This window comes from Dermacentor albipictus, chromosome 7 (genome assembly GCF_038994185.2).
Source record: "Dermacentor albipictus isolate Rhodes 1998 colony chromosome 7, USDA_Dalb.pri_finalv2, whole genome shotgun sequence".
In the NCBI taxonomy this organism is placed as follows: domain Eukaryota; kingdom Metazoa; phylum Arthropoda; class Arachnida; order Ixodida; family Ixodidae; genus Dermacentor; species Dermacentor albipictus.
This window is the reverse complement of record NC_091827.1, coordinates 75,416,534-75,560,712: the sequence shown is the minus strand read 5'-3', so window position 1 is coordinate 75,560,712 and position 144,179 is coordinate 75,416,534. Positions and strand designations below refer to the sequence as shown.

The 144,179-nt window shown below is 45.4% G+C and overlaps 1 protein-coding gene and 2 long non-coding RNA genes across 6 annotated transcripts; 2 read left to right on the top strand and 1 right to left on the bottom strand.

The window, feature by feature from the left end:
- Window positions 1-9,488: 9,488 nt before the first annotated feature.
- Window positions 9,489-23,941, bottom strand: LOC135899038 (uncharacterized). The gene is made up of 3 exons (XR_010563501.2): window positions 23,738-23,941; window positions 22,108-22,282; window positions 9,489-9,629 (listed from the first exon to the last, which is right to left on the bottom strand). It is a non-coding gene; the product is annotated as an uncharacterized lncRNA (long non-coding RNA).
- A 196-nt stretch (window positions 23,942-24,137) lies between these two features.
- On the top strand, window positions 24,138-42,017 carry LOC135899039 (uncharacterized). The gene is made up of 3 exons (XR_010563502.2): window positions 24,138-24,186; window positions 40,549-40,678; window positions 41,030-42,017. It is a non-coding gene; the product is annotated as an uncharacterized lncRNA (long non-coding RNA).
- A 15,322-nt stretch (window positions 42,018-57,339) lies between these two features.
- LOC135899040 (uncharacterized) lies at window positions 57,340-117,382 on the top strand. 4 transcript variants are annotated; one of them, XR_010563504.2, is made up of 6 exons: window positions 57,340-57,479; window positions 72,969-73,129; window positions 76,481-76,507; window positions 76,629-76,708; window positions 83,292-83,381; window positions 91,233-91,445. XR_010563504.2 is itself a non-coding variant. In XM_065428286.2 (6 exons), the coding sequence occupies exons 1-6, from the start codon at window positions 59,347-59,349 to the stop codon at window positions 117,138-117,140; spliced, it is 531 nt and encodes a 176-aa protein (XP_065284358.1). In that variant the 5' UTR covers window positions 59,333-59,346; the 3' UTR covers window positions 117,141-117,382. The 4 variants fall into 4 exon arrangements, 2 of the variants coding, with proteins under 2 accessions (XP_065284358.1, XP_065284357.1); XR_010563503.2 differs by lacking the exon at window positions 57,340-57,479 and adding an exon at window positions 58,226-58,398; XM_065428286.2 differs by lacking the exons at window positions 57,340-57,479; window positions 91,233-91,445 and adding exons at window positions 59,333-59,493; window positions 117,115-117,382.
- Window positions 117,383-144,179: the final 26,797 nt, after the last annotated feature.

Sequence of the window (144,179 nt, the reverse complement as noted above, 5' to 3'; positions counted from 1 at the left end):
CGCGGTCGCGGATGGGGGCCTTGACGGCGTGCGACGGCGGCGTAGGTAATCGCTTCTGGCTTGGGCTGCGGTAATTGAGGTTGTACCTCAGGAACCCCAAGTGATCGCCGAACCTCATCTTTCACGATGTCGGCGATCGAGGCCACTTGAGGCTACGACGAATGCAGGACCTTACGCAGTTCTTCGCGCACAATGGCGCTGATGGTCTCTTGAAGGTCTTCGGAACCCAGTCCTTGGAGGGCGTACTGCGTCGTGAGCCCCTGGCGGTTATATTGCTGGGTGCGCATCTCCAGAGTTTTCTCGATCGTCGATGCCTCTGCAGAAAACTCCGCTACAGTCTTCGGTGGGTTACGAATAAGTCCGGCGAAAACCTCTTGCTTGACGCCCCGCATCAGGAAGCGGACTTTTTTCTCCTCCGACATTTCCGGGTCGGCGTGCCGGAAAAGACGGGCCATCTCCTCCGTGAAGATAGCGATCTTCTCGTTTGGCAGCTGTACTCTGGTCTCTAGTAGAGCTTGGGCTCGCTATTTTCGCACGACGCTCGTAAATGTTTGTAAGAAGCCGCATCGGAACAGGGCCCACGTCGTTAAGGTGGATTCTCGATTCTCGAACCAGGTCCTGGCGGCGTCTTCCAATGCGAAATACACATGTCGCAGCTTGTCGTCGCTATTCCAGCTGTTAAATGCAGCGACCCTCTCGTACGTCTCGAGCCAGGTTTCCGGGTCCTCGAATGTTAAACCGCGGAACGTGGGGGGCTCCCTGGGCTGCTGCAGCACGACGGGGGATGCTGGGGCTGCCATTGGGGAGGACTTGGTGGCAATCTTCCTGCTCGTCTCCGGTAGAAGTCCGTGCTCTGGGGGCAGTCCTTGCAGTCGGCGGCTAGCACGCTGGTCTTGGGCGACGTTGGTTTTGTCCTCGGGCTTTGGGCTTGGATCGCGGCTTTGCGGGGGCGTTCGGTACATGAACGCACGAGCACCTCCACCAGATGTCACGTGGTAGTGACGATGAAGAAAGAAGCAGTACGGTGGAATACAAAACTAGCTTTTATTGGGCGAACCTGTGCCCACAAAACAGGCTACACTTATAGCACAACGATAGCGGCGAACACGGTCGGCGATCGTCGGAAATCTGATCAGCGGGTCAAGCGCGTCGGCAGGGGGGGGACACTCCTCGGTTCCGGTGGCGCAGGAAATTGGCGCCATCTGTGTACAGGGCGACGCAAAAATCCGTTTCCCTTGCATGGCCTCGTAGATCATCGCGCGCACGCGCGCCGATCCAGGTGGCCAAGCCCTTCCCCCCGCTAGGCTCCTCTCCCTACGCCCTCTCTCGTAATACACTCTCAACTCCCTCACCTTCGACTGTCTACGCGCCGCGCCGCCGTGCCATCCCCGCCGGCCCGGCTGCTGCTTAGTCCGCTACGTAACGCTTTATTTTTGTTATCTACTGTCATCGAGATACGTGCGCTGCTGTGCGTTTACCGACGTGGCTAGTTTAGTCAGTTCTGTGTTCCTCGGTAGCTGTGTGCTTGTGCTCCGCGATGTTTCACCCGTTTCACGGACTCGTACCGCTCGTGCATCGTGCAGTGGTGCACAAATACCTCAAAAACAAGCCCTGCAAGGTTGTTCCGGGTGCCCAAAGACAACAGGTGAGCGCTCAGACCCAAGGACATCAGAAGGCGCATGTACACGAACACAGCCCTGTCCATTTGTGTACTCCATGAGGCTCCGGACGTCGTTGCGCCTTGATTGTGCTACACTTGCCTCTTCCCGGTAGAGAAAGCTGACAAATAGATGTTCCTCCTCATTGTCACCTGGTCTGTGACTTGTGTTTTTCTGTGCCAAGTCTCATTCTGCAACTTCAGTAACTTGCCCAGCTTTCCATACCGCCCTCAGTGCTTTTTCTGTGTATCACGTTCTACAAACCAACTAACAGCTGAAAAATTACTGTTAGTGTTTGTGTACTATCTCAGTAACCCCCGATGGGAAAACCGCGCGAACAACCTTCATGTGTAGGCATGATACGCTTTTTTTTCCTCTGGAAAGCATGAGCATTGCAAGTGTCCTACATGCAGATTTTTGCAGTTCATGTTTATTATACAAGGGACAGCCCAGTAGGTACGACTTAGTGCCTTAAGTGACGTAATTTTACTGCTAAGCATTGCATTCGGGTAGAAAGAAGGGTCGTGTTGGCTTGTTTTACCTGGTCTTTGATTGAGGAATACGCCTTTCTGCGAATGTTTTCTATGTGCTGCTGCAAAAGCCGACTATCTCCTGTTCCCTTGCCACCTTTACTCAAGTTGTGACCAAGTGCGAAATAATGTGATAATGTTTGTTTCAGTTTTTAGTACGATGTTATTTTTTTCTGCCATGTTTTTTTCAATTTGTTCAGTAGTAATGAACATGTCAAGCATTTCATATATTTTCGTGCAGATCTATAAGTGAGCTTTCTTTTGGTATGGCTCTCAATCAAACAATGTTAGCATTTTATTCTATCTTTCAGGTGTTTTGCGTGTCCTTGTTTTTGCCATTACTAGTGAGTTTTCCCTTTTTATAGTTGTCATGACTACGTCATACACGTCGTCCAATTTTGTGCAATATCTTAGTGCACATATCAGGAGCTCGTCTACATTTAGGTCTTGAGGACGTTATATAAAAATGTTGTTTTTATATGTGTGTACATGGAATGCCCTTCGCGTTTTCTAGCGCTTTCACTGCACGCTTTCTTTTGTTATTTCACCATCTGTGAACTTTTGTCTTTAGTACTCTTGTATATGTCATGCACCTCTCACTTTTGCTCATTTTTGGAGCGTGTATCACACCACGTTGTAAGAAAAATCTCTTTTCGGAAACGAAGTCAATAAAGCGAGGCTGAACATCTGTTGTGTTGGAAGTAGAATTTTTTTTATGTCCCGCCACATGCTGGTATAATATAAGTATGGGCAAGACTGCGTGCGTGCCAATGCATAGCCCACGGCGCACCACGCGCCAGCTCGCAAGCAATGCCAATGCGCCGCGTAGCGCGCGCATTGCTTGCGAGCTGGCGCGTGGCGCGCGGTAACAAGCGCGCTATAAAAAAGAAAAAACGCGCCGCTTACGGGTAAAAACAAAAAAAAAAGTGAGCGGCGCGCGCGACATGGGGGAAAGAGAGAAAGAGAGTGGAGCGGGTCGGCATAATAAAAACAAAAAGGAAAGAAAAACGTTTGGGAGAGGAGGCGCCGCGCGGCTGCTGTTGCTGTTGCCATGGCAACGTAAACAATCATGTGCGCCGCCATTTTGCCTAATGCGTCGCCCCTTCATTAGGGCCGTAACTGAAGGGGACCTTGGCGCTAGCGTCGAAAGAGCGTCTGCTCAAAAACGGCCAATGGGATGTATACGGAGTGTCCGCCCCCTGGCGTCGGCTTTTATAGAGCAGTCGTTGAATGTTACAGACTAATCGTTCGGACCCGCGTGCCTTCCACAAAGTTCTACACCATTCGCGTTACGCGATGAAATCAGATAACACAAGGTTCGGCGACAACAGACAGCCGGGTAGAAGCATCGATAACTTTCCAGAAACATCGGATACATTCAGGCGCGTCCCTCGCTGTGCGATTACAGTTGTTAAGCGGCGAAACGTGGTCGCCCGATAAATATAAGTATACGTGTCAATATATATATATATATATATATATATATATATATATATATATATATATATATATATATCACAATAAGCCATCAAGCAGACACCAAGGACAACATATGGTAAATTACTTGTACGTATTAAACTCATTGAATAACCGAAATCTTAAATTAATGGCAATGAAAGTGGATGAAAAAACTACTTGAGGCACGCGAGCAACAATCCCACGTCTTCGCATTACGCATGCGATTCTCTAACCAAGTGAGCTACCGCGGCTCCGTTTTTCCATCTACTTTCTTCGGTATTTGTGTTTCACTACTAGAACAAACCTCGGGAGTGTTAGCCAGCGCCACCACTCAAGCGCAAATTATCAAAAACGAAACTTTAATTCCGGGATTGGTCCTACTTGTGCGGACACAAAACCGCGTACGCAACGTTACCAAACCTGTATGACACATTGTGGCATAAACACCACCTTAAAACTTACATACCGCAAAAAAATCGAAGCTCCATTCTCAAAAAAAGATGGTTGAACGTGAAGCTTTGCCCTGGTGCAAACTTAATCAAATTTAAAGCCAATCACCACGCAGCGAAACCGAGAAATGCTGACCGACCTGATGTTATGCATATGATTTGATTTCTTGTTTAGGATTGTATGTTTAAACATTGAAGTTGAATGAACCCATATTTCGTTAGGTTGCATAGCATTTATTTCAGATCCTGTAGCCGTTGATTACACGCATACACCCACACTTACACCGACGACTCCACATTTGCACATTATTGCCTTGTGCTTGCTTTTGTAGACGATCAGAGGCTCTGCCATCGTAACGTGGCATCGGCTGATTGCAAACGTAAGATCAACGCAGGCAAGGTGTTGCGTCCTGAGTCTCTGTAGCGTCCTAAATTTTAAAGAGTAGCAATCTAGCATGAAAGTTTCGATCGATTTGCCATGCTATTTTGCCACGTCGATGTTAAAGTTACCGCACACGATAATCGGCGTAGTATGTCGCTTTAAGGTCTTTATCTTTTTTGCCAGGACCGTTTACGCTCCACAACGAGGCCTGTTCGGTCTCACGTACACGCTGACGATCTCAACACCAGTAGGCATCTCGACCGCACAAGCGTCTCCCACATGGCTTCTGGATGCCGTTGCCTATACACGGGATCGGCCTTACGGGCACGATCGCGCTCACGCTCATGTTCGCGTACGGCAGCTTCTTCGTCTGCCGTAGGCTGCACCCGCGGCACTGACGCGCGTAATGCAATGCAACTACATGCAGTTCGTCTGGGTAGCGTGGCGTTATATTAACCATATTTCTATAAGAAAGGGACCTTGATTCTTTTTTTCCAGATCCTAGGACGAGTCCGTGTTCACGCACACTTGCTGTGTCCGACAGGTCGGCAAGCTCAGTTAATCGCGAGAAAGGTGGTGTCATGGCTAGCAGACGCGACTTGCGCTTCCAGTGAACTTTGTGCGCATGCGCTCCTCTTGCTGAGCTAGTCGCTTCGCGCAGTTATCAGGCTGTGACCTGCCGGCCAGTCCACGCTGGCGCGGTACTGCGAATGTAAACTGAAGTGTCCTACGCAGAGGTGTAAGTTGGCTTTCCAGCGTCACGTTTTGCAACATTGCAACTGTAACATTGCAGCTGAAGTCGGCTCTTAAGGCATGCAAAAAATACATTTTTCGCGGAAAATGACACTGAAGGTTTGGTTGCACATTGTTCAGCGGCAAAGAGGATGTGCTCGATTTCAATTAACAATCATACAGAGTGATGTCTATTTCTCTCTGTGATAGCGGTGTCTTCGTGTAGAGAACGATAAGCACTCGTTCCGCAATGAAACGCTAGGAAGCAGTCACCTGAAAAACACTTCGCTTTGTTTCTGTGCTCTCTCAAGCGTTCATGGATGCATCTCCTGATTTGAACGCTGCAGCATTTACCGCAAAACAGCGGAATACGATAGACTACCCCAGAGTGCAACCCTGATTGGGCTGGCGGATTGACACAGGGTGTTTAGCTTGTTGCACCTATCTACTTGCGCTAAATATAGGCTGCTGAGGGCGGGAGCCCGGCACGGCCCAATGCAAATGCCTTTTTTCTGTGGATACGGGGAATCATTTTACTGGATAAAAGTTTAATTACACAGGAACAGTAATGTCATTCACATTAGCATAAGCTAAACAGGGTGCAAGCAAACGCCTGCGCGCTCTCTAAACGTTCATTACATTACCTGACATTTTCATTCGAATGCAAGATTACCTCGTTTGACTTGTTTCCTTCCGCCAGAAGCAGTGGATTTGAGTGCTTTAACTAACTGCGCCTTCAAAAAAAAAAGCCTAATCAACACCAAAGTTTATGGGTCCGACTCTTGACCTTCACGATGTCAATCGAAACCCAACTGGAGGTAGTTCGGTTCACTCATATCTCCAAGTTGGGTCGTTGATACGAGTGCTGCGTTAAGCAACTTTGCTTTAACTAACACCAAAGATCATGGTTTCGATTCCTATCAAGGGTCATGGGTCCAACTCTCGAACTTCATGATGTCAATTGGAATTTTACTTGGATATATCGCCGCTTCGCCCTTATCTCCAAGGGATTTCGTTCCCACCAGAGGTTGTGGGTTCCAGTGCTTTAAATAAATGCATCTGATTTACCTGTGCTTAATAAATTTTGTGCCTCCTTGAACGAGATATCCTCCTTCACTTTGACTGTAACGATTTCTTTTTTCTTTTTCTAGGATGGGCAGGACCGTGAGTGTGCGCGTGTTCCTCGTCACAGTTTACGTAATAAGGAGTATTCTGGTGTGATTCAGACATGGGTTACAAAAGCGCTGCATTTTCCTCAAGTCAGTCGACCTCGAAAGCTCTCTGAGCTACGGCCGAACTCCTGGCATTTGAAACATCGCACGGGATTGGGGATACACGGCCTGACTTTGATTTTTGCATAGCCTGCCTCAATAGTACCGGGCTATACACTTGAAGCAATTGGCTGAATGAGATGATCGGTCACAATTTCTTTTCCTTAACACCTCATCCTAATTCTTCTGACATTGATGACATTTTCTTCACTCCAGCCCTGCAGGAGTTCAGTCTCTACATCAAATCATCATCCGAAATTACACCGCAACTTGTGTTCATTGTGCGGTGTGGGGTCGCTGCGATAGGAAAGTCACCAATTGATACTAGGTGCTGGATTTTCTCATATTGTTTCACATCTCGGAGAGACGCCGGTTCCTATTCTCTCTGTCAGGCACACTGAAACGAGGAAGGGAGAGACGGTTTTCCCTGTATTTTCTGGCTTTACGCTCTGTATGACATGGTAGCGGGGAAAGTTTTCTTTCTGGGGAACAAAAAACATAAACACTTCTGTGGTGCGCCTTCTTTTCTGGGGGTGATCGGGTAATGCGGGGAAAGAACAAGCGATAAAAATAACGTTCTACCGGCAGGAACGCCACCCACCCACCAAGGAGCCCAACAGGCATGGGCTGCAAGACCTTTAAACATTGGTCCTACAAACGTCAGCTGTGCGGTCCCGCTAAAACCAAATATGTACAACTAAGGCTGGTTATCAAAAACAAGGTTGATCCCTGCCGCCAGGAATGATGGAAGTAAATGGAAGAGCATAGAAGATAGGAAAGGTTGAAAGTTAGGGAGAAAGACGAAGATTGAAGAAAAAGAGAGGAAAAGGTGACTGGCTCATTTCCTGCCAAGTGGGTCAGTGCTGAGACACCATGTGAAGCAGAGGGCCAAAGAGGTCCGAGCGGCCGGCATCATCTGAACTCCCAGAATCCCCCTTTCCAGAGGCACGGCTAAGCTGTGCAAGGCTACACGCGGGATGGTCCGACCCTGATGTGCTCGGGTGTGTGGTGTCGAAATACGCGAAAAGCCTGCTCATGCAGACGCCCCTGCGGGGTGAGCTTGATTTGGCAGCTTGAAATGTTGAGGCCAACTTATTGGGACAAACGAAGCCTTGTGGGTATGCAGTGAATTCCGGGTGCTTGCGCGTCATGTGGTGCTTTGTCGCTGGGAGTGGCTATTCCGTGTCAGGTGTTGCGAGAAGGCTGTGAGTCCTGATGTACTCTCAAAATTCTGTGCTTCAGCGGATGTTTACTGATTTCGTTGCTGCTGTTGTGCTTTTATTAAGTAGGACAGGTGCGTAGATTTGTACGCTAGTTCCGATGGCTCTCGGTGCGAGAACGGTGCTTTTGTGTGCCTTTTGGTTATGAATTTGCTTTTGGGTTCCCAGGGAGAAGCCCACAACGATGCGAATGCTGGGAGCTCAAGCTGCAGTGTGTCATCATTCATCACTTCTAGAAGGAACCCCGAGGTCGTAACTGAACACCCACGCTTCGGGCAACCTGAGGACTGGTCACCCTCAGATCGGGTCTCCCGGCGGCGGAGGAGTCTGTTGTGTCCAAAAGTGCCAATGTGTATTCCTTTGGGCTACGCACGAGGCAATCCCTTCATCAGTACTCGCACTGACGACGATGAGGCCCAATACCGACTGCGACGCGCAAATAAAGAAGCTCACTTCGAGGCAACAACAACCGCCACTCTCCATGGAAGCGGTAACGCCCGCGTAGGTAGATTATCATGATCCTCACAGGCTGACCGTCAGGGCGAGCTAGGAAACGATGCCGACGAATTTCGTGGAAGAAGTGTGAACCACTGTTTTCGGATTACCTGGCGCTTTCTTTAAAATTCGGACACCAGAGGCGAAGTATAACAATGTGGTGGACCGCGGTCGGAGTTATATGCACGATAGGACCCCTTGGACTGGCCGCAACAACATCACCGAATTCGTTTACATAGGTAACTAAGGAAAGCAACTGTTTTAAAAGCGGACACATTTGGTGCACTGCGGTTTGTGCTGAGGAGCGGGCTCATACGTGCAGTGAGATCAGATCTTTAAGGTACTCCAACATGGAATGTGCTCCCACATCTGCAGGATCATTGTGTAAATATGTAAAATAAACCGCTTTCTAGTTTTCTCCAACCTCCCCACCTCATGTCCTGAACAAGAAGCAATTCTCGGCGATAGAGATGGATGACGGCATGGGTTCGCTTAACCATCGTAGTGCAACACCCTGGTATAGCGAAAGTCAGCTACCAGGTTTATGTGCCCCGACGGCGTACGCAAGCAACCATCTTAGTGACGCCTGAGGCCGAACCAGTAACCTCAGAACCGTATCACAACCAGCGGTTCATACACATTGGTCCAAAATCAGTAACCCACACTAAGTCATCTCAGTGGCACACAGGCCCTGTTTTTAGACAGCATTGTCGTCGAGATCTGCCAACGCGAGCTGCCATATTCAAGAACGATTTCTAAACATAAAACGGTGTTTAACTGTTGCGGTTCATTCACACATAAATGAAAAATGTCTAGTTAGTTTCAAAAAAATATGCTAGGCACATAATTTTTTTCAGAGCTTAAATTACCACTTTCAGCTTTACGTGCACATACCCATGTATGATGGGAGCTTGCGCGCCGCCGGCGAAGAAAAAAAAAAGCACATTCGTATGCGTTTCGCACAGTCCTCCTGCCGGTAGGGTAAGTCAGAGTGGAAGCTCTTACTCCGCTGTTAAGCCGACTTTTTGGAACAGGACAGTGCGTCTGACTTCTCCATTATTTTGTTCCTAAGGTGTCTTTTGCATAGTAAAGACCGCAAAAAGGCCCTTCGATACGGGGACATAACAATTTAAAATCAACGCAGTTGTCTATAGCGCCTGAGCGCGTGAAACGCGAGTGGTGTCAAATGCTACACAACATTCATGTTTCAAGAGTTCGGTAGCATTCAACGTGAGTATGACGCCTAAGGCATGTAGAATAAATGGGAGTGCATATACAAACAAATACTGTTAATGTTTTTATGTGTGTATGTTTTTTCCTGTATTTTTCTCACAAATTCTAGATTAGCGCTTATTAGCTTTTCAAAGAAAGCATTGTACGGGAAATGATAGTGTCTCACACTGCCTTATGTACATATACCATGAAGACACATCCCTGTAAAAGAAAAGAAAAAAAGATAAGTATTTCGTCCTCAATAAATTGAGCAGTATACAAGCACAAATCAGAAAACAAAACGCCTTCATTGGGTAGAACGTTATTCAAGTTCTTTATTTTTTTCGTTAAAGGACTCTCCTTCATTTTAATTGCGTATATTAAAGCTGAAAAACAAAGCTGGGCGCTTGCTGTTACATGCGAAATGAATACGGCACTGCCAAGCCTACGTCGTACGCCTTGCATCTAGAAAATGGCGGTCATCCTTGCAAGCTTTCACTGAGGACGCGGTAGTGCTGATTAGTGTCAGCGGTGAAGTGCGGGTTGCCGTGGTGCCATGTGCTCGTTTAGCAATCAAGGTCATGGGCTAAGTTTTGATTTTCACGGCCATGATGAAAAGAGGAAAGTAGGCATGACAATATAGATGGACGATTCATTTTTTCATTCCATTACCCAATAATCATTCATAATTTTATCCTGCCATCGATTAACAGTTTTCGATGCAGGGTTTGCCATGGAAAAATTGATTAATGAAATTTTTTTTGCCGCGCACTTTAAAAAAGTTGAAACACACTTATCCACTTTTGTATGACTCTAATGTTTAAGTGGTGGAACTAACTTTGGAACAGAAGTGTATAAAGGTTTGGTAGAATATAATTTTTAACTTGATAAAGACTAAATGCAGTTGGCACTAGTGTTTTTTCAAAAGGTAAAGAACATGTGTTATAATATGGCACTTATTGTAAAATTTAAAAAATATGCGTGCCACTAATGAATCCCTGCACAATACAGGTAAGGAAGAAATAAGAAAAATATCAAAAGTGAAAGATGAAGTCGAACTTAAATATACAATAAACTACAATATGTACAGCACAACAAGTTTAAACCAGCGGTTTAGGAGTTTAAACCACATATCATTTTCTACACAGCGTAAAAATGTTGATGAGCTGGTATTTTGGTGAAACCGACCCGCTCCGAAATGACTAATTCGATGAACCAATGACCCTCAGTCCCGAGCAGTGGTGGAGCACCTGACCAAGGCGGGGGTCAAGCCGGTAACGTAGTAGAGGGTGCTGAGAATCTCTAGACGAGGACTGGTCGCCAGTGGAAACTGACCCTGGCAACCTTTAACATCTGAACTCTCTCGAGTGAACCTCGCTTAGCAGGACTCTTTGAGGAACTATCAGCCATTGTTTAGGACATCATTGGTTTTAGTGAGGTTAAAAGAACTGGTGAGGCTTATACAGTGCTGACTAACGGCCACATCTTCCGCTATGGAGGACTCCCAGCTAAGAAGCAACACGGGATAGGCTTCGTAATCCATAAGCACATAAGGGGTAACATTGACGAATTCTACAGCAACAATGAGAGAGTAGCAGTGGTCGTAATAAAGCTTAGTAAGAGGTACACAATAAAAAATAGTACAAGCCTATGTTCCCACCTCCAGTCATTATGATGATAAAATAGATAAAGTTTATGAATATGTTGAATTAGCAATGAGAAAAGTGAAAATTCAGTACACTGTAGTAATGGGCGACTTCAATGCAAAAGTGGGGCGAAAGCAGGCTGGTGAACAAGCAATCGGCAACTACGGCGCTGATTCTAGGAGAGCTAGAGGTGAGATGCTAATAGAATTTGCGGAAATGAATAACCTGCGAATAATAAAAACCTTCTTTAGCAAGTGCAGCAAGAGAAAGGGGACCTGCAAAAACCCTATTGATCAAACAAGAAATGAGATAGATTTCATACTTTCTGGTGATACCAGCATAGTGTAAGATGTAGAAGTGTTAGATGGAGTAAAGTGCAGTGACCATAGGTTAGGGAGCTCTCGAACTCACCTTAATTTGAAGGCAGAAAGCGTGAAATTGGTCACGAAGAAACAGGCCAACCAAGACGCAGCAAGAGTAAAAGCAGACCAATTCCGGCTGGTACTTGCAAACAAATATGCAGCATTACAGAGAGATAAATATAACATAAAGGTAATGAATGAAACCGTAACTAGACCGGCTACAGAAGAAGCAATTCAAGTGGAAGGTAAGGCACCAAGGTAAGCTTTCTGAAGTAAGAAAGGACCTTATCAAGGAATGAAAATGAATGAAAGTGTCTAAATTAAGAAATCAGATAGCATTCGCCGAAATGTCAAAATTGGTCAGCAAGGATAAAATAAGGGATATTCCGAATTATAACACGAGAAACACCGAGGAAGCAGTGAAAAAAGGACCCTGCATAGAATCAGTGAGAAGGAAACTTGGCAAAGGGAAAACCAGGATGGATGCATTGAAAGATAAGCACGGTACTATCATCAGCAATCCCTAAGATATAGTCAAAGCAGCGGAAGAATTCTATACTGGCCTGCACTGTTCCCAGAGTGACCACGATACATCCATTACAATTAGTAATGAACAGGTTGTAGAGTTTCCATCTGTAACTTGCGATGAAGTTAGAAGGGTATTGCGAGAAATGAAATCGGGAAAAGCAGCAGGACAAGATTGAATAACAGCCAATTGAATCAAAAATAGAGGAGACATATCGCTCAAGAAACTGGCGGTCCTTTATACACTCTGTGTATCGACTTCAAGGGTCCCAGAGAACTGGAAGAACGCAAGCAGTATAAGAATCCATAAAACGAGAGACGGTGAAGATTTGAAAAATTATAGGTCCATGAGCTTACATCCCGTATTGTATAAAATATCCACTAAGGCATCCTCCAATACAATAAGTGCAATAATGGACTTCAGTGAACCAAGGGAACAGGCTGGCTTCAAGAAGAGATGTGTTCAATGGATCATATTCATGTCATCTATGAGGTAATAGAGGAATCCGCACAATAAAGTTAGCCTTTCTGTACGCCTTTATTAAATTACGAAATGGCATTTGATTTAGTAGAGATACCAGCAGTCATAGAGGCACTACGTAATCAAGGAGTACACGACACTTACGTAAATGTCTTGGAAAAGATATGCATAGGTGCCACAGCCACCTTCATTCGCGAAAAGTAGGACTTTGCCTGGAAAGAAAGGGGTCAGACCAGGAAACATAATCGCTCAAATGCTATTCGCTGTGTGCTAGGAAGAAGTATTTAAACTATTAAAAAGGAAAGGCTAAGGAGAGATGATCAATCGCAAATATGTCAGCAACCTTCGATTTTCAGAAGGCATTGTCCTGTTCAGCAACTCTGTGGACGTTTTACAATAAATTATCAAGGACCTTAACAGAGAGAGTGCAAGGATGGGGTTGAAGATTGATCTGCATAAGACAAATATAAAGATCAATAGCCGCGTAAGGGAACAAGACTTCAGGATCGCCAGTCAGCTTCTAGAGTCCGAAGTAGTACGTTTACCTGAGTCAATTACTCGGAGGGACCCTGATTGCAAGAAGAACATTTAGAGAAGAATAAGAATAGGTTGGAGCGCATACGGCAGACATTGTGAGATCCTGACTGGAAGCTTACCATTATAATTGAAAAGAAAAGTGTTCAATGAGTGCATTTTACCGGTGCTACTATATGGGATAGCAACTTGGAGACTGACAAAGAAGCTCGAAAACAAGTTAAGGACCGCGCAAAGAGCGATGGAACGAAGAAGGTAAGGCGTGACATTAAGAGAGAGGAAGACAGCGCTGTGGATCAGAGAGCTAACGGTGTAGCCGATATTCTAATTGACATTAGGATAATCAATAGAGCTGAACAGGGCACGTTATGCATAGATTACATAACCGTTTGACCATTAGGGTTACAGATGGTTGCCGAGAGAAGGGAAGCGTAGTCCAGGACAGCAGATGATAGGGTAGGGTGATGAAACGAAAACATTCGCAGGCGCTTCTTGGAATCGCTAGGCTGCAGGTCTGGGCTAACTGGATATCGCAGGGAGTGGCCTTCGTCCTGCAGTGGACATCAAATACGCCGATGATTCTGATAAATAATCTAACCTAATTGACACGGCTTCTAGCAAGAGGGAATATTTGGCTGACATTTGCAAACCTGTGCAATGAATTTGACTAGCTTGACTAGACAAGCTTGACTAGATTGTTCGTCGTCGTCTTTGCTGGAACGTGCTCTTGGAAGAAGGGAGGCAGGTTATCCAGTGTAAATACGAGCGACCTACTTTATGCTGTGAAAAGGGTAAGGTTGCAATTAAAGAAAACAGGAGAGCTGGTAATTAAAATAAAAAGGAAAGGAATGTGTGCAGATCAATGCGATGCAGCGCACTACAGCAATAGCCCGCATGCTGATTAGCAGGGCAACGCAACGGTTAATAACAATCATACACAATCAATAACACAATCTGGATAACGGTTCTCTCCCCCAACAAGGTGCAATTAAGCAGCAGCCGAGATTGGTTATTTAGCGACTACGGATTAGGGAAGTCCCGTAATAGACCTCGTATCGTTATCTCGCTGCTTGAGAAGCGCACGGCTAATATTTAGACTTGTTTCGTGTGGGATAACTACAATATTGGCCTTAAAAAAGCAATTGAAGAAAACATAGTCCAAAGAGGGCCAAAGTGCATAGTTTCTGGAATTGTCTTACATTAAGTGGAATTTCTTTTTTTCCCAACTATTACGATCAACTAGACGTCCAGGAGTTATCAGGACAACAAAAATTGGAAAATATATGAAGGATATCTGATGTGTTTGTGATGACGAAGCAATTATGTCAAAGGGAAATACATTTTGAAAAGTCTTGTTTTTTTTCGGTCATTGGCAATGTAAACTTAACGAATTTCACTTGCATCTTTCTATGTTCCCTCAAACAAGGCGACATGTATACGGAGCGTGCTCCACAGGACAAGATTATTTTCTGTTGCTTGGCTACGTGAAGAGTTCAATTCAAATACGCACATTTCTTGGAGCGCTTTTATTCTTTCTTTCTTTATGCTAGTGATGGATAGCTATCTTTTCATTAGCTGTGAGGACTTAGCTGCCTATGTTCCTCATTAGATCATCTATTTATAAAAATGTAACCTTACACTAAGTTGGGACGTTTGCGTATCTGTTCCTGATATTGCACTTATCTGGTGCTTTACATAACTACGGTTATAAACAAAGTTTTGTAATGAACGAAAAAGCTACGAGACGCTCAGCTTTTTGTTGACCACAACCTCATGGAGTTCCTGTATGTTCATGCATTATGCATATTTCACATTTTAAAAGCTGTAGGCTGTTGTATATCTTGTTGCTGTGTCTTTTGCTTTTTGCTATCTGAGCTTGATAGATAACTCCTCATTCTGTGTTAAGAACTTACAGTTCAACTATGCTGCACACCATTTTTGTGTGTAAATAAATCATTATCCTTTGAAGAATATGTTTTTTGTCTATATATGCATATACATGTCTGCATGAATCAACAACATGCTTTCAGATTGCGTACACAGATGAAGTGGACATTCCGCTAGAGTCGGTACGAGTAAAACTGATGCTTTCATTTACTGTATCTATTGGTGCATTGACATAGCGAATATAATGAAGGCAGAAGAAATCGTCTCATGTACACGATACCGAAATCCGAATTCCATCTCACCTTCGACATAATTAGGTATGCAAGTGCGCCGTCCATCTCACCTGCTTGCAACTGCCTGGCACACCTAACTTTGCATGACACAGCACACTAGCGTCGTGCTCATTTAATACAGCGCGTACCCTTTAATACAGTTCGCACGCGTGCACACACACACACACACACACACACACACACACACACACACACACACACACACACACACACACACACACACACACACACACACACATATATATATATATATATATATATATATACATATATTTATATATATATATATATATATATATATATATATATATATATATATATATATATATGTATAGCATTCCAGATAGCAGAAAGAGCTCATTGCGGTGGTGCTCATCATACCTCTTTAGCAGAAGACACAATGGGCTAATCTTGCTTATTCCAGGTTCATATTGCATCGCAGCCATCAGCTTCCAAGGCTAGGAATGAAGCCGTTGTCAGCTTCGATACGCCGGCGAAATCGCACCGGGTTTTACATTTTCAAACCGCTGAATGGTTATTTGGCTACATTCGCCATGGTATCGCTTTAACGCTTCGACCCTGCCTGTCACATTTCTACGGAAATGCAAAAACACATGTGTCATCCTTTGGTTGCGCGTTAAATTACCCCCGGTGGTCATAATTATTCTGGAGCCCTAAATGACAGCATCGCTCGCAACCAACAGCCGTCTCGTGACTCAAAATATACATTATTTAACCACGCCTTTATATTTTCCATCCTTTCTTCTTTTAACCTCGATGGCACTGCAGGTACGGCCACGGTAGCTAGTCGCAACGTCAGATGCACCCGGCAGGTAAAGAGGGGAAAAGAGGATAGCCTCAGCAAAGCAGTGAAGGTTCCGATATTTGCAATAGAGTTATGGTAGGCTCCCGAACAGACCTAGAAACGCGCCTTGCTGCTTTAAAATAAACACTGAATCAATAGCTACAACAGAGCGCCATAAAGGCACGTTTCGAGGATAATTTTTTTTTGTGCTCAAGAAAGCTCTATACTCGGCATCCCTGTTGCAGCCATCAGAAATTAATAGAAATATTTTTGGGTTCGAAATACTTAGACGTGGAGGCAAAATCGCGCCCACTTATTCGACGTCTCAGAACAGTGGAACCGTATTGCGGTCATACCGCCGAAGTAGCGTCACTTTGAAGAAAGCGTAGTTATGTATATTTGTAGCTCTGTATGTTGGTGGCCGGTCATATTTGTCTGAACCTTGTGAACGAGGTTGAAAGTTTCTCAGACAAGATCAAGTTCCCGGCTATACAGCGACTGCAGTGAAGCATCCACAGCATAGCGAATAAAGGCAAAATGTTCAATAACAGCATTCACCCGCGAAGCAGTTTTTCTTTACACGCAGCTCCCATGCTCCGTGATCTTACACCTTTTAACCTGTTGTGACAGCTGTTCAAAGCGGTAGTCGTATATTGCTACTCATTTAAATACATCCTTGCTCTCACCAACCACACAAGCATCGGCAACAGCTATCGAAATATATGTACATCACGCACGATCGCCTATGATGAACAATAGACATAAAACGACAGCCTTGGCAGCACAAATGCATGTACAAATAGACATGCAAGTTCTCCGTGTCCGCGTAGTCATGTGGTGTAGCGGTTAGAATGTTCAGTTGTCACGTGATGTACCCGAGTTCGATTCCCAGTGTGTGCAAGTTACTATAATGTGTGTTTTCATCTTTGTATGAAGAGCGTTTTCGGTTTCCTATAATGTGGATCTAAGTAATACGTACAAACCATGCGCAAAACTACTCTGGGCCGACCCTGTCTATCAAAAAATAATTTTTTCATGAAAAACAGCCGGACAGAACTGAAATACCGCACAAAGAGTTGGCGTTATGCGTGCTGTTTTCTAAGGGGCTCTTCCCTGCAAGAAATGGGGCCGTTTAAATGCGAACCGCATAAAATAGGCCGCACACGCACTAGGCGGCTTCGAGTGAGCCATTTGCAAACGTCAAAAGCTTGCTCTAGTTTTCCCGTTATATGGGTTGTTTTAAACCGGCATTGACTAAAAGTGAAGGAACATGATTGTTTCAGTTTTAAAGCTCAGTTTTTAACACTTTGCAAAACTTAGTGATACGAGACTGGGCTCATACTGTTTGTCCACAGATTTAAGTTTCTGATTTTTTGTTGATGATATTGATTCTTATGTTTCTTTATATTTGTCACCCGCATGGTCGTGTCCTTCGTCTTTTTCCCGAGTCGCGGTGCCCCATTACATAAGTGCGGCCCATAATTTGATCTTAATTATGCACTAACAAACCCTTGGGCTCAATCTTGAATATGATCAGTCAGTAAAATATTTTTTGTTTGTTCATTGTTAAAGATATTTCACTTTGTCGAATATTCAGTTATTCGCTTATGCGCCTCCCCGAGCATGGAACACCATAAATATATTTCAGCCTCCCTGCACAGACATGCAAAATAGAGTTTAGGTTTTTGTTGATTCAACACAACAGTGCGCACACATCAGGATAAGTACATTGGAGCCATTTGGCTGAATTAGGAATACGACCTCAGAGCTTTATCCGCTGAACACTGTAGCAGTATTGTCTACCAACAGATAACACTTCGAATATATAAAAGTGCTTGCTACATTGTTTCAGTGAATATAAAAATGTAGGCACCGTAAAGCCTGAGGGATTGATTCCTTCAGTTTTATAAAGTTTCATGCAGCAATCAAATATTACTTCCCACAAGAGAACATCAAATTCAAATGGCCACTTTTCTTTCGCGGCATTGGGGACCATGATATAGAAAGGTGTTGACCAAAATGAGGAAAAACTCAAAGCCATTTCAACTTGACGCAGAGCATCATTTACCAGACAACTCGTTTTTTTTCGCAACATTGTTCATCCTCCGCACTAAAAACTGTGCTGAGTCTCTGAATTAGTCCGCGATTGTGAATTCCCATATATACTGGCCTGGCGGTTCGTTTATCGAAACTTTCTGAAGAACCAAATAATCCCGCATTAGGCCTTTCATTCTTGTAAGTGTCGTGAAAAATAAAATTCCACTACTTACAAATGCATCAATGTTTCCCCAGATTTTACGCCCTTTATAGCATCTTCTTGACCCTGAAAATGAGTAGTAACTCCATAGGCCCAGTCTCCTGCTTTTTTTTTTCAGAAGCAGATGCTCAATGACTAAAACAATATAACGCTTACAATGCTCTCGACAGTGCTTGCCTTGCGCACAAAAGTAGGAAAGGAAGGACAGAGACGAATAAAGAGCACTTACATCCAACTGATCTTTATTTGAGCACGAGTATAAGTATACGCACGGGAAATAGGAAAACACACAGAAATGTGGGATACACAGAGCCAGCCACATCACTGTTAATTCAAATCACTTCACGTGCTAACCATTGCTCTGTGCTTGGCCAGGTAATCGCGTTCAGGTTGTGACAGAGCAATGGAAGGGGTCCTTTCACCGCGGTCACCGAGATTGTGAATGTACTCCGGTTCTGGTATTTCTCAGTTAACTGCGCCCTATGCCTTGGCAATACCACGCACTGATGAAGGAGGGGGGTGCACTTGCAATCGTAGTAATTGAAACACCACATGATTTTAATTTGAAACTTTTATTCACGCCTAGCCATCTTTGCTGGGCGAATGAACCAAGAAGCGGAAAACCACTTTTACCTTTCAGCTCGGCCCACGGAAATTTAGTTAATAGGAGCATCACTAACCTTTGCCTCGCCAACGTCCTAAAAAAATCTTGTCCACACACATTGCTAAGTAGTTTATCCCAACAGGCGAGGCGTCCGGTAGAAGCGAACTGATCGGTACACTTCGTTTCTTCGGTGGCTGAAAAGTTGCTCAAGGTCGTGCAACGAGGACATTGACCCGGTTGACGTGGCATCTCTGAAAAGAGCTGGGGTGTCGTTCTGCCGTATGTGCAGCGCATTTGGCACACGTTAAAGATTGGCCAGGGCGCTAGCGTGTGTACCGTTTTTCCGGCTCCAGAGAAACCACAGAAGCTGTGTAAGCGAGTCAACGCGCCGCATGTTAACTTCTCTTCCTGCTCTACCAAGCACAAGTTCGGTTTCACCCCATGCGTAGAAAAGATCGTTTACTCGATCTCATTCAAGTGCGGCAAGGCTTATGTTGGCCAAACGGGCGGATTCCTCAACGACCGCTTGCGCGTGCACCGCAACAACGTGTACAACATGGAGCAGGGCCATCTTGGCATTAAATGCCGGGATTGAAAGTGCACTCCCCTCCTTCGTGAGTGCATGGTATTGGCAAGCAATAGGTGGCAGTTATTCCGTGAAATAATAGAAGCGTAGTAGATTCCCAATATAGGTTAACCTTCGTAAGCACGCCTTCGATTTCTCTGTCACGACCTGGTCAAGATTGCTTGGCCGAGCGCAGGGCAGTCGTGGGCACGTATCTGACTTATCAACGATGACCTGGTTCTGCGTATCCCACTTTTCTTTGTGTTTTCCTGTTTGTCGCGCATATATATCATACTCGTCCGCATAAAGATCAGTTGAATTTACCGCTCTTTACTCGTCTCTGTTCTTCCTTTCCTATATTTGTACACACCGCCGTTATGGACTACGACCAATTCGCCAAGCCTCTACCCTAGGATGTCTACGAAATACAGATTTCGGAATATTAAATTTATTCTTTATTATTTTGCGTGCACTGTGCAATCTTCTTGATGCTGAGTTCTTGCTAATAAATGTAAGAAGCCGTTCCAATTGCCTCCGATCAGAAATATCTGTAGTTTGTTGTTATTATTTTTACTATGCGTGTGCTGTAAAATATTTTGGCAGTACTGATGTACTACCATTTCAATTTGAATGCACCAAATGGTCCATTTAACAAAAAACGACACCTAAATTAGCATTGGTTGCGATGCCATGCCCAAAGCGCACCTCGAGGAGCAGAGCAGGGCGAAAGGAAACACCTGGATGGATGGATGGAAGGTAGGAGCGTCCACTTTGAAAGAGGTGATGGCCGTTGCTACCATGCTCAGATTTTTATTTTTGTTTGTGTTGTATGGTAATAAAATTAGCCATTTTCTTTAAATACTTCTTCCTACACTTTTAACCTCATGTCACCTTTCTGCTTTTGAGCGACCAATCTTGCAATCGCTTTTTGCTAATTTTTAGCGCATATTTATTTACATGACTATTGTTATCTCTAAACCCCAAGGACTCAGGAAGCGTGACTGTGTCCGCATCGAATTCGGGATGGATACCATCACATTTTAGTATGAGGTGTTCTATTCTTTCTACACATTTACCAGACACAGTGCATGTATATTCTTCGTTAAATTTCTTTTTATAGCTGCGCGCTCTAAGACATCCTGACCTAGCTTCAAAGAGTAGGCCACTGCCGCTTGAGTTATCATAAAACGCTTCCTTCCTGATCTGGTGTTTCCAGTATCGACATAGTTAAACACTAAGATTCTTTTCCATTGAATTTATCAAATTTTTACCTTCCGTGTTTTTATCCTGTCGTTTAATGCTCTGTCTTTCCACGTCCTCGTCTCTGGCCTACTTACTGGCTAGCTTCCTAGTTATTTTCCGCCATTGTGAGTCAATGCTCTTTCTGTATAGGTATCTAAATACCTTAGCTGCCCACCTGTTATCGTTCAATTTCCTCAGGCGTTTTTCGTATAGGATTTTACTCTGAGCTTCCCGTGTTTCGAACGATGCCCAGCCCATATCTCCCTGTACTGCCTCGTTTGTGGTTTTCCCGCGGGTACCTAGTGCTAATCTTCCAAAAGCTCTCTGATTTACTTCTAGTCTCGACTGAACTTCTGCCCTTAAGCATAGGACCGCATTCCCAAACGTACGCCCTGGCACCATTACTCCCTTCCGAATACCTCTCAGTACCTCAAAGCTGTTGTACCCCCACAATGCCCTATGTTTCATTAACCCGGCATCTCCTCGTCCTTTTGCTATGAGAGACTGTTTGCGTTTTTCCATTTACATCTGACCTTTGTGTATCTATACCCCGCGATATGTGAATTCGGCCACTCTGGGTATTTCATGGCCTTGTATTGTAATGTCCTGATCAGTTGTAACGTTTAAGAAGAGGCAGTGGTGGCGATTTTTTGCCGCAACCTCCGCTACTGTTACGGCAACGCCGGGATTTTTGGGGGGTTTTTAATTTAGAGGCGTGAATCGCCAGACATACCTCTCAGGTTTACGACCAAATGAGTTATTCGGCCGTAAACCGCTGGGGAGCCTGATGGCTACCCAGCGCGCCAGGTGTTGCATGAGAGGAGAGAGCAGCGACGCGACGCCACGTCACCCGTGCTCTCGCCGTTGAAAGCCATTTTTTGCCGACGCATTCTTTGCCCTCGTGACCACTCGCCTGCTTTCTAACTGCTCCCCAGTACGGCCAAATCAAAATGCGCCAAGCGAGCGCATTGGTCAAGCGTCTAAACGCGCTCGTTTGCCCTCGAGGAGGTTGCGACTCGAAAGACCACTCAGCAGTGTTCAAGTGGATATTAACGTTTTAGTATTCACAACTCGTAAGTGCTTAGATGTCCTCAGATTTTTAAAATAATCATTCCTGTGGCAAAGTACTGGTGGGATGAGTTTTCTTTTAAGAAAGCGAAAATTTCACTTGAAGTAATAATGCATTTCATTGTGTGATGTGTGCGGGATGAGGTAACTTAAGTTTCAAAGAATGGCTCGCAAATATCACTTACTCAATTTGTGCCTCGAAACAACAACGAACTTCAAGTAATATGTTGTTCCATGTTTGCTAGAATCAGGTAAATTAAGGTCCTATTCTCTGATTCAGGTAAACTGAACAGTTTGATTTGATATATTCATTGTTAAAATGATTCAGATTCTCCGAATCCGGCATTCTAAGCACACACAACGCGGTAATACCTACTTAAAAGTTCTAAACTACTCATGTTTGCCGTAGCAGAAAAAAAGTACCCTCTTACCTTGGCCGTAGGCACAATTGCAATGTCCATCATAGGTTCCCCTGATTGGACGTGCTGTACAGCGTCTACCGTACCGCGCTTTAGGACGACAAGTTGCTATTCCGCGCTTTTTTCGGCAGCACATTCCAAACTTACAGTCCTTACTTGTACTACAGTGTGGGTCGTAATACCGCATCTGCAATCATTTCAGAACGAGCCCTTACGATCACTGTTTGAGGCACATGTTTTCCCTATAAAATGTTGAATCTCTAGCGAAGTTTGCGCTATGCAAACACAGCTGATTAAAATATAGTATACATTTTTCTTGCTCTCTATAGTCGGCATCTTTTCCAGCAGTTCACGTACGCTGTGTGTGTTGACGTCTCAACGAAATGAACGTGCCAGTACACTCACAATTTGTCTATAGAACTACGTCTTTGACTAGAAAATGCATTTCCTTCATTTTCACTTTCTATTGAAGGCGCCCATTCAAAAAAGGGGTTCACGCAGTGGTCCTGTGTAATTTTCTGTGGCTGTTAATCATACTGTCAAACGAGCCATCGGCTGATTGGTGGGTATTATAACTGGTGAGTGTCAGAAGGCTGATCAATATAGAATCATTGTTTCGTTTATCTTTGTGAACATAGGCCCAGTTTATTTGCTGGTGTGTTACTGCACTCCTACAGTTTACAAACACACAAAAGCTAAAACTAGGATTTGCATCAAGCGCAAGACCACTGAATTTTGTCATTTCCTAAGAGCTGGTCGATCGCACACATACAGTGCGAAGGCAAAGTTTAATAAAGGATAACGACTCTTTATGTACATGCTTATTTAAGTTCGAGTGAAGTTTCCTTAAAAATGACAATTTGCATGTTCTCAGCACTTTTTACACGCATTATTGTGTTATTAGTTGTTAAAAGTTGTATATGAAAAGTTCATCAAGGCATTTAACAACAGTAAGGTGCACTCCTAGTTTAGAACTTCAGTTTGGCCTAGTTGGTATTTACTGCAAATCATATTGACCGCAAAAAAGACGGGGACAGAGGAAGAAAACTCATAAACAGCACGGGCGCACGCACGAGTGTGTTTTCTTCCTCTGTCCTCGTCTTTTTTGCGGTCAATATGATTTACTCCTAGTTTACAGCATACTTTAGGTATGAATGCGTATCGGTTGATTGGTCAGACATTTCGTGGAATTTTGGTATAATACGCTCACACGTTTCTGAAGTAGAGCCTAAAATTCCTTTTATGCACACGCATATAAATACGCACACGTGGTTTATGTGTTCTACTACAACGTAAAGGACGCCCTTTCCATTCGGAGTAATGAGGACTGCCACTTTTTTTCTGTAAGTGTTTGTAAATACATTTACTATTTAAATGCACCAGGATCTGAACATTTAAAGAAGAGGTAAACTATGTCCTCTAAAGAACGTACAATTGAAAACGCTGGAAGAGCCATTTATGAGCGTCATTTCACAAATTATCTTGGACATTAAACATGCACAATTTGAAGCGAGTCAGTGAATGTATAAGATATCCCTTTAGGCAGTCCCCATCAGCAATTTGCTAGCAATAAATCAGGCGGCCTACGACACGACACACTTAGTGTTCCTTACTCATAGAGAGGGTGATCTTGCATACTTGCCTTCTTTTTGGGACCACGACCTGCGGTTTGACATAGAATATTTGCGATTAGAAATACAGCCAGCAGCAATACAACATAAAGCCTGTAAAAGTATCGGCGCTTTTGAATCATTACTGATTTAGAGAATGGCTTGAAGCACACTAACCAAGCCGCTCTCGCTCACTAGTTCTTATTACTTCTGTGTGAACAGAACACTTGCGTTAGCACTAGCTCATGTGGGTAAATAAAGTGACAGGTCGATATCTTGAATTTCACTAAGAAAAGAAAATCCATGGATAATGCTCCAGTCCCTACATTTATCTCGCTCTTCATTTGCTGTTACGAAACAATGGTTTATGGGGTGACTCAACACAGCGGCTCATTGTTGTATATAGAGCAGCACTGCTGTTCCAGATGTTACAACAGATGCACTTACATGCGTGCGCACACGCACGCAAGTCATGTCCCAGGTAAGACTGTTCATGCCATAAGGAAAATAATGGGATACGAAAGGCGACGATGAAGCCGACAGCCTTAGCAATTTATTTCGGCCAACTTTCGTATTCTAAATGAAATAGCAAGATCAGGACGCCAAAGGCACATTTTCGCTTGTTCACTCGGCATGCTCTCAAGGTATCACCGGCACACGTGCAGCTCACACTCTTTGTGCTAGAAGAGGCCCCCAGAGACGAGAACTACACGCTGGGCTGCAAAAGCCCCCGACCAACGAGCTTCTCCGTGCATCTGTGGATGCGTGATCAAGCTCTCGTGAATCAGTTTTGTAGCTGACCTAGGGTAGGAGTTATGGCTTCCGCTAGTGAATTACTCTTGTGCCGTTTCAAATCAAATGCTTTATTACGGCTCCGAAACGTAGGCACTCCAAAAGCCTTTTTCGTTAACCGAAAGGCGTTCACAAGGGGTACCAATGACAAAGAAATATGCGTCTTGTGGAATGAATTCTTTACAGAAAGAGAAATATACGAAGTTGTTGAAGGTCCAGGGTCACCACGTTTGCAGCTCAGTGATAACTTAAAGTCGAAAACACACACTAGTGTCTTAAAAAGAGGTTTAGTGTTTCCAAAGCAGTTTTATAGTTTGCCACTGCAGAATTTCTGCGGCAATGAACTTTTACTGGACAATGTATCTGGTGTCCCTACAGTCGCTTCCTAATTGCATTCGGTAGTTTCATCTCACTATGGCTCCCATTCGCCCCCAGCCAATTGAGCCTTTGCACAGATGTGTGGATGATGGATGAATAGATGGAAACCGTGAGTGTTTTCTTTGAAACTTCCCGGTGAAGGATGGGAACAAATTTATTTCACCTCACATCTGCGCCTATATTCGGGCTATAGGCCCCGCGGTTTTTGATCGCAAACAGTAATCCCAAACAATATTCGCTGTCCTAACATTAATTATTTGCTTTCATCTATTGCGCAGCCAATGCTTTAGTTGTGTTTTTTTCTATTACTCACCGCTGAATCACCAGACTTCCAGTTACTGACTTTTCTTTACATTCTACGTCCTCATTGACCGCTGGATAGATACTGCGCCTCGCGAAGGAAATGTAACGTTCGGTTCCCTTCTATCCCGAAATTCTGCCGAAGTATTTTGATCCGCCAAAAATTTTCTCCCATAGCACTTGCTTCTCAGGCATCGAGATCTCGATTCGATGTGCCTTTGAGTTAACGTAAGGCTTTTCTTCTGCCATTTATTTCTTCACTGTTCGGTATATTTGGATCCATGGCTCCTTCTTCATTGCGCCTGTCGAGTATGATGTATATGCCTGACCCATTTCATTTGTCAGCGTGTCCACTGTTAAAGCTGTATGTACTCGTCTGTATTGTTAATAGTTTCCTTCACTCTCAGACAACGTATCTTTTTCTGCAGCAGTTGCTAAAACTCGATGTTAATGTATTTGTCTTTATACTTCTGAGTCTTTTTTTCAAGCAGAACTTGTTTTGGCCTCCAGTACGTCGAAGATTACTCAGCTGATGTGTCTTTGCACAACCGCGCTTGTTTTCACCAGTGTGTTCATGAACGTAGATCTCGAACGCTTTTTTGAATAATCTGTATTCTTCTTTGCATTTGAAATTCCAAATATAGCACGAAGTATCGAGGCGTAAATCCAAAACCGTGCCCCCCTTTCGCACATCTCTTGCAGCCTCACATTTATCGTGCGCCGTACAAAGTGCGCTTTTATATCTTATATATCGACCATGCAGTCCAGCGTGCAGCTGTGTTATGCTGGGCCAGATGATAAGAAGACGGAGGGTGCGCAGAAATATGCGCGGAGTGTGTCGCCACAACAGCAATATGAACTACCCGGCATTGTAGCGTTATCTCCTTTCCTACCTGCACGTTTCTTTTTGTGCTTTCGGTGGCCGCTAGTGCGTCGCTCACACTTGGTGCCCCACCTGCTCTCAATATGGACATGGCCCGTTCTGTGGGAATCAACATTTTGCAGCCACTTTTGAAGGCCTTTCCACCCATGTGGATTTCATACACTTCAAACCATGTAATCATGTATGATGGTCTCCGTTCACGCCAAATCGCAGCCAAAGAAGGTCACTAGCACACTTTGCCCATGACTGCAGCAGGAAAGAACAAACAGGGAGCACCAATCGCAGTACATGTAAACAGGGAGTTTGTTTCGCTGTGCGGACTGCAGGAGAAGTGCTTACCTCGAGAGGCCGTTGGCCAATGCAACTGGCCCGGCCGCCACATCCGAGAAATGTAACACGGCAACCATGACCAAATGGGACAACATTGAAACAAGATTCTGCAATCAAATCACTTCAGCATACTATAACCTAACGCTCAATCTATACATCGGCACTATACAGTGGCTACGATCCACGTGACAACAGTGAGCATACACGCACACGGGTGGCTTGCGGCACATTCAACCGTCCGACTGCAGGCATAGTGCTTACCTTCATCGCACATGGTAGTCTGATAACAAGCAACAACCAGCAGCGCAAGCACATTGGACAGTGTGTCCCACGTGTTTTGCACCGACAGTCACCGTTGAAGATGAGCAACTTGCATTGCGACGCGATCGGGTGACGCAAGCGGCCGCTGCCGCAGCCAACACAGCGACATGGAGCGCCCGGTATTTTTAGCGTTACCGCCTTTCCAACCTGCATGTTTTTTTTTGTTCTTTCGCATGCCACTAATGTGTTGCTCACGCTTGGTGCCGCACATTCTCTAAATGTGGGCATGATCGGCTTTGTGGACATGACCATTTTGCAGCCACTTTTGCAGGCCTTTCCACACACGTGGATATCAACTTCATACACTTAGAACCATGTAATCATCTATGAGCTCACGGTTGACGCCACATCAAAGCCGAGGAAGGCCACACGCAAAATTTGCAAACGGCAGCAGCAAGAAATAAAGGAACGGGGAGCACCAACCACGGCGCGTGTAAACTCCCAGTTTATGTCACTGTAGGCACTGTAGGAGCAGGTGCTTGCCTTGATAGACTGTTTCCCAAATGCAACTGACCAGGCTTCCACATATGAGAAACGTAACACGGTGACAAGTACCAAGTCGGACAGCAGCGAAACCAGATTCTGTAATCAATCACTTCAATGTAGCTGGCACAAAAAGACAGGCTGTCGAGCAAGAATAGCAATCCTGAATTAGACTAGGAATTCAATATTTGAATGAGAAAGCTTGCATTCAAAAAGGAAGCCACTCTACCTTGCAGGCACTGAAAGCCAAGAACATTCAGAAACATTAAATGCTACATAGCACATAGTTTAAAGGTTATGCAAGACACCTGCCAGAGCCGCAACAGTTATTTCAGGAGAGGAATTGCACATGGCAACATACACTAGAAAATACTGCTACAGATATGTTATGCTTCTAGACAGTTACTGGTATCAAGTATGAGCAAAGAATCGGTAGAACTTTAATGCTTGGATGGCAAAGAGGAATGATCTCGAACAAAAATGTGGAAGGAAAAAGCTTGCATTCATTGAAACAAAATTATACTTGGCATGAATTGGCAAGGTCAGGAAGCTCATTAAGGAAGGGCAAGCCGACGGAACACTCTTGGCCAGCGTCGTCAGTGCTTGTTTTGAGGTGGCAGGTGCATCTGAAGACGCAGACTTTTTATTGTTGAGGTACCTGGATGACTCGGCCAATATCCGTGCTGGTGAAATGATGGCGGAGGCTCTTTAAGTACTTTAAATTAAGTACGTTAGCTTCAATCTTTATGTACTTTAAATTAAGTGCATTAGCTTCAGTTTATCAAAGGGTTATTCGGTTCTGTGAACGAAAGAAATTGCCGGCGGACTCGAAAAAAAATATAATGATAAGGCTACTCCGTTACCCATGGCTACAGCTACAACGAGATGAAAAATGTGAGACGCGTTCCGATATCGCTTTCTCTTTCGTGAATGTGTGTATAATGATGGCCTCGCAACTGAAAGTTTATTTCGGAAACAGCAACGAAGGGTCCTGACCAGGCACGTACCCAGGATCTTTTTTTCGGGGGGAGGGAGCAACCCAAGGTAACTTTTCCATGCAAATGAAGGGGGGGTACCTTTACTAGTTCAAATGGGAATAACGCCCACCATTCGCCATAAAAACGCGCAAACCCACAAAAGAGAGATGAATTAAGGTGCATGTTACAGATACGCCTGTGGGATGTACCTCTCCTTTACTTGGCAAACAAAGAACCACGATAAATGGACTCGCGCAGGAAAGAAGCGCAGGAATAACACTGCCAAGAACAAGTAAAGAAGCGGAAGCGCAAAATAAATATTACTTTAGTAGAATAGAACGTTAAAAAACAGTAGTTGGCAACAAAGGCACACGGACCGCGTGGAGTTGTGCTACTCCGCCAGCCAATGACAGAAGCAAACAAAATCGTCATCCTGCGGCCTTTTCAAAATGGCGTCGTACAGGATACCTCCGGAGGGTCTGCTGTTCTTCAAAAGTCGTTTCATCGGCGGAAACAATGAGGTGTGCAACAGACACAGACAAAATGTATCGAGCCTGAGCATTTCTCTCTTCAAAAGTCTGCTGTGCAGTTCATTTCACTGCTGAACCCATTTTACTAATGAAACTTCACTGCCAACTTAAGTGAAACTTCACAACAAATAAATGTAGCGCAGCAAGCATGTTATTTTAGTTCAATAATGAATTAAGCATTCGCCATTCCACTACAATAGGTGAGGGGAAAGGTATAAAATTACGCACTAATAATTTATTTTCTTAGTTACCGCCTTATTTGGGTAACAGAAGAGGTTTGAAGTACGAATCAGTTGCAGCTTCACAGAGGAACAGTGGTCGGCGGTTATGAGGGCACGGGCAGGGCTTCACTGAAGACTTCAGGGGAAGCTTTAGCTCGGGTACTCCTATCTAAATAGATGTAAAAGGAGAATTCGTTTTTCTCAGCAACAACTGCACCAAATTTGATGAGGCTTGTTGCATTTAAAAGAAAACTTAAACTCTAGTGACTGATGGTTTCGACTTTTTGCTTTATTTGTCAATTTTTATTAAAAATTATGAAAAATCGAAAATTTTCTGAAAACGAGAATATCAAGTTTACAACTCTATCCTTCGGCAACAAAAATGATATCACAATCATGTGAATTGCAACTCATAGTACATTTAAAGCGGACAAAAGTGACATCTTACACATGAATCTAAAAAATTTAGTAATATGGAAACACACCTTTTGCAGAACCCTTCTAAACAACGTAATAATTTCACGTAAGATGTAAAATGAGATATCGAATTTGTCCGCTTTGGATGATCTAATGGATGCCGTTTACAGAACCGCGACATAAGTTCTTGATGCCGAGCTATGGATTTGTAAACTTCGTGCTTCTATTTTTTTTTCAAACTGTCGAATATTTGAAACTGTTTTTAACAAAATTGAGGCACTAAATCGAAATTCTGCTTGAAACAGTCAATCAATATAACAGTAACCAGAATATACCTGTCTCTCTCAAATGCAACAAATTTCATTAAAATCCGTGCAGTGGTTATCTCAGAAAAACATTTTCGCGTTTTACGTGTATTTGAATAGGTAGCCTTAGGAGTTGGGCCCGAGCTAGAGCTTCCTCTTAAATTGTATCCGATTATAGTGGCGTTTTTTTAATTATCTCTGCAAGAAATATACAGAAATATATATTTGCAGAACAATCACAGTTCTTTTGGATCCCTCGCTTACTGCTCTAACAAGTTAAGTGCAACAACCGACTCCTATTGTTACTTGCGAAGTTACGTAACGATGCGTGGCCGCCAGTCGCGTACAAATGCGCATGGCGCAGGAAGCTGAGAGTCTACACGTACTGCTGCCACCACGAAGGTTAGAAAAACATCTACGTAAGAGCAGCAGAGAAGTGGCAACGTTAAGCGGCTCGAATGACAACTGTAGAAACGTCATAAAAAGATGTTGATCCATGAATATTGTCATAACGGTGAAATTTGTTAATTTTCGCTCTTCCTTCCTGTTTGGCTGTTGCCTTGGCTTTCTCCCTTAGCAGATTGCTTAATTTCTCAAATCCTTGCGACTCTTGTTTCCAGTTGGCAATTTGGCCCGAAAGGAGCTGTACAAATAGGGAAAAACCAGACGAGTTAACAGCTGACAGTCATATTGCCTATGAGTTTCAAGGTCATTGCAGGGATTAATGATGGATGCTATCTCGCATTATTTTCCACCTTATCTATCCCATATCACGGGTATATGGTTCCGAGGATCGGTCAGCGTCGCGGCGAGCCGTCACTCAAGGAAATAATGAAACAGTTATAAAATGAAAAGTTAAACACAATTGGCATTTTCTGTGGCCGCAACTCGCTCCACGTGCATACAGACCAGCTGACCACGAACTGAATCCATTTCCTAATCCCTGGATCAGTTTAAACGAAGCAGGTTGAACTTACGAAGCAACAACGATGGGCGTGACCGTTATGTAGATGGTAACAACTGAATTCATCTCGAGTTAATCGCGCTGGCACCAACTTGAGGAAACTGTCCATCACATCCTAGGAGACGCCGATAACTACCGTCATCCAAAAGGAGCGAAAAAGGCAGCAAAATATTGACCGCCGAATAGCTGTCAAGTCTCAACATTGATTTGGCGGCGCTTTAGGAATGTGTGTGAGAAATGGTGGCGTGGGCGGGGAGTGGAGGGGGGGGGGGGTATGCGCCTTAATTTTGGGAGGGAGGCATGAGCCCCCCCCGCCCCCCCCCCCCCTTTTGGTACGTGCCTGGTCCTGACTGCCCATATGTAATGAATGAATGAATGAATTTATTTCCATAAATATGCAAGTTTATGGAGGATATAAGGAAAAAAGTTACAAAAGAGCAACTTGACTAGTCCTTAATCCTTCTCGTGACAGCATCAGCAGTAAACAAACACATGGCAAAAAAAAGAGAGGGTAAGAAAAAAAAACAGTAAACGTTCTCATACAAGTGTACATACAGCAGATAGCAATAGAAAAAATATATAACTCAATAAAAAGAAGCCTACTTATACAGACATTAAAGGCTAATAGGCACTAAAGTAATTTATTAACTTGTTTTTACTGCAAGAGAAGACATCAATACCATCGTTCATTAACTTATTTAATAAATGCGGTAAAGTATATGAGAGCTTTTGTTTCGCATAGTTGGTACGTGGGTATGGCACAAACCAATATTCCGGAAATCTTGTAGCATAATAGCTTCTATTTCGTGTCAATTTGGCTATAGACCTGACGTGGTTAATGTTTTTCTGGCATTCCTTACCATATGTTAACGCTAAGCGAAAATTCAAGAGATCAGGAGCTTTAAGTATCTTTAAGTCTTTAAATAATGAATTAGTTGGAAAGTCAAATGGCACTTTGCACACAACACGAATGGCTCTTTTTTGTAGACGAAAGATACGACTAATGTTAGTGGCAGATGTTGTGCCCCAAACCATGCAGCATCTAGTTCGTTAACTGATGCTGCATGGTGATCCAAATTTTTCGGAGACCCCTCCCCCTTACGGCGTGCGTCATTATCATATTGTTGACCTTGACAACGTGGGATGCTTTCAAGAGGCACTTATCTGCAACGTTCACAAGTATTCTGCGCAAAAAGACGAGCTGAGGTCTTGCTTCAAACTCACCTGCAGCATCCAAACGAGTCCGTAACCGTGTTTTCGGAACAAATGCAAAAGCTCTTGCACCACGCGGACGACATTATGACTGAAGACAAGAAGCTTCAGTACCTTATGAGGGCCGTCAAGAGTACCTTTTTGTCGCTCTCATTCGCAATCGCCAAGGACCATCGCTGAATGGATTAGCGAAACGGCCACTATCGAGAAGACGCTCGAGGTTCGCGCAAAGCAGTACGACCGCAACTTACGCGCTCTTCTGTCAGACTGCGCCGACCGCCGAAGTGCCTCCGTGGTGGCCCTTCGAGATACCGTCCGCGCCATCGTGTGCGATAAGCTGCCCAAGTTGCTACCCGGTGCGCAACCACAAATATCCTGGCTCGCCGACGTCGCAAGGGACGAGCTACAGCAAGCGCTCGGTCCACTCGATACCGCCGAAACGGCACTTGCCCTATCGCCACCTTGCCAAGAGCCACGCGTTTCAACTTACGCTACCGCTCTGCAAAGCCAGGCGAGGCCAACCAGCTGGCGACGGGAAACGGACACGCTATCTTGACGCGGCCAAGCCTACCTGCCGACGCAGCGCCCGCTGCACGCCGTCCGTTCAAACACGTTCCGGCTAACCACCACGAGGAAGACTGACATCCAGAGAACGCCGAATCGACGACTGCTTCGTTCTCATTGTGGTGATGCCGGGCACCTCCTACGAGAGTGCCCCTACCGCTTGATGAGCCTCCACGGGTAAAAAAAAAACATCGATGCTCCATGACCCCTTCCTGGCCAGCGGCCTCGTGAAATTGGCGCCCATATTCGAGTGACCGAAGATGCCTCCCAACGTCACGTTAGGTCCTCGTCACCCTACCCACGCCCTAAGTCTTCGTGGTAACAAGGGTACACTAGGTGGAGGCCACCGAGCCCTCGTAGGGGAAACTAAAGCCAACGAGATGGCGTCGTTCTCCAGCGAAGCCCGAAAAACCCTCCTACAACCGCGATGCATTCCGATGCCACGACGCGACCCAACGCAGCGGCGACACAAAACACGAAGCCGCAACCCGACACCACAAATTCGATGACTTGGCTGAAGGCCACAACAGCACCTTGCCACGAGGCTTCCACACGACGCAGCTGCAACCGTGTGAAGCGGCAGACCGCAGAGTCGGTGGCCGACCGCCAGCAAACTCCATCGCCAAGTTCCAACTTATGAGTTTACCTGGACGGACGTCCAGTGGCTGCACTAGTCGACACCGGGACCGACTGCTCCGTCGTTAGTGGACTATTTGTATCGGAACTCAAGAAAGCCAAAACCGCATGGCCGGGTCCTCAAATACGCAGAGCAGGAGGCCATCTCATAACCCTGATGGGACGATGCACTGTGCGAGTGGCTGTTCACGGTCACACCTACCCTGTGAACTTCATCATCTTACAGCAGTGCTCTTGCGACATAATCTTCGGGATGGATTTCCTGAACGAAAACGGTGCGGTGGTTGACCTACAGACGAAAACCATAACACTGACGACGAACAGTCAGAAAGAATGCAAAGCAATCGTTATCATCTCGGCGCGTTCACCATCCTCGACGATTAAGTGAGCATCCCGCCAAATGCGAGCCTCATTACACTTGTCGGAACAGATGCGTTCTCAAGCGGCGATGGGATTGTCGAAGCGAACTTGCAGCTGCTTCTCGATTACCAAATTTGCGTCGCACGCGGTATCTCCCTCTGCGTGAAGGCAGAGCGGCTGTGCTGATAACCAATTTCAGCACGGAACACAAGCACCTCATGGGGGTACGACGGTCGCTTTCTTGGAAGAGTTCGCCCAAATAAGAAATGGCTTAGCGCTCTCCGAGTCGTCCCATGAGGCGTCGTCGACGGTGACTGATGAGGGGAACTTCGTCATTAACCCCGCCCTGCCACAACAAAAGCAATGAAAGCAACATCGCCTTCTGCGATATGCCCAATGTTTTTCAAGGTCGTCGAGGATCCGGCAAACGCAGATAGCGAAGCATCGCATTATAACCGATGGATCGGCTCGTTCCGTCCACCGAAGTCATTTACCGCGTTTCTGCACGTCGATTTTGCGTCGCATTTTGCATTTTGCGTCGATTTCAGGCGCCTCAACAGCGTCACGAAAAAAGACGGCTACCTCCTTCCGAGAACCGACATGTTACGTCGACTGTGCGGTGCCAAGTACTTTTCATCGATGACCTCCGGAGCCGGTACTGGCAGATTGAGATCGACGAGAGACACCGTGAGAAGACGGCCTTCATCACGCCGGACGATCTTCACCAGTTTCAAGTTCTGCCATTCGGACTATGCTCAGCGCCAGCGACATTTCAGCGTGTCATGGACAGTGTTGTCTGGGTTGAAATGGCAGATATGCCTGCTAAATCTCGGCGACGTATCGTTCTCGCATCCGTCTTCGACGAGCACATTAACAGTCTGCAGATCGTGCTAGAGGCAATTAGGGTGTCATGGCTAACTCTGAAACCAGAGAAATGTCGTTTCGCCTGCAAGGAGCTCCTGTTCCTGGGCCGCGGAATTAATCACGAAGGCGTGCTCCCGGACCCTAAGAAGACGGCTGTCATCGAAAGTTTCCCGATACTCTGTGGAAAGATAGCTGCTAATAGGTTCTTGGGGCTCTATGCTTACTACAGGCGTTTTGTCCGAGATTTCTCACAAATCGCTGAGCCGCTCCCTGGCCTTACAAAAGCCGACGTGCAGTTTAGACGGAAGAAGCCCCAAGAAGACACTTTTCGCGAATTTCAAAGACGCTTGCAGTCACCGCCAGTACTCGGCTATTTCGACGAGAGCGCTGACACCGAGATCCACACGGATACCAGCGCCATAGGGCTGAGCGGTGTGTGGATTCAAAAGAAGAACGGCTTCGAGCTAGCCATCGCCTACACGGGCAGGTCCCTGTCGAAAGCCGAATTGAATTGTTGGACGACCGAAAAGGAATGCCTGGCTGTCGTTTGGGCGGTAACAAAATTTCGACCGTATCTTTACGGGAAGCACTTCAAGGTCGTCAGTGACCACTACGCTCTGTGCAGGTTCGCAAACCTGAAATACCCGTCAGGTAGCCTCGCTCGTTGGAGCCTGCGACTACAGGTGTTCGACGTCGCCGTCGTGTATAAATCAGGCCGAAAGCACACAGATGCCGACTGCCCTTCGAGAGCCCCTGTTGAATCCGCCCGGCGCTGTAATGATGACGACGATGTCTCATAAGCTTTATCACCTTCGCACAAGATTAACGTGCTGATACTGATCTAAGGTGGGGAATTGAATACCTCGAAGGCAAGAGCGATTCGGCGCCAAAATGCGTTTAGGCGCGCGCTTTCGTCGTTGTGCCTGCGTGACAACGTGCTTGTGAAAAAAATTTAGCACCGTACAAAGCGCCATACGTACTCGTCATGCTAGTCTCTCTACGGCAAGGGATTTTAGAAGCGTCTGCCGATAAGACGACAGCAGGAGATTTGGGTTTCACTCGAACTCTCAGAAGAATCCAAGAAAAGTACTACTGGCCCGGTCTGAACGAAGACGTCGAACGCTACGTGAAAACCTGGCAAGATGGCCAACGTCGAAAAACGCTGTCTACAAGGCCAGCCGGCCTCCTGCATCCAATCGAGCAGCCATGGAAAGCATTCCAGCATATAGGGATGGATCTTCTTGGCCCCTTTCCGACTTCTACTAGCAGGAACAGGTGGATAGGGAAACAACTGACTACATGACGCACTACGCCGAGACAACGGCGTTACCATCGGGAAATGGAATCGAGGTCGCCAGATTCTTCGTAAAGAAAATTGTTCTCCGTCATGGTGCACTCGAGGTACATAGCAGAGACAGAGGTACGGCATTCACAGCAGAACTTACGCAACAGGTGCTGCACTCGAGCCACACGTGCCGTCGGCGCACTACAGCGTACCAATCGCAGGCAAACAGCATCATGGAACGTTTAAATAATACCCTCGCCGACATGCTTGCAATGTATGTCGACATCGGGCACAAGACTTGGGACGAAGTCCTTCCGTACGTGACATTTGAGTACAACACCACACCGCAGGAGAAATGCAGATGATGGCATTCGAGCTTGCTTTCGCTCGCCAAGTCGCTGCTGGATGCGATGTTGCCTCACGTGGAAGACGACAACATCCATGCAGACGTTGAAGGCTTCCTTCAACGCGCCGAGGGAGCTCGCCAGCTAGCCTGATTGCGTATTAAACAACAGCAACACACCCACGCCCGACTACTACCTATGACGAAGAGACCATAAGTACCCATTTGGTGACTGAGGTATGGTGTGGACGCCGATTCGTCGCCGCAGGCTTAGTAAGAAGCTCCTGCGCCGTTACTTCGGGCCCTACAATATAACTCGACGACTTGGGCCGCTTGTCTACGAGGTTGTGCCCGATGTGGTGACACAGTCACAGCGATATCGCGCGCGACCTGAGATGGTCGACGTCGTGCGCATCAAAAGGTCCCCCAAAGAATGGACGAAGTAGATGGGCGTTCCAGCTAGTTTTATGAATAATTGCATAAAGGGAATTTCGTTTTAAAAAAGCAAGTGGTACAAGAGTGCATTTTTATGATGGGCTTGGTGGCGCACATCTCCAAACTGGTGTCATCCTGGAAATTCATTCCAAGTGAATACGCCTTGCAATCTCACCCGCTACAATATGTGAATTGAAATGTTCACCGTAAAGCAATTAATTTAGAAGTTCATAATTAAATATTTCATGTTTAGTTGAATGTGCGTGTGTGTGTGCGTTTTTTGTTTCTTGTGCAAGTATTGACCACTTCTCTGAATAATCCAGCTCGAGGACTAGAATTATATTCACTGCAACAGGCAACTTTTAAAAATTCCCCAGAACATAAAAATTATCACCCCCTACAGAACAGCGCGGGAAAACCAAAGCTGAAATCGAAAAAAAAAAATGTATGTGGATTCCACTAAATATGGGGCTCGATATAAACGAAGTGTTGTGTGCTGTTTGCTTTGACTACCGATAATTTGCGGTGACGTTGTCGGTGAATGTGCAATTTATGCAGCGTTTAGTCCACTACAAGAGTGATGAGTTGGTGTTAAAAGGTACCTTGCGTGCAGCACTGCTGTTTTTCTGCGTAGTCCACAGAACCCACAAAGAGACGTGTTTGCTTGACGCGTTGTTGTGTGTCGTTGTTTCTAATCTCTGAGAGGGTTCATAATTATCATTGTCTGACATGGCACATTGCATCGTGACAGAACTATTAAACTTTTATTTAAAAATGGGGCTGTAGGTTATTTAATTAATTATTATAATTTTATGCGTACATTGTATACATACGTTCGCGTTCTGCACGAGGTTTCGCTGCCCAGCGATGACGCTGCTGTTCCGCGCGACACTTCTTTCAGGCCTGGGTGTCCTGGACGCAGAGTGCACGCTAAAAGCCATTTCGCACCCGCCGGGGTGGCTTAGTGGCCATAGTGCTGGGCGGCTAAGCACGAGGTCGCGGCATCGAATCCCGGCTACGGAGGCCACATGTCGACGGGGGCGAAATGCGAAAACACCTGCGTACATATATTTAGGTGCACGTTAAAAACCTCTGGTGGTCCAAATTATTCCGGAGTCCCACACTACGGCGTGCCTCGTAATGAAATCGTAGTTCCGGCACGCAAAACCCGAGAATATTGCTAGTCATTTTGCTGGCGCTTGTTTTCGTGCTCCTTCTGCATACGTGGCCAGCACGCTGTTGAGACGCCAGTTACGAGCGCAGTCTTTGGGCTATGGACTATTGTAATGTCTACACTATCACAGCCCAACCCGCAACTTCTACAGTTCAGCACCTGCATATTCGCGCATAGGAAAGCAAACACAGCACGTGCCACACGCGCTAACTGTGACACGCTGCCGCAGGGGGGTCGGCCGAGATGCTCAAAGGGGAGCGCCATCTGCCGGCGTTTCAAGAAATGCAGCAGCGCGGATTTCTTGAAAGAAATTCTTGAAAGGATTTCTTCATTCAAGAAATCCAGACCACAGCAGCAGCGCCCGTAAAGTCGGCGAGAGAGGCAAAGAAAGCTGCGCTTTGAAATGAACACGTGTCAATTAAATGGCAAATAAATACCAAAGGGACGTACGAAGAAGGAACGCACATGCCGGTCAACGATGCACTGCGTGGGGAAGAAGCGTCAGCTTGAGGACAGAAGGCACGCAAGACCGTGACTCTCTCTATGTCATTTGTAAACAGCTGCGAAAATGTGGAGAGCAATGCAATGGAGAGTTCGACGGAAGCCCGTCTGGTCGGGATGAGTCATTACAAAGAAAGACGTACACTGACCAAGTAAAATTTATTTCAAGGACAAAACGTTTCGGCTTCTGTAGCGAAGCATTGTCCACAGTGCCTGTTTAAAAAGGTTCCTTCGTTTCAATTGAACCTGTATTCTGTAGATTGTATCTCGAGAGACTCCAGATGCAGACCTGACTTCCAGTTTCTTTCCTGGCCAATTAGACAAGATTTCGTCGAGTCAGTAGTGTGCGGACTCATTGCTGCGTGCTCTGCCAAATCATTCCAAGCCACTCTTCTCTTATCCACGTCGTTTCGATGTTGGCGCAGACGGTATTTAGGGTTGCCCCTCGAGAGCGATGTGCACGAAACGTCGAAACCGCTTTTCAATTTTTTTTTCTCGTATCGCAATACCTGTTTTGACGAATTTTCCTTATATATGAGGCTGTTCAGCGAATAAATGGCATCAATAAATGCTCGGTATCAAGGATATTTTTTCTGTCTTTTTGTTCTCAGTACGAATCGAAGCAACATTTTGCTGAAGATCACGCTGTCTTTCCAGACATTTCCTTCGCTTTTATTGTGCCTGTAAAATGTTTGCACGAATATTGTATAAAATAATGTAAAGGTAACGCGTTCACAGTGCTGTGTTCCTGAAGAGGTACAGCACGCTCGTCAGGAGGAGTGCTACGATTGCGTTTATAATGTTCGTATTATCCTCAGCTCTGAATTAAGCCTTCTTGATAATTTTGATTGTGTGTGGGTGTTTTTCTGCGGATGTGGTTTCTCCTCTTGCGGTGGCTGTGGCGTCACCTATCGCTCACTTTCATTTGCAGTAGCGTGTTGGACATATACGGTTAGACTAATCTAAGTTGATCTGAAGTCATCTTTCAGGGTTACAACTGTCGAATTTTAGTCCATGCGGCTTCGTCTCAACCAGTTCATTCTTTCGACGCACGGGATCGTAAAATATCGAGTTGGGCAGTCAATCCCAGTCTCGAATTCGAAGCGCAGAAATAACAAGCAAAGATACGTGGATGTAAACGGCGCTCCACATAATGCGACATTTCGTTTTTAACGTCACCTTCCTTGCACACACAGCTGGTCCCTTCAATTTCGCTGTACTTTCCGCGCTAGTTCAGGGTGCGCATCACATTTGTCCTCGATATTACAGGGCAGCACGCACCGCATGCACCGGGTTATATTATTTGACTTCGTGCACTATTCAGTTCTGCACCATTCGTACGTCTCCTGCACTCACTACTTAGGAAGTACAAGCATCGTGCTAGCTTTCAGTAGCAGACGACATGGCACAGCTACACTAGAATAAGGGTACGAGGACATAAATATCACCCGCTTTGGGTACAACTGTTCCTATACCTGGCATAAATGCGACGTGCAAGTTCGATGCCTGAATGTTTGTGAGGGCACGTTAGTCGCTATATGCGACGCGTAAAGATTGCTTTCGATCGCATGTGTTTCCGTTGGAACGCGTTCTCTAACTTAAAACCAGCATCCACACCCACCATTCCATTCTCACGATGTAGTTATATCCCAATTGCGGTTATTGCGATGACTTAAAGAAACTGTCATTCATTTCGATACAGGCAAGTTTGTCGCGAAGGTTAACGACAGACCTGCGCACTAAGTTGACGGGAGGTACTGCTATAGGTTGCAAAAGGATGGCTGCACTGGAGAATAATTGTGAGCAGAGCATACACGAACAAAAAATCGTTTCTCGTACAGCTAGGTGCAGCAACAACTCAAAAAGCTTCCGTAGAACTATGCCGCAACACCACTAGACACCACGAGATGCTGCACTGCAGCACGTACGGGAAGTGGGAAGAGCCAACGCTACGACGCAATGCGCCAAAAGGGCGAAAAGCGCTGAGCAGACACGACTTGCACTTTTCTATTCATTTTCGAAATAAACGTGCAGCCCTAGAGCACGCACTGCACTTGAACATCCTGAACAGGCGCTGCCCTCTGCTGCCCTCGCAGCACGGTACCGAAACGGGCTAGTGCACAAAGGCCAGCCAGCTAGAACGAACCTAACATTTTAGATAGTGGAAATCGCTTTCACGAAGTGACTTATGGACGTGCGAACTGACCGAGTGGCAAAAAGTTGCTCAAGGTCATCTACAGGCGCCGCGCTCTCCTAGCAGTCCTGGGAGTACGCTACAACGTAGGCGCGGTCAGATATTCAATGCGAAATTTATAGCAAAGGCAATGCGGACTCTACCGGAAACGGTGCTGCACAGTGAAGGAGTACGTTCACTGAATTAATTAATTAATTAAAGATCCACATGGTAACTATATATATGCGTTCGTCGGCATTTCTTTTCTGTGTATCTTGATTGTCATTTTTATTTTTTACTGAACTGTATTTTTTTCTATTTCATGGCCCTTATCAATTGCTCTGATGTCTGCCATATTCTTGTGAATGAATACAGAATTGATTTTTTTTTTGCAGCAGCTGAATGTGTGTCATCAGTTTCCGGTCCTTCTTTCCTTTGTATTGTGAAGCCGAAGAACATCTTTTCGCGGAGGTCTTGCCTCATCTGCTATCATGAGGCGAGAACAGCAGAGTCAGCCGTACCGCGGTAAGCGCTTCATGAACCTATTTTCTACTAAGAGGGCATGGCCTCATATTGTTCCAACGCCATTCGCAGAGCATGAATTCGATTCACATCGCGCATCCTGCACCACCAATATATGAATGAATGAATGAATGAATGAATGAATGAATGAATGAATGAATGAATGAATGAATGAATGTGAATGCGGTTTCTTAGGCATTGTGCGCAGCACGCCTATGCTATAGAACGATTCGCTCTGTGGAAAAATACCAGAAGCTCATGTCTTAAGGTATTATGCCACGACACGACATGCCACATGCCGGATGCCACGACACTGCTGCTATGCATCCCTACTCACGCAGAACACTTGTACAGGTGCTGCTGCTGCTTTTCTTGGACAATCTACCGAGTCGACCCCGCTGTCTGGATGGGCCCATGGTGAACGTTTGGCTGAACGATACCAGCACCTTCATAACGGAACCGTCTGCGGATTGCTGCCTGCCTTTGGGTTGCCTGCATCACATTGCCTCGCCAACGCTGGAAGCCACTACGATGTTCGTCGGGCAACAAGGGGCCACGTCACTTATCTGGCCGCTTGAAAAAGGCGGGATTCCTGCGGATACCGTATGCCACGACACTGCTGCTATGCATCCCTACTCACGCAGAACACTTGTACAGGTTAGTTATTTGGAAACTAAGTGTTACCGGGACAATAATGTTCGTCTCTTTGCGGTGTCGTGGCCCCCTTGTGTAATTGATTATGTGAAGTATGTGCGCGCGGCTGTGTTGTACTTTTGGCGCCTTTTGGTTCTCGCGGGTGACGTGGAGGTAAACCCGGGCCCTATGACAAAAGCGCAAGAAGATAAGCTTGATGCCGTGGCAGCAACAGTTCAGCGCCTTGAAGCGAACAACTTAAGCCTTTCTGAGTCTATAAATAAGGTCCTGCACATCCACGTCACCCTTGAGAACGACCTTAAACTGTTAACCAAAAGGGTTACGGAATTGGAGTCCAAACTTGAAACACTACCTTCTAATCAGCCTGTTTCTAATGAAAATACTGACATCTCTAAAATTCAGGACAAGGTGGACGACTTGGAAAATCGCTCAAGGCGGTCAAACGTGTTGTTTTTTGGCATTAATGACAGCGATGCAGCTGAGCCTTGGGAAAACTCTGAGCGGCATGTGAGGGAATTTTGCTCTCAAAAGCTTGGCATTGCTGTTACCTCCGTTGCCAGAGCTCACCGCTTAGGACGTTTTTCGACAGACAAGAAGCGACCCATCATTGCTAAATTTTATAATGAAAAAGAAGTCGAATCTGTCCTTAGTCTTGGCTACAAACTAAAGAACACCAATTTAAGTCTATCACGCGATTACTCTGAGGCAGTTCGGCTGAAACGCCGTGGACTGTGGCAGTTTTCTAAAACGATAAGGAGGGAGGGGGACCGCATTCGTCTGTCGTTCAATAAACTTCGTGTGAACAATGATGTTTATCTCTGGGATACCACTGGCAATAGGGCTGTGCGTGTGTCCGATTCTTCTACCGAATGACACAATCAAAGTCACCATGATGCTTCCGATCGTGCACCACCATCATTGTCGGGACCGAAGTGTTTAGATAAGATGTGTTTCCTATACACTAACATCAGAAGCGTTACGGCGAAAAGTGTTGCCCTCTCCTCCCTTATCGACTCCACTGGAGCCTCGATATTAGCACTGACTGAAACGTGGCTAAACGATTATATTGCCGACGATAACATCCTTTCATGCGAATCAAGTTTTAATTTTTTTCGATGTGACAGAAAGGACAGGAGAGGAGGTGGCGTCCTTATTGCGGCGAAGCAAGAACTCATTATCGTACCAGTTGTCGTTTCCTCTTTTCTGGAATGTATATTCATCTCGATAAAGTGCAGTACCACAAATATTATTGCTGGTGTGTTGTACCGTCCTCCAGACCTGAACGATGGGTTTGCTGACGAATTTTGTCGCCTACGCGTTTGTCGCCTACGTGTACGCGTTTTCCAAATTCCGTCCTAATTATCTTTGGTGATTTTAATTTCCCCAGTATCAATTGGGACATTTTATCTGTCTCACCAAGTGATAAGGAAGCGCACGCTTTTCTGCAGTCTTGTCTAGATTTTCACCTAACTCAGCTCATTACAAAGCCCACGCGATCCACAGGTACCACTGCCAACATTCTCGACCTGATCCTAACCAATAATCCCGATGCCTTTTCTAAAATATTTCACCTTAGTGGTCTTTCTGACCATGACATCATTACCGGGTGCATAAATCACCGTATGCTTGACAAGAAAACTACCTCAAAGCTGATCAGGTGTTATAACAGGGCTAATTTTGACCAGATGAATCTCGAATTAACCACTTTTTCTGGGCGGTTCTTAGCCGAATGTACTTTCCGTTCCATTGAACAGAACTGGTCGCTGTTCAAAACAACCCTACTTAACCTCATTACAAGATTCATACCGGTTATCTCAATTAGGTGCAGTAAAAGAGCGCCTTGGTTCAACGAGCGGCTGCGAAGAGCCAATAAAAAGAAAAAGCGTTTGTATAGGCAGGCAGTTGCTAACAACCTATTAACTACGTGGGAAACCTACAGGAAAAGCGACAAGGATTACCAAATAATGCTGAAAGCCACCCGGCGCCAGTTTTTCAGTGACGTCTTACCCACTATGCTATCTAATAATCCCCAAAGATTTTGGAGCGTAATTAACCCACATTCACGCCCCATTTCATCCTTAACAAATTGCAATGGTGATCAGCTGGATGATGCCCATTCTGCTCAACTTTTTAACAACGCTTTTTCGTCTGTTTTCACTCATGAAGTCATTACCCCTTCTTTAGCACTCAGTTCACTTCACGATTATTCCATGCCCTCTATAGTTATAAGTGATGGTGGTATTCTTTCTTTATTAAATAACCTTAAAGATACTACAAGCACCGACCCGCTTGGCTTTAACTACAAAATTCTTCGAAATATATCTCAGAGTATCTTTCAAGTCCTTTCTGCACTTTTTTCTCAGTCTTTATCATCTGGCTGCATCCCTCATGACTGGCGAGTAGCTAAAGTAATCCCAATTTTCAAATCTGGCAGCCGCTCTGATCCCCTAAACTTTAGACCCATTTCACTGACTTGCACCTTCTCAAAGCTCCTTGAACATGTCATACACACCCATATCATTAATTATCTTGAAGATCACAAGATCATATATAAATATCAGCACGGTTTTCGCAAGGGATTTTCTTGCGACACTCAGCTTGCTGGATTTACTAACGACTTATTTACTTTAGTAGACGCCGGGTTTCAAGTCGACGCTTTGTTTCTCGATTTTTCTAAGGCATTTGATCGGGTCCCCCACCATAGACTACTACTCAAGTTATCGCATTTCAATGTTCACCCTCAGGTTTTAGCATGGATTAAAGACTTCCTCTCATCTCGCGTTCAGTTCACAGCTGTTAATGGTTCTAACTCTTCGATGGCTCAAGTCACATCCGGTGTACCCCAGGGGAGCGTGCTTGGTCCCCTGCTCTTTCTAATATTTATTAATGACCTACCCAATTGTGTATCTTCCCAAATCAGACTGTTCGCGGACGACTGTGTTGTGTACCGAGCCATTAAATGTGAAACTGACCACCAATTTTTACAAACTGACCTCGATTCAATTAACACTTGGTGTTCATCGTGGCTAATGATGCTAAACCACTCTAAGACAAAGCTGGTCTCCTTTACAAGAAACTCTTCCCGCATCCCAACTGCATACACTATTAATCACGTAACAGTTGAGACAGCTTCTACTTACAAATATTTAGGGGTTCACCTTCAGTCCGACTTAACCTGGAACTATCACATCGATCTCATTTTAGCAGCTGCTAACCGTTCTCTTGGCCTCTTAAAACGTAACCTTCGACACGCTCCAGCGCCTGTGCGTAAACTTGCTTATATCACCCTAATCCGTCCGAAAATCGAGTACGCTTCAGCCATATGGGACCCGGATCAAACCTACCTCATAGATAACATCGAATCCCTGCAGAACCGTGCTGCTCGTTTCATTTTTTCAGATTACTCACGTTTCACTAGCGTCACATTGTTAAAGGCTCGTGCTGGTCTTGATAACCTTTCCCATCGTCGCAAACTTGCTCGCTTAACACTTTTTCACAAAATTTACCATCATCCGTTGCTTCATGACGATTTCTTTCAATCACCATCGGCGGTCTTTCCACGCCGTGACCATCCTTTCAAGATCAAACGCATCATTTGCCGCACTTCATCTTTTGCGAAATCATTCATACCCAAAACAATTATTGAGTGGAACCAGCTGCCTGCTTCAATCGCAACTGAAATGAATTCGTCCAAGTTTCATGAACTTCTAAAAAATGAATGTGATGAGTAGCTTTTTTTCTAGTTTTGTTCCATTACCACACTGTGTTTGATTTTTAATATATATACATTTTTTTGTGTTCTGTTTACTACGTTGCGTTTTTTTTTCATTATGTCTCATTGAGTGTTGTTGTTCTGTTTTTTTTATTATTATTCTTTGCCTATTCCTTGAATACGCTTCTCAGGGTTGCTTGTAGAATTTTTGTCACCCCCTATGTAATACCCTCGTTGTGAGGGCCTTTAGGGGTTTCTTGAAATAAAAAATAAAAAAAATAAAAAAAGAGCAATAATTTGCACTTCTCCCGTAATTTGGCGGTAATTAACCGTCAGTGTAAGTATTAGTGCGTCGGCATTTACACAGCGCAGTTCCGCTAAAGCCAGTTTCGCTCGCACGATAACAGCAGCAAGATTGCGGCACCAAGAAATTTGCAGTCACGGGCGTTATGATCCTGCTGCGGCGAAACACAAAGTACGCTTTAAAGTTGTTTCACTAGTCGCATAGTGTATTTTTCAGTTTTCAAATATAATACATGCGCTTTGCGCTCACTAGGAATACATAAAAGTTTCCGTGCAACCTAAAGTAACCTTGACTTGAAAAAATTTCCGCTTTCTACAGAGAAAAGGTGGTGAAAATCTGCAGGCTTGCAATTTAACGTACTTCTGCTACACTATATCGGTGCCACTGCCTTTCTTGCTGGCTACATTTAGCGGGTCATGCCAGTAAGCAGAACCGCAAGCCATCCAGGGTCTATGTTTATGAACAGTGAAAGGGTTTATAGCGTTTTTTTTTGTTAGTCGCAACAGATCTGCAAGAGAGGTCGCTTCTTGCTTTCTCATATTAAAAGGATTCAATTTTTCTGCCCCCTATAGGTAAGAGGAGATGCGACTATACGCCTCGTGCACCGCCTATAGAGGCGCCACTGAAAGCCATCTAGCGGACGCTTCCAACAGTACACGCGGGAGCAATAGCAGACGACAACCTTTTGCAGCAAGGGTGGCTGAAGTTCGCGGCTGCGATTTCTCCTTTGTTCGGGTGCCAGGCTGCTTCTTCTGCGGTGACAGCTGTAGGGAAGATTCTGACCTCTGTGCGAGCGGGTATGAACATGATGTTACCGGTGTTTGGGACAACATGGTCTACATACGTGCAAGGTGTGTCCCGCAGACAAACGCCATGAACCCCATATACATGACGTGGAGCCCATGTTCACTAGCCGATAAATTTTGTTGAGTGATGCGATCTCTCGATGGTTTTTTTTTATTCTACCCTTGCCGCAATGCTGCTTCTGTACCTGAATAATAAGCACCCGTCGTTAGTGCAGACTTATATGAAACAAATCCGCACGGTGCAATCTCTGCATATGCCGTTGTGATTTTTCTGCCGATGAATACATGTGACAACGCCGAATAAGTGCAGTCGAAGTCGCCTCAAGAAGAGTAATTGCCAATTTATTGATGGAAACACTTACACTAGCCAACGAAGTCACCAAACACACGGGTTAATAAAAGCGCGTGTTAGTGCTGTGCCACCGATGCAATTATCCTGCATACGCCGATGAACTACCGTTCCCGCTGCAGTTTGTGCAATTTTAAATTCCCCAAGGGAGCTGCTTGGAAACGTATAAAGCTAAAGACTCACTAACTTTTCAGTATACTTTTCTAATATTACTAGAGAGAGGTGCCACGTGATATATTTAAAGGCAGATCAGCGCCAGTCAAAGTAGATGAGCGCTGGCGGCAAGGTCCGGTTTAGTCGTCTGCAGCGTAAGTTTAAGAAAGAATTCAGTTGAGTATAAAACTCACATGCAAGAAGGGACTACGTGGTGAAACAAAGAAATCACTCGGCGTGTTACGTTTGCTCAGGCAGCATCGAGGTGTGATGACTTCCCAAACGGGACGCGAACTTTTCAGCGAGGAATGGAAAAAAATACCATATGCAGCAGCTATTAACAATTCTCGCCCTGAACTACTTATTTTATAAACACATTTCCAAAAACGCTAGCAATATCTAAGATGCACTCGGGCGAAAAGAATAAAGCTGTTAAAGAAGCACTTCCTTGGTTTCATTCCGATAAGACACAGCGTGATATATACCCCTTAAACAAGGCAGGATGAAAACTTCGCAGCTCAAAAGAATCGACAAGAGTTATGCATGGAGCAACTAGCAACAGTTAAACATGTGCAAAGCCACGCGTAAGATAGATGTCAGAACATGAAGTGCGCGACAGCTGGTGCGAGGATTTACCGCGCCACATGAAACCAACAATTTCAGTTCTTGCAAACTTCTGTACCTTTAACATACAACACAATCCGCTCGTGCAGTCGTGCTGCCTGGCTAGCGCAACGCGGCAAAGAAGCGGAAAACAATATAAGCGGCAAACAGCATTCCGAACTTTAGCGAAATGCCTTTAAACCTCCTGCTGCACTGCAGACGAACTTCGTTGCTCACGCGTCTATCTATGATCCAGTGGAAAAAAACACCGACGAGACAAAGGAAAGGATGAGAACAAGAAATTTCCCTTCGAAGCGACGATCCATTTTTGCTACCGTTGCTCCCGCTGATGAGGCTTTGCCGGGAACGATTAGAACCGTATCGCCGGCACGTTTTCACCGGTATTTGAGCCCCCCACCCTGCAACAATTCTTCTTCGACATTCCCTGAAGCTTTGGCCACCCCACACATGCGAATGGTGTTGCCTATCTTGCTCTGAAAACTTGAATAAGACAGAGAAGCACGATCAACGACACAAGAAACCACGGCGCGCGCCAGGCTCCTCTCCCGCGTGTTCCGCGCACGGCCGCCACCAGTGGCGCGTCCGTCGGCGTGCGCGGGGCGTATAGCAGAGGGGACACTCGGCAAAAAGTGGGTGCAGGAAACACGTAACGCCTAGTGTCAACTCCATTCTTTAGTTGACCCGAGCATCACAAAAAAAAGAATGTGAAATGAACTTGCCGACAATGTTTTATTTTTTTTTATTCTTTCGCACGATAAAAACCCGCCAGGGGGCCGTGGAGTTCAGCAGTGTCTCACATGGGCTTCCGCTTCTCGTGCTTCTCAACCCGGAAAAAGGCCAGTGACGAACCCAAGTTTTGCACCGGTGCAACCGGCAAGACGAGAGTAACCGGCGGACACTAGCCACGTTCGGGTGAGTGCACCTTATCTCAAGATATAAAGCATTATTTCCGACGACCGCCCGCCCGCCTGCTTAAGCCTAACGCCAGAACCAGTTCCCGCGATCTCATCGGCAGAGACACCCTCGCGCCGCGCGCCGCGCGCCGCATGAGCACGAGCACACGAGCGCTCGCCCACGCTGCGGCGAAAAGCCCCTACGATGAGCCGAGGAGCAGCTGCTGCAAGCGCAATGTCAAACCAGAAAGAAGATGAAGCAAACGCTATGCAAACAGACCGGACGGAAGAAAACACCGGGGAAGGTACCTGGAACTATGATGCAGAAAGCGGCCGAACAATCGAAGCGGAAAGCGCCTGGATCACAAGAAGCAAGAAAGCCAAGAAGGGCACCTCGAATTCAAAGACGCCGGCAAAAAACCAACCGATGAGCAAATGCCCAATGCAGCACCTTTACAGCAACAACGCAGACGCAGGATGCCGCCCCTGCCACTTGATGACTTTAGGATCGTCTACCGCCCGCAAGCAGGTCTCGACCTCACCAAATGGAATACCGTCGCAGTCATGCACGCCGTCGGTAGAGCGAGTGGACTGTCGCAGCAGGACTTCAATGATAAAGTACGCGTGCAAGTACAGAGAATCGAAAATTTGATCATCGCAAGCACGGCCGGCAAGGAAGACGCCAAGATGCTGGTCAGCATCAATAGAATACAGCTCGGAGGCACTTACCACAACGTCAAAGACAACATACGAACCCCTGACGACGTCTACCGAGGCGTCATCAATGGCCTCATACCAGGAACAAGCACCGCAGAACTTATGGCAGGAATCCGAGCACCTGCACGATACACCGTCCTTCACGCCCGAATGATGGGTCAGTCGACCGCGGCAATCGTATTCTTCGAAGGACCACACGTTCCCTACTACATTATCTTCCAGAGCGTAGACTTTCGCTGCAGACCATATCGCAAGTCAGTGCAGTACTGCCGCACCTGTGGCAACACGGGACACCGCCAAGGCTTCTGTCCGAAACCCATCCGAGATTTTTGCTACAAGTGCGGCAAGACTGGAGAGCCACAAAACCATGACTGCAAACCGACCTGCAAGCTCTGCGGAGAAGCCCACGAAACTGCAAGTACACAGTGCAAGAAGAGACTGAAGCCAAGCCCTCCACCCTACAATATACGGCAACAGCGCCTTAACAGACTACATGAAAGAGACAACCGCTGGAGCTCCAGCAGTGAAGAGTTCCCGGAGCTCGGCACCTCGGCCACCAGTTCGAGCAGTGTCAGTGCGGGCAGCTCGCCCAGACGCAGCAGCTCCAAGCCAATACTGCGAAGTGCTTCGCGCTCACGTTCCCGCTCTCGCTCCCGCTCAGTCAAACGCGCGAGCTACGCCGATGCGGTAAACGGCTCGAGCAACTCGGGTGGTACGAGCAGCTTGGATGCATCGGCCGAAGCGGCAGTCTTACGGGTCTTAGAAAACAAGCAGCAGAACCAGCAGAGCAAACTGCAGAATCAGCACAGCCAATTACAAAGCCAGCAAGACCTCATAGACAAGCTACTACGCAGTCAACAGAAACAGGAAGAGCTCACCGACAAACTGCTTCAAAAATGCAAAGAACAACAAGAACTCACAGACAAGCTGCATCAAAAATGCCAGGAGCTCGAAAAAATAAGCAGACAGTCAGGAACGACGTTGACCAAGGCCGACGTTGAAGCCATAGTAGATGCAAGGTGCCTGATATTTCAAGAAGCCTTTATGAAGAACATTCACGCCACAATGGAAAAAGTTGTCCAATCAGCAGTCGACAAAACGGCCGCTACCTTCGAAAACAAGATCGCCACGTTAAACGCCAAAATTGATGGGATCGCACCACAGCTCAACAATTTTATCGCGCATGTAAAGTACAACTACATCACTAAAGCACAGCTCGACAATTCGCGCCCCACGACTCGGAAGAAGGCACGGGCGCACAGCCACAGCGACTCTCACTCGGCTCGCCCACTCGCGATCGCCGACGCGAATTAGAATCCTACGACGATGGCGACCCCTAACCACAAGGCAAAGAACCAGCATTCAACTATACGCATATGGCATTGGAACTGTCGATCATACCGTCCTCGACACGCCAATCTACAAGAATTCGTCAAGCTGAATCAACCCGACGTCATAGCACTACAGGAAACCAACACGCAGAACGTCTGACTGCAAGGATACGCCACATATGCACAAACCAGACGAACTGCCATACTGGTGAAGAAAACTTTCACAGCCCAAAAACATGACGTAGAAAACACCCAGACCGAACACGCCTTAATCGAGGTTTTACCGGAACGAAAGACGCAGAAAAGCCTATTCGTGGCCAGTGTGTACAGCCCGCCTCGCGACCAGCTACCGGACTTCGATCACTTTGTGCGAAAAATCAGGAAATCCACGAGTGGACACCAACTCGTCATAGTGGGAAACTTCAACGCCTCGCACACGGCATGGGGCTATCATACCACCACAAGGAAGGGTGCTAGAGTGCATGATGCTGCCCAGCAACACAGACTCGCCCTCTGTCATAATCCTCTCCAGACTACGAGAATTGGAAACAGCGTCTCGAGGGACACAAACCTCGATCTAACCTTTACTGCGGACGTCCCCTGGGCAGAGTGGAGTCGACTCCAGGAAACCTTAGGTAGCGATCACCATATCCTCCAATTAGATGTAGCACACACCCCTAAACAGACCAAGACCGGAACTGCATGGCTAACCGAATGGAAATCCTTTAGGGACAAGCTAGATTCCGGAGCAAGCATAACTGACATTGACGAGTGGCTCAAAAATGTATTAGACACAGCAGAACGTTACACCAAGATCATACAACTCGATGCCGATACACCCGCGGTCGACACGCACCTCCTCCATCTCTGGGAGGCAAGACGTGGCCTCCTGAAGAGATGGAAGCGACAAAAGCTTAACAGAAAGCTAAAAACACGTATCGCTCTCCTGACCAAGCAGGCTCAAGACTATGCGGACCACCTCACCAGGCAGAACTGGCACGCTTTCTGTGACAAGCTACAGGGGACTCTGAGCACGAAGAGGACCTGGCACCTCCTATTCGCACTCCTGGCCACTGAACCCACCAAAACGAAACAGAAGCAACATCTTCACAGTCTTATCCACAACCACGCCGGATCAGAAGAACACCTCCTGCGAGAACTACAAAAGAAAAAATGCGGAGACGCACCCTCTACCGCGGCAACTCGCAGCAAAGAATACTCTGGAAAACCGAATCCAGAACTCGACCGACCCTTCACGCAGGCCGAAATCCACGTAGCGCTATCTAAGCTGACTAGAAATACTAGCCCTGGTATAGACCGGATCATTAACAAACACCTACGCAACCTACCGCCGCAGGCCACCGAGGCTCTCCACCATTACTACAATGAGTGCTGGGAGAAAGGAGAACTGCCTGCTGTGTAGAAACACTCGGACATCACCATGATCCCCAAGCCCAACAAACCTCTCAGGTTGGAGAACCTACGCCCAATTTCCCTCACCTCATGCGCGGGAAAGCTTTTCGAACATATGGTTCACGATCGCATTACCCAGTACCTGGAAGACAACGGCCACAAACCAGACACCATGTTCGGCTTCAGGCAGCACCTCTCAACGCAGCAAGTGCTCTTACAACTAAAAGAAGGCTTTCTAGATCACCTAAACAATCGAAGCAAATACTCCATAGTGGCAGTAGACGTCAAGGGAGCCTTCGATAACGTTAGCCACGACGCGATCCTCACCAATCTCGAAGACACCGGCTGCGGCGCTAGGACCTACGCATACGTCAGAAACTTTCTGATGGACCGCACGACAACAGTCGGACCCTGCAACATCCGCAGTGAAAGCTTCCTACTTCCAAACAGAGGCACCCCGCAAGGGTCGGTCATTTCACCGCTACTCTTTAATGTAGCTATGATCAAGCTACCCCCACTCCTCGAGATCATACCAGATCTGCGTCACGCTATGTATGCTGATGACGTCACGCTCTGGACCAGAGCTACGAACGTTGGAAGGCAAGAAAGTAGCTTACAAGAAACCGTCGACACCATCGAAAGCTATCTCCGAAACTGCGGTCTCCGCTGCGCCCCAGAGAAGTCTGAGCACCTCGTCCTCAAAGCAAGAACGAGAGGCCGACCACCCAACTACGAAGAGCCCGACCCTACCATCACACTCAACGGGACAACAATCCCGAAAGTCGACACCATGCGAGTACTTGGACTCCACATCCACAAAGACGGACCGGGAGCTGCAAGCCTACCGAGGCTAGAACGCACCCTTTCGCAACTCACGCACCTTGTCAAGAGGATCTCAAGCGAAAGAAACGGGCTCAAGGAGCAAGACACTCTAAGCATAATACAAGCACTGCTCACCAGCCGCATCACATACGGCACGCCGTACCTGGCTTTAAAGAACGGTGAAATAGAAAAGCTCAACGTCATGATAAGGAAGGCAATCAAAGTCGCCCTGGGACTCCCCGCCATGGCCTCTACATCACGTCTCCTTCAGATGGGCGTCCACAACACGTGGCAAGAGCTCGCCGAAGCGCACAAGAACAGCCAGCTAGAACGACTCAAGCTCACGCCCACAGGGAGATCAGTACTGCAACACCTGAACTACAGCGAGACGTATGTCGCAGACACGGACAAGAAAGAGCGAATACCACCGGACGTTAGAGAGTGCATTTGCATCGCACGTGTCCTGCGCAACATGCATCCCATATATCACAAGAGTAGAAGACAAGCTAGAGCCAACGCCATCAAACGAAGTTTCAAGCATGACCCGAATGCCCGCTACACCGACGCGGCCAAGTATCCGCATCGAAACGCGTACGCTCTCAGCGTCATAGACTCCCAAGGCTCCGAGCTAGCATCGGCAACCATCAAGGCACGCAACCCGGAAACGGCTGAAAAAGCGGCAATCGCTCTCGCCACCACTACATGCACAGACTCAGCGGTTATATTCACCGACTTTGAGGCCGCTTGCAGAAACTTCTTGAGGGGCCACATCTCGGCCGATGCACTCAAGATACTAAAAAGACGAAGCACTCCGCTCCCGCACACCTCCGTAACGTGGGTACCCGGACACGAGGGACTAGAGGGGAATGAAGCGGCCCACGCCGCTGCCCGCGAGTACGTCAGCCGGGCTCCCCTCTCCCCACGCGCTCTCGGACCCACGACAGAAGAGACGGAGGCCGTACACACCCACTATTCGGCCATATTGCAACATTACAGGCTCGAGCGTCGAATGTACCCTCCACTGCACCCTAAACTCGACAGAGAAGAAAGCCTGATCCTTAGACGCCTGCAAAGTAGTACGTACACGCACGGAATGATAATGCATTGCCTCTACCCGACGCTCAACGGATACCTCTGCCCACTCTGCAACGTACCCGACACTCTGGCACAATTGCTCCTGGAATGCCCGTGGCAAGAATGCAGCGAAATGCAACCAGAGACGCACGCAAAACGAGCAATAGAAGCAAACGACCTATTCGAAACGTGGGAGGCCAAGCTACTCCTCGGGGACCTGGAAGACTCACGACAAGTCGTCGCCAGGGCCAAGAGGGCAGTCGAAGCCAGAGGGTTCCTGGACTAAGGAGCCTTCCCACCTTAGGGTGATACCCGTCCTCGCTCAGGACACTGTTTCGTACAATAAACGTTTCTCTCTCTCTCTCTCTCTATTCTTTCGCACCTAAACTAAAACAGTTTCGCGTGTAAATGAACTTAAACTTGGGGACTTAGTTTTCGTGTGTTGCCTAGCAACAAGCTAGCGGCACGCCAGACGCGCGTGCATACCTCATCCGCCCGAGATGCAAACGAGCGAGCGAGGCCCACTGCGCATGTGATGCTCGCGTGCTTGGCGACCCGTCTGTTTTGAACATAGCCCGTTTTTGGGGCTCCCGGCGTTCTCTTGTGTTCCTTCTGCATTTCGACACGGCACCGCTTCACTACTGGACTAAGCAAAGTGAGGAATCTTGTTTGACAGTCTGCGACGCACTTCAAGCACATTTACGCTTACTGCACAAATCTGAACCTATATAGTGACACAGTTGTCGAAAACAGCTCCACCATCCAAGCCTAGTTAATTTGAGTTAATTACTCGTACTGGGAGATGTTTGCGACGCTTTCTCTGAGCCCAAGCATCATTATAACTTGTTTCGGTAGTTCTTGGGCAAACTCGCCGCACCTGCATTTGTGACGAAAAGCACCGCGGCCATGTGACGCGGTTTCACGTGTATTGAATCTTACCGGGACAAGTTTTGGCGCTTTCTCTGACCCCAGACATTATTGTAACTAATTTCGCTACTTTTTGGGCACTTTTCAAGCACAGTGGCCGCGCACTGCGTAGTGGCGCAGTTAGCGAAAAGCAGCTCTGCTATGTGCCGCAGTTATTTTCGCGTGTACTGAATCCTACTGGGAAAAGTTTGCGGCGCATTCTCTTATCCCAAAAATTATTGTAATTCATTACGTAACTTTTTCGGATACCTGTGAGGCGTGCTAGCTGCGCCTAGGGCTGTGAAGCTGTTAGCAAAAAAGCAAGCCTCCAGGGGCGAGTTAGTTTTGCGTCTACTGAATATTAGTGGGACAAGTTTGCAACGGTTTTTATGGCCTTGCAACAACATATACCTAATTTAGGTACTCACGGTTGTCGAAAAACGCGATGAGCGACTGCCGAAAGTGATAACACGGGAGTTGGTTGCTTGCGCCGGCAGGACGCGTAAAAGATGACGCCAAGGAGCGTAATAACTTGACATTTCTGTCTTCTGAGCGACTGAAAACAGGCTTTGCACCCACGAATCTGTCTTGAGTGCGCCTAGAAGGCATTCTGCGAGCGTGTAACATGGTCTGGCTGAGAGCCTGTGTTGTAGCCACCTCTGTACTTGGAATACCGTCGCGTCGAGTGAGTCCAAGGTGTTTTGGAAACGCGCAGTCACCCGTGCATTTGTGCTCTTAAAGTGCAGGAAATAATGCCTGATGCTTGAAAATGCCTAAAGATTCTTAATGCCTAAGGATGCTTGAAAATAGGATGTTTCCATCAGGTTTCATGGCATTGTTTTGGAGCAGTCTATTTGTTATGAAATGTATGTAAAAGGGAATTTATCCGTAATGCCACTCATTCCCCACTTACGGACGTTTCGCCTCTACACGCAATATTCCTGTTAGGCCAATAAACCAAAATAGTACATGCTTGTAATTAACTTTTTTCAGCTGATGGCATCCGGTGGAGCCTCGTACGGCAACGACTGCTGCTTACCTGGTGCCATAACTTTGGATGAATGCACAAGAAGCCCGGAACGATGATTTATATAGAGCAAAAAATATTTCATAATTTTATAAGACTTCTTGCGTTTTCTTTATGAAACGGTGACACAGATTCCGTGGAGGCTTGCAAAGATCGTTCGCAATCATTTTTACTAAATAACAAAACGATTCCGCGCCAAGGCCACGCGTGGTTCAGCAGCAGAAGCGAAAAACAAAATAATTAATGCCGCGCCGATCAGTGGAGCCGGGGTGGCGTGCTCCAACTGGCGTTCAAAGCGCGCGCGCCCAACACCGAAACCGGTAGGTGTTAATACCATCCGCTTGGTGCGCTACAGTCACTTCGGCCGCTGGGCTTTTTGGGAGTGTCCTGCGAGCGGAGCAGTCGCACGGCCCGGAGTATCACCCACACGCTTGTGAAGGAGGATACACAGAAATATTAAACTTATACAGAGGGACGAGAGCCAAATATCCCCCACCGCACAAAGCTCTAACGAAGGAGGAAGCAACGAGTTGGCGCAGATTGCAGACAAACTCCTTCCAGAATTTATACACCTTAAACAAAATGTACTCAACACAATACAGAGACACCTGCCCACGGTGCGGGGCCACACCCACACTACATCTTGTCACATGGGAATGTAAACACAATCAATCATTCTACCAACACAATAACCCGAGTGCGGAACAATGGGAGAGTCGGCTTACCAGCTGCGAGCTCACGGCCCAAAGGGCCTTACTGCAGTACGCTAGTGACATAGCTAGGCTCAGTGGAGCCCTGGAATAGGGTACCCTTGCCAGAAGAGGCTCCAAGCCACCGGCGCACAAGAAGACGACGGAGACCTCGAGACGCTAAATCCTTGAAGGAACCAAATAAAGTCTCTCTCTCTCTCTCTTTGTGCTGGAGGTAAGAGGAGGTTCGACAACAGCAGCAAGGTTGTCGGAGCGTCATGAGCCTCATGAAACATCCTGCAAGTGAGACGACGGAATGGATAGTAGGAATATAGTGACATTCGCTTCTTCAAGCTAGTAACAGGCTCGTGAACAATGCATTGCACGCTAAATACCTGCACAGAACCATTGCTATTTATCATCGACGTGAGCAAAAGGGCGACCGCTGTCGTATTTCCTAACAGCGAGAGAGTGCTCAGGTTTTTTGAGGAAAAATCCGGAACGGAAATTTACTTGACATAATGCTCAGTGTCACCATCGAAGCATTGAGATGTTCACACCTTTGTTCAATTTCGCGGTTTAATAGCCACATGCGTGTTACATGGAGTAAATTGTGGCATATAGTTATAATTCGAGACCATTGTGATCACACAATGGGGAGGTGAGTCCGGTAAGTGTTAATACCATCCGCTTGGTGCGCTACAGTTAATTCGGCCACTGGGCTTCCCGCAAGTACATAAATGTACTTGCGGGAAGCGGGGGGACTGCCTATTTAGAAGTGTGTTTCGTTATGACAGCGTCTGTTGCATTTGACTATGTTGCGCTCCGATTTACTTGATGTAATGCTCAATGTCACCATGGAAGCATTGAGATGTTCACACCTTTGCTCAATTTTGCAATTTTGAGGAGCTACTTTTTCCCAGGTTGTATTTTTTTTTATTTTCTAACGTCAAACTAGATGTGACGACCAACGTCATTCCAACACAAATGTGTATAGAGTAAACATAATGCCTAGAGATGCCCTTTTCGCGTTCGACACTAGCCTTACAAAGGGCACCCTCTGGCTGAAAAACATGTCGGGTCATGGCCTTCGAGTCAGTACGATGATTGGGAAATGTCGTAGTCTCTCCACTAACGCCAGCGAAAGCTACTTTAGTCTTATTGATGAGCTGAGAAGAGCATCATGCGGAGCTCCTGCTTTTGTATGGCGATGTTACTAGCACTGGTCGTGACTTTACTTGCGAGCCTTGCCATGACGGTGGCGCGTACCCAGGCCGTGAAGGAGTACTTAGGGCGTGGGCAGATGCGAACTTTCGGAGAACCTTCACAGGCAAGTCAAATTTTTCTCATATACCCACTTACATAAATGTGCTTGCGGAAAGCGTGGGGACTACTTATTTAGAAGTGTATTTCGTTGTGACAGCGTCTGTTGCATTTGACTATGTTGCGCTCCGATTTACTTGATGTAATGCTCAATGTCACCATCGAAGCATTTAGAAGATGTTCACACCTTTACTCAATTTCGCGGTTTAATTGCGACATGCGTGTTACATGGAGTAAATTGTGGCATATTGTTATAATTCGAGACCATTGTGATCACACAATGGGGAGGCGAGTCCGGTAAGTGTTAATACCATCCGCTTGGTGCGCTACAGTCAATTCGGCCGCTGGGCTCTTTGGGAGTGTCCGCTCTTGTTGAAATTTCGTTCTCTGCGAGCAGAGCAGTCGCACGCCCTGGAGTATCACCCACACGCTTGGGAAGGAGGATACACAGAAATATTAAACTTATACAGAGGGACGAGAGCCAAATATCCCCTACCACACAAAGCTCTAACGAAGGAGGAAGCAACGAGTTGGCGCGGATTGCAGACAAACTCCTTCCCAAATTTATGCATTTAAACAAAATATACCCAACACAATACAGAGACACCTGCCCATGGTGCGGGGCCACACCCACACTATATCATGTCACATGGGAATGTAAACACAATCAATCATTCCACCAACACAATAACCCGAGTGCGGAGCAATGGGAGAGTCGGCTTACCAGCTGCGAGCTCACGGCCCAAAGGGCCTTAGTGCAGCACGCTAGTGAGATAGCTAGGCTCAGTGGAGCCCTGGAATAGGGGCCCACCCTTGCCAGAAGAGGCTCCAAGTCGCCGGCGCCCAAGAAGACGACGGAGACCTCGAGACGCTAAATCCTTGAAGGAACCACATAAAGTCTCTCTCTCTCTTTCTATGTGCTGCAGGTAAGGGGAAGTTCGACAACAGCAGCAAGGTTGTCGAAGCGTCATGAGCCTCATGAAGCATTCTGCAAGTGAGACGACGGAATGGATAGTAGGAATATAGTGACATTCGCTTCTTCAAGCTAGTGACAGGCTCGTGAACAATGCATTGCACGCTAAATACCTGCACAGAACCATTGCTATTTATCATCGACGTGAGCAAAAGGGCGACCGCTGTCGTATGTCCTAACAGCGAGAGAGTGCTTAGGTTTTTTGTGGAAGAATCCGGAACGGAAATTTACTTGACGTAATGCTCAATGTCACCATCGAAGCATTGAGATGTTCACACCTTTGTTCAATTTCGCGGTTTAATAGCCACATGCGTGTTATATGGAGTAAATTGTGGCATATAGTTATAATTCGAGACCATTGTGATCACACAATGGGGAGGCGAGTGCGGTAAGTGTTAATACCATCCGCTTGGTGCGCTACAGTTAATTCGGCCACTGGGCTTCCCGCAAGTACATAAATGTACTTGCGGGAAGCGGGGGGACTGCCTATTTAGAAGTGTGTTTCGTTATGACAGCGTCTGTTGCATTTGACTATGTTGCGCTCCGATTTACTTGATGTAATGCTCAATGTCACCATGGAAGCATTGAGATGTTCACACCTTTGCTCAATTTTGCAATTTTGAGGAGCTACTTTTCCCCAGGTTGTATTTTTTTTAATTTTCTGACGTCAAACTAGATGTGACGACCAACGTCATTCCAACACAAATGTGTATAGATTAAACATAATGCCTAGAGATGCCCTTTTCGCGTTCGACACTAGCCTTACAAAGGGCACCCTCTGGCTGAAAAACATGTCGGGTCATGGCCTTCGAGTCAGTACGATGATTGGGAAATGTCGTAGTCTCTCCACTAACGCCAGCGAAAGCTACTTTAGTCTTATTGATGAGCTGAGAAGAGCATCATGCGGAGCTCCTGCTTTTGTATGGCGATGTTACTAGCACTGGTCGTGACTTTACTTGCGAGCCTTGCCATGACGGTGGCGCGTACCCATGCCGTGAAGGAGTACTTAGGGCGTGCGCAGATGCGAACTTTCGGAGAACCTTCGCAGGCAAGTCAAATTTCTCTCATATACCCACCTACATCAATGTGCTTGCGGAAAGCGTGGGGACTGCTTATTTAGAAGTGTATTACGTTGTGACAGCGTCTGTTGCATTTGACTATGTTGCGCTCCGATTTACATGATGTAATGCTCAATGTCACCATCGAAGCATTAAGATGTTCACACCTTTACTCAATTTCGCGGTTTAATTGCGACATGCGTGTTACATGGAGTAAATTGTGGCAGATAGTTATAGTTCGAGACCATTGTGATCACACAATGAGGAGGTGGGTCGCACAGCTGACTCGCCTCACTACAACGAAGGCAGGGAGATCCATCTTGCAGGAACTCGGATATCACCCAGATAGAGTAGCGGATGAGTTTTGTGACGTTCCTCCGTCGATTCGTTAGAACATTACGGTCGCGCCCATACCTAGGAACATGCACCCAGATCGTAATCGCGGTAGAAGGAGGGCAAGGGCGGCCGACCTTCTTAGGCAAATAGACAGTGATCAGCGAGACGTCAGCATTGTGGATGCCGCTTCTTGTAAGGGACGTCGGGCGTTCACCATCGTCACTGTTGATGCTCGGCAATGAATAATTGATGCTGCCTCGGTTCGTACGAGGGACTCCAATATAGCTGAACAAATAGCTATTGTCCTAGCCTGCTGGATAGCTCACGAGATGTCATCTATAGTGATTCAAGATCTGCAGTCAGAGCATTTGAAATAAAGGCGCCGTTTCCAAACAGGCCCTCAGACTTCTTGGGGGCAAGGCAATCACGCACCACTTCATTTATTTGTTTCCCACACATCAGGGTCAGATAAAGGGTGCTCCTCCCAACCTCAACGAGTCGGCTCACGGGGCTGCGCGTGAACTTGCCCAACGCGCTACCCTCGAGCAATCGGAAGCTGACTCCCCAGAGAACAGGGACAAGCCCTCCACCTACAGCAAGATTACTAAGCACTACTATCTCAGCCATAGAAGCTACTTTGTTCTGCCACCGCAGCTCAATAGAGCTCAAACATTAACGCTCCGTCTACTACAAACGGATACGTATCCCAATCCGTCGCTCTTACATAAAATCTGTCCGGATGCTTACACCAATGCTACCTGCCGCGATTGTGGAGAAATAGCCACGTTAGACCACATGCCCTGGTGGTGTGCGCGGTCACGCTCTATCATCGATAACAGCTCGGCCAGATTGGAGGCGGTTCTCCGCAGCCCTCTTCTGGCTGACCAACTCTGGGCTGTCAAGCAGGCCCGCGATGCGGCCGAGAGGCTCGGCCTTCCGGTTTCCACGTGGGAGCGTCCCGCTTCGTGAAGACTCACTATCTGCAGGACTTCATTAAAGTTTTGCCATACCATACCATACCATACCATACCATACCATACCATACCATACCATACCATACCATACCATACCATACCATACCATAGCGTACTATCCCATACCCTACCATTGTGATCACGAGCGAATCGCGACAACACTTGTGGCACCACTAAGCAGCACGTATTAACTCACTTCATAAGCAGTGCCTAAATGGGCAGGAGTTTCCTAATGCCTCAAAACGTCAACGCTAATCAAGCGCTTCGGGATCAAAGAACCGATTTCGAAAATGTGCATACCTCTTCGAATACTCAAGTATTACAGAAAATACGAGGCTATTATATTACTGGACCGTTGCTGGCTTGGAAAAGTGTTTTACGATATTGTGTCTTTCTATACTGACCGCTTCAAGAACCCGCTTTGAAGCAAACTTGGTGACAGTGTACGTTTCTCTCCACCTCCATTACCCCCCCCCCCCCCGAAAAAAAAAAATAAAGCATTCCCGGGAAACCCTGAACTCCTCCTCAGAAGCGAAGTATGGATTTGGATAAACGGCTTCAAGTATAATTAATTGCTGCAATTTGTAAATTTATACTTCTTTTATGTTTGCCTATAGTAATTGCTTCTGAGTCCTGATATGGCTGAACTAAGTGTGTAGAGCATATCTTGATAACTCTTAATCAGCTGTTGGGGAGTTGTAGGTTTTGTGCAACGAAAGTTAGGAGAAGGCAACTGCGGTGCATACCAAAGAACGCAAATAGGCGAAAAAAGGGGCAAAAGCAGGGCTGTGCGGCTTTGCGTAGGCAAAAGCATCTGTGGGCGCTATTTCTAGAACTTCTTACTTACGTCGCTCATGTATGAAATACAACTTCGTACACGAAATGCTAAAGAACAGACTACATACGTAACAAAAGCATCCCCACTATAATTTTTTAAACATAGAGGCGGATCTTTGTTTACATTTTATCATGTGTTCTAGTAGATACATTATTAACAAAGCTTCGTTTTTTTGCTTTTCCAAGACAGCATAGAGCTATATACAAAATCCGAGGATACCTAAGCGCTTCTTATGATTTCTGAATGCGAAAACATTAACGTCCACTGGAACGCCGCTGAGCCGTCCTTCGAGTTACGAACTACTCGCGGGCAGCCGACCGCGTTGAGACGCTGGGCCAACGCCTCCTAGATAGCACAAGGCTGGTGCACTCTGATCTGTTAGGACATGCTACCTTGCCCGACCGCCATGGAATCTAATGTGGGCGCTCCCGTGTAAGCGGCATGGATATTGACGTCACCACTTTCGTCACGCCGGGCTTGGCAATGGAAATTTCGCGCCAAGCAGCGTGATGTCATAAAGGAGAATGCACAGACCTGTTGACCAGGCGGCGACGGTTTAGTTCATAGGGTCAGGCCCTCACCCGCTGAGCGTAGGGTCGTGGCTTCGAAACCCACTACCGCAAACTTTTTCGTTTTGAATTTATTCAGTTTTTTCTGCGCATTAAGTTCTTTATAGCGATTACGCTGCCGGAGTGCGAACGCAGGTGACAGCTTGCGCGGACGAAGAACGCGCCGTTAACACAGGCTTGCGAGTGGAATGGCGTCGTGGCGATGCCATCTCCCTTCCCGCAACACCTGGCGTGGCAGCAATTGTTCTCGTTTCACCACTCTGCTCTGTCGAGGCATGCGCATGGAGTGGCGTCAAAGGCAATGGGAATTAACGTGCCTTTTCGCTGTTACCGACGCCGGCTTTTTCGCTCAGTAGCTCATTTGATGCTATTTCAACACAAAATAGCGATGCAGGCATAATGCTTTAAGAAACCAACATAATGTCACTGCCATAAACATGGACATTTTTTTAAAATCTTCACCGTCACTGCGCACAAAGATGAGATACGAAAGAAAGGCACATGCACAAAAAACTTTATGCGTTGGGTGTCATTTTGTTCGCGTCTCAAATTTGTGTGCGATTTACATAATACCTCATGAATGACCAGTTCGCGTACACCTCTGCTCTACCTCCTTTTCAAAGATGTTTTGTGTGGTAGTGTGTAAATGTGTCTACTGTGATAAACAAAGGAACCTATTAGCAGGAGAATAAATGATCAAGCTATTCATGAAAACCTTAAGGCGCCGTGCCTATTTTGGCGAGATCGAAACACATATTATTGATTCATTAACAGGCGTAGCACATACGCATGGTTGTTTCCCTCACCTAGGCTTGTATAAAACCTTGATATAGTAACTAAGCACAGATTGCAAGTTGTTCCTGTTTTTAATGAAACAGAAAAACTTAGTAACGCAAACAAGGCCCGAATATATATCTGGAGAAGCTTACAACAATCTTTTATATGTCGTACGCATGTGTAATATTCTATGCGCAGTAAGTTGTTCGGTGAAATAGCACACGTTCACTAATAAGAAAAACCAAGTGCCTTGACTGTTTAGGGTTATTCGCCAGTGCCTTGAAAAACGAACATTTTGACCACCAATCGCTGTCCTTTCGCTCGTGGTCATTCTTTTTTCTGTTCATGAGAAGTTGAGCCCTAAAGCCTTAAGGAAGACCTGAACAACGTTTTATCCAAGTGGAGAAAGGCATTTCATGGGAAAATAGGCTATTTGAGAAATACCTTGTCGCAAAAGTACTTGAGTGCGTTCAGCGGAAGCGGATTTATTGCCAGTATAAAATGGCATCCGCTTGCATTGCACTGGGAAAGATACGGAAGTGTAGGGCGTGCCCATAACACTCCATCTTCTGAATGTCACCATGGCGCGCAGTTCAAATTTCATTTTGGAAATTGTTGTTATTTTTTTTTATTTGAAGGTAGTGTTGGCCGATTGGGCCATTACCGGGGTGAAGTAAAAATATAGCACAAAACACATCATTGCTTACATAAAGCAGCAATGCATAGCTAAAACATAGATTTACAAATCACAGCGTGCGATTATGCATAACTGTAATACAAAATCTGACATAACAGCCGTCATGTCCAACATTCATCATCAATTCATCACGATACTACATTCTGTAACTTACATGATACATGTTACATCTATACATCACAACATTATACATCACAATACTACCTTGTACAACTTACACGAGATATGTTAGGTAATGAAGATAGAAACTATTTCGTAACCTTGGTTTCAAAATGTTCTACAGTTTGAGCATCGCATATAGTATGCGGTAAATCATTTCAGTCTCTTATGGTTCTAGTGAAAAAACAGTATGCATATGTGTTCCCACGAGATTGAGATACTAGAAAGTTTCTTGCAGTGGTCACTTCGTCGGCTCCGGACTTACTACGGTACTAGGCTACTCTTTCAAAGCTAAATAAATTTTGAGAAAGCAAAAACAAGAATTTTAGTCTGGCTATACGACGGCGTTCCAAGAGGGGGGTTAAATTGAGTTCTTGCGGCATCTCTTTTACAGAATCAGTACAAGAATACATTGAAAGTGTAAATCCAGGCGGCCCTTCCTTGCATCCACTCAATTTTATGAATTGATCTTTTTGTTGGGGGTCTCATATGATGCTTGCATATTCCAGTGTAGGCCTTACTATTGTTATATACGCTGTTAACTTTAAGGAGGCTGGAGTGGGTTTTAATTTTCGATGTAAGAACCATAACTTTTTTTTTCAGCGGTAGAACAAATATTTGGGATATGTGCAGTCCAGTTGAGGTCTTCAGATATTGTTATCCTTTAATATTTACATTTGTTAACGGTAGTTAGCACAGAGAAACTTAGTTGATATTAAAAATTTAGGAGGTGCTTAACCTTGATTGTGAAACGTAAAATACCAGTTTTTTATGTGCATCGCTGGGTTAAATTGAGTTCTTGCGGCATCTCTTTTACAGAATCAGTACAAGAATACATTGAAAGTGTAAATCCAGGCGGCCCTTCCTTGCATCCACTCAATTTTATGAATTGATCTTTTTGTTGGGGGTCTCATATGATGCTTGCATATTCCAGTGTAGGCCTTACTATTGTTATATACGCTGTTAACTTTAAGGAGGCTGGAGTGGGTTTTAATTTTCGATATAAGAACCATAACTTTTTTTTTCAGCGGTAGAACAAATATTTGGGATATGTGCAGTCCAGTTGAGGTCTTCAGATATCGTTATCCTTTAATATTTACATTTGTTAACGGTAGTTAGCACAGAGAAACTTAGTTGATATTAAAAATTTAGGAGGTGCTTAACCTTGATTGTGACACGTAAAATACCAGTTTTTTATGTGCATCGCTGAGCATTTCTTTATCCTATAAGTTAAACAGTCGCCGGCAAACAGTCATACATTTGCGTTTTCATTGATCTTTGAACAAATTTCGTTAATATAAACGAGAAATGATACCGGTCCAAGAACAGACCCTTGAAGGAAGTCTGAAGTTACAAATAAATTATCGGACCGGTAGCCGTTTATGTCAGCGTACGGCGTCCTAACCGATAGACATGTCCTGACCACTATATTATTATTTATTCCAAGCTCTTTCAATGTCATAATTAATTCATTAATTAGTTCATTCATTTATTCATTATGAGGAACCCTATGAAAAGCTTTTAAGAAATCAAGGCATATTGCATCAACCTGTTTTTCGTTATCTATTGGTTTTGAAAAGTCGTGGATGATTTCAACGAGCCGCATGACAGTTGACAGTTTTTGCCAGAAGCTATGTTGGTTTGAATGCAGTGCTTTCTTATTTTCGAGGTACTTATACATTTCTTTCGATATTTTATGTTCGAGGTGTTGGCAGCAAACGCAGGTTAAAGAAATGGGTCGATAATTTTCAATTTTCCGCTTGTCAATGGTTTTTTGTATGGTGATAACTTTTGCAACAAGGCACTCGTCTGGAGCCCGTTCTTGTTGCAAGTATGCAATGAAGATAATTTCCAAGTAACGAGCAACCCATTCAACGTATCTTCGCAAAAAGCCATATTGAATTCCATCCGTTTAGCAGCAATTCCATATTTAGCAGCAGCGATAGTATTCCTTCATAGCTAACTCGTACTTCTGGCACATCTGATCCGTGTGAAAATGATGTTACTGTAGCTGGAGCAGTACAATTTGAAACATTTCATAAAACAAACTGGAAGAACTTCTTATGCTAATACGCAATTTTTGAAGTCAGTTATCATTTCGTCGTTAACAACAAATGCTTTGAGTGGTTTGCGACAAGTGGCGCCAATACTTAGCGGGGAAGATACCATGAAGTTAGGAAGTGTTTCCTCGTAATGTTTATTTCTTGCTTGCCTAAGTTTTATTCGCAGCTGTGCAGAGAGGTTAGATATCCTTTCTCGATTTCTTTTACTTTCCTTTGCTTCCAGAATTTTCGCTTCAGATGAACAATCTCCCGCGTTATACTGGGATTACGTTTATTGCTTCTTTTTTTTTCTTATCGTACGAATGAGTTTACGCAGTGCAAGATAACAGTTTTGATTCTTGATAACCACGCATTGACGTGATCTTCCCAGCTCAGACTCTCTAGATGAAATGACAAATCATCAATGATGCTTGTGTTGTCAGCTTTATCAAAACTGGGGACTTGTATAGTGCGCGCTTTAAGATTTGTTGCGGGAAACGTGGTTTGATTTGCACAAATACAAGTTGATGGTCTAATATGCCAGTTTCAACAGCTACCTGATAATTTTTAAAGCGTCCTTCAAGAAATACTAAGTCCAATATGGACTGCACCATTCCCGTTTTTCGAGCGCTTTCCTATACATTATGTGTTAAATCGTAAGCGTAAGCAACGTCGAGCAACACTTCGCAGTGAGCTCCTTTCCGTGACTCTATAGTAATCGAGTTCTAGTCAACCCCCTCCAAGTTAAAATCCCCGGCAATTATTAACCTTTGCTTTCACACCTTCTCTTTTTCTAAGTAGCGCTGGATGGCCTCTAAATATTCGATCGATGCGTTAGGGGATCTATAGTTTGCTCCTGTTACGACTAAAGCAGTTCCCAGTTTAATTTGGCACCAAGCGTTCTCGCGATTACGCATATCGTTCATCCTTACACATTCACTATTTTCCAGTATTATGATTGCAACTCCTTCTCCTCTAGTGTCTCTATCATTGCGTATAGTCTTAACACGTGGAGGTAACAACTCGCTATCTTGTATTTCTGGTCACAGCCAGGTTTCGCTAACAATAACTATATGGGGGTCATACCTGGCTCGCACATATTCTATATCACCGACTTTATTTGCGAGGCTTCAGCCATTAAGGTTTATAAGTCGAAAGTCTGTTTCCTGGAAGACGGTATCGGTTCAGTGGTTACCATCTGTCGGTGCAGACTTTGATTGTGTCAATCCTGTTTTTGGGAATTGCCGTATCTTGACACGGCTACTCTGCGAATAATCCCATACGTAGACACTGTTATCTATGCTAAGCATGTCGCGGTTCAGACGCAGTTGTGAGCATTCCCCTTTTTCTTTCAACGCAGACTTCCAGAGTAGCCTGTGCTTATTCAGTGTTTCTCTTGAATAGTTGCCGCCAACACAAATACCACTTCCTTTCAGTTTTGCGCAGTTTCGAAAAACCTTTTGTTTTCGCCTATAATCATAAAGCTTCAGTATTACTGCACGAGGCCTCAAGGTTTCTTCTGCGGATTTGATCTTATGCAGTTTTCCAATTCTTTGAATCCGCTCTATAGTTTGAAGTGAAGACCAAGTTTTTTCTTGACTACTTCTACAACCACATTTATTTTGAAGTTCTTCTGAAGTTTCATTGTCATACTCCGATAAACCAAACACCATTAGAATGTTTCGCCCCATTCTATCTTCTAAACCGGCAAGGTTTGCTTGATGTTTCTCCAAAGGTGAATAAAACCTCTCGTTTGTCTCTTTTAGCTCAGCAAGACTTGCCGCTTGGTCCAGGCAAAGCTGTACAATGTCTTCCAGAGCCTTACGTCTCTCGCTTAGGCCGGTTAGGTTGGCCTGAAATGCCTTTTGGCCTTCATACAATCCTTACAGAAGTACTTTTAATTCGTGTCCCTGGCTTCGTCTCAGCGTCCCCCCCTAACTGCAGACACAGTGATGCAAAAGAAGAAAACAACACCCGTAGCCACGGCAGCACTACGAGAAAGCGATTGTCGCTCCTATAGCACGAGTATGAACTAACCTTTTGAAAAAAGAGGAAACTTGTTTGAGCACTGAGCCCATGCGTAGCCACTGTGCCCACTAGATGCTACCGACAAGGGTACTTGCTTTATACGGTCTTCCCATGGCGCTGGTTCACCATGGTTCCTGGTGTCGATGTTGTCGATAATCCATGGACAAGGTTCCAATTCGGCAGAATCAGCAGCAGCAACCAGATCGGTCTGGCGCATGCTCCCTGTACTCCCATGGAAGGAAGCACAGATGAGAAGTGCCTGTTGAAAAAAACTCAGTGCCCTTCCCCTCTGTGACGAAGGATGACCACCGAAGCTTTGTATGTGGGCCCCTTATAGTTAACTGCATCTCTGCCGTGTATCGGCCCGGCATTGCAGTATCTTCGGAATTGGCCGACGTATGGGAAGTGCTTAACGCCTGATTCACCTCCGCCGCGGGTAGGGCCGGTATTGCATTGTCTCCGCCATCGGCTCACATATCTGGAGTTTTTTTGCTTACAACGACACCAAAATCTCCATTGGACGGTAGAGGTATACAGCTTCGCTGTAGAAGTAGAAACTTGCTTGAGCACATAGCCCATGCACTGCCGCCATGCCCATAATAAAGGGCCCCTCACGATGTTGCATACCAAATTTTTTTTTATAGGCAGAAAGTTGTTACGGGTCCTCTAGAGAGCGTTCTGCCGCAAAAAAATTCATATCGTGTCATTCTTAGCCGAGATAGAAATATTTCAGTGCCGCGAACCCATGACTTAGGAGGCGAGCTTCAGTGCAATCATAGATGCTCTCTCCACTTGCCCCGTGTGGCCTCCGCAAGCGAAATTCCTTCCCAGCATTCAACCATACCGGACCTCGAGAATCGCGTGACGCATACGTCACGGACCCACCTTCATTTTATTTTCTCATCGGTTTTCTTTCGGGGCGGCTCACGTCCGCTGACGGCGTCGCGTGCGACGCGCCAAACCTAACCCAAACGCGGTTGTCTTCAGCGAGCCGCAGTGCGCCCAGCCAGTGGTCTCGTGGCGGTACCCCGCACCGGCCACGGTATCTACGCTACGTAGCCGACTGCAGCTACCAATAACAGCCGGGAATGGAAATCCACTTTAATACGAAATAAAGCGCCCAGAAGAGAATGAAGAGCAGCCTTTGTTGAAAAGAGAGCATTTGAAAGGAATGTGGCTTAGCGCTCCGCTTGCTAGCTCCACCCACCGAGTACAACAAAACTTGGCTGAGACTTTCACAGCAGCGTATGCAACCGGTAGGTCCCTTTAGGAAGTTAAAAGATTATACAGGAACTGCACTGCAGTAATCTACGTTTCTTTCTTTCGCCCCATAGGACACTCTTTGGCTCAGTTTTTCCAAGAGCATCATTTAGAGTGCTAGCTAGTTAAGAATTTCTAGGGATGTACCGATGTGTACCCGGCGACCCCTCAGAAAGATCGGAAGTAGGGCTTTGTGGGCGGCATCGGGAAATCATGTATCGCAGCCACCTTTAGCTCATGGACGGCGACGGCCCTGTCCGACTACGTGGCAGAGATAGATCACTTCCGCCTGCACCATTTGGCAATTCGGCGCCTTGGCGTTTGGGTGCTGCTACATGCAAACGGGCCAACACTGGCCCTCAGATGTTGCACATGCCCCGACCAGGAATCTCATGCGAATATCGAGAGGAGTGCATTAATTATTTCTACCGAACTAAGTTAAGTGGGACCGCTTCTGCGAACTTAGTAGCGGGCCAAATTGGTGCCAAACTATGACGGTATCCCGAGGCTGTTACTGGAAGTGGGCCTACTGTGTCGACTATGAAACGGCGGAAGGGCTCGGTGATGATCAGCACTAGCTTCATCGGCGCTCTTGCCTTTTCACCCAGCTTCTCCCCTCGCTGACATGTGTTGTAAGTCCTTACGAATTGCTCTGCGTCACAGAAACATGGCCAATAATACTCCTGTAATAATTGATCCTTAGTTTTCTTAACACCTAAGTTACCAGCCCATGAGTTCCCATGCGACAAGCGCAAAAGATCCTGTCGATAAAACTGAGGCACAACCAGGTGGTCAAAGTGACACCCCTGGGATCTACATACTTCCGGTACCGTAGGCCGCATTTCTAACAGAAATTCACGTTTTCTCGTGCCACAGCTTCGTTTAGGTTGCTTGGGACGTTCCGCATGCTGGGGTCCTTCTTTTTCTCGGATTTCACGGTTGAATTGTCTATCTCTAACAACCACTGTAACCTTCCGACGTAGTCGCTACAAATAAATCTGGCGACTGCTCTTCCAATAACTAGGCTACTGCCACTACCGAGACCTGTGCCTGCGTGGGTCCAAACTCCCGCGGTTCCAACAGGGAGGCCTTCTATATCTCCGCTTCCTGAGGTTCCAAACTAGCATATATCTCAATTAGTGCAGTTTGCACGGCTGTTTTTGCAGTGAGCTTTTGATCTCGTTATTGCAATCACGCTAGCCTGCCCGAACATTTGCCCTTTCTCGCGCAAAATCTGACCTTACCTATTTGAGAGCAGGTGAGGGTCCTGCGAAGAAATCGTAGGCGATACGGCAGCTTCCGTCAAGAGTGTGCCAAAATGACCTCAAATAGATCCCTTTGCCACCGGCAGCCATGATCTGTCAGCTTCTACAGCTTGCTAAATATAGGTGCATTCACCCATGAACATCTCAGGTTCCACATATGAGCTGTGAACCACGTGCATAGTAGCGGCACAGTTGCGCAGTACGCTTCATGGTTCCCCCTTTGCCTCAAGGCCTGGCGTATACGGTTCGAGCAGCTTCACGTTCTCGTCATTGCAACCGACTGATAAAAACGCTACCTTTGCCTTGTTACATTGGGCAGCAATGTGTCCTCGTTTGTGACAGTTGTAGCAAAGAAAGGGTTTCTTCACTTGCAATATCCTATCTTCAGAGGTCTCTTCAAACTCTGAAGTATTACATTTTGAGGCACGCTCAGTCATAGGCTCGTCCTTTCTTTTTTTAGGGCTTCGGCCTGCCGAGTTTGAAATCGGCATGGACTTTTCGACCATCGCTGACTTCGCGAGCCTGATGCATCACATTTTTTTCAGCTAGTTCAGCGGCTCTGGCTATCGCTTTAACCACTGGCCTATCTTCAACCCAGTACCTCACATTCTCAGGTAACCGTTTATAAAATTGTTAAAGTGCAATGCACTGAATAACCTTCACGTGGTCATCAAAGGCTTTTTGTTCCTTGAGCCATTCTTCCATGATTGACATAAGTGTATATCCTCACTCTTTATAGGACTCATTCCTAGCCTGCTCCATTTCGCGGAACTTTGCCGGAACACTTCCGCTGACAGCCCATACTTCCTCAGCAAAGTGGACATTAGGTTACCATAATCCTCAGCTGGTTAAACGACCGATTATGTCCGTTGCCTCGCCCGGTAACAGCTTGAGCAGACCATGTTGCCACGATTCGCGGGGAGAACTCTTGCTTCTCGCAAGCACGCTCGGTGGTCACCGAGAACAAACGGATCTCCTCTCCGAGCTTGAAAGGCCGCATCAGCTCTCTCATCTTTAACGATACGCGCTCTCCTGTACTGTTCCCTTTGCTCCTCTGCCCTGCAGCTCGAGGCCATTCCATTTCAAGCTGGAGTCGCTTCAATTGAAATATCTGTTGCCTTCCCTCACGCTCTTTGTGTTTTTCACGTTCCTCTTCTTCCCGTAGCCGCTCCTTCTGTTCTTTACGTTCCTGATCTTCACGTTCCCACTGTTTCTGTTCTTTACGTTCCCGCTCTTCACGCTCCCCCTTTTTCTGTTCTTTGCGTCGCCGTTCTACACGTGACCGCTATTTCTGTTCTTTGTGTTTCCATTCTTCACGTTGCCATTCTTTCTCTCTTTACGTAACCATTCTTCACGTTCCCACTCTTTCTGTTTTTTACGTTCCCTCTCTTCACGTTACCGTTATTTCTGTTCTTTGCGTTCCCGTTCTTCACATTTCCGCTCTTTTTGTTCTTTATGTTCCCGTTCTTCACGTTCTTGCTCTTTCGGTTCTTTACGTTCTCGCTCATTGCGTTCCCGTTGTTCAGGTTTCCACTCATTCTGTTCTTTACGTTCCGCTGCAGGACTTTGCAATCTCCCTCTCTTTAATTATCTCCAGGTGTTCCGTAAGCTCATCCTCCTCATCCTCTAGAGCAAGAACAGCGTCAATCAACTGCGGCTTTCGGAGTGCATCTGTGACATCCAGGTGCAACTCCTTCACCAGCTCCAACAACTTCGGTATACTCAATGACTTGAAATTCATGGCTGTTTTCAGTGAGGCTCTCTCTACTGTGCACAACTATCTTGCCGCAACCCAACTAGGTGATGATATCTCGAATTACCCGTTCTAATATAACCCTTCAAGAAAACCTGGCACAACTAAGCAGACGAGTTTATTTTAACTCAGCAGTACGATTTGTTGAGAATAAATGTATGCCTACTGACTCCCCAACTGCATTACTAACCACAAACGGCATTGAACTATCATGATTTCGAAGGAAGAATAGTCGGGCTTAGTTTCTTTCAAACTTAATCATAGGCTAGCCGTAGACAGCGCAATATACGTATGCCCCTTGATAATAAGACCCAGTCGATACCCCTACCCTCTTTCTCTAACACCAATTTCTGCAAGGATTGACATTTTTCGGCACCTTTTTTTTCCACGAACAGAAGCTTATTGGAATAAACTAACTGAAGCAATTCCCCACTGTCCGTCACCTGCATACCATCTGTGTAAATAATGTTGTTATTTCGTGTATGAATTAGTCTTGTATTATAAGCAAGTTTAAATTTTCTTGGTTTTGTACCTTATTACCGAAGAGTTTATGTGAAAAACGTGTTACAAATTTGTTTTATCCTGTTCTTTTTGTGCAAATAAGCTTGTGTATTCCGCTCACCCTGCTTGGACTTCTTGCCTGCAGTACTTTATAAATAAATAAACGAATAAATAAACAAATAAATAAATAAATATTATACTTTAAAAACTTTCTTCGATCATCAATATTCATATGGTGCATACATTTCCAACATTCCGTATTCCAGCTCCTAGGAAGTGATAAAGATCTTGTGCTGCTGCTTGTCTCAGATCACTTATGGCGAAAAGATAACTGGAGATGCATGAAGTCCAGGTTCGTCTGCACTGAAACCGCCAACGTATCGTTCATTCATGAAGACCATTTCTGGATACCACCGCATCAAACCAGGCAAGTATGCGAAAAAAGCTATACTACAAATATCTCCTACGAATCTTACCATTTTATAAAACACAGCGCTCACCTGATATGTAACTTGTCAGGCAATAGCAAAACACTGTACTGAAATGCTTCTGAAGGATATCGACGAATGTGAGGAGGAATCAATGAGCAAAGCGTGTTTTTCGTCACGCGTGTGCAAGGATACTAATTATATACAGTAATTTTTGTCGCATACAAGTCTGTTCGCTTGTGACTACATTTTTGAATTGTGCACGAATTCGAATCGACAACTGCAACAGACCCTCGTTTACTGAAGGTTGCTTATGGGGACAGTGTGCGCGCACTCGCGTTCGCTCGCACCCACCGGCCTGGCGCAATCAAACGGGCTGATATTGACCAGCCCTCATACACAACCACGTCGACCAACTGTAGCCGGCACTTATTCACACTAACGCATGCTAATAAACATCGGTCATGTACACGTACTCACTCAACCACGGTCATTGGCACTCGTTCACCTACAAGTTTATGTCTACTAACGCCTTCCCTCGCTTCTATACGTCGGCTCGCACTCGTGAGCACTTTTTCTTTTATTTACATGATATACAGTGACGTTGGCGTTGAAGTACGGCGCCTCATACTCTTTGGCTCTTTGAATATAGGGTACATACAACACACAGTTGCAGCGTACAGCATATAACAATATACAGCGTTCATGTTCTGCCTAGTTTGTTAGAGCTCTGAGTGTCTGGAAAGTCTTTACGATTGAATTCTGCATTGCTAACCAAACGCAAAGTATCCGTGCGGACGAGCGAAGGCAAGAGTGATGAACATGATGTCGTCAGTGCTTGGTCAGACGCGCTTCAATTCACATTCACCGGCACTGAGCTCACTCGAACTCACTTCAGCTCAGTCACTGCTGCTCACGAGCACTCACCACAGGTCACTCACCATCATATGCGCTGTCCCTGAACTTGACTCACACTCGGTCAAGAATGCAATCACTGGAATCCCTGCGCGCTCGTTTTCAGTACCGACTCAAGTACCTGTATGACACTTCCACCTGGCGAATGCTTATGAGTGTACCTGGCAAAAAAGAGAAAAACGTCGCACAACAGTACTACAGAGCAGACGTTTACGTAATGATTTAAATACAATTAATTTAGTGTAATACGCTGAATTTTTGGCAGTATTTTAAGTTAACGATTACTTTGTTTACTCGGTAAAGTTCACTGTAATTCAACTACATTTTAGTAACCAAATAAATGTAAGCACTTACTTTATTGATGAGATAATCTGTAGCAAGCGACAAAGCTTTGAGCACTTGAATTTGGGCGAAAACTACAGTAGATCCGTCGAGATCATGCGCCGCAGCATCCTCTCGAGTGCGAATGTTCACAGAGGCCAATCCCGGGGCTCAGTATTTGTTCGCTTATCTTAAAGGGACAACAAAGGCAAATGGAAAGACAAGCAAAACTGATGTATTAGTACTCGAGGCTCTCTAAGGCGTCAATATTATCGTGAACGGAGCCTTATCAATCGAGAAATTGAGGTAAATGCAGGACATGATTAGAGAGTGCCCCCGGACATTCACGCAGGCCCCGCACACGCTCAAGTTTTTTTCACCCACAGAGAGTGGAAAATCAACCGCGGACGCGTTCCAGCATGAAGCGCGTAAGTAGAGCCATTGTAAATTGGTCGTATATATTATTTAGCATTTTTTCTGCCAGGGGCGCTCGACGCGGCTGTATATTTTATGAATAAATGTATATATAATTAACTAAAAACATAGTTACGAAGTCATTTCTGATACAATAAGCAGGTTATTGATTTCATTACACTTCTCTTATAAAAATCTATGCTTCATCAATTGAATAAAGGTTTTAAGACCTCACTGGTGTTCGAAAACCAGCCGCTCATTGGTATCGATTGCAGTTCGGACCGTTTATTCATTCAAATTGTACAACGCTAATACTTGCAAACGGATTGGTAATTTTGGTTGAGCAGCATCACGCAGGTTCATTTAAATTCGATCACAATAGTAATATATCAGTGAGTTTACGCGTCCAACATTCGATAGCCGCCACTAAGGGAACTTGTTTACAGGCGGTGAATTTTATCACCTGCGATGTTTCACTGGAATAACGGATGCACGGCTTCCATCGTTAGTGATCAGCCTCGTAACGACGTGTTGCTTGAAAAAGAAAATGCACTAGCTAGCGCGAAACTTCCTCGCTGGAACCGAGCAGGCTCCCTTTGGAGGCTACCTACGAAAGATGATTAACCCTGGAGCCTCATCACATTGGCAGAAGAAAAGATTGAGCAGTTGTCCTTTTAGTGCAACGGCAACTTTGCGACAAAATATAAAGCGCTTGCTGAAAAACACACAGATAACTGTAGCGGCTTGAACCACGACTTCCTCAATTAACCTCTTTGTCCATGTCGACCACCTGAACCATAGTTTTCATATTCCTTCCTGCTCCAAACTTCACTTCACCGAACTCCATGAGGGTGAGCGTAGATGAGGGTAGCACGCTCTAATGAGAGATAAAGAGAGAGAGAGCTAAAACGCCGTCATAAGGGTGCCCGTATTTGTTGGTGGGTAGTTGACATTTTTTTCCTTTCATGAAAAGTACTCCATTTTGCGGATTTCGACCCCAAAGCAGTTTTACATATCCAGCGTTCCCCAAACTTCTAGCAGTCGAATAATTGAGCCTCACTCGGGTGACCTAACTCAGGTACCAGAGCGACCACCCGAAAAAGGCGTTGATCCGACGTTCAGTCCCTGCGCCGAGAATGTTTCTTTAACTGCGAAGTCTTAGTATGGGTTTCCTTTGTAACTTCGTGCTATCATCGGTTTTATGATAATTTTGATCAGAGTGCAAAGAGTGCAGATTGCAGTGATCAGAGTGCAGAGTGCCGATCAAAGTGCAGTGATTTTAATCAGAGTGCAAAAAATGAAAAAAAGCTTAGTCTTTGGAAGTAACGGCACCGGCAAAAGTTTCACCGTTTCGAAGTAAAGACCTCCGTATTTTTTTATTCTTTAAATATGAAAATCGATTAAGATGCCCGGCGCATCGAATATATCACTCTGAATCGAATGGAGCCAGAACATTTTTATTGCTTCTCAATGCAAAAAAATTGCATTTCTCTTAAATATTGTCAAACTTACTAGTATTGCAATGACGCAGAGCAAGCACAATATTTTCAATAAGTGTGAAAACTGTGGGAATAGAGCACTGCTTTTTCTGTAACGGGAAATAATCTTTGGGAGGTTGCCATTGGAAATAATAAAGAAAAAATAAAAGATATAGCTCTTGGTGTGTTGCTTTTGTTTCACTCATTTCTTACTCATTTCAGTAATGGCACTTCGGAGCGGAAGCCAGGGTACGTAAGAAAGATTTCTTTTCACAGCAAATCGTCTGCTTTTGCAGAGTTGCTTAGCTTGAACCTTTAACCATTCATAAAACGAAATGCAGAAATTACTCTTTCTTTATTAACCTTTCAGGAATCTCACATTCCAATACGATGTTATTCGAAATGCTAGCGACTATACCAAGATCAACACCACTTACATAACGAAGTCTGGTAAGAAATGATTTATCTTATATTTTAGCTGCAAGAACAGCGCTCTGGCAAAGCCCAGTGGTGCGTTTTCTTCAAAAGCCTAGTAATATAGCGACAGAGACAGGAAACTGAGAGCTAGGAACAATAAGCACGAATAAACGCCGATTAAACTCGGTCTATTCGTTTTGAGGGACCTTTTAGAACTTCAGGGACGTTTCACTAATTTACTTACAAAATGACTTGTTTTGTCTGACTTATGCAACGAGATTTTCAGCATGTGAAAGAAAGCACAGCTCTAAGGGCTGCATATCATCGAATTTCTAGTAATTGTGTGGGGTCCTTTGTTTCCGGAGCTTATTATTGTCATGTTTGGGAGAGGGTTGAGGGCGTAGTAAGGTTGACCGATATTCACCTAATGAGTAATGACGGAGAAATGTGCTTTTCCTCGAACCGAATGCAAACTTTTGTCATTTCTGGCAATATTTGGCATTGAAGAGGTGCAATATTAGATAACACTTCTATTTTTTTTACATAGCCTATACTTCATTTGAAAAATCATACAGAATTGCTCCAGGGAAAAGTTTTTGAAGTGAATTCTACACGTTTTTCAACTATTTTGGCTCACACGCGCTGGAACTTGCATTCGCGTCATTCCTGTTTAACCCCAAGGGGATTAGGGTATGTGCAGTTAGAAGAGGTGCGTGTGTACGTAGTGCAGTCTCTGTTTTTTACCTTTTGCTGAATTTAGTAAGCATTGAGCGGAAAGGAACGGTCTTACTTTGTGCACATTCCTCACCACTGCTTTTTCAAGATCGTTTTCGGGCATAATGCCACTTTGTGATAGCAATATCAAGTAAAAATTGCGCAGCCTCAAGTTTTCGCAACACTATAACAAGGCAGCTGAAGCACATCGTTCAGAAAAATATTGGTTCAGAAATTGTCTTGGGAGGGCGAAGAGAAGATTTAACTTGCTTTATCAAAACAAACTGTTCGTGCAAATGCTCTCCGAAATCTGCTGTTATCCGAAGGCAAATGGTCCATTTTACACGCAAAAAGATAGCGTGTGACTGCAAACAAAGCCGCCATATCATTGTTTTGAAACTTTGTTGGTCGCGAAGGCAAGCTGCCGAAGCAACATAAATGGCAAAATAATCACCTACCTTATGGACGAGAATCTAAGCCAACGTATTCCTATTCCTTTTCAATTTAAAGAAACCCCAAGAGCCTGTTAATATACTTAACTGTTGCTTTGTGCCATTCGATGAAATGAAGAACGCCGCTTTGATGACAGTCATGACATCAATGCATTCTTCGTAGGTGACATTTCTGCAGTCACTCAGAAGTCTGAAAGAACTAACAATTTCCTCAGCGGGTATTTTCTGAACTACAAGGCCTATGATTATTTTATTTCAAAATTCTGGGCAAAGACGACAAAGTCAAGGGTGCAAAGGCAGCGTATATCTCTCTGTCCACAGTGCCCCAACGATAACAAAAACGCCTCGCATACGCGCAGGAAAACAAGGAGAGGGGCATCGCGATGGCAAAAGCAAAAAAAAGAAAACCGAGCCCTAAACACTTCTAAAAGATCCTGGAGTCATGCCTGGATAGCGTTGACAGTGTTCCAATTATCTCGCTATCTTGTTGCATACACAATAGAACCTTTGCCATCGGCTAACAGCGGATTTCTCAAAACGCTCGTGCGAGCAGCCACATCTTTTCTTTTTTTTGACAAATCTGCTTCAATCGACTCACGGCCCTCAGTTCCGAGCAGCTGTGGAACACCTGACCATCGCAGTGGTCAGACCTGCAACGCAACAGAAGGTGCTGAGAATCTCTGGACCTGGAGAGGCCTCCAATGGAAGCTAAACTTGGCAACGTTCAACACACAAACCCTCTCGAGTGACCCTACCTTAGCAAGACTCCTTGAACAACTATCAGGCATTATGCTGGATATTATTGGCCTTAGTGAGGGAAGAACTGGTGAGGCTTATAGAGTGCTGAATGATGGCCACCCTCCTCTGACATAGAGGACTCCCAGATAAGAAGCCATGCGGGGTAGGATTCCTAATCCATAAGGACATAGCAGGAAACTGACGAATGCTACGCCATTAAGAAGATGCTAACAGTAAACGTAATTAAGCTAAAAAGCTGGTATAGAATAGCGGTAGCACAAGCCTAGGCTCCAAGCTCCACCATGACGATGAAGAAATAGAGCAGTTTTATGAAGGTGTCGAATTAGCCATGGAAAATGTGCAAACTCAGTATGCTGTAGTCAAGGGCGACTTCAATGCAAAAGTGGGCAAAAAGCAGGCTAGTGAACAAGCAATTCACAACTACGGAATGAATTCAAGGAACGCTAGAGGAGACACGTTGGCAGAATTCGCGAACAAAAATAGGCTCCAAACAAGTGGATCTCGAAAAGTCCTAATGGAGAAACAAGTAATGAAATAGAATAATGAAATCATACTAAAAAAGGGGTAGGGCAAGGAGAGACAATCTCTCCAATGCTATTCACTGCATGGTTGGAAGAAGTATTCAAGCTATTAAACTGGGAAGGCTTAGGAGTGAGGATCAATGGGCGATATCTCAGCTACTTTCAGCTTGCACATGACATTCTCCTGTTCAGCAACACTGGAGACGAGTTACAGCAAACGATTGAGCGCCTTAACAGAGATAGTGTATGAGTTTGGTTGAAGATTAATATGCAGAAGAGAAAGATAATGCTCAATGCCTGGCAACGGAGCAAGAGCTAAGGATCGCCTGTCATCCTCTAGAGTCTGTGAAGGCGTACATTTACCTAGGCCGGTTGATCACAGGGGACCCTGATCTTTAGAAGGAAATTTACACAAGAATAAAAATAGGATGGTGTGTATACCGCATACATGGCCAGTACCTGTCTGGACGCTTACTACCATCACTGAAAGAAAAGGTGCGCAATGAATGCATTCTACTGGTGCTGACATAGGAAGCGGAAACTTGGAGGCTGGCAAAGAAGCTAGAGAACAAGTAAAGAACAGTGCAAGGAGGAATGGAACGAAGAATTTAAGGCGTAACGTTGCGAGACAGGAAGAGAGCACTATGGATCGGAGAGCAAGCGGGAATATCCGATATTCTAATTGACAATAAGAGAAAGAAATGGAACAGGACAGGCCATGTAATGCGCAGGATAGATTACCGATGGACCATGAGATTTACAGAATGGGTGCCAAGATAAAGGAGACGCAGTCTAGAACGGCAGGAAACTAGGTGTGGTGATGAAATGAGAAAATTCGCTGCCGCAAGACGGAGTCTGTTTGCACAGGACAGGGGTACTTGGAGATCGCAGGAAGATGCATTCATCTAGCAGTGGACAAAAAATCAGATGATGATGACGACGATGATGATGATGATGATGATGATGATGGGGGAAACGTTATGCGGCTTTACGTGCCAAAACCACGATCTGATTATGAGGCAAGTCGTTTTAAGGGACTCCGGAATAATTTGGACCACCTGGAGTTCTTTAACACCCACTTAAATCAAGTACCACGGATGTTTTCGCATTTCGTCTCTATCAAATTGCAGCCGCCGTGACCGCGAATTCATCCCGCGACGTCGTGCTTAGCAACCCAACATCGCAGCCACAATGGAACCACGGCGTGCAGAGAAGAAAATTAAGGCGCTTAGTTACTAAGTTGGCTCAGATTTCACAGAGTGGCTATTCGGTGCATGAGGTACACAAAGTACGACACGCAGACCACGAAAAGAGAATTACCATTGCTTGTCAAATCTATCGGACCATTCCCTAGACTTATCTAGCAGTTGGTGGGTAGTCTAAATACGAAAAAAAAATAGTTTTAGAACAGCCGCGCCATAAATTGCTTCTTTCGTCGCCGAAAGTAATTGCCCGAGAGTACTTATCTACGGGGTGTTCAAAATTAAAATTTATGGTTTTCTGAAAATTAGGCACTGGGAGGTACGCGAAGACCACCTGTACAAATAAGTTATGTGGCTAGGGGGAAACAAATTGAGATGGTAATTATCGCTGTCAGCAGCCCAATAAACTAAAATCGAATAATTACTTTGTGTTTAATGCAGTAAGTGCGTATGGCTGTATTCAATAGTTAGAGACAGTCGTGTTGCTACGCAGTATAAGTTGGAAGAATTCTTCTAGCGTGTCTGCGCTCCGAGATAACCGACTCCAAATTATAATTGCCATTCGCATGATTACGCATACAAGAGAGTTAGGATCAGCGCAAAGCTCTTCCGTCCTGTGACGCGGCTGTTGCATGCGGCGTTTAGTCTGACAACGGGGCGGAGGCATTGGCAAAGGTGATAACTATCCCCCTTCCCATCTTGGCTGGCGAAATAAGAAAAAAAACGAGAAAGCGGAACTGCTGTCGTAACATGAGACCACGCAGCCTGTAACGATGGCGGGCACTGCCATGCCGAGATAATGGCACGAGCGGAGAAGCTGGAGGGCAGTGCGCATGCGTAATGGCAACGAGACGAACGGACATGGTCCTTGCCTGGGCTACGCAAATAAAGTGACTGCCGATTTCCAAGTACTGCAAGTTTTATTGAAATCAAGAGCAACAACGACACGGCACACCGCACTGTCGTATCGTGATTTCGCCAGCGGAGAGGGGAAGGGAAACAATTATCATCTTTGCCTATGCCTCCACGCTGTTGTCAGACTAAACGCCGCATGCAACAGCCGCGTGACATCAGGGAAAAACTTTGCCCGGATCCTCGCTGTGCAGCATGCGTAATCATGCGAATGACAATTAAAACTTCGAGTCGGATATCTCGGAGCCCAGACGTGCTAGAAGAGTTCTTCCAAGTGAAACTGTGTAGAAAGAGGACTGCCGCTAACTTTTGAATGCAAACATACACACTTACTGCCATAAAGAAAAGTTAATTAATCAATTTGAGTAATTGGGCTGCTGACAGCAATAACTCTCATCTAAGTTTATGTCCCCTCACCACATAACTTCTTTTGCAGATGTGGTCGTTGCGCTTCTCTCCGTGCCTAATTTTAAGAAAGCCATAAAGCTTAATTTAGAGCACTCGTTATATATATTACGGACATGTAGTAGTGCGAGCGAGAGCACCCCCCTTCTACGTAATCAAACAATAGAATCATAAAACTTCTACATGTGACGTCGCCTCGGAAGGATCATTAAAGACATAGAAGTATTAGCAGAAAAACGCATGTTATATAATCGCTTACTTGATTTCAATAGTTCGCACTACCAAATTGTTAAAAATTATGTTTGTGCCATCTAATGCTCGGGCTTATATAACATGGCATTTTGAGCAACAAAGTAGTGCCAGTGAGAGCCCCTATGTTGTGCGTTTCGAAGCAATCAAACATGGCATAAAACTTGCAGGTATAATGTCGGCTCATAGGTATCTCTAAATGTCTGAATGGTATAGCGCATAATCTAATTTCCATGGCTTCCTTGATCTTATAGTCTTTATTTTTTTGACTCCCCCCCATTATTGAGCCACTGGGTAGGTGCTACTGTGCAAAATGGGACATATAGAATCCATCAATGTATTTCCATAGGTTTGCCACTTCTTTCTGCTTACACCTTTCCTCGCCATTTTACCTCTACAAATATCAAACATCGTCTTCGTCCATGTGAAATTTCTGCATCGATATCGCCCATTGTGCATCCTCATGAACTGCTGTATATGCATTACGTTAGCAATACATGGCTGTACATTTGGAAGCAATGAGGTGAAAAAAACATAAATATAGGATAACATGACACGTTGCACTCGAGGAAAGTAAAGATGGTTCTCCGCATGCAATCATGCTTTATGGCAATTCACTAACCGTTTCACGCATCTATCGTTTAACATAAATTCGAATATATGCGTTTATTACGTATAATTTGCACGCATCATGTGTTTTTTTGCCTGCTTAATTTCAACGTTTCCACTAAGCTTAGCGTAACACTCATTCCAAGAAGCACGTTGGATCTCCTGATTTTTTTTCTTTCTCGCAATCTCCATATTGAGATGATCGCCTATTCCTTCTTATGCTCGATCAGATGATTTGGGGCGTATTGGCATGCGGAAATTATAACAAATAAATAAAGTTGATAATAAAAATAAAGTTTTATTTTGCTGCCTAACAATAAAACATATAGGGCTCAATGTTTTACCTTTACACTCTTCCAATATTGCAAGCGGATCTTTAGACTGCCAGGAACCAGTACAAAAGAGACTGCTGGCTGTAGAAATGCATCCGTCAACTTTAAGTAACTGTCTAATTGTAAGCTTATGGTAGATCATTCTCTCCGAAATCAAAAATATCACCTTCTTGTGAAAGAAGGCGCAGATGCCGAAAAGCTATCGATGCTATTTGACGGGAGTACAACACGTGAGACGACACAGCTTGGTCGCTGCTCTTTTAAAAGTAATAGCGCTGACAAAAGCAAGGCACTCGCATAATGTGCGCACTGTACAGCAAAGGGACAGATAATCATCGCAGGCACGTTTTCATGCGATTGCAACACATGTTTTTACCCGGACCTTTGAGGCTTGTTTTGAGACTTTTTGCAGTTCATCAGATCGAACAATAACGACAAGACAATATTCCACTTCTTTCTAGGGAAGTACGCTTTTGGAGAATACCCTGTTCTCTTCGCAGATGATGTTTGTATGGTTATTGCGTTTCCAAGAACAGCAAGCTACATTTTCAGTAAGTACACTTTCATTGACTCTTTATGGATAGCTGCATCGAATTATTTTGCGCACAGCACACTTTAGTACTGCCGCTTGAATAGCCCAATTCTGTGATAATTTTTTTCGTAAATTCACAATAATGTCTTTAGGCCTGCCAACTTTCGTACCGGCCGTCGGAATGTCGTAAACGATTGCCCCTGTTATTTCGCACCCGTTAGTTCTACCGGTGGGACTGACGAAGGACTGACGAAGGACAGGAAACAACACGAGTCACCCCGTTTGAACTTGTATTCGGCCGAGCCGTATCCACAAATTTGGATGCTATGTTGCCGTTAGATGAAGAAACCCATAACTCATCTGACCTGGATGATTTCTTGCAACGAGCCGAGGGGGCACGACAGCTGGCAAGGTACCGAATACGCCGCCAACAACGCATCGACTCCTGCCGGTACAACCAGCGCCGTCTTGAAGCTCATTACCAGCCCGGTGACAAGGTGTGGGTATGGACCCCAGTGCGCCACCGTGGACTGTCTGAAAAGCTTCTGTGCAGATACTTCGGCCCTTACGAAATACTTCGTCGTATAAGCGACGTCACTTACGAAGTGAAATCCGCTGGACACGAGAGCCCAAGACGGCGCAACTCCACGGAAGTTGTACATGTTGTCCGCATGAAACCCTACCAGGAGAGGTCATGAACAACAGCAACAACAACAAAAAAAGTGAGCGCCCACAGGAACCCCTACATCCTCTCACGCATCGGGCCGATGCGGTAAGGAGGGGGATAATGCCACGACAAACTTGGTGACATTCAAGTTGCGCGCCCTTTGCACTGGGCACTGTGCACGCCGTACAGTGGCGTTGTTCAGCAACAACAGGCAGCGATATTCGTGGCACGGGCAGCCAGTTGGACCCGGCTCGTATGCGCCACGCGCACGAGGTGTCACGCGAGGAGAAGAGGAAGACGGTTCGAGCCCAGCTTGAGAACGCGACTGCCGCGGATTTCTGCACGACCTCAGTGACTTCTACTAGTGGGCACAAGTTCGCCTTTAATAAATATCCTTGTTTTACTAACATCGTTACATTTCTGGTGGAGGTGCGGGGTCAGTGGTACTTCCCGCTCAATCTGTCACTATCACATTCAAGACGTCTCACGTTACATCATCGACGGCTGCAGAACTCGCAGCTATTCGTGCTGCTCTGGAGCTTATAGGTCCCAATTCACCACATTCCTGGTCCATCTTTTGTGATTCAAAGGCAGCTCTCCAGTGTCTGCTGTCCCCTTTCAACCACGGACCAAATGTGCAATTAGTCGGAGACATCCGACTACTCCACCATTATGCAATCGACAAGGGACACAACATCATCTACCAGTGGATACCGGGTCACTGCGGAATTACGGGAAATGACAGTGCGGATGACGCTGCCCGGTCGGCCCATGATGGTGCCCAGATTGTGCCCATACCACTGTCAAGAACAGATGCAGCCACAGGTCTTCGCTCCCTCGCATGCGAGCTTACGCTAACTCTGTGGAACACCAGCGAATTCACGAACACACGTCTTCACAGATTGGATCCAAGTTTGCAACTCCGTCTTCCACCACGGTTGCCCCGAGCGGAAGCAACACTTCTGTGCCGCCTATGGCTCGGCGTGGCATTCACAAACTCCTATTCCTTCCGCATTGGAATGGCCGACAGCCCTGCTTGCGACGCCTGCGGCTGCGAAGAGACGATCGCGCACCTCCTCTGTGACTGTCCACGTTACAATGCGCAAAGAAAAGTGCTCGTGACCGTGCTCGAAAAACTGGACAATCGCCCCTTCACAGAAGAGAAAGTTCTAGGACACTGGTCCAGACGGGTTTCGGCACTCAAGGCCTTAAGGGCTTTGCTCAAGTTCTTAAGGACATGTGAATTGTGCGAACGCCTTTGACTGTTGTTGCGCGTAACATCGCGTTACTGTGTGCATTTCTTTTCTCTTTTTTTCCTTTTCTTTTTCTTCTCTCTTCCTTCTCCTTTTATTCCCTTTACCCCTTTCCCCAGCGCAGGGTAGCCAGCTGGTATTTACACTGGCTAACCTACCTGTCTTTCCTTCCCTTTTGTCTCTCTCTCTCTCTGACGAAGGACTAAATGAACCGCGCAGCAAAGCGCACGTTCACCTTAATTGTAAAGTTGAGTTTATGAGGCAAAAAATGACGGCGTTTCACTTTAACGGCTTCCGTTATTTGTTACTATCTTCAGGTTAAGTAAGAGGATAGGCCTAAAGCTATTTTCTTTTCGAAACGCCGGTACCACAAAGAGGAACAAAATGCGCCACCTGTTGGTTAGTGTGCGATAAAACGTTATATACAGGACAAAGTTGCCCTCTACAACAAACAAGCTACTTGCGTTATCTGATTTGATTCGCATAATTTGCTAATGTAAGGAATTACACCTATATTTGCTTGGGTATATCTGAGCCATTTAAAGATCATTTTTTTAATGATACTCAAATTCAAGGTATTGGTCCTGTTCAACCGCTTTGCACGCGTTCAGAGTAGACATAGCCTTGGAAGCCATACCAGGAAAACACACAAGCCGGCAGATCCGTGGTTAGCAACCCATGATTCGACTTGTTGGCGTATTTATTTGGTCAATACACCAGTAACGTAGTGCGCACAAATTAGAAGCAGATAGTTCAAATCAAGAGCCGCGTGAGGCTACGAAAAACGACTAAGAAGATAGGGAACATGATTCAGCAGGTATATGACGATGGAGCATTACTTACAAGCCATGTTTTTGTATGGCACCAAAGAAATTTGGAGGGCAGTGATTCATCAGTGCTTGCTGCGGTAAAGGTAGGGAAATAATGGAGCATGTTGTATTAGAATGTGAAGATATTTGCCAAGCGGTCGATTTAGAAATCTCTGACCTGATTGAAGTCCTTGGGTTCAGCGAGAGCAGGGGAAAAGCAAACATGTCCGCAATAGAGATTAGTAAGATGTGATTGGAAGATTGATGGAAGAAAAGTAGGGAAACGACAAACAACGAAGTCGTACAAAAACAAAGCCAAAAATAGGGGTTCAGAAACTTTGGTTTATGGCAATTCATCGTGCGCTTTTTTCCTTTTCGTTTTTTCTTTTTTTAAACATAGGTAGGACATTAGGCAATCAAATAACAAGGGCTTGGTTGCGCAACCTACCGCCCCGTGGCAAAGGGAATGCGCATAACATCCATCCATCCATCCATCCATCCATCCATCCATCCATTCATCCGTCCGTCCGTCCGTCCGTCCGTCTATGAACTTTCATTCCTGTCATTACTCGGAAACGGCTGAAGAAGTTGCGATAGCGCTCGCTTGCATGGGAGCGGAAGCAAATTTCATAATTAGCGATAGCAAAACAGCCATGAACGACAATCTTGTGGGCATCATTAAGGAGTGTGCAATGGAAGTCGGTGGTAACTCCGTTAGGCAGGATACCAGTAAACTATCACAGGAGACGAAAGATCTGATCAAGAAACGACAATGTATGAAAGCCTCTAACCCTACAGCAAGAATAGAACTGGCAGAACTTTCAAAGTTAATCAACAAGCGTAAGACAGCTGACATAAGGAAGTATAATATGGATACAATTGAACATGCTCTCAGGAACGCAGGAAGCCTAAAAACAGTGAAGAAGAAACTAGGAATTGGCAAGAATCAGATGTATGCGTTAAGAGACAAAGCCGGCAATATAATAACTAATATGGATGAGATAGTTCAAGTGGCTGAGGAGTTCTATAGAGATTTATACAGTACCAGTGGCACCCACGATGATAATGGAAGAGAAAATAGTCTAGAGGAATTCGAAATCCCAAAAGTAACGCCGGAAGGAGTAAAGAAAGCCTTAGGAGGTATGCAAAGGACGAAGGCAGCTGGGGAGGATCAGGTAACAGCAGATTTGTTGAAGGATGGTGGGCAGATTGCTCTAGAGAAACTGGCCACCCTATATACGCAATGCCTCATGACCTCGAGCGTACCGGAATCTTGGAAGAACGGTAACATAATCCTAATCCATAAGAAAGGGGACGCCAAAGACTTGAAAAATTATAGACCGATCAGCTTACTATCCGTTGCATACAAACTATTTACTAAGGTAATCGCAAATAGAATCAGGAACACCTTAGACTTCTGTCAACCAAAGGACAAGGCAGGATTCCGTAAAGGCTACTCAACAATAGATCATATTCACACTATCAATCAGGTGATAGAGAAATGTGCGGAATATAACCAACCCTTATATATAGCTTTCATTGATCACGAGAAAGCGTTTGATTCTGTCGAAACCTCAGCAGTCATGAAGGCATTACGGAATCAGGGTGTAGGCGAGCCATATGTAAATATACTGAAAGATATCTATAGCGGCTCCACAGCCACCGTAGTCCTCCATAAAGAAAGCAACCAAATCCCAATAAAGAAAGGCGTCAGACAGGGAGATACGATCTCTTCAATGCTATTCACAGCGTGTTTACAGGAGGTATTCAGAGTCCTGGATTGGGAAGAACTGGGGATAAAAGTTAATGGAGAATACCTTAGTAACTTGCGATTCACTGATGATATTGCCTTGCTTAGTAACTCAGGGGACCAATTGCAATGCATGCTCACTGACCTGGAGAGGCAAAGCAGAAGAGTGGGTTTAAAAATTAATCTGCAGAAAACTAAAGTAATGTTTAACAGTCTCGGAAGAGAACAGCAATTTACAATAGGCAGCGAGGCACTGGAAGTAGTAAGGGAATACATCTACTTAGGGCAGGTAGTGAGGACAGATCCGGATCATGAGACAGAAATAATCAGAAGAATAAGAATGGGCTGGGGTGCGTTTGGCAGGCATTCTCAGATCATGAACAGCAGGTTGCCATTATCCCTCAAGAGGAAAGTGTATAATAGCTGCGTCTTACCAGTACTCACCTACGGGGCAGAAACCTGGAGGCTTACGAAAAGGGTTCTACTCAAATTGAGGACGACGCAACGAGCTATGGAAAGAAGAATGATAGGTGTAACGTTAAGGGATAAGAAAAGAGCAGATTGGGTGAGGGAACAAACGCGAGTTAATGACATCTTAGTTGAAATCAAGAAAAAGAAATGGGCATGGGGAGGACGTGTAATGAGGAGGGAGGATAACCGATGGTCATTAAGGGTTACGGACTGGATCCCAAGGGAAGGGAGCGTAGCAGGGGGCGGCAGAAAGTTAGGTGGGCGGATGAGATTAAGAAGTTTGCAGGGACTGCATGGCCACAATTAGTACATGACCGGGGTTGTTGGAGAAGTATGGGAGAGGCCTTTGCTCTGCAGTGGGCGTAACCAGGCTGATGATGATGATGATGAAAGCAGCCATCTGGAATTTCGGAAAGGGTAGGATGTCGCCGCAAGCAGCAAGTGTTCTGGCCACTAGACGGCTGAACAGAAAAATTAGCCTAATTTGGACCCCCGCACAAACGTCCGTTCCTGGCAGCGAGGCGGCTCACGACTTCCGGGTGGCAGTGGAAAATTATACGGACATTGTCAAAAATTATCGGCTACGCAGGAGACTGGTGCCACCACCGCATAAAAGATCAATTATTGCGATGTCACACCGAGGCAGTGGCGACGGTTGCCATAAGCTGATAGCCTATTAAATACGCGAGCCCCTCGACTGGTCTCATATGTAGTATGATGGCGGATCTATATGGGGTGTTGCAATTAAATTTAGCCAGAGTTAAAAAAATATGCCGATGTGCTCTAAAATGACGCGACCAATTGCATGTTGATGACTAAGTCACACCATCTCTTGCTTTCTGCATAATTACCTAATTAGTTAAGATTAATTAACAAATTTCGGAGGAAGCGAAGGCGAAAATTTCCAATTAGAAAGTTGTAGAGCGCTTTGCAAAAGGTCCGATTAGATAGTTTCCTGCTTTCGATCTATTAAACGTTAGTTTTTTACCGCTTACTGCAGATGGCCGCGAAATAAAAAAAAATGGAGGACGCTTAAGCTTCGCCTTCAAGAGTGGAACGCGACAGCGTTCCCGTCGATCCGCCAAGGGGTGTAAGACAATAGGCTACGGCACAGCGATCACTTACTAGGCGCCCCGCATCGGACGCGGTGAGCGTCGAGCAACGCAGCGTTAGGCGCGGCAACGAAACGTGCGCCTGAGCATGCGGAACGAACCAAAGAACTCGGTGTCCCGGAGGAGGAAACGATGCACGCCAGCCAAACGTCGTGATCGGCACGGGCAGAGAGATAGACAGATAGTGATCTGAAGAAAGGAAGGACACTTGATTCTGCAACCCGCGAGGGAGCAAGGCGAAACGTCGTCAGGAGAGAGGAGTCCGGGCCGCGATGCACCTCGCACTGGTCCTCGCACAACCCCAATGCACGCGTGGCGCGCCACCTGTCGGGGCAACGCCGTACATTGAGAGGAGGGGGTCTTCTGTGTTTGCCGCAAGATGGCTCTGCGTGTGCGGAAAGCGCAGAAGAAATGTAGCGGAAACACACTTCGCTACTCGTGTAACTGCGACTTCTGTAACTTACATGTTCATAATTACCGATACACACCGCTGTATAACTTTCTACGGCTCGTACCGCTTTGAAGCATCGAACTCGTGGCTGAGTGGTAGCGCCTCCGTCTCACACTCCGGAGACCCTGGTTCGACTCCCACCCAGCCCATCTTGCAAGTTGTTTTTTATTCATGAAGTGCCTGCCGGGATTTATCGCTCACGACCAACGCCGCGGACGCCGATGCCGACACCGACGACACCGGCTTTTCTGCGACAGGAGCTCCGTAACGCTGTCGCGGTAAAAAAGATATACCACGTTGCATGTCCGCTTTCGCGTCGTGGTTGCAGCTCTCCCAAACGCTCCGCGTGCAAAAGAACACAGCGTTTAGCCGGGTGTGCTGCCGCTGCGCCTGCTTGTCGCTATCACGAATCGCTGCGAGGGAAGCACGTCGGTGACTTAAATCGCACAGCCAACGCCTGCGTCACTGCCCTGCCGCCTTTCAAGCGGCAGGCGAACTTCCACCATCGTCGTCGCTGTGATATTCCGCATAAAATCCAAGTGCGGTAACATGGCGGGCACACGCCGTATGCTGTAGGTGCGAGCGAAAACTTCTGAGGTGAGCCAAGAAGGGCAGTGCCTTGATTAGGCGGAGCATTGTCGCGCTCGCAAGGGAGCTAGGATGGCCAGGAGGGTGCGTGCCGTCTTCTCAAGCGCTCAAAGGGACTGTGAGGAAGTGTGAGTGTGCTAGGAAGGGGGGCACAGGGGCACGTCAGTGGTGATCTCCTCTTCTACTCCAGCTGCGGCACCACCGCTCTCGTCCTCTATTGCATGCAACTTGCGCTGGGTTCGAAGGCTAGCCAACCTGACAAAGCTGATGGCTTCGTGTACGCTGCGTTCTCGCGCGCCCAGTTCGCGTTGAAGCGAGAGGCAGTATGAAGGGAAATCCCTTCCCCGATGCTGCCGCTCTTCATCACGCAAGCTTTCTGACAGCGAGTGTCCGCGATCATCGAGTGAGATTTGTTCATGTTTCACTGTGCACGCGTGACAACGCGATTGTTCATTTATCTAATCAGCGATTATTTGCATCAGTTTATGCAGCTGATAAAAGGACTAACCTTACTACGTATACTTGTCTAATAATTTGCTATCGCAATGAATGCTTCGCCCGTCGAACAACACTGCTCTTATTTTTTTGGCAAGTGCTAACCCTAACTATCACTAACCCGTTGCAGTACAGTTGTGAAAATCTGAGCATTCATTCCTATCCGAGAATGAATTCGATTCCGCATGAGGAAACGTTGCTCACCTTGAAGCAATGTTTCCGCCTTATTGGTGAACTCTCGTAACTGTTGTAATCACTTGTTTTTCTCTTCCAGAAATGCCTCGCTGCGCATTGTGGGTTGTAAATACGACACTTGAATCACCGTACAAGTACAGACACTGCATGTTTGTTTTGTATGCAACCTGTAAAACTCCTATATATAATTTATATGAGTACGAAAGGGAGGATTGCATAAAATGGGGCGAACCTTTCGAGTAAACGCACAGTGAAGCCAATAAATGATAGCATCGAGATGAAGTACTAAATTCTTTATGCCTACAGAACACTGTTTAGTCACTCTAACAGGAATTTCAAACAAAACGTTCGGGCAAGCTTTGAGTATGTTGTGTCCCTAGAAGTGTTTATATTATCACCACTATGCTGTATCGAACATCAAAATTTTCAACATACAGAATTATAGGGTGGTAAGAAGAAGCCTCTGAAGGCTAAAAAATTGTGGTTGAAGCCAATGAAGACATCGAGTTCAAAGAGATGACATTAAACATAGGTTACATGTACTTACGGGAAGTTGGAAGCAGCTCGTAAAGAGCTTCTACAAAAGGAAGCGGCTAAGAAGTAATGAAATGTTACACATATTGCATGCATCGGCAACAGGTTCCTATCCCAAGTGCTATCATTCCAGGTTCACGTATTTTTCAACAATAAACCAAGGCGCAATTCCTTTGACTAAGCAGTTTGTACGATAGAAATTCCCAAGAGAAATGGCATGATTCAACGGCGATATCACGCAAATATTAGTTGAGGTGGGGGAATAGTGATTTTTGGCACCGTATACGAATCGAACAGTGGCATAAGCGAATCAAATCAAACGTCGAATACTTTCGTATTGTTTTTGAACAATGAACAGTCGTTATCACAATGAATATCAAACGGTGCTCATATTCCAGCCTTTTTAAATTTAACAACGTACTATATAAAGGCAGAAACTTGCTGTGTTGTTCGCTCCTAATGCTCCACTTGTGTTCCACTGAAAGCGTCTATGACGAAAACGAAACGTGGGAAGGCAGATAAACAGAAAGAGGTGGGGTGAGGTCGTAGCTGAATGGTTAGCGTGCCCAGCTACCAAATGTAGAATGGTGCGAATACATGGGCTCGAATCCCGGTGGTTTGCTAAGATCGCTAACTCGAGCACAGCGGGTAACGTTAGTTTGCGATACCTTGCTGCACAGAGCCCCGGCGACAGGGCCGCTGACTCTTGCGCTCTTTTCGATTCGAATGTTTTCATGCAGCAAAACATCGAAGCCTCGGGTGGCATGTGCGAGTCCAATGTATGACCACGTTGGACATCTCAGACACTGAAGGATCACCTTATTTTGACAAGAGCTTTGAATTGTTGTGACCACATAGTCCTCAGCTCTATTGTACACGGACGTTCAATAATTTTGTCGGAGAGTTATGCAAAAAGAAAAACGCGTTCATCTTTAGGCTACGTATAATAATTCCTACAGCTCTGCAGAGTTATGCTACCGTGTTGGAATGAAAATGCCCCGCCATCATGTTTTCAAATATAATTTTGGTGTTGAGTGTGCCTATGCAAATTCACCCATTCTCGCCAAGAGTCAAGAGCAGAAGCCGTTATCTTCGATTAAGTACCACTATTTAAAGGCCTCGAAAACCCTGCAAGTTCTTCAGAAGACACTATATGAGAACCGGCATGGTGGACCAATCTTGCTCATCATATACCAAGCGGGGTATGAGACGGGATGGTATTGACAACAGAAACATTTTAAGCTTAGGAAGAGGTTCGGATAGCGGGAATCACCACGACTAGGAAAAAAATATATTTAAAGGGAGAATTTACCGACATCGGTGATATCATACAACTGTGCTTACTCGTTAGGGCAGGTCCTTCTAATCATTAAGTGATGCCAGTAAGCGCTTCGCGTGAAGTGTGCAATAATTTAGAACGTTTTAAATATGGGCATTGATACCAATCTCTGATTCCGCTCGCCCCTTACAATGTAACGGCTGGCGTGCAGGATGTCAGTTGGGCGAGCTGTCCGATTAACTACCCAGTTGTGTAATGGATAATTTCATATAATTTTGTGGTTAACAGATGTTGTGCGTAATGGCTGGAATGTTGGATATATTTGTTTCTATAAAGGAGTACCGCAAAGAGAATACAAAACCACATGTCATCCGTACACTCAAACGCTTCCGCACAAAGCATGTGTCGTCTGCTTTTGTTACTATATGCTCTTTATAGAGGCGTGGTGCACGGTCAATTTTCTTCTCGAGGTATCTTCTCTCGAGGACCACGAATCGACCTTTGCGTCGTGGGTTTCCAACTTAGCGAGTGGCAACTTGTCAAGCTACGTCATCGTCTCGCTAGTAATGCTACAGGCGAGTTGACTGGCAACAGGACCTCGGGCTGTCAGTATTCGATCGTTGCGAGGATCTACAAGTTTGCGGTTGTCATTTTACACCAGATAATTATTACCACGACAGAGAGCTACTTCGTGTCCGGTATTGTAGGAAGCGTAGGACTGGGCGTTTTGCCAGATGGGCGGAGGAACAATCGTTAGTGGCCTGCAGAGCGCAGTTAACTGGTGGCAAAGAGCTCAACCATACGAACATACATCTCATACAGCGGTAACCAAGTGAATTCTACTTTGCGGGCCCTGTTAAATTTCCGGCAGCAGCACAACTATGACGACGCTGTCTCTTTAAATGTCGACATGTCAGAAAGTCTCAATCTGGCTAAAATGTATCTAAATATGTCTAGGTAAATGAATATTGGAGATATGAAGAAATATTCAGGCAATTATATCTTGTCATATTCGGTATCACATTTTGCCGATCAAGAAACTTGGCGAATAGGTCCTAACTCGCCAAGGACAGCGAAGGGGTCAGCTCGTTAATGAATTCTTTTACAGGAAAGCTGTATATGGCTAACGGATTTGTCCGTCTGTCCGTCCGTCCGTTTTTCGCATGTGCTCCAAAAGCTCTTCCGGGGCAACCCCATGCGCACGCGCGAAAAAAAAAAGAGAGGCGCGTGATTGACTTCGTCACTAGTGACGTCATTGCTCTCCATAGCAGGTGAGCGCGCGTGCAGCAGCTTCTCCCTGGCTCCGAGGTTGGTAGGCCACGTGTCATACGTGCTCCTGAACAGCAGGCAGCTTTCGATCAACAACGCTGTGACCAAAACCGGGAACCAGCTCGTCTACGCAGTGCGGAAGTTACAGCCCGGGAACAAGAACAGGTCCCTGAAGTCGAGCGACAGCGAAAACTGCCTACCGAGGATTCGGCAGCTTTCCAACTCTTCTTTAATAAACCGTCAAGATTAACCAGGTGATAATCACCGGAGACGCACGTTGCAGCTTCGCTGGTTAGTGATCTGTACGGAGTGCTTCGGCGGGGAGTTTCCTTCAATAAGGAGATATAGAAAGCCGAAACACCGTATCTGCGTGAAGACCACACTCATGAATCCGATACTCAACAACCTCAAGATAAAATTCATTACAAAAAACTGTGAGGAGAAAAGTACCAAAAGAATCCAGACAGCTATGCACGTACGAGGAGTTTACTTCGGCATAGTACAAAAATTTGAATGAAGTCGTGGATTGAAACGGAATCAAAAGTGTGAATGTCCTACACAAATGCTTTAACATATGTCAGACGAAGCTCTTGTACAATTTTTGCGAGTATGTTATCACTGTTTCCAGTTACCTTGGGCTAAATACTTATGTTTATGTTTATGGACAGGTGTGCTCACACTAGTGTACTTGCTAAGAGAGCAGGTGCGCCAGTTGTCTGAATAATTCCTTCATGTCTGGTTGGTGAATCATCGATTAGGTGTCACTTTTCAGCATACTTCTAAACGTGGACACAGGGTTTCTTATATTTGACAACACGACGCACTGTGCGCAGTAGTCCTGTTGCGCTGGTCAGTACAGTAGTCATGTAGCTTTGCCGCACGTACTGTAATTATTCAAATTGATGACGAAAAATATCCTACGGTAGGCAGAGTTTTATCTGAAAGAATGCGAGCCTCTACTCATGTAGAAAAGTTATTCTTATAGTTATGGTACACGGCGTGAAACAGAATTTATGGTATCATCTATGTTCTTCTACATGCTTTTTTCGGCTACATTTGGCAGTTCGATCGGGGAAACACTGACGCATGAGTTCTTTAGATCACACTATTTGATGTGTTGAAGTAACTGCCACTGCTTCAAACGCCTTTAAAATTTGCAAATTGCGCTAATAGCATCACATATATTTACGAAATAACGGTATTCTACTTACGGCTCTCAGCGACAGTAATTCAACAGAAAGGTTTTTAGGGTAGACCAAGTCATGCAGAGTTCATTTACATTTGCACAAGGTCTCCACGCAAATACTTTATCACGTACAGTTGGAGTTCGTATGAGATGGCTTGTCAACAGCCTCCGGATGTTCAGACGGCCACCATTGAAAGTCCCTTTGTAAAAAAAAAACAAAAAAAAACATGGCACTTCATGGCGTGCACCGCTGCTCCATCGCTATCACTCATTTTCGCGTACTGAGAAGCCACAACCGATTATATTTGGCAAAATTCCTCCAGGCCCGTTTACGGTATGGTTTTCATTCTAATGTGCTGGTTAGGGAGGACGCCGCCTAAACAGAATATGCGTAAGCACAACATAAGAACAAACCAAAACCTCTGTCCTTATTTACTATAACATGAAATGTCTCTTATTTGCGTAAAGTGGATATGTCCATCTGGTCAATAACTGGGGCATGCAAAACTCAAGATTTCTCTCCTTTTCAGAAGGTTACGCTTCTAGCCGTGTTCTTCGCAAAAAGAAACATGGAGCTGCATCACTTCAACTAACCCTTAATGTTTTCGTTATCAAGCATAATTGAAACAATCCACAACTAGAGTCATTAGTTGGCAAGAAAAAAAATCTATTAGCTATTGGGGTTGCTGGAACTGAGTATTAACAATGCTAAGCTTCAGTATACTAGCTTGGCAATGCGTAACGTATATGCCTGGCGCTATCGCGCCCTTAGTTCTACAAATAATTCTACATCTGCAAGCAACCTCTTCGCCAAAGACTCTGTTGCAGCTGGGGTAATGCATAAAGCTACAGCTGCTTACCATTCGAGAAAACCGAGAAAACCATAACAGAGCGTGCGAATAGCCATCGGAAAGCCACAGCGTAACAAATTTTCAGGGCTCACGTTTCCAGTGTTCGCAAGTGTAATATATTCCACTTGTTTACTCTAGCAATGATTAATATGAGGTCGTATTTGCATCTGCCAGAGTATGACGCAGTTCTCCCAGCGTGGTATCGTGTTTTGAGAAGATTAAAGTTCATAGGCTCGCTTCGCCTTCGCCAGCCGTGTGATTCGGGCACAGCACGCTGAATAGTGACTTGTGAATAGCAATCGGGGCACCACAGGATACCGAGGATTTTGGCGTCTCGTTTGTAGCCCTAGCAAGTGTTAATATTTCCACTTGTCTACTTCAGCAATGCCAGCACCAGGCGTTTTTTGCTTCTGCCAGAGTATGACGCAGTTCTCCCAGCGTGGTATCGTGTTTTGAGAAGATTAAAGTTCATAGGCTCGCTTCGCCTTCGCCAGCCATGTGATTCGGGCACAGCACGCTGAATAGTGACTTGTGAATAGCAATCGGGGCACCACAGGATACCGAGGATTTTGGCGTCTCGTTTGTAGCCCTAGCAAGTGTTAATATTTCCACTTGTCTACTTCAGCAATGCCAGCACCAGGCGTTTTTTGCTTCTGCCAGAGTATGACGCAGTTCTCCCAGCGTGGTATCGTGTTTTGAGAAGATTAAAGTTCATAGGCTCGCTTCGCCTTCGCCAGCCGTGTGATTCGGGCACAGCATGCTGAATAGTGACTTGTGAATAGCAATTGGGGCACCACAGGATACCGAGGATTTTGGCGTCTCGTTTGTAGCCCTAGCAAGTGTTAATATTTCCACTTGTCTACTTCAGCAATGCCAGCACCAGGCGTTTTTTGCTTCTGCCAGAGTATGACGCAGTTCTCCCAGCGTGGTATCGTGTTTTGAGAAGATTAAAGTTCATAGGCTCGCTTCGCCTTCGCCAGCCATGTGATTCGGGCACAGCACGCTGAATAGTGACTTGTGAATAGCAATCGGGGCACCACAGGATACCGAGGATTTTGGCGTCTCGTTTGTAGCCCTAGCAAGTGTTAATATTTCCACATGTCTACTTCAGCATTGCCAGAACCAGGCGTTTTTTGCTTCTGCCAGAGTATGACGCAGTTCTCCCAGCGTGGTATCGTGTTTTGAGAAGATTAAAGTTCATAGGCTCGCTTCGCCTTCGCCAGCCGTGTGATTCGGGCACAGCATGCTGAATAGTGACTTGTGAATAGCAATCGGGGCACCACAGGATACCGAGGATTTTGGCGTCTCGTTTCTAGCCCTAGCAAGTGTTAATATTTCTATATGTTTACTATGGCAATGCTAACATTAGGCATTTTTTGCTTTTGCCAGACCATGACGCACTTCTCCCAGCGTGTTATTTTGGATTTAGGAGATTAGGATATGTAGAATCGCTTCGTCTTTGCTTGCGGTATATTTGTGCACCAGACGATGAATAACGGCTTGTGAATACCAATCGGAAAGCCAAAGGATACAAAGATTTCCGGGATCGCGCTTCTAGCGTTAGCGAGTTTTAATATTTCCACTTGTTTACTTCAGCAATGCTAATATCAGGCATTTTTTCCTCTGCCAGAGCATGGCGCACTTCTCCCAGCGTGTTATTTTGGATGTACGAGATTAAGGTCCACAGACTCGTTTCGTCTTTGCCGGCCGCATGATTTGTGCATTACACGCTCCATGCGAAACTTTCGATGCCACTTCTATGACAGATCTAATTGTACAATAGATTTGACTTGGTGTAAAAATTTCGCATTGTTAATTTGGCTCTACTCTGCGTGGACCATATTGCGGTTTCCTCAAGAGTGTTCACAGAAAACACCTTGGCTGGCAGACGCGCATGTTGACAAGATATAGCCGCCACACTCCACCCTGACGACTGCATGCGTTCCTACTCTGAGCACCAGTGCGTATATTTCCGAGATTAAATCCATACAATTCAGTGCATTTTTGAGCGTTGAAGGGGCATGCTCCAGCTTTCGTTGTGCACTCTCAGCGTCGCATAGAAAGGTACGATGAGCGCCAGGACGTATTCCGCAGTCAGTTCTTAATTCTTAACTATAAGGGTAGCCAATAAAGTGTTGTTGATGTTAAGTGATTTTCTTAAAATTAACGGTAGAGATCATTAAAAACGAAGGAGATAGAATAAGCTGTTCAATATTTTCTAATGAGTCTTATTATTCGCCAAGCAATGAAATGGATGTTTATTGTGCAGAAAACCAGGTTATGCTTATTTTACCAAAATAATGTAATTACGGGCTCAATTCCTATGTAGAGGTGGTTTACTGGGCGCACGCCTTGCAAACAATGACAAAATAATGGGAGAACTCATCTCATGATAAGTGTCGATGGCAATACTAATAGCAATCGAACAATGTATGCAGAGACCATAGTTTGAAGTCTGTCAGATGAAGTTGAAAGCTATATGATCAACATCCTTTGACGAAGACTACATGAAGAAGCTGGAGTGACGCTAATGGCTTGAGCACGATCACTTTTCGACGACAACTGACAATGTAAAAATGAGCATCTCGGTTTCATTAACGTGTATCTAAATTAAGTACACGGGTGTTTGTGTATTTTGCTCACATCAAAATGTGGCTGCCGTGGGTGCGATTTCATCCCGCGACCTCGTAGTTAACAGCCCAACGCTAAAGCCACTAAGCAGCCAGGGTGGGTGGTCCGACAACGTGGCTATGATAGCGACCCTCTGACGATGACGGCATGAAAAGGCAGCATAACCACGATTCAATGATGACAGCATAATTACAATACATTGAAGAAGAAAGATTGACGTCGGTGGAAAGACGAAGGTGTCATGATGACGAGTGTGTGACGAATCCTGTATCATGAAACATGCGTGATCGTGGTGTGACGACGACAGGATGAGAAACCCGGCATGACGATGACGGCTCGACCACGATCGCATTTCGACGACCGTCTGAACGTGTCGGCATGATAGCGACTGACTGATGATGACCGACTTACAAGGGCAGCATAATCACGACTGAATGACGGCAATATATTTACAATACAATTGACGAAGAAACATTCATTTCGATGGAGCGATGACAATAGCGTGACGGAGACTATCACTAAACCTGAATCATGGTGGTTGTGTGATGACGACGGCATGACGAAACTGGAGTGACGAAGATGACGCGACTGTGATCGCATTTTGACGAATGTACGAATGTCTGACTGCTGAGAAATGATAGCAACTGTCTAACGAGAGACGGCCAGGAAAAGGAATGGTAGTACAGATTTATTCACCAGATTATAAATACAATATAATGATGAAGAAAGGTTTACTGTGTAATTTTACTGGCATACACGACCACGCAAGGGCTGCCGCAGCTTCCATGATACCTAGATAAGCGGCATGCTTTTCTGAATAAGCGGCATTTCTTGAATGGCTGCGAATTCTTAGCTACAATCGGCACTGAGCGAAGAGAGGTGGGTGGAGCTGCTAAACATGTCGAAAGAAAGAAAACGTACATTACGTGAAGTAGTTTCTTCAAGTACGTGTCTTTGCTCTGGATACACAATATTGGGCAGTGTACGCGTGAGACATATTTTGTGCAGCTACAGACATTATAGGCGGTACAAACATGCTGCCGGTATACAGTATGTAAAGACATTTACAGCATCCTGTGGATTTGGAGATGACTCGAAACATCAACCGCAACCGATGTACTGACTCCACCAACCTTGCCACTTACTTATGTCGCTTCACATGACTTATAACACCATGTCTAGACAAATTAATACACGCAGTCATGGCATACATAAGTGGACAGGGTGGTGGAGCCCGCAATTCGCTTGGCTTCGATATTGCGTGATATCTACAATTGCGCAGAGAGTGATAAATACCGCAATTACATGTCTCTAAACGGTGATAATTAAGCTTATGCAGGCAACGTGAGTACAGCTCACAATAGTTTTGGGTGCACAAAGTTCGGATGAAGTGTGCTTAGATATGTCCAAATGTTATAGTCCACGAAGAGGTTAATTATGCTATGCCGGATACGAGAAAAATCATGAGGAACCAAGAGTAAAGCTCCCTGAGAGGACGATCTTGATGGTAAGTGGCATCATAAATCCCAGAACTTTCTTGGGATTTATGATGTCACATATCCCTATTAGTGGGACATTACCAGGTGATAAGTGGTTTGCTGGGTAGTGCTGATCTCGAAATGTGTAGTAACTTCCGCGAGAAAAGAAACCTTGCATTGCGCTCACCTTCGGTATTTGTTTCAAGCGACCTTTCTCGATGACGGCGTGAACGGCTTCGCCCATTTGCAGAGTTCCCTATGATTGTAGAAAGCCCTTCAATTTTCATCAATTCAGCGAGTTCTGCAGCTGTTGCGAAGTTGAAGTTTATTTTCGCCCCCAACAGCACAGTGTGTTTTACACAGAACTTGTAGTGGAGTCATCTGTAGTGCTGTCAAGCATTTCCGTTTTTTTCTTGAAAGCTATAGCTTTTACTTTCTGACTGACCCCAAGCCATTATACTCCGTTTTCAAAAAACAACAGTTCTTTGTGCTGTGAACCTGAGCTTCGGCGAAGTACCTATATATCCTAATTATCTAGTGCCATCCGCCATATCTCTGGGAAAGAAAATCAGCCAGCTGACGCACTATCCCGGATCGTTGCTGTGCTTGCTGGCCAGGAGGATGTTCAAGCTCTAGCCTCGGCCGAGAAAAACGACCCCGAGCTGCGACAATTGCGGGAGAAAAGCTCATCGCTCCAGCTTTCTGAGGTACCACTTTCCTACACAAGAACATTGGTCACATGCGACACACCGCAAGCAGCTCCTCGCTCGTTCGGGCGCAATCATTTTCCGCGGCTAGTGTTCGATTTACTGCATGGGCTTAGCCACCGGGGCCTCACAGCGGCACAGATGCTTATCAGAGACAGCTTCGTTTGGCCAGGGATAAACAAAGATGTTCGAGGCGGGACAAGAAGCTGCCAAGTCTCTCAAGCTGTGAAAGTGATCCTGTACACGCGTTCAGCGATGGAGCAGTTTTGGCCACCAGAGAGCCGTTTCGAGCACATGCATCTAGACTTCGTGAGGCCTCTTCCGCCCTGCCAAGGTTTCAGGTAGCTCCTCATGTTTGTCAATTGGTACTCAAGGTAGCCTGAGGGGACATCTCTACAAGACATCATGGCCAAAACAGTGGCGGAAGTATTTGTTGCTAAGTGGGTGCCACGGTACTGTTGTCCTTTGCAAATGACTACTGACCGAGGCCGACAATTCCAAAGATCACTTTTTTCTGCTCTGGCGAGAGTTCTCGGTAGGCAACTTCATAATACCACGGCTTACCACCCACAGAGCAACGGGATGGTCTAGCGTTTCCAGTGAGAACTGAAGGCGTCATTGACCATTACGCTCAACAGACGTCACTTGTTGGAAAGGCGAACCCTTGCACTACTGGGGCTGCGAACAACAATCATGGATGATCTTGGAAGGAGCGCAGTCGATATCCTCTATAGGCCTGCAATCCACGTTCCAGGCCAGTTTTCCCGCTTGCAGCAAGACCCTCAGCCCGCGCCGCACCTAAAGTGGCTACCGTCCTGGCTCGACCAGCTTCGACCTGCACCCCCACGTATCGCCCGCGGGCAAGCTGTGTTGAATTGCAATACAATAGACAGAACCACGCCCGTCTTTCTGCGACGCCACTCTATCGAGCCACATTTGACTTCTTTCTTTTCGCATTCAGTGAAAACCTTGAAGACTAATGTTCGCTGCAAAGAAGAGACAGTGTCGTGCAGCCGCATGAAACCTGCCCGTTTTGAAAATTAACGCTTCATTCCTTCCGCGATTCACACCTAGGCCTCCGAATTCCACGAAGGGAGCCCTTGTAACGACCGTCTGTAACTATACGTTGTCCCTCGCTTTCGGGAAATTCAGTTAGCTAGCCTGGACTCCACGTTAGAGTCATCGCCCCCTGCTCGTTCTTGGAAGTGAGCTGACTCCCCGACAGGTGCACTACAACAACCACTCGGGAAGGGTGTTTTACTGTGTGACGAAGCCTGTCGACTTTCCATTCTCAACCTGTCCAAACGTGTATTACTTGCCTCCGCTGGATGTGAACGACATATTGTGGCAACCACAACAAAATAGCAGTCCCTTTGATAAACAAGCCAAAAAAATTATCAAGTTCCCAGCTGACAAAGACTTGTGGAGGGGTGCGATGCTATTGTCTTGGGAAGATTGATTCCTAATTTTCTTTTTAACTTGACGTGGGCAGATGACGCATGTGTGAAGTCGAGTGGTCACGTGTACAGCACGGGCTCACATGATCTAAGTGAGGCCACCCACAGTGGCTACGAGTTGGCGGAGGACAGAAGAGCCTAGTGAGCAATGAGCTCTATCTGACAATGAGATGCTGGCAGATCATCATCGGGTGTTTGCACATTGTGGCACAAGAATACAGAAGACGAGAAAGATTGTACGACATATTGGCATTGCATTGAAACTAATGCAGGGTAGGTATGTTGAGGAGCTACTAGATGTTCCTGGGGGCATGCAGAAGTGCACTCTAATTCCCTCTAATTCGTCTTCAGTAATGTTGTGTTGAAGGTTGGACGGGAAAGTACTGCTTAAGTCCTGGATGATGTGCACCAGGAAAAAAAGACATCTGGCGTCTTCACGAAGAATTTTTTTTTTGATTTACGGGTTGAACCGTTCATGTTCGCGTCGAACGGCCAGGCTGAAGACGGACACGTCAGGCGTTGAAGGACGCGGCATCGTAGATTGCTCCTGCCGTAACTCATCACAGCGCTGGCACAGAATAATAACGTCGGCTACATTGTTTCGGTTCATGAACAAAGGCTTCTGAAAGGCACTGCCCTCAGTTGTCACGGTTTGGGTATTTTCTTTCCTTTTTCTGATTGAGCAGAATTCACGAGTTTGCACTGGTCGATGACACTTTTTTATGCTAGTGGACTTTTCATTGCTTTTCTTTTGATTAGTTTCCTACGTTGGCGCTGCTCGGCTCATATTTTTCGGACGCCAGGATGTATAAACACATTCGTGAATGATGTCTGGAATTTCAGCCACGTTCGGAAGTGCATCTAAATTTGTCTGGAAGAACAGATTGGTCACATCCAGGACATAAATATTTCGTCCAATTATGTAACTTGTATGCACGGAAATTCGTGGAAAACAAAGAATATTTCGACATCGTTGCCGTCAATCACAATGAAGATGAAAGTATAACACTGGTGAAGAGCTCCACCACAATGTGCGCATGGCAGTGCAGGCATATCCTGTCATCTAGCATAACGGAAGGTGGCATTTGAGAACGAAGTTCCAGAGCAGTATAGGAAAGGAAGCGGAGCTCCTCCACCTAAAATAACATTTATTAGTCTACGAACATGTGCTGTGGGGTGGGGCGATTCCCTGATCGCCCACGCCAACTACCAGCATAAATGGCACGTGATCCATTCCTAATTCTGCCTGTACTATACAACAGTCCATCGCCCTATAGAATTGAGCAATAACAAAAACAATGAAGAAACAATACTCGCGAAAGGATACTATTTAGACATTTTCAGCTCTAAAGTTACATACTTGCTACACGACGTTTTCGAACAGAGCACAACTTTTGCCGACTGAAAGTAACAAAAAATTGATTGGCATAACTAGTGTACAGACGTCTGGGATGAACATTAATGTGCACATAAAATATGCGAATCTGAAGGTTTCGTGGAATAAAAATTATTATTCCAGTGACATGTGTTATCACACACAAATGAATCACCTGCATGTTGGTCACTGTTTAAGATAGCGACATTATGTAAGTATACTGGAAGAAATGTGAAGAACATAGAAATTGCTTCTATGTTCATAGAACATAGAAATACATAGAACATAGAAATAGGCTTCTTCGTTTGGCGAAACAAAACAAACGATTTCTTTCACAAAGGCTTTTAGGGTTTTTCTTCACGTTCTGCCTTTAATGCAATACCTTTCAATGATTCTTGAGTAGCACACTTGATGAGACAGCATGCAGAGCGATTGATGCATAGGGAGGAAGCATGCAGCGTGCCATAAAATTGTATAAGGGTAAATGACGAACACTCATTTTAAGTATATTCAGCAATGAGCTGGTTACAAATGCACGCATGGGTTTTTGATAACCAGTTAGTGACGTTGAAACTGGTAATTATGTTTATAGGTCATAGAGCGTAAGCTGCGTGGTCAGCCAGTAAGTATCAACTGTTCGGCAAGACCAACCGCAAGTCCCTTCCAATAATATTATTCATTCTCAAGCATAAGTGACTCTGGCCAAGCACTAACAGTACTAAGGCCGAAAAGTCTGTATGCCAGTATAGATTAAGCCAGTATCAAGAAAGCAAAAGTTGTTTATTCAGAAATTTGAGCACGTGTTATTTATTTAAGGTATCGAAGATGCCACTGATAAGATTTCCCACTAAGCGGTAGCACCTTTACAAATATGGGTAGCAGGGTCGCAGCGAGCTGAAAAAAAAAACACAGGAGCATTTTTAATTTATACAAGCGTGAGCGATTATTATGGTGCGACAGAGTCACTTTAGGAACTGAATTACTCTGGATATCGGTTGAAATACCATTGTGTATTTCGGTTTTAAATAAAGGAACAAACGACTGCGCATCTCAAGAGAAATCGGTTACCCAAGATAAAGAGATGCTGCGCAGCTGGAAACTGCCAGCTTTATTCCTTACAGAAAGGCTTCATTAAAGTGAAGTAATCAAATTGCCACTCATTTTTCTTTTTGCAGTAAAGTGGGATTTACTGGACGGACGCATTTGTGCCTACGCTCGTCAAGTGGCCCAGTGCAGTAATCATTACGCACCTTGAAACAGCGGGAAGAATGACTACGTTTAAAAAAGTGCGACAAAATTAGGGCACTAGCAACTTTTAAAAGTCACTGACTTAAGTCAGCGGTTTCATAGCACCCCGTTTGTTCCCAGTCAGTTTGCCCCATGATAATTGTATAGCGTATACTACGCCCCGAACATAGTGTGTGCATAATATTCTCGATATTGGGAAATAATTAGTTTTAGGTCAGTGCCTGGTACTGTCTCACATTTTGTCCTTCGTACAATACGCGCTGCTTGATATCGAATATAATATTAACAACTTGCTTAGTGAACTGTGTTGGTGCAATAAAGTTCGCATTTTTTGTCACTGCAAAGGTAAGAGTGGGGCAGCCTTCACGCGCTGCCAAGTACTCTTGAATGACTTCAGATTGTACTATGACCCTATAAAGCCCACAGGTGGTCAAGCCAGGGAGGGTAACTAAAAATAGTTCAAATTAAATGTAGAAAATGATGTAGAAAAGGGAAGTAGAAAGTTGAAAAAATAACATTTTGCCGACATGCAACAAATATAATTCAAAAGCACAACCTTCGCATTACGCCTGTGCTCAAATACTAACTGGGCTATGCCGACGGCCATCAATCTGGTCACTACCTAAGATATTTCTTGAAGCGGTCTGCGCTGGACGCATGAAAGAAGACGAAGGAAGGTGCTAGGGGAGAAGTGAGAAGGAAGAAGTTGGAATAAAATGGCGGACGACACCCGTCTCACTTAGATGATGTCATTTCTGTTGCCGTTCTAGTTAGGAACGCTACATTTTGGCGCAGCCGACAGTTTTCGAAGACCAGCGATGCGGGTGACGTTTTTCGTCGACCAGGCGTCATCAGAGTCTGTTGTGTTCACCCGATACCAAGTGCACGGTGAGCCAGCGACGGACCTTCCTCTTGAAGTTAGTTCTACCGCGCTGATCAACGTGGTACTGCAACAAGCTGCAATCAGCCGCCAAGCCCTCGTACAAACAGGATCGGTGACAGTGAATCTACAACTGCAGACACTGAGCGAACTCGTTCTGGAACCCATACGACGTGGCACCCTCAAAGAGGAAACGCCTGCCGGGAAGGTGAGCCTAGACTTGAGTGTTATGGAACTGCAAAGGAACATTATACAACAGATCGAAATAATGAGAACTTTCGTCCAAGCGCTTAATCGAGAGCAGTCAGCACGAAGTATTGTTGAACCAGATGTTTTTGAAGGAAAATCGCAAAATGCACACTACTGGCTGTGTTTTTTCGAGTACGCCTGTGACAAGAATCTGTGGCACTCCGACGACACAAAGATTTTGCATATGCGCCACTATTTGGGCGGTATAGCCAGAAAATGGTATGACGTGCAACTCATGGATTATGGAACAACATGTTGGGAACTGTGGAAAAGCAACTTTTTAGGGGCTTTCGAAGGCAACGCAGTAGAAAGATGGGATGCGGCACTGCGGTTCAGTTATACAGGTGGCTCTCTGCTTGAGTACTGTCTTGAGAAGCGTCGCCTGTTGTATTCTGCAGAACCGAAGCTGTCGTCTTCTGCTGTTGTAGCTTTGATAACGCAAGGGTTGTGTATCGAGATCCGTAGTCATGTCCAGCTCAAAGGTCCAAGAACGTTTGATGACCTTCTAAACTTTCTACAGACCTCAGTGCCAAGAATTACATCGAGAAGACAGCCAGATGGTAGAACAGAGCAACTTGATTCCAATCTAGAGTCGTTGCCGTCAACTGAATGTGAACACAGCTTCATAAACAAATCTCTGGGAAGCGTAAATCATGACTGTGAGGATGGTGAAGAACCAATTACCGCAGTTCACGACAACCTACTTCCACATAATCTGTCTACCGTGTATCACAAGCCCCAGAAAAAGAGCTTCAGTGAGACAGTATATTTGGTGTCGTCAAGCTTATTGTACGCCCCCATTAAGATAGATGGCATTGAAGTGAAGGCTCTCGTTGACAGTGGAGCTTCGGTATCTATTATCAACAAGACTCGAGTGGATGCCAGTCGTCTGCACGCTGGTAGAACATTGCGTGTCCAAGTCTACGATGGGTCAGTGACCATGCATAGCGAATGGGTAACCCTGGCTAATGAATTTCAAGGAAATGCTATTACCAGTGACGTATTGGCCATTCCCAATGTCACCTACGATTCTCTTTTGTCCCGTCCAGACATGAAAAAACTTAAGATGAACCTCTATTGGGATGACAAGGTAATGGCCGAAGACACGATAAGAACAGAAGACCCTGGTGAAGAACCTAGTGTATCAAGGCTAATTTTTCACCACGAAGACATCAAGACTAAGTATCCAGAGCTTATATGCATAGGAAGCTACCCTCCAGCAATGAAATCCCATGTCGTTCCTTTCGAGCTCGCAGATAAAACAGTGGTTCGTAGAACCCCCTATAATATGTCCAGAGATAAAAAGGTGTGGCTGAAAAAGGAGTTGCAAGAAATGTTAGACGCAGGTATCATCAGGCCTTCTGTATCCCCATTTGCTTCTCCTATCACTATTGCACCTAAAGAAGACGGGACATTCCGCCTCTGCACAGACTACCGGGCTCTCAATCGTCAAACTGAATTGATACCTTATCCAATGCCGAGAATCGACGACATCATTGACGAAACCGGTGGTTGCCATTGGTTTTCACGAGTAGATCTCTGCAAGGCCTTTTGGCAGATTCCACTAAGTGAAGAAACGAAGAAGTACACCGCGTTCATAACCCCATTTGACTTGTTTGAGTACAACCGCCTACCATTTGGTTGGAAAAACTCCCCTGCGTGGTTTCAGAAGATTATGACGGACATTCTGAAACCTTACCTGGGCACATTTTGCAATGTGTACATCGACGACATCATCATCTACTCAAAGACAAAGGACGAACACCGTAGTCATCTTTCAAAAGTTCTTCATGCCCTCAGTCTTGCCCAACTCAAAGTCAACTTCAAGAAAAGTGCGTTCTTTCAAGATACCGTATAATTTCTTGGCAGGGTGTTTGATGGACAGACTAAAAGCACCAAGCAAGAATCGGTAGAGAGAATCTCCAAGCTGGTAAAGCCTTATGATGTGCACTCCCTGCGCGTTTTTCTTGGCCTTGCAGGACACTTCCGGGCGTTTATCAAAGACTACGCACTGAGAACAAGGTGCCTCACACGTTTAACTCAGAAAGACGTGCCTTTTCATTGGGACGAGAAGTGCGAAGCTGTCTATCGTGAGCTTGTAAAACTAATATCGTCGGACCCCATCTTGCGAATACCGGATTTTTCCTTGCCTTTCGTGCTGAACACGGACGCATCACATTATGCTACCGGTGCAGTTCTATACCAGAAGCCATCCAAACAAGCTGATCAAAGCAAACACTACGTCGTGGGGTACTACAGCTATACCCTGAAACCCGCCGAAATCAATTACTGTACCACAGAAAAGGAAGCTCTGGCCGTCTTAAAAGCTGTGCAGTACTTTCGTACTTACCTGGAAGGTGCCAAATTCATACTTTTCACGGACCATCAAGCATTGACTCAACTTCTGAGCATGGCCCAGCCAAGAGGCCGCATTGCTAGATGGGTGAACTATCTGCAACAATTTGATTTCGTAATTTCGCACCGTCCTGGCCCACTCCTCACTGACGCTGACGCACTATCAAGATTACTTGTACAGGAATCAAGTAATAATCCAGATACAATCAATCATATTAAGCTATGGGAAGGTACAGAAGAGCTCCAGTTTATCAATGGAAGGTATCACGTACCACCAACTATGATTCCAAGGATTCTTCATCTATACCACGACACCCCTGAATCGGGTGGACATGATGGCTTCTGGCGCACTTATAAGAAATTGCTCATGAGATTCACATGGCCGGGCATGAAAAACGACATCAGCCATTACATCCGCACATGCCACCTCTGCCAGGTGAACAAAGTTAAATTCAAGCAATCGACAGACGTTATGACAAACCCTGAATATTCAAGCATCCCGTTCGAAGTAATTCATTTGGACTTCGCGGAGCTCAAAAAGAAGGGGGAAGGAGTCAAGCGAACGCAAGCTTTCTTGCTCTCCATAGATGAGTGCACACGGACGATTGCGGCTAAAGCTGGCAAAGAAGACGCAAACAGCGTAATAGACCTCCTCAAAGCTGAGTGTTTTAAACACACAAAGACGCTCGTCTACGACAACGGGCCGGCTTTTCGGAGTGCCAAATTATCAAAGTGGGCCCAGGAGCACGGCATCATGATAAAGTATTCTTCTCCATACCACCCGGCAGCAAACGGCCTAGCGGAACGTGCCATACGAGACATCAAACAGTATCTGAAGATGTATCCAGACTTTGCCGGTGGCTGGAAGTGCTGTCTCGAGGCCGCTGTGAAGCATCACAACAGATCATACACCACGAGTTTAGGCTGCAGCCCTCATTTTGTAACTTCAGGTACAGCGCCCATACTTCCTGCAGATCGTGAGCTAGGTCTCCTAGAGAACCTCGAACTTGCGGAAGTAAGGAAAACTGTCAGAGAACAGGAGATCTACAAGCGCCGCATGAAGCGAAACTTTGATAAAAGGCACAGTAGCGAGATACCGGACATACAGCCTGGAGACTATGTCCTTGTAAGGAAAGGAGCTGTGCCCTCAAATTCAAAATATTGCGGACCATTTCAAGTTATTAAGACTGCATGCCAGCATGGAATATTGAAGAATGTCTGGTACGCCGGAGCCTCGGGCCAAACGGAGTGCGCCGCTATTGGAAACGTATTCAAGTATTACCCCAGGAGGTGTAATTAAAAGAAATCCGGAAGAGTGAAGCGGTCTGCGCTGGACGCATGAAAGAAGACGAAGGAAGGTGCTAGGGGAGAAGTGAGAAGGAAGAAGTTGGAATAAAATGGCGGACGACACCCGTCTCACTTAGATGATGTCATTTCTGTTGCCGTTCTAGTTAGGAACGCTACATTTCTTAGGGCTAGATCTAGCCATGGGAGTGCTAACTAGCGTCACTCAGGGAAATGGGGGTAGGGGGTAGTGGGGGTATGCGAAATCATCTTTTTGTCTGATGCGTCACGTAATACGGGAAATTTAAAAGCATGCCCGAGGCCAGTCAATGCTGGTATGCTGCACATTGATATCAAAGCGGCCAGAGACCATAACAACTGAATGAATGAGAAAGAAAACCATAGTGCTCAGTTTTTGTTAACCACGGCCATATCAAGTCAGCAGAAATGAAGCGAAGGAAAGGCATAGGGTATTTAGCTGCGTTTGAACTGCGTTTGAAGGGAAAGTGAAAGTGGTCGAGAGGATAACTTTCCCCCAGTGGGAGCCAGACATGCCACATCCACTTGATCAGGTATCAATCATCAGAAAGCTAGCCCCCCGGTTTCTAATTTTCCAAGAAGGACAATGGCATGTTAACGTTTTCAACTGTATCTATGTAGTTATTTAAACGTAAACTAGAATGAAACAGTTCTTTTCCTCTTCTTTTTTCTTGATTAGTGCAACCATAAAATACATTATATGCTTTGTATTCTCTTACTAAACACTCATTTGCTTATAGATGTACAGAATAGCTGAGAAGTTGTGCGAAGCCTCAACTTAAATGTTCATAGTCTATTTATCCAACATTGCGCACCTTTTTAAAAAACAACGTGCAAAACTATATTGAAATGTCGTTCTCAGAAAATTGCCAATTATCCAACGTGAAACCGCCTAATTTAACTAAACTTCCCATGATTACGTATGTTTTTCGCGTAGCTTGAACATGTACTTGGAGTTTGTAGTCCTTTTTTAGCTGGCTGCAACTTATTTAATAGCTTGCACTTGGAAACGCCCAAAGATCTAGGGGTTAAATCTAGGGGCTTTAGCAGGCTTGCACCTGCGGCAGTTGCCGTAAACTTTTAGTTTTCTTGTCAGTGTGGGTGTTCTCCCCATCCGTTATACCTAACACGACATGGAATAAGTCATTGATAGATGCGACGTAATGCCCGTATTAAGCGCGCCCCTAGGACCAAAAATTAAAAAAAACCTGAGAGCAACAGAGCATCGGGAGCCTCTCATGATTGCACATAGAAGTATACGTACAAAAATAAACCCCGCAATGCTGAACACGAAACTTGTGTTGACGCAGTCAAGTTGTTTCCCCATGAAGAAAGCTCCGTACAAAAGCAAGATTCACCAATGGGGCATGCCCCCTCTCTGTTCGACGCGACGACTAAATTATGTAATCTATTAGTGTAATATTTGTATTATTAGTTCATTTCTCTAGCTTATGAATAGCGTCTTGATCGGTGAATCTCTTCCCCTTAGTGGAAATACTTCTCATGAGTGCCCATACCCAATCCACGAAAGTTGACAACAAGCTTTTAAGGCCTCTGGCCAGTTTCTTTCACTCCAACGATCTGTAATTTTTTGGGGGCGAATATTGGCTACTTGGTATTCATGGTGGATAGAACGCAACCATTAATACCACCCAGCTCAGATCGGATTCAGACCGTACTTAGGTACGGAAGATGACCTAGCTGTACTCGCAGATGAAGTACTGGACATTTCACCTTATAGTTATTTGGTGCCCATGTTATTTGATGTCCATGTGTTGAACCATGAAATGGGTCTACGAAACATCAACAAGCTCGGCTTACCGCTTCAGGTAAAGAAATTTGTACACTCATTCTTAACGCATAGAACAATCGCTATAGGTGTAGGTGGGCAATTATTGGGTTCTTTCATTTTGAACCATGGGGTACCGCAATTGTCTGTTCTTGCACGGTTATTATTTAAAATTACCTTCATGCCTCTACCGCATAAAGTACAGTGCATTGATAATCTAAGATTTGTTGTTTATGCCGATGACGTCACGCTATGGTCCACTCACAAAAACCTTGAGAAACAACGTGAACTGCAGAAATGTGTTGATGTATTACACTAGTACATGCAGAAAGCCGCACTCCAGATACTGACACAGAACTCTCGCTACGTACATGTTGCCAACAAACCGGGCTGACAGACAGTTTGCGATAGCGACTTCCAGCTCAAGGTATCCTCATCACTGATTCTTGAGACCGAATAGCTGCGCGTTCTTGGTCTGCAAGTTTACCACTAGTAGTCTAGTGGTAAGTGGGTGCAGAATATAAGCAAAACATCAGCGGAAACCGTTCACATTATCCGCACAATTTCGCCCCGGACGGGTGGGGCTCGCACTCCTAGACAGCTCCTACGACTGAGTGCTAAATAGTAACACTAACTTGTGACAATCAACAGAAGTGCCACTTTTTCATTACGAGACTTACCGTAGGGGTGGGGGACTGCGGAATGAGTTTGTCCACCTAGAGGTTTTTAACGTGCCCCTAATGCATGGGGCACGGGCGTTCTCGCGTTTCTGCCACACCGAAATGAGGCCGCCGCGACCAGGATTCGATCCCACGACCTCGTGCTTAACAGCGTGACACGATAGCCGCTAAGCCAGTATGGCGGGTGCTAGTTCTTTATTGATCTGTGAGTGTTCCATATGCGGTTGCGAAAAAATAATATTGAAAAGTGAATCGAACAGCACCTTGGGTTATAAATAAAGGTCTTGCCTGCACTTGTCCAGTGCAGGCAAGACCATTCATAGAAGAGTCCTGATATTCGCGATCTTTGTGGCTCATATCTACTTTTCGGTAACTTGACACACACTTTAATCTAATAGGTAACTTATATTTGTGTGGCCTCATTATTCACCTTCTATGTTCCTTGCTGTGGTTAGAGGGATTCTTATTTAGAAGAAAGGGTGAATTGCGAAAAGTTTTGTATTGTTTAGAGTTGATGACCTGTACTTTTATAGAAATATAAGAATATGCGTCTAGTGATGCGAATGATTATCGAAACTTTAAGATTACATGCATAATAGAGAGCATTTGAAAAATTGAACGTATAGGCGGCACTCTACAGGACCAGTAAAGGCTTAATTGGCATAACTAGGGAAGCGCAATCGGCAGCGAGAAAGCATTATATGCAATTATGAGGTCAGGGAGTTTTCAGGCACAGTGAACGATGCCGAGGGGGCGGGGGCTTCATGTTTATATGGGCGATCGAAAATCATAATTTTCATAGATAGACAAGTGTCATGTAGAGAACTTCTAATGTGTTTGTAGCCTCGGTTCTGTAGAAAACACATCAAGGAAGTAAAGCGGAAGGTAACTAATCATCTAACAAAGATTTTCATTTTCCTTAGTTAAATTAAAAACATTGGCCATAAGGAAAATAAATGGCACATTTAATGTTACAAAATGTACACTTAACGGCACGCTGATAAGCTAAAACGACTAATGGATAATTAATTATGTAAACAAAGTTTACACTGATGATGGGACCATATTATTCACTTTTTGCAAACATATAGAAAACAGGTTTTCTTGAAGATACATATTCTAAACTCATCCTACCAATAAAGATAAATAAACTGTAAACGTTGTCTAGAGCGCTAATGGTAAAGGAATGCTAGAACTGCATTTTTATATTTTGTCAGCATGTTTTTAATATAGAATCTCAAAAACCGCATGATTGAGATATCAGTTTACTTATATTACAGATAAATGTGTGATGTAAAATTATTCATTATGGTGCACAATATATACGAAATGTATTTGGTGTCTTTCTTTTGTGGGTGTGAATAACAACTGCATTAAATGAAGAGGTGTGGGCTAAGGAAGGCTAGGCTACGTAGGCTGCCAGGCTATGCTTCTCGAGGACCTTTTCACATTGTACCAGGACTCGCGTCTGGATGTCTGGGCCGGTGCTGGGGAGAAGGGCCTCCCTCCTATTCTTCCTCGGTGGAGGGTGGCGAGACAAGGTCGGGTTTTCGTGGGACTGGAGCTTAGTACGCACAATTCTCTAAAAATTCTTAATTTGTGTGATTTTGTCTATTTGCAGTTATTGAATAGGAATAATTACGTAACTTGTGCTTATCAGGTTGTATATTTAGCGCATTTTGATAATTTTGTGTGTTTTTCTGTATTTATAGAGTTAGACTGAAAGAACTTTTTCCGAACTAGTGATCAGTACAATTGCACAACCACAGAAAAAGCTGTAGTTAGGATGAGACACCACCATGTGACTGCTGAAAAGAGTAAATATTCACAGTACCGCCATCTTTACAAGGGCAATGTTCCGGATAGATTCCCGAGACGGGGTTGTCTCGGCACGGATCGCCTATTTCTCCAACAGGGCTGCAAACTGGGTGGCCGGTCGCGTTCAAACAGCATAACCCATAATCACATTGTGATGTAGCATTGCACGGCTGTCCTTTCGGCGTATTCTGCAGTGGGAAAATTGAAGGAAAGTTTCACAAAGGTTCATTCCCTTTTGAAGGTTTCCTTTAAGAAAATGGCGACTTTATCTCTTTTCCTCAATTGTATTTGATCCCTTTGTTAGCGCACTACCGGGTGACAATATTTTGGCTTTCTGCTATCAGTCTTTTTTTATACTTTCCCCTTTTCATGAGCCGCGAACGAAGTAACTGATCATCGACTCTTTCATACGTCACATCTTGGCAAATTTCCGTCTTTGAAACAGACTTCAATTTGATTAGGGGTTCATGATATCAGGCATCTGGGCAATTTCACCATGTCAAATACACAATTTCAGGCCTTGTGGTACGTCATGGAGAACAAAAAAAAGGTACCAGAATGAACCTTTGAATGAAAAAGATGCACCAGTTTAGCGTAGTTATGTACGAAGTACTAATGATGGCTTACAAACACCAAGAGGCGGAAATCAATTCCAGATGCGCTCTTTCAATTTGCGGGGGCATAATGTCAGAGCCGGAAAGTGTGGATATAATCAACGAAAAATATGGTTCAATTCCAGAGGTAGTGCAGTCTTTAATACGGGCCATTCCCGAATCTAGCGCAGCCTAAATGAAGAACACGGTAGCCTAATTCGCATGGGAAGAACTTGTCTTTCTTAAACGTCAACCGCGGTTGGCTCAAATTGTTCTTTTTCTGTGCATTCGTAATAGTTTATTGTGTTCATTTTTTTTGCTTACCAATCATGTCGATAAGGCTCAAAGCAGTGAACATTGCAGTTCATACGTAGACGGCAGTACTATTGGTCACTCAGCGCACAGCACGCTTATGTGTCAAGGCACAGTTCAGGTTAGAGATAATTGCCGGCACGCGGGCGACTACAGTCACTTAAGTTACAACGCAGCGGTGCAATATGACATTTAAGCCACATTTGACAATATTTTGGGGACATAACTTGCGTGCAATAGCCAAGCAATATCTGCGCATCAATCGCATGAGCAGCTTGTTTCATTTACGGTGGATGTTTGCACCATAGTTGCAGGTCGTGCCAGATGAACGGGGACGCAGGCACAAACCATGCATAAAACTGAAGATCTGACACACAAATGCTGCGTTTTTCCTGTGTCCCCGGTAATATTGAGCTAACGCCATCATAAATTTTTGCCAGCTGACCCGACGAAATATCCTATTAGGGTGTTAGTTTCCTTGATATGGCGCAATAAATAATGTTATCTTACTACAACAAAATTGTGGTATAAACTTTTTTAAAACAGGGTTGAAGTGCCTCAGACAGGCTGGCCAACGTTTCGATAGGTGGACATAGGTCCACCTATCGAAACGTTGGCCAGCCTGTCTGAGGCACTTCAACCCTGTTTTAAAAAAGTTTATACCACAGTGTGCCATTCCATCTGCCAGCCCCTTTCTTGTTTTTGGACAACAAAATTAGGAAATGGTATCTACAAGAATACAATCGGCTTGTCTGGCCGTGCTTTCAAAACAGTATAAAAATCGTAGTAATTATGTTCCATATGGACTGAATAACTATATGAGCACGTTGAATAATACAAAGTAAAGATGGTGTTAAACAAAATATCCTTTTGAAGCAACTAGGAACCAGGAAAGACACCAGTTTATCATCAATAAGCAGATGTCAGTAGCGACGGCAAACTACGGAGTAGTCAAGACGGAATCAAACGGAATTTTATAATATATGCATCCCGCGAAGTGGTATTCTTTTTAAGTTATACGGGTATAGCGTCAAATTGTCTGAAAATCAAAAGAAGTTACACTCATGGTCGCAAAGAAACATATCCAATTTGCCTCCCTTTGGGCCAAGAAGACACGCGAATAGTGATTCGGCATACACACCCCAATAAAATTGTTTATCCTGTTATTATGTTCTACTATATGCAATAAAATTTTTATAGCAGATTTGGTCAGGAAATTTATGTTTGAGGATATTTCCATGAAAAAGTAATTAATAGACGGCGGTTTGGCTACGGATAACGACTTTTTAAAATTATTGGCAGAAACATGAGCGAACATTACAACGATCGTATTGTACTGCAGAAGCTGAAACAGCGAAACCAATTCTCTTCAGGCAAAGTGATTACTTACAAGTTTTAACCCTAGATTTTTTATATTTTTACACTGAAGTAGCGCACACGTATGTACTACTGAGATTGTTACAGAGTATGTTCACAGGTAAGCACTTACAATTGGAGGACTCTGAGCTGCTAAATTTATTAACAGCAACGAAACGCCACCGAGGAACAAGTATAGATAGATTGGGTGCATATCGTGTACGACTAGATTGGCTTTTAGGACAAGTTGCGTGAACTCCTATTGAATAGAGTCGGGGCGTCTAGCCTTTATATGCTTGTGTCATGTGCCGCCCAGGTGCACAGGTCGATGCAACTGACGTCATGATGATGTATGTTTCGACTGAAAAATATAATGACTTTGAGAAAAAAAAAACAATTGTAACTCACGAGTCGATAACGCTTCTCGTTACACCCTGCTGCTTTATTTGGAACGTACGACTACTGATAGTGCTTAAATTGCTTTGTACAACTGTCTGAAGCATTTATTGAAGACACCACGCATACTGTGAGTTTAGGGAAACAATAGCTTTACCAGTCACTTGTACAACCATTCTGTTTCTTTTTTTACAGCCAACCTGCCAGCCTCTAGTTGGTAGGTATTTCTCTCGGCGCATACTCTCGCAAAAAGAACCTACTTCAGGGACAAAATGAGAACCTTCAGCAATTGAAGCGGGAAGTGCTGATTTTTTTTTTGGTATCACTGCATTGAAGACCAATGAAAATGCAAGCATCCAAAATGCATAATTGATGACAAGGCGCTCATCAGAACAATGCGAAGCACGTAGGTCTCACCGAAGAGAGTGCACGGTAAAGATTACGTTTGCGCAAGCTGCCGCTGAGATGGCACCTTTAGACGTGGGCAGTGACGTCACTTGGTTTTCTTATATAAAGGAACCAGCTTACGACCTGATTTATTTGTTCTTGCAGCACCGCCATTGGTAGGCAACGCATAGTTAGGACTCCCAAGGAGCAGCGTGACTACGAGGAGCGATCGAATTAGAACAAATAGTAATACAACCAGCGCCGGTGTGCTGCCAATGTGTCCATTACTCCTACTACTGCAAATTACTATTACTACAATTAGTTTATTTACTGTAAACAATTGCGTACTCCGCTCAGCAGTTGTAGTAACAGTTTTTAACAGCTTCGATGGACATTCAAATTCGCTTCATCGGGGTGGCGAGTGATATCTATTTGATCAAAATATACCAGGAATGCTATTCTTGAAGTTTTTCCTAGCTTATTCCGAGCAATATAATATAATCCTTGCCATAATTTTCCTGCTCGGAATACACCATCATGTTTCGTGTAATAATTATTTATAGCGGTGTTAAAAATGTCATTCACAAATTAAAGTTTCCCTCTTCACCTGGGTGCGATGAAATTACGACCGAATTCTAAAAGCCACAAATGTCTATTCATCAATTATTGTAACCAAGCTATTTCAGCAATCATTGGGCATAAGATTTCTCCCAGTTGAGTGGAAGATCGGTAACGTGATTCCAATTTGCAAGCCTGGTAACCAGTCATCAACATTAAATTACCAGCCCATTTCCCTCATGAGCATTCCTCACAAAATATTTAAACACATCTTGTTTTCTAACCTTGCTTGCTTTCGGGAAGCAAATTCATTTTTTTCACTATCACAACATGGATTTCGCAAATCATATTCTTGTAATACCCAACTAATATCTTTACTCACAAACTTAATGTCATCCTTGATCATTCTTGTCTAACTGACTGCTATTTTCGAGACTTTCCTAAAGTATTTGACAAGGTATGCCATAAACTGCTTCTGTGTAAACTGCGCTGAATAACACAAATTGTAAAGTGCTCTTTCGGCTAGAAGTCTTTCTTACTAATCGTTCCCAGTTTGTGTCTAGAAAAAACGTTAATTCAGAGCACACTGCTGTTCTATCTAGGCTCCCTCAAGGAACGGTACTATAAACTTTGCTCTTTTGTATTTACAATAATGGCTTACCTTCCTGGGTTTCCTCGTACATTAACCTATTTACCGACGATTGTGTTGTCTGTCGAGAAACAACCTGCGTTGATGATTTGAAGATGCTTCAACCGGACCTTGGCGCTACTAACAAATGGTGCGGTATACGGTTAATGGAACCTAACATAGGGAAGTGCATACATATGTGCGAATCTAGAACATCATCAGTTTTGTCCATTTATCTCATCGCTAAGAATTCTTTGGGGACTTTGTTCTCATATAAATATCTTGAAATTCACATTACATCAAACTTCTCTCTGGCAGACCACATCTCGTATATAATTAATAAAGCAAATCGAATTTTGAGATACCTCCGTCGTAGCTTCGCAAAGGTACCTGCATTTTTAAAATTAGTCATGTACAAAACACTCAATCGCTCGAAACTAGAATATGCCGCCTCTGTCTGGGATCCAAACCTTGAAAACCACATTCGTTCACTAAAAGTGGTTCAAAGTATCTCTACACGACTCATTCTAACTATTACCGAACAGCAAGTACATCTTCATTGAAATCAAGTGTTGACCTATCGTGGCTTGCATCCAATCGGAAGTTATCTCGTTTGAGCCTTTTTCAAGCCATATTTCATCATACTTGTCTGCGCAAGGAGTTTATTTCACCGCTTCAATGTGTTTCATCCCGCGTGGGTCGCGCGCTAAAAGTTGGAATTCTGTTTTGCAAAACTGATGCTCGTTTTGTCATTCATTCTTACCACGGACATCAAAAGGGTGGAATCACCTTCTTCCGCATGTAACTTCCATCACAAATAACCACCTCTTGAAGAACGCCTTAGATAAGCGAACATTGCATAACGAGAAATGCGTGTTTGCTCGTATATATATATATATATATATATATATATATATATATATATATATATATATATATATATATATATATATATTGTTTCACATGTAGCCCTCTCCCCTCTCTAATTCCTTCGGCTTTGAGAGTGTGTTAAAAATGAATAAATAATAAATAAGTATCTTAAATACCTAAGCGAATTAAGCAGCGTCTTAATGTTCAAAAATGACCTTGTTCCTAAGGCATCTTTGAACATTTATGAGCCTTTGCACAAGTTTATTGGTACCACAGATAAAGCCGACCCGTATAACCGTGAACACTTTCCTTAGAATACAAAATAACACCTCTTTATCACATTTGTTTTCCTAATGCAAGTTTGCAACTTCAAGAACCTTCGAACACATTAAACTGGTTTGTCTCCGAAGTTATTATGCGTGCTGCGTGCAGCTACCATGTCGACCATACAGTGACATGTACCGCCTCACTACGTTGCAGCTGTTTATTCCAACTATAAACAACGCACAATATACTACCGCTGTGCTTTCACATCAATGTAATTACGAAGCTGATCATGATCTATATAAGGGTCCAGCAGTCGTCATCATCTTCCCTGACAGCATTTCATGCATGGCGGGCTCCGGCGCGAGCTGAGAGATTAAAATGGAAGGATAAAAAGCAAGTTTCTTCGGCTCCTGCCATTGGTGCGAACAGTTATGGAGGTCTTTCGCTCGCTGATTTGCACACTGTTGTATTGGACCTAACCTCAGTCTCTATAACGTGGTTTCCCGGACGTGATTCTAGGACCAGCACGGCGTCATGGACGGGCCACAAACGAGATTCTAACGATCAGTGCAAAGGGCCCCGCTACGGTGCAGATTCACCTGTCGTACTTTTCGCCGCAAAATCCTGCAGCTTGGTTTACTCAGGTGGAGGCAATTTTCGACCTTCGGCGCATTCCCTCAACTTTCAATTTTATTTCGCATTTTCTTACTCACAGAGCGCGACGTTTCTCCGCGATACCTTGAAACTATATACAGATGTGGTAGTGGAGTTGCAGGACGTTGTGGACACACCCCACGACACTAGCCCCTATGACCACTTCAAAATGAGGGTGCTGCAGATCAAATCAAGCCCGTGTCTGTGAGCCGGCGTCTCCAGCAGCTTCTCGCCGAAGAGGAGCTCGGTGACCGTCGCCCATCGGAACTTCTACGTAGTCTGCGGCGGCTTCTCAGTCACTGTAGGCTGGACGCAAACAACCCGCTGCTGCGTAAACTATTACTTCAACACCTGCCGCAGAATTTGGTGGCCGCCTTAGCTATCGCGCCAGAAGACATGTCCCTCCACAATCTTGCATAGTTGACAGAACACACCGCTGACTGTTCAGCAAGATGTAGTGTGGTAACAACGACCGTTCTGCCATCACATCTCAGAGATCGCCAGTCTCGCCTCGAGAAAATGGTTGACAAACTTGCTGAGACCATTACTGAACTACAGTCATCGCCCGACTCTCTTCTGCGCTACCTCGATTTTTATCGTCATTGTGTTTGGCCGCCTTTTATTTATGGCACGCTGCAGCGCCTGTGTTTCTTCTTTCGTGCAAGAAGCTTACGTAAATTAAAAATGGAAGAAGAATAAAACACGAGTTTCTTCGGCTCTTGGCGATGGTCCAATCAGTTCTCGGGTCTTTCGCTCACTGACTGACACAATGTTGTAGTGAACCTAATCCCTATAAGTAGCATGAGAGGAGTTCGCTTGTTCTGGTTAAGCTGTATCAGTTGTTCAAATTAAACGTTATTTCCAACCAGAAAAAAACTTAACAAATGTAAAGTCGCTGTCTCTTCTTTTGTTCGATCCGTGCCGCGCGATTATCGTCTCAGATTGAACAGTTATGCGTAACGATGAGCGCATCCTCCAGCTTTGCCACACGGATGACACTCACAGCAGGTCCTGAAAAATAAAAATCGACAGCCGGGCATTTTGTCAAGCTTAGGACGCTCATGTTTCTTACAAAAGTGGTTGGAGCCTACAGAGCTAGGTAATGGCCACATATGAGTATACTGGCGTATTTGTGCCAGCCAAATTTAATACTTTTGGTGTCACGAAGGTTATGCAGCACTCTCACTTCTGCTATCCCTGTAGGCGTGATGTAAGCTATTGAAAACTTTGTACCTGTAAGAATTCTTTCACTGAAAATATCAGCCTCATATCAGACATCTTGCGGAACGTGGGGAGGTACGTTCTTTCCACGCCCTGTTCTGTGCCTTTTCAATAAGCGTGTTGACGTGTTGAATGTTACAATGCTATAACAATTTTCGTCGCAAGAATCAATACCGTATTATGTGGTGGGCATCAGCTTATATGACTTGAAGGGAAAGTTTTGACATTTCTCATGAAGTCAAAAGCCGGCAAGATTCAATTAAAGGTTATGTATGTATTAGGCTCCCACACCAGCAACACCTTAAGCCTGGTTTGTTCTGCCCGAAATGAAAGCATCGGGGAGGAGCAGATGCACTTTGACACAAGAACACGTTTGCTTTGCGTGGAATAAATTATCGGTCGCGAAGAGTCACGTGAAAGCGTTTGGTAGAATGCGGGTGGTGGGGGTGCACGAATCAAGCAGGTTATGTGCCTGCTCGACAGCCGCAATATTATCAGGGTCCGCGACATTACCTTGCATTCTCTGTACATTTGCGCGGACACCTGTGTCGCGATTAAAGGCTAGTATTTCCTCGCATGAACAACAAGGAATAATGTTAGGCAGGCCATGTAATTCTTAGGGTACATAATCAGTCTTTTATTAGAGTTAATGTTTGTGTACCAAGAGAAGGTAAGCGCAGTCGAGGCCTTCAAAGAATTCAGTGGAGGTTGGACATCGCGAAATTTACAGAAAAAGATGGAATCTGCTAGCTCATGGCACCGGTAGTTTCTAATCACTTTAAGAGGTGTTTGTCCTGCAATACTCATAAAATAGACTGAGAACCATGGTGGCGGTGATGATAGTTACGATGATAATGATGCAGGTTATCTTCACGCTTGCTTCACACTCTCGCTCTTCCACGCCATATTACCGTTAGGGGAATTCTGAACATATCGTGGTGGGTTGAAGAGATAACTGCAGCTTAGATTATACACTTGGCTTGCGCAATGTCTCGGATGTCATCAGCTACTAACAGGTGAACGCTGGCTTCCCGATATGGATAATGTTGAATGAGTACATCGAAAATCAGATACCCTGTATGCTTTAGATGATGCGCAGTGTTTCAGAACGGGCTGCTTCAGATGGCCAAAATCTTGTCATGCGGCTAAATTACTCAAATATACAGACAATACATGGATGGGAACATTTAAACGCACCATTGACCGATCAAGAAAACACCACTAAATAACTTTTTTATTAATTGCTTAACTAAACCTATTGTTACGAAAAGATAAAATAAAAGGAAGGAAGACGTAGAGCGTGGGACAGTGGCTGCTGCGTGTTGTTGCTGGTCAGCCAGCTGAACTACTTACTCTGCTTGTATATGCGCATATTGTAAATACAATCCTTCTATACTCCCAACATGCCCTCAACATATTGGAGAGAGGTGCTGGGGACCATAGCGGGAAACGGAGCTCCGCAGTGGAAGTCGGATAACCGTCTCCACCATGAGTGACGGTGAGTACGCGGGGTCAATGTCGTTGCCGCCGCCAACGTCACCGTCGCCGGCTACATCGTCGTCCGCTTCGGTTGTGGTTGTGCAACTCAATGATCCTGGAACTTTCTGCGGGGCCGATGGCGTCGACGTTGAAGAGTAGGTGGTTATGCATGAACGCGTGAGTGGAATCAACAGATGGGACACTACGCTTATTCTAGCTAAGTAGTTATTCTGCCTAAGACGCACGGCAAAGGTGTAGTACGAAAACCATGAAGAGGAACTAACCGCTTGGAATAATGCAAAGTGAAGTTGACGGAGTTGTTTGGTAAACCCGCCGGCCGTAAGATTGCCACAAAGCAGGAACGGTCCTCCCGTGCCCAATCCCCCTCGGAGTACTATGTCTCGTACATCCAGGACGTGCTGGTGCTTTGTTGTGACGCCGATCGCGACATGACAGAAGCTGAGCAGGTCGGGCACGTGCTGAATTGAATTACTGAGGATTCCTTTATTCTGCTCATGTGCAAAAGCTGCTCTACAGTTGATGCTATCCTCGAAGAGTGCCGACAATTCGAGTAGGCCAAAAGCCGGTGTGTTCTGCAACCATTCGCCGGCCTTCCCAGTACTGCCGCAACGTCGAAGGGTAAAGATCAACCGCACAGCAGCATGCGCCGCCATCAGAGGACGTGAATGTCGGGAATCTTCGACGTGAACCATATGCGATGGCGTCCGCAACTTTCTCTTCGCGGAACCCCGATGCTACCCTTTTTCAGTTCCCCTCGTACAAGCCATCGTTCGCCAGGAACTTGAAGACATTGGTCTACATTCTGTCTGTAAGATCGCCAACCCCAGAGCTAACAAACGCTCGCAGAGATGCTGTCGATGTACGTCTCCAACGATCACCGCGACTGCGACGCCTGGCCCCCGTGACATTTACGTATAACTCGTCCCGACATGACACCGCAGGATATTCCCCTTTTTATCTTTTGTATAGTCGCGACCCCAGATTGCCGTTTGACACCATCCTCCCTTCTGTGCTACGTGTTAAAGTTGAGTACACTCGTGAAGTGATAGATCGCGCTAACATGGCGCGTCAATTCCCCCGTTCTTTGTTTATTAGCCTCGCCGCATATACAAGAAGAGCGTTACGACCTATGCCATCGCGATGATAAGTTTGCCCCATGGGATTGCGTGCTCCTTTGGTCACCATGTCACCACGTCGGCTTCTCCCAGAAGCTTCTCACTTTCTTCAGAGGGCCTTATAAAATCCTACGTCAGGTTAACGACGTCAATTACGAGATCTTGCCGTTACAGTTTCATCCCTCCTCAAGTCCGATGCATGTTCACATCATGTACGTTTCGCGGATGAGTCCATACTTCGCTCGCAATTCTTCGCCTAACATGCGCCGAGATGGTGCTTCAGCACCAGGGGGTCTTGTTTCGGAAGGATAAAAGAACAGGAAGGAGAAGATCGCGAGACGCTGGCTGCTGCGTGTTGTTGCTGGTCATCCATCTCAGCTATTCTGAATGTGCTTGTATTTGTATTGTGAATACAAATACAGCATCCCTGTTACAATATTGTAATTCCCCAACTGTGGCTGGTGTGTTGGCTAGGCGGATCCACTTCAAATGAATGCCAAGAGTGTGCAATTAAATTAATTGGAATTGGACTCGGTGGCATGACTAGGAACTCCATCCTATGCTGTGTGCGCTGTTGTACGTAAATTCTTCGCACTGCCTCGCATATGTACTGGCTCCCCGTCTAAGCCAGAATGCCATCTGCCTAGTGCCGTTTGCGAACACTTGTGCGAATACCTGATGGTCCTGTCGTACTGGCTTCAAGGCTTACAAAGGCTTTTCCTTATGGTGTCAGTGTATCGCCGGTGTAGTATATTGAACCTTGCCTTGATTTGTGGGAAAAAGTCTGGACGTCTTCTGAACAGCAAAAAAGAATTATGCGACCAAGACTGCCTTTCAATGGATTCCGTGGCATCACCAGGCACACTTAGTTAAGCACCATGCTTCTTTTTTTTTTGTACAGGTAAGTCAAAAAGCTATTTTTGTATTTCCGGTAAAAACTATATTGTTTTTTTTGTGGTACTGCCGTGCCTAGAGTACATCTTTTTTTTGTTCCAATGAGTGTCTTATGAATGTTAGGCAGTTGACTGCAGTTGGGCAGTGATTTTTCTTTAATGCGAGGATAAACGCCTCAGGGCATACAAGGGTATGGGATGGGGGTGAATAATGATGAATAAATGAATGAAATTAGATTTGCTGACCTAATGAAGTCCAAGAGGGATCGATAATGCGGTCTCTGCGTCCAAGCAGTGTAATGGCTCTGATTACGCGGTGAGAGTCCCGCTGCTGCGAGGTGCCGGAGCCTCGTCGGTTTCAGTGCAGGGCAAACCCACAGCAGGTTGTGGATGTCGGCTTCAACATTTCGCGACTTGCAGAGTGGACACTCAGGACGAGGATATAGCGGGCGAAAGTGCGGCCACTTCCTAGTCACGGCAGGAGTGAGGGCTTCCCCGACCCGGATCCTCCGAAGCCCAACCTCCTCTGCACGGGTAAGACCGCGTGAGAGGTTTAGCGCACACGTAGGTATGAGAGCACGCGTGCGGCAGTTGGGCACTGATGTTGCGCTGAATCCTGGCCATGGCAAGTTGAACGACACACTCAAAGCCATTACCAAGTTCGAGAATTCACCTTCATTCGTGAAACCAGGCTGCACATTTCAACCATGATAGCCTGTAAATGAACGTATCATTGCGCCGAATTATCAATATCACGAGAAATTTGTAGCATGTGAACACTTGTTGAATGCTGCAGCAAGAAAGTAGCCATTTTCAACGAAAAATTACGGCGAAGAATACAGGTACAGATGAACTAACGCTCTAAATAATCGTGTCGTAGAAAATGAGGGTGAGAATACTTCTGCGCTTATAACCGAAGTAAAAATTGACATCTTTATAAATTTGCTATGCGTCGAGGTAAATTCTGCAGAGCGCATTCACCGCAATGGAAGAAAACAAAACGGTTCTCCACAGCATCCTGTAATTATGCACTTTTATCGCTTCCATGAAAAATCACTACCTTTCAGAAAGGACACAATCTTTAAAATTCAGCAGTGTCTATATCTGAGAATATTTTACACTCCATTCGGAAACACTTCGTGAACTTTGGTCTTTGATAAACTTAGGATCAAGTATGAATACTACAGATGGGACAATACCGAGCGTTTGGTGCCTGTCACAACACCGCAGTGACAAACTGCTGTTATGTAATTCATTCGCATGAAATGGGCAGATATAGCTCTGCCTACATAGCTACGTTTAAACACTATAAGCATACCAATCCAAGTTGAAGAATTCGAATATGTGCTTCTGTGTACTCACATAATGTGGTGATGATAAGGGGAAGCGGGTGTCAATTTTCTTTTCTTGATGTGGAAATTTTGCCTCCGCTTTTCACAAACTTTCGGAATGATCGCGACAGTCGCGCTTGTGGTGTAACCATCACTTTTTGGAGAACACCTGTGGTCTCAAAAAAAATGACATCGTAATTCCTAACCAAGAGAGTGTATTGTGTAGAATCAGGGGGAATGACAGTTCACTACTTTTAGGCCGTATTTACAGGCGACCATGAACATCAAAGGATGACCTACATGAACTCCATAATTTTTTATCCCAACGGGTTAGGAAACGAAATAATGTTTTATTTGGTGACGTTAGTTTACCTAGCATAGACTGGAATAATGTAAGTACTGCACGTAAGGAAATTAGTAGTTACGAGCAGCGTTTATATACCGCGTTCAGTTTTTCTCTACAGCCACATATGTTATGGGGTCGATTGATTTGCCTAGGCATGTCCACGCTGTCCTTAAACTCGGTTTTGTATTCAGCTCATTGTCCTCGGAACTATGCACTGAAGAAGGTATTTGGGATTCCAATATAGATTTACTTATTCTCTAGTGGTTCTTACCAGTCTTTAAAAGGTCCTTAATTTATATACGGGCACAAAGCTCTTAGCTTCTTACGCAACAACAATAATTTCGCGCAGGTCTCTGTAGAAGTATTGTGTTTTGAACGTCCCACTTCATTGATTAAGTAATTATTATAACCATATATTTAACAATGTCTACCCGTCCTACATGTGAAGAATTTAAGTTCAAATGAACAGCAACCGGTTTTTTTCGCTTGATTATAGTTTTACAAGTCGTCTTTGCAATGTTAATTGACATCCTCGACATCTCACATGATTGTGAAGTATTATCCAATGATGCGCATAGTTTTACCTGATCCGCAATTATCTACACTTGCGCATAGGTAACACCGTCGTCTAAAAAGTCGTAATGGTACATCATTTAGTAAACATGAATGAACGCAGTTTACTTATATGAAATAGGGCAGCGGACTCAGATCTCAGCCTTGTGGGGATAAGGAGACAGAATGCGAAATTCCGAGTTAGCATTATTGGCTCTGATAAACTGTATACATTATGATAGGCAAGTCTCAATCCAAGAAATAAATCTACAGCCAACACCCATAGCATTAACGTTTGCTGTAAGTTTAAATGCGCAAGATGCGATGGAATGTTTAGCAAACTGTACAAATATTGCGACGAATCGAAGGCGAATTCCAATAGTTTCAGCAGCATTGTGACTAATTTGGGGAACTAGGTAAAGGTGGAGAGCCCTCAAAATTGATGTTGCCCCCCAAAAGGTGAATTGCTGTTGTCGATGTATCTTATTAGGGATTTGCTGTAATTATGCTCTATTATTTCTTGCACTCAATTGTAAAAGGCACAGACCTTTATACGTAGACAACTATTTTGTTGCCGGTTTCATGAATCAGAATAGCTATCTTACACAGGGACTCAGCTGGTAATGAAATCATTTAAGAGATATGAAGCGGTCTGTGCTGGACGCATGAAAGAAGACGAAGGAATGGGCTGGGGGAGAAGTGAGAAGGAGGAAGTAGGAATAAAATGGCGGACGACACCCGTATCACTTAGATTATGTCATTCCTGTTGCCGTACTAGTTAGGAACGCTACATTTTGGCGCAGCCGACAGTTTTTGAAGACCAGCCATGCGGGTGACGTTTTTCGTCGACCAGGCGTCATCGGAGTCTGTTGTGTTTACGCGATACCAAGTGCACGGTGAGCCAGCGACGGACCTTCCTTTTGAAGTTAGTTCTACCGCGCTGATCAACGTGGTGCTGCAACAAGCTGCAATCAGCCGCCATGCCGTCGTGCAAATATGATCGGTGACAGTGAATCTACAACTGCAGACACTGAGCGAACCGTTCTGGAACCCATACGACGTGGCACCCTCAAAGAGAAAACGCCTGCCGGGAAGGTGAGCCTAGACTTGACTGTTATGGAACTGCAAAGGAACATTATACAACAGATCGAAATAATGAGAACTTTCGTCCAAGCGCTTAGTCGAGACCAGTCAGCACGAAGCATTGTTGAACCAGATGTTTTTGAAGGAAACTCGCAAAATGCACAATACTGGCTGTGGTTTTTCGAGTACGCCTGTGACAAGAATATGTGGCACTCCGACGACACAATGATTTTGCATATGCGCCGCTATTTGGGCGGTATAGCCCGAAAATGGTATGACGTGCAACTCATGGATCTTGGAACAACATGTTGGGAACTGTGGAAAAACAACTTTTTAGGGGCTTTCGAAGGCAACGCAGTAGAAAGATGGGATGCGGCACTACGGTTCAGTTATACAGGTGGCCCTCTGCTTGAGTACTGTCTTGAGAAGCGTCTTCTATTGTTTTCTGCAGAACCGAAGCTGTCGTCTTCTGCTGTTGTAGCTTTGATAACGCAAGGGTTGTGTATCGAGATCCGTAGTCATGTCCAGCTCAAAGGTCCAAGAACGTTTGATGACCTTCTGAACGTTCTACAGACCTCAGTGCCGAAAATTACATCGAGAAGACAGCCAGATGATAGAACAGCGCAACTTGATTCTCGTGAGCTGAGTGAGCATCTAGAGTCGTTGCCGTCAACTGAATGTGAACACAGCTTCATAAACAAATCTCTGGGAAGCGTAAATCATGACTGTGAGAATGGTGAAGAACCAATTACCGCAGTTCATGGCAACCTACTTCCACATAATCTGTCTACCGTGCATCACAAGCCCCAGAAAAAGAGCTTCAGTGAGACAGTGTATTTGGTGTCGTCAAGCTTATTGTATGCCCCCGTTAAGGTAGATGGCATTGAAATGAAGGCTCTCGTTGACAGTGGAGCTTCGGTATCTATTATCAACAAGACTCGAGTGGAAGCCAGTCGTCTGCACGCTGGTAGAACATTGCGTGTTCAAGCCTACGATGGGTCAGTGACCATGCATAGCGAATGGGTAACCCTGGCTATTGAATTTCAAGGAAATTCTATTACCAGTGATGTATTGGCAATTCCCAATGTCACCTACGATTTTATTTTGTCCCGTCCAGACATGAAAAAACTTAAGATGAACCTCTATTGCGATGACAAGGTAATGGCCGAAGACACGATAAGAGCAGAAGACCCTGGTGAAGAACCTAGTGTATCAAGGCTAATTTTTCACCAGGAAGACATCAAGAATAAGTACCCAGGGCTTATATGCATGGGAAGCTACCCTCCAGCAATGAAATCCCATGTCGTTCCTTTCGAGCTCGCAGATAAAACAGTGGTTCGTAGAACCCCCTATAATATGTCCAGAGATAAAAAGGTGTGGCTGAAAAAGGAGTTGCAAGAAATGTTAGACGCAGGTATCATCCGGCCTTCTGTATCACCATTTGCTTCTCCTATAACTATTGCATCTAAAGGAGATGGGACATTCCGCCTCTGCACAGACTACCGGGCTCTCAATCGTCAAACTGAATTGATACCTTATCCAATGCTGAGAATCGATGACATCATTGACGAAACCGGTGGTTGCCATTGTTTTTCACGAATAGATCTCTGCAAGGGCTTTTGGCAGATTCCACTAAGTGAAGAAACGAAGAAGTACACCGCGTTCATAACCCCATTTGACTTGTTTGAGTACAACCGCCTACCATTTTGTTGGAAAAACTCCCCTGCGTGGTTTCAGAAGATTATGACGGACATTCTGAAACCTTACCTGGGCATGTTTTGCAATTTGTACATCGACGACAAAATCATCTACTCAAAGACAAAGGATGAACACCGTAGTCATCTTTCAAAAGTTCTTCATGCCCTCAGTCTTGCCCAACTCAAAGTGAACTTCAAGAAAAGTGCGTTCTTTCAAGATACCGTAGTATTTCTTGGCAGGGTGTTTGATGGACAGACTAAAAGCACCAAGCAAGAATCGGTAGAGAGAATCTCCAAGCTGGTAAAGCCTTATGATGTGCACTCCCTGCGCGTTTTTCTTGGCCTTGCAGGACACTTCCGGGCGTTTATCAAAGACTACGCACTGAGAACAAGGTGCCTCACACGTTTAACTCAGAAAGACGTGCCTTTTCATTGGGACGAGAAGTGCGAAGCTGTCTATCGTGAGCTTGTAAAACTAATATCGTCGGACCCCATCTTGAGAATACCGGATTTTTCTTTGCCTTTCCTGCTGAACACGGACGCATCACATTATGCTACCGGTGCAGTTCTATACCAGAAGCCATCTAAACAAGCTGATCAAACCAAACACTACGTCGTGGGGTACTACAGCTATACCCTGAAACCCAGCGAAATCAATTACTGTACCACAGAAAAGGAAGCTCTGGCCCTCTTAAAAGCTGTGCAGTACTTCCGTACTTACCTGGAAGGTGCCAAATTCATACTTTTCACGGACCATCAAGCACTGACTCAACTTCAGAGCATGGCCCAGCCAAGAGGCCGCATTGCTAGATGGGTGAACTATCTGCAACAATTTGATTTCGTAATTTTGCACCGTCCTGGCCCACTCCTCACTGACGCTGACGCACTATCACGATTACTTGTACAGGAATCAAGCACTAATCCAGAGACAATCAATCATATTAAGCTATGGGAAGGTACAGAAGAGCTCCAGTTTATCAATGGAAGGTATCACGTACCACCAACTATGATTCCAAGGATTCTTCATCTATACCACGACACCCCTGAATCGGGTGGACATGATGGATTCTGGCGCACTTATAAGAAATTGCTCATGAGATTCACATGGCCGGGCATGAAAAACGACATCAGCCACTACATCCGCACATGCCACCTCTGCCAGGTGAACAAAGTTAAATTCAAGCAATCGACAGATGTTATGACAAACCCTGAATATTCAAGCGTCCCGTTCGAAGTAATTCATTCAACTTTGATAAAAGGCACAGTAGTGAGATACCGGACATACAGCCTGGAGACTATGCCCTTGTAAGGAAAGGAGCTGTGCCCTCAAATTCAAAATTTTGCGGACCATTTCAAGTTATTAAGACTGCATGCCAGCATGGAATATTGAAGAATGTCTGGTATGCCGGAGCCTCGGGCCAAACGGAGTGCGCCGCTATTGGAAACATATTCAAGTATTACCCCAGGAGGTGTAATTAAAAGAAATCCGGAAGAGTGAAGCGGTCTGGGCTGGACGCATGAAAGAAGACGAAGGAATGGGCTAGGGGAGAAGTGAGAAGGAGGAAGTAGGAATAAAATGGCGGTCGACACCCGTCTCACTTAGATTATGTCATTTCTGTTGCCGTTCTAGTTAGGAACGCTACAAGATATTTAAAAATTACTTCCAAAAAGAGGAAATTTGCTATGTGTATTGTTAAGCCAATACGTTGGAAATGTTGTGCATACTGTATAATTTTTTAACATCAAGTTTCAAGAGCAGGTCGATAATAGTTGATTTCGTTATCACTAGTTTGGGCATCCCGGAATCGTGCTCTTCTACGGGTGTGTTTGGCATGCATGGTCACCTAAACACTGATGAAATGCGTGTTAAGGTGCGCAATAGAGGTGTTTGCAGCGGCAATGTTTCGGCATTACACTGATGCATTGCCCCGTTAATGTGACAATTGTAATTTTTGAATTGTAAAGCATTAGCGCATTTATACTTGGCTTCCAAGCGCAACTTCGAAATGCCACAAGAAATTGCGGCAGAAACCATCTCACGATGGCTTTCAACGGTAGGGTGTTAGCTTTGAATCACTATAGCGACTCAAGATGTTGCCACCATCCTAAGAAAACTGGGCGTCATCAAGAACTACGGCCGCCGCGAAGGCTATACGTGACCTGCCAAGTACATGACGCGCGGCTTCGTGTGAACGCTGAGAAATGCGTCATGCGAAAACCGGGCTCCTTTCTTGCACTTCTTTCTGGACAAGCTGCGCCATTTAGGGGCTCTGCCGAGAAGTCAGTGCGCAGCCTCCGAGACGAAAAGCGCGGCGCGCAGGTGCTTGCGAACACAAACAATTCTTTCCCGCTTTTTGCACACTCAGTGACGCATACTCACTGACCAAAGTAGGCGAGAGGTTTCATCGACAGCGGCAGATACCAAGTGCATTTAAAGCCCAGTTAGCTAAAGCCTTGACAGAAAGGCATTTATTGAAAAGCACTACGTACCCAGAATCTCATAGTATGACATGAGTGTTTGACGTACATAAATGATAGCGCATTGCATGAATATCGTGAAATGCGGGCGATGTTGGTCGTGATACAGGCGCCTACGTCTTGGTACGTACCAAAATTGGCATAATTTGACAACAGTGTGTGACGAACATAAATGATCGGTCTTGGTATGTGCTAAAATTGATATAGTATGACAACAGTGCAAGCCGAACATAAATGATAGGTCATGACATGAATGTCATGACATGCGCGTCATGTAGGTAAAGAAACAGCCGCCTACATCTTCGTATGTACCAAAATAGCCATAAAATGACAAAAGTGTAGGACGAACATGATAGATCATGATGTGAATATCAGGACAGGGGTGTCACGTAGGTACTGCCATGAATGTTTGTTTGTTTATTTGTTGATTGGCAAAGCAGCGCTCAAGAGTGGTTTTTCTTGGTGCCAAGGCAAAAGGCGGCACTAAAAGCCACCTGACTAGGCCTTTCACTACAAACAGCATGGGCACCAGATGACATGGGCGCAACATGCTTCAAAGCACACTCCAAAATATGAAACACACACAGAGTATCAAACACCATAAAGCAATATAAGGAACAATGACAGAATGAGTCGTCAACACATTCATCATCAACGTGACATAACTATTAATGCCACACGTAATATTGCCACATGCAGTGGCACAGCAAAGGGACTAAAGAAGAAGAGAACGAGGTTCGTCTCGGCATCGCGCGTCAATGGTTACGTTTCGTGAAGGTCAAACGCCTGGATCCCCATTCAGCGTGTATACCTCTAATTACAAATTACTTTTTCTGAACGCTATTTCTAAACAACTAAAGGAATAAGTCCCTGAATTCGGAAAATTCTCTTGACATAAAATTTGACGATATTTTTCCACGCAACGCAGAACACCTACCTTGCCGAATATTAGGTGCCATTTTACAGAATTATTTTTTAACATCCCAAACAAATATAGTAATGCCGACTGATACCACTCAGAAACATGAAAAATGTGGTATTGATACGTTCAGCCCTATTTTCGAGTGGTCATTTTCCGTGCGGCTTCCAGATTATGTGCCAATATCTTGCATATCTTTTAGCAGTAGTACTGGCCCTTTGTAAGTTAAACCCAACATAAGATTATGTAGCCACTGTTACAGATCATTTGAGCTTATGTACTTCAATCACAGCACCTAATGAATCTCGGTTTCTGCGAGTGTTTCAATCCTCAATACCTCAACACTTAACTAATATCCATCTAGTCTGGCACCTGGGCATACAAGCCTCGTTCTAAATTCATTGGCGAAAGCATAGCTAGCTGGCGCAGCTATTCAAATTCTCCCTACAGCTGCCTCGATCATAGCTGCAAGATTTTGCCGGCAAACGATAATGCGAGAATAATCTGTGCCATCTATAACAAATTCCTCGAATATTGAACATTATTTTGCCCCCGGAAAGGCGCTGTTTTCCAGTCTAGCGAAATTGAAAGAACTATTAGTACGCTTGGCTGTCGCATACCATCTTTACATTTTTAATCTTACAGGGCTGGTCTGGCATCCTCACCCGTTTGTCGTGTGCGTGGGAAAGATGAATCCATAAAACATTTTTTTTTTAAATTCTTGTAGACGATTTATTGGCTTAAGAAAACGAACCACAGAAACAACACTGTGCCTTCTTGGATTAGATTTAACTGTTCAAAATGTGCGTTCTTTGCATGCCTCTGCACTTGAGCATAGGGACGGGAAGGTTGGCGCTGCTATCCATGGTTTTCGTCTAGGATGTACAATATATCGACGCTGAATACAAAATTTTTGGCGTCTTTTCTATCAACAAACTTGAACTTGAATTGTATTTACTTTATAGTCATGGCAGAATTTTCAGTGTCATAAAAGTGTGCGTGTTCGCCAGCAGATTACAAGGATATTACACACACCTATGTATATATATATATATGTGGATATATATATATATATATATATATATATATATATATATATATATATATATATATATATATATATATATATATATATATATATATATATGTATTTCCGCTATATTTCTACCGAGTGTGGAGGGGCAGTCCCACTGCTTTTTAGGCATAGAAGGACTGGTGGCGCTTCGGGCGGCTGACAAGAACGACGTCATGGGAACTCTTAATGCAGCGAGTAGTAGGTGCAGAGAGATCTGGTAGGTAATGTCGGTCACATGATGGAGGACCCAGTAAGTACCGGAGTAGTGTGACATTAGTTTTTCCGAGAGGCCGAAGTGGCGCGTGGGACAACACCCCATCACAGAAGGATAAGATCCCAGCGAACATAATCGGCGTCCCAGTGACGACTGTAAAAAATGCTTTTGAGCTTGTTCTCAGAAGCACAAAGGCGACGGTGAGCAACTTGGCGTGTTTCTTGGGCTCTAGCAATGATATCGCGAATACGCTGCCACACGGACTCTTGACTGGTAGACAGTATTGTAATAATAGGCAATACTGAATCTCGTCTGTAGAAGTAATTAAGTGGCGAGTAACCTGCAATGTCACAGCGCGATTAATTGTACGCGAATGTGACAAAATAGAGAGCAGTGTCCTAATCCCTATGGTTATCAGAAAAAAAAATACATGGACCGCTTGTCCGCTGTTGCTCGACCAAGCCGCTCCATGGGACAGCTCGTCTGCGGATGGTATGCAGTACTAAGTTTGTATTTGGTACCACAGGAGCGGAGCAAGTCATCCACAACTGTAGAGAGGAAGGGGCGACACCGATCGGTAAGAAGTCAACAAGGAGCGCTGTGGGGGCAGTGATGCTGTGCAACAGGGAGTATGCTACGTCTGTGGGAAGGGCTCTGGTGATCGTGAAGTCAGTTGGATGATCAATTGCTACGGCAGTCGACTTGTTGCCTCAGTCAGATGCAGGAAACGGTGCCAGGAGGCCTACACCAAAGCGATAGAGGGGTTCGGTAGAAACAGCAGTTCGCACAGATGGCTTCTTCCGCCGCTGCTATCAGTCATAAGAAGCGACGTAGCGGCGGACAGATCGGTGCAGACCAAGCTGAAAAAATTCTCGCCGTACGTGGTTGTACATTCGGATTCCCCGAAGTAACCAAAAGTAGTTGGTAGTACGTGCAGCTTAGACAAAACAGCGGCGCGAAAATGCCAGGAATTGACAATCATCATCTAGATCCAGTACGGTACACGCTGCGCCATTATGAATTGCCGTCCTGGAGTAGGAACGTGCGAACAGAAGGATCCCATGGCCTAGATAGCTTGTCCATCATACCACATATGATTGGATCTAGACGCTAGGCGGTTGTGAGGTGAGGGAAGTAGATAGTGGAAATACAGAAGCAGAAGCATAGGTGTCAGGACCACCAAGTAGATCATATGGGTGTTGGGTAGAAGCAGTCAGCATCTTGATGTAAACGGACGGGCTTTCAAGCAACTGTGCACGGATATTCCTGTAGCCAGCGTTGTGCCGAGCGACCTACGTGGTTGGTAGGGTCTTTGAGGGACGAAAGCCAGCAAAGTGCATGGTGGTCTGTGGCGACTGTGAAAGGCCCACCATAAAGGAAAGGGCGAAATTTCGCCACGGCCTAGAGAAGTGCAAAGCACTAACTTTCAGTAATGGGATAATTTGGCTCAGGTTGAGAAAGCAGACTGCTGGCGTAGCCAACGACGCGGTTGTGGCGTCGTGACGTTGAAAAAAAAAATGTCACCGATTCGACGACCATTGGCATCAGTGCGGTCTTCTGTTGGAGCAGACGGGTCGAAGTGCTCCAGAATGGCTGGGGATGTTAGGAGAGAGATACGCTTCCGAGAGGGCGGGTCCCCATGAAAATGAAACGTTTGCCTTCAGAAGACCAGTGGGCGGGCGACTTCCGCAAAATTGTACATGAAGTGGCGGAAAAATGAGCGCAGACCCACATATTTCCGGACATCTGTAGCAGATTTCGGCACGGGAAACTTCTGTACGACACCACATTTGCCGTGGTGTCGGCGACACCAGACGAAACAATAAGATGACTGATTATAGTAATTTGGCTGCATCCGAAGTGACATATAGGCGAATTAAGTTGAAGACCAGCATTGCAAAAAGCGGAAAGAACTAGCGAGGGGCGCTCCAGGTGCGTGGCAAATGTAGATGCGAAAACGATGACGTCAAGTAACAAATACTGATGGATCACTTGAGGTCATGAAGAAGTGTTTCCATCATGCGTTCAAAAGTAGCTGGCGAAACACATAAGCGGGAAGGCATGAGTTTGAACTAGTGTAAGGCCGTCTGGAGTTATGAAAGTGGTTTTCTAGTGGTTCATTTTGTCGAAGGCAACCTGCCAGTAACTGGAATCAAGGTTGCTGGAAGAAAAGTACCTCGCACCATCAAGGTAGTCGAGGGCGTCATCAATGCGTGGTAGAGGATAAACGTATTTCTTGAAGACATTTTTGAGGTGCTGGTAATCCTCGCAGAAGCATCATCTGGCGACCTTTAGCTAGGACTACAGGGGACACCCAAGGACTGGATGATGGTTCAACAATTCTTCGAGAGACAATCTTCTCGACCTCCGTTTAAATAACTTGTTCGTGCAATGACACAGGATGGTCGCCTGTGCATAGCGTGTGCATCATCGGTGTCAATACGGTGTGTCGTAAGAAAAGTGTGGCCTAAAGAGTGACCGACGTAAAAAATGTCTCTGAACGCGAGAACTAGCATAACCGGTCGGCGTGGTGAGGTAGAAGTTCGGGTGCAATTATGCTTGTCCAGAGTTAAGGACGCTCAACAGGCAAAGAAGAATAATCAAGGGGAGTCGACGTAGTAAAAGCAGTCAAGGCCGCAAATTGGCAAACTTCGGAGAAGGACAGCGTACCAATGGATGTTTCTTTGGTTGGACATGGTTACTGTTCCAAAGTTGACGCGATGAAGGCTGGTATATTGTGGATACTGGCGATGTTGTACGGAAGAACAACGTGATGGGCAAGGAGGACGTCATTGATAGGAGACACAGCACAGTCACCGTCACGAACAGGTGAAGCTGGATATAGCAGGACGGTAGACGTGGCTTGTGGGGCGAGTCGAATGTGCTCAGCGAAGCATAAGCCTGCTGTGAACATCCTCAAGGGGGTCAGCACAAAGTAAATCAAGTTCAACAAGTGCTGCGGAATAGTCGATAAGGAGGGGGGGGGTGAGCAAATTGGTAATCAAGGCCTAGAATAACGTCATGGAGACGTCTTGAAGAACAGTAAAGAAAACGGATATTTGGCGGCCACCGACACCAACACGACCAGCACAAATTCCTATTGTGGCCAATGTTCTTCCGTTACCGACTCGCCAAAAACAGGACGCCGCAGCTCTCATGACTTTAGTGAGCCGTCTACGAAGCTGGTCGCTCGTCAGACAGATGCGCGCGCCTGCATCAAGCAGAGCAGTGACAGGGACACTATCTACGGCACATCAAGTAAATGCCTTTCCGTCGGTAAGGTCAGTAGGGCAATTGCAGTCCCGGTCATTGTAGCAGCTTCACGCCTCAGAGCTGCACCTGTCAGTTTCCCGTAGACTGCTGGTACACGGGGGATGGTTGTTGGTGTCGTTAGTGGCCAGCCTATGTGAACTTCGGAGCTCTGTCGTGTGCACAAGCAGTATCCAGCACCTCCACCAAATAGATTGCGGAGGGAAGAAACACGATGGGAGATGGAAATAAAGTAGGCACAGTAATTTACAGTAGCTGACAAAGATAAGTCTAGGTAAGGCTAATCACTGAAGCGTGTTATTTATTGTATAAATAAATAGGCTTCTTTCTCAGCCGCAAGCTCGTGCTCATCTTCCTCATTATTAGGCAATGTTTGTCGGCAGGATATGTTTGTAAAGCAGTTTGTGAAGGAAGACACCAAAGAAATCGAGAAGGCAGGCATTGTACTTAGAAGGGGGTCTGGTTGATTAAAATCACCAAACGTTTGCATCTTGAACTCCATAATGGTAAGATTAAATAATTTAATAGATGCTACTACCGTGTGTACCGGGACCTTTCAAAGCGCTGCGCTACCAGGTGCCTTACAGAGGTCCTGTTCTTCTCCAATTAATCCTAATATAAAGCTGAAATATTATGGAGGTATAAATTGGCGACGTGAAAAACGCGCAGCATTTCTGCGAGCTCTAAGAATCCAGCAACATTCCCAGTGAAGGTGACTCTGTCGAACAGTTTCAGTAGCAATTTTTGTGCCTGTAATATTCAGATACTTCAAGCTTGGCGCGCATGTAATTCATGCTGGACCCCCGTTTCCTCCACAATTAAAGCCAGTGTCACGTCTCGTTCCGCAAAGGCGCCCTAAAATATGAGTGTAACGCTTACATATATCCACTAATAACCAAAAGGAATTAAACGTTGCACGGACATCTGACGCAGCCTGCGTAAATTCTAAAATAAATTATCATGTAGTTGCCTAGTTCCGCTTACCACGGACAATGGCGATACCGTCTATGTGCATCGCATAATGCATGAAAATTGGGAAAGAGCAGCATTCACCAACTATCTGCAGAGCTCCAAATTAAACTAGAGAATGCCGAGTCGGTGCTGCGGTGAAGCGACTGGTAATTCATTTCTTTATCCTGGCGTCATCAGCTTGCGCCAATCGTACCGCTGCGGAATATGTGCTTGATTTAAACTGATAATTAATCAATATTCAAAGTATCTGCTATCAATTTTTTTGCAAACAAAGGAACATGGCAATAACAGGGAAGGTGGAAGGTGTGTACGCAGGTTTAAATGCCGAAGTGTCTTGAATTCTTACGGATCGTTCTATTTTCATTTGTTTAACGGTGAATCAAGTAAATGAGGCTTACAATCTGAAAGCGCGACACCACAGTGTTATTAGATAATAATTGTTCACCTTTCAGCTGTTTACTGTTCAGCTGTTCAGCTCCGTGCTAGCCGAGCTTATCGTAGGAAAGCCTGATGGTCGACGCGACCACCGTGCAAGCGTTTGAGAGATGGTGCTGCAGTAGCGCATGCGGAGGGCGTCCTACTCGAAAAGGACCCTTGTCTCCAATAATCTGCCGAAGCTACGCAGGAAATGTGAAGGCTCGCGGTGGCTTAGTTCTTCGGACGAGATACGCTGCTGCAGTTACTGCTGCACGGAAATAGATGATGGGTCACAGAAATTCGGATGCCTGTGTGTACTACATGTTAGAATGTGTACTACAGGAGCTAGGAAGCCTAGCTCTCTGGCAATCTGCAGTAGAAGAGCATACATGATGCAACGTGTGTGTGTATCGCCGTACGTTAGGGAGCAGTGACGGTACGTAGGCTGACAGATCTGCTGATGAAGTTACGATCATTACGAGCAGTTATCCCTCTTTAACGACTAATCAATCCGCGTCGAGCCATTGTGAACCGTGACCAAACTTACTCGGGTGGCGATACCGCAGCCCGGACCACATCTCGACAGCGATATGCGACGCCGACAAAGAGTGGCGACAACAGATATAGCTTCGTGCTTTTGCCGCTTACTTCGCGTTGAAGAGAGACGCGCGGAGAACGCGGAGAGAGAGTTGAGCTCCGCGTAGGCAAAGCCACCGCCAGTGCAGGTGCAGGAGAGAGGAGATGCCGCTACCTTTATGTCATTTAGGGACTTTAGCTCTAGGGAGCCTACATGCAAGCACAGTGCTTGCATCTAAGCTCATGAGAGAGCTCGCCATAAGACCCCGCTCATGAGACTAAGCCAAGATGGGAAGGAGCAATATTTAGGAGCAGTTGGTAGGTCTTACAGTGGCGAACTAAACGCGCCTGGCCCTCGTAGATTGCTTTTTGTCTGTGAGGACGGTGTCGTTGTCGAGGAACGCCGGATTGAGGCGGACGTTGAAGCGTGTGTTAGTCACCGAACCGTCTCCAGTCACCTCATGGCTTTGGCACGACATATAGTGGTGCTGACCAGAGGCCAGATGAGGGGCGGATGTCCCCGAGCTCAAGCATATGCTTAAATTCTTGCCACGCAGTCTCGTAACAGGCTGGATCGATGCGACGAGGACGTGCAAAAACTGGAGCTGCCACCGTCACAATGTGATAGGTTATACTGAGACGTACTGGGTTTTCGAGAGAAGGAGCTAGGAACAGATAAGCTAATTTTTAGAGAAGCGTAGATCGCCGTGGCAAGGCTTCGGCATGACCTTGCACCGGACGCCATGATGGCAAGTCTGATATTAGGCCTAGAACCGTTAGGCGCCTAACGGAATGCAGGAGACCGCTGCGTCGGAGGTCTGCCACAAGCTTGAAATGGCCAAGAAAATGTGCACTTATAGTTGGCACGCGTAATTCGGCGATTAAAAATTAACTTAAGTGCGTTTCAAGCTAATATCAAGTGCGACAGACTTTTATCTATAGGTGCGCATGGCCGACCGTTAACAGCAGTGACAGGTGGCGTGGCGTGGGCTCATCGACGATCCTCCAGCGTAGGAGGAATAACGGGCAGTTCAGCACCACAGTCAATGAGATATCAGGCCCTTGGGACACGGTCGGTGACGTGGAATAAGTGGCGTGATGTCGGGTCTAAAGCACTGGCCGCCTCGAGTGCGTGGCCGATGAGTTTTCAGAAAATTCACAAGGCTGACGGCACTAGCGAGCGCGTGCTCCGTACCGGTGTTTGTAGAAACGCACATTGCGAGTAAGACTTATGCAACCTGATGTGGCTGAGACTGCTGCGTCGGTGTGGTGACACGCTGCGTCATCTGTCGACTTTGATGAAGTTGAGCTCCGCGGTCAGCTGGTCTATTCTTCGGTTGAGTAGTTTGTTAGCGTCAACAAGGCGATCCAAGCGGTTGTCGTGGACTCGCGATTAGTGTAATGTAGCGCGTGGTCTCTCGCTGGCATATGGTATGGAGACGCTGACATCCATGATCTTGTCGGCCATGTGTACCAGGGAGTCGAGAAATTTGTAGGAGCACACACTGAAAATCATCCACACCTGCTGAGGCAGTCACTGGAGGAAAAAATTCCGATAGAATTGATGTGTCCAGAGAAGCAGAATGGTCGCCAATCAGATGCCGCATGCGACGCAGGACATGCGTGGGCTTTCCTTCGCAGAGTTTCTCCTCGGTGAGCAGCTGCTGTATCCTACGCTGTTCTGACTCAGTTGTTCGACGCATGAGTTCCGTCTCTAGAGTCGGGGAGCGCAGAATGCCCCATCCGGTGGTAGTGCGTCTATGACATAGTCATACCTTGCTGTTTGTGATGTCACGTGATGTCGTGGGAAAAGTGGCTCAATGTTCAGAAACTAGAGTTCCGAGTCTGACTGGCAGAACTCTAGTAATTTTACAGTAGCGGCGACAGTGTCGGTTGCCGTGACTTTTGGCGTCGCGTATTTGACGGTTCATGTGTACATGATTTGCCGGAATGGACTATACTCAACGCTCATGCTATCGTTAGCCGGAAAGCGATGGCGTAGGCATGAGCAATGTCGCATTGCCTTCGGGTGCCCGCGTCACTAATTCTGGAGTGACGTGAGGCTTTTCGTGACCTCATATTTTATTTATCGTCACTCGAACACAGACAACAGCCGGATCCTTCGATCTTGCCGGATTTTGTTCTCTCTTGCCCTGGCACGAGCGCGAGGAGCTGCGCAGATACTACTTCGTCGTCGTCCAAACGCTCAAAGTTTGCCATAAGCCTCGTGGTGAATTGACAACTGTTAACAGCTCAACTGATTCCATATTGATAAAAGTGAAGAGCGCTCAAAGGATGTAGCATGTGTGATACGATTTAGACGGCATATAAGTCGATACAAGACTGTACATATGGTGGCATGACTTCCTTGAGTTATAGGAGCAACTGCTAGTGCCTGAACTATACTGCCTATGTGCATAGAGAGCATAGGCATATTTGGTTTTCAGTTCAAGTGCTCCACTATTCAAATGTGACCAGACGATGACCAGTGACCAAATGAAGCAAAACGAACGTCGTAAAGGAGACATAAAAATTAAAAAAAAAATGAAGCTTTATTTTGCGTTGTAACCACGAAACAGCACGTTAATAAACAATGACCCTCGGCTTTTCTCTCAACGTTTTACATGCGCTCTCCGATTCCAGTGTACCAAAATAAATAGTTTCGTAGTCTGCAGACGTTCAGCAAAAATGCTTTATTCCGTTTATTTACTTAATATCAAACTATCGCTACATTAACAAGATTACACTCACGCTAAATGGCGAAATAATAACAGCAACTGAGATACGTTAGTTTTGTTTGGTGCAATACTCCATACCTTCCTGCATGATCTTTTTATCTCACAGATGCTGTTCATCCAATCCCAATGCAAGAATATCACCATTGTAGTTGCAATTTCTTGTGCACAAATGTTTTGTAACTCTTCCAGAAACATGGTGCTTTAGGGGCGCTTGTCCAACTAGAGATAAGCCTTTTAGACCAAAGTTTACGAACGAAGAGCGGGAAGGCAGCAAGGTGCTAACACAATGTTGCAAAAAATTTTACGTCTATTTCTTGTTGTACGGCTAGCTGCAGAATTTCCTTTGGGTAGAAAACATCATTAGTACTCTGAACACTATCTACCAGACAACATCTGCATTTTCACTTTCTATATAGGCGCTGATCTTAGAAGATTGGTTTCGCTTAGCTATAAAATTTTAGCACATGTGAATGCTCAGAGGATCTGCCATAGTTGAAAATACAGCGTGAATCCCGGACGCCTATATTTTGTTCTATGAGTGCAGTGAGCATATAGTCCGTCCAAGACTTATAAAACCAGTTAGCTGAAGTCAGCACAGCGAGCTTGATTTTTAATGTGACAGCAATAAATGGCTCATGAGGCCGGAAATCCGGCGTTGTCGGCGTGACCAAACGATGGTCCAAAGAGGCTACGAACCCTCGACCTTTGAAGGGAGTGGAACCCATGGCCTATGGTCTTAAGTATAAAGTAGTTAAGTTACTCTAAATGAATGTAGCCGAACCCACGACCTTCCGTTATGGTATAGTAGCTTAGAGGTCGGTGGGCATTCCACTCAACCCGAGCACCGACACGTCTATAGAGCTTGGATATCACAACTCACTTGACGAGTTAATCCAGGCGCTGGACGTTGCGCAATTGGAAGGATTATCGAAGTCAAAGACTGGTCCATGCATCCTCGAGCCACTCGGCATCGCGTACCACACACAGCATGGAAAAAAGACGGCGGTACCGTCCTCGGTCCACGACTGCCTGATAATCCAACCGCTTCCCAAGAACATGCGCCCGACGCATCATGCCGGGAGACGCAACAAACGAGCAAGCGGCCTTCAGAAGAAATTTGGCAACAGCACCGAGGCTGTGTACGTAGATGCTGCGCGGTATGGAGGAGGGCGAAGTGCACACGTGGTCGCGGTTGTAGACCACACGGGTATGTGCCTCATGAGCGCCACATTGACCACGGGACACACGGAGGCGGCCGATGAAGCGGCGATAGCCCTAGAACTCGCCGCCGTGCCGAACGCTGCGATCATGATCAGCGACTCGAAGGCGGCAATCCGCGGCTTCGCATGTGGTCGCGTCTCGCGGGAAGCGGCCTGCATACTCCAGATTCGTGACAACGGCGACTCGTTATCGCCCTCGCAATCACAAAACTCTACTGTCTTCCTCCTCTGGACCCCGGCACAAACCGATGTCCCGCTTGCGGGCAACAAAGCAGCCCA

Coding starts and splice junctions, on each gene's coding strand:
- LOC135899040 (XM_065428285.2), top strand. CDS start 59,347: ATGCGGAGCTCCTGCTTTTGTATGGCGATGTTACTAGCACTGGTCGTG. Junction 73,130..76,480: donor ATACCACCGCATCAAACCAG/GCAAGTATGCGA, acceptor TACTCATTTCAG/TAATGGCACTTCGGAGCGGA. Junction 76,508..76,628: donor ACTTCGGAGCGGAAGCCAGG/GTACGTAAGAAA, acceptor TTAACCTTTCAG/GAATCTCACATTCCAATACG.